Genomic DNA, 114,992 nt, shown 5'->3' with positions numbered 1-114,992 from the left:
GATTCTGTCTGAACAAACGGGCCTCGCTCGAGTTCACTCCCTTCGCCTCGAGGGTGGTCGCCTCGGCCTTGCCCTCCCCGCACCGGTCCTCTCAACTCGGCCTCGGCGCTCTCACCTCGGCCCCCGGTGCCCCTCCGCCTCCTCCCCTCCACTCGGGCCCGCCCCGCCGAGGGAGGGCGCCATTTTCTTTCTCTAATTCGTTGGCCCAGACGGGCGCCTTTTTCTTATTCGCACCTTTTGCTCAGGCCTTCCCCTCAGCCCCCTCCCCAAGATCTTCAGTCGCGACCCCACGCTCTACAGCCGCCACTCTGCCCTTCCGGGGCTGCCAGTCCGGCGGGACCCCGCCTCAGGGGCCGCTGGTCCCTCAGGCCACGCCCGTCAACCCACCTCCCTCAGGCGGTGGACGGAGCTGGAGGCGCCTGCGAAGCGGCCGCGGGGGGAGGGCAGGCTGATGGGCGGGGTCGCGGGGGGCGTGTCCTCCCCGGGACTCGGCGTCGATTGGCCGGGCCGCGGGGAGGGGGCGGGACCGCAGCCTGGGGCTCGGGGCCCCGGTCTGCTCAGGGTTTTCTTGGCAGATCGTGCTCTGGCTCCGGCGACCAGGACGCGAGCGCGGCGACTCCGGCCCGGGCAGCATGTCTGAGAAGCGGCACACGGCAGACGCCCAGGCGCGGCGGCTCCCCGACTCCTTCAAGGGTGAGCCCCACGACCCTAGCGAGGCCCGTGGGGTGGCCCGCCGCCCCCTCCCCTTCCCCTCGCGATCGACCCCCGCCCCAGGTCCCAGGCCCGGCTCGGCTGCTTCTTAGCTGCGCGGCCGCTGCTCACGGCGCGGACTCCCCGCGTGTGTGCCGAGAATGCCGCCCCCTGGCCCCCGGGCCGGGAGTCCGGATGAGGGGTGTTCGGGTGCAGAGTGACGCCCGTGCCCGGCACCCGGTGGCCGCGCGCTCCGCAGGGCGTGTCTCCAGCACCCAAGCCCGGCAGAGACCCGCCTTATCGCCCGGCTGCCAGATGCCAGGCCCCGTGCCGGCGCTGCCCGGTCCTTATCTCGTGTCATGCACGTGGGCGAGGAAATGCAGAAGTGATGGGCGGCCAGCGGCGGCGAGGCCGGGGCTCAAACCTGCGCCCCATGCCCGGGCCTGCGTTTTCACCCGACTCCCCGTTCCTGCCCTCCCCATCCCCGGGGAGGCCACGGCCTCCACCCAGCCTTCTCCCACCCCCGGGGGGAGCCCCCTCCTCCGGAACTGCAGAGAACCCCTGCGTCCCCACCCCAGGCCAATTTCCTGTGTGAGATGCGAGTCCGATCTGCGAGATTTGGCCCCCAGCTCCCGACACACAGTAGGCCGTATTTGCGGAAGAAAAAAGCCTCTTTTTGGCATTCTTCCCCCTCTCTTTCCAGCTTCGATTTCTGCCCCATTCTGCCCCCTCCACTTTATTCCCTTTGTCCTAGGGACCTTGGCTTCGGGGCTTTGGTCCTTCACAAGGAACCCCAAGTTCCCCCACCCTCACTCCCACCCTGCCAGGGCCTCCCCAGTCTTGAAGGCAGAAGCTGTGAGTGGCTGGATCTTGTTCCCCTGTGAAGGAACTGGAACCCTTGAGAGGGCCATCACCTTGAACCTTTATTGGCTAACTCCTCAGGGGGAGGGTGGAGGTTCGTAAAGAGAGGCATAAACCTCTCAGGAGCGCCGATTCCCCTCCCAGGGGCTCTTAGTGATCCAGAGGAATTGTTTCTAAGGGTGGAATTTCAGACAGGATGACATAGTGAAAGAAATTTAGGGGGCTGGGTGGGCTTGTCCAGCAGCCCACCAAGAACACTACACTGGACTCGTCTCTTCTGATTATTTGTAAAGCCAGCCTTGTCCACTCATCCCATGTAAGTCCCATTTCCCCTCCCCAGCGATCCTTGTCTTTAGTTCCTTCCCAGGAGCATCAAAAGAATAATGGAAATCTTCATCCCTCCCTTTTCTCTGCTAAGCACCTTGGAGAGTTATCGTCCCAAATCAGGAGTGTAACAGGGAGGATACGCTTGAAGAAACTGATGCTCCAAGAGGCTCAGTTACTTCCGCGTCACACAGCCTATAAGTAATGGAGCCATATTTTACGTCTGGGTTGGGCTGACTGTAACTTGGCCGTGTAACAGTTGTGCAGGCTGCCTCTTTGTTAGTGAGCTGTCTTTTCCTAGATGGGCAGGAGGGTGGGATCCTTTCCTCCTACCCTGACCTCCTGGTGGGAGACGAAAGCACTCGCAGGACGGTGTTAGAAGTTTGGTGAAAGTGCAGTGGGAAATTTGTTTGTAGACGTTCTCCGGGAATAAATATGATCTTTGTACTTGATGTTCATTTAGTTGTTTTTCGTGGTCACAGACCACTTTGCACTTCTGAGTTCTTTTTCTTGGTTCTACACTTAACTTTTTTTAGACAGAAGTCTTTTAAGAATCTAATGAAAGCTATGCACCTGTCCTCAGATAATTGTACATACAAACAAAATTTTGCTTGGTCTATGTCACCTTTCTTTTAAAAATGTAAATCTTAGAGATCTGGACATTGGTAGGAAAGCCATTACTAGAATTTATCAAATAGAATTTTTCAAGTGCTTGCCATGTGCCAAACACTATCTAAGTGCTTTACAAACAGTATCTACTTGAAATCCCCTAACGGTCCACAACGAGAATGTTGTTATCCACCATTTTACAGCAAGGAAACAGGCTCAGAGTGGGAAAATCAGCACACACCTGTGTGTGATTCAGAGCTGGGCTTCACAACTTGGGCTGTCTCATTTTCCAAACCGTTTTCCCTATCCTTGAGCTAGCTCCAAAATGCACACCCAAACAGGACCTTGTCCAACACCTTCTCTAGAGGTGAGAGAGTAAACAAAGAAGCCTGGGGGAGCCTAGCTTCCATCAAGACCTCTTGGATTAGACCGCTCCAGAGGGCTGCTTCTGAGCAAAGCAGTGGAATGTGAAACCCCAAACTCTGTCCCTGTAGGTTTTTGCTGATGATTAGTCTTAGGAGCATAAATATGACCAAACCTACGGCAAGACCAGCTTTTCTTAAAGCCAGTGCATTTGCTTTGTAATGAAATAATGCAGGTGGATTGCAAAGAGATTTTTTATTATAATTAAGAGCCATGTCAACAGAGCAAATCCCTTTGGGAGAATGCCTGAAAATAAACAGAGCCAAGGGACCGATTTGTTTATTTCAGTTGTTACAGCCGATCAGACTGGAGAGAACTTTGTAACTTCTTCAATAATTAATCTGAGTTAAACCATCAGTGGTCATAAATTAACTCAAAATGACCACCAAATCTAGTTTTTTTAATGATTAAATATGTTCTTGGTCCCACCCAATGGTGTAAATTTTACACTGTAAAAGACAGTCACTGATTGCCTGGTCAGCTTTGAAGAAAAACACTTTTTAAATGTTGCTACAGTGATAGCAATTGGATTCAAAACCTATTTTTCAGGAAGGTGTGGAAAAACATTTTTCTCAAAACTATTGTAACCACAAAAAAGTAAGCACCTCTCATCTGTGGCTGCCTGGCATCCTTTGCATACTTCTCTCATAATGTTTACTACGCAGTATTGTAAATATCAATTAAAATCACGTTTCATAGACCAGGAGCGCTTAGAAAGCAGGGATATGTCCTACCTCACTGTAATAAGCTCAGTATCAAGTACATAGCACATTTGCAAAAATATTTGTTGAAAGAAAAAGGAAGCAGAGGAGGGAGATAAAGATTCCCATGGAGTAAATCAAGTTGTTACATGTTTGGCTTCTGTTGGTAGAGACATTTTTCTATTTACAGTTTATTGTATTAAGTTTGTTATAACCCAAACTGTTGATTTTCAGGTGTAAACATTGTGTTCCTTATTAAATACATGTTCTTACCACACATAGAGTATTTGTCTGGGTTTATATTATCAATAAAGGGATTATAATTGTCAAGATAATATATTGTACCTAATAAGGAATCTCCTTTTATTTGTTAAAGTGTGGAGAGAGAGAGGTCACAATCCGTAGAAAGAAGGAAGTGTGTGTCAGTTTTCTATTGACACACTCTTGTTCCCCCATTCTTTTTGAATCTTTGTCTGTACTCAGGGACTAGTAAAGAAACTTGAACCCCAGGCACTTGGCCTGACGTTTCAGTAGGTTAGCCTTGAAGACACAAGCAGTAAAGTGTCTGTCCTGAAGTGTCAGACCATGAAAATTATACCGACCTTGTCCATTGTGAATGTGCATTTATGATAAGATGGCATAGTGTAGTGACTGAGAGTGGAATTTAGAATTCAAAGTCTGAACTGAGATCTCAGTACCATCACTTACTGCCTGGGTCACCTTGGACAGGTCTCTCAACTTCCAGAATCAATTCCTCATCTTTATGTTGCACGTAATCTTACTGCAGTATCTATGTCCCAAGGTTTTGAGTATCCATTGAGAAAATTTATGTGAATGTACTTTGGAAATTTTAAATTATTAAGATGTTATTTAATGGGGAAAACAAAGAATTAAAAAGTTAACAATGACTCTTCAGAAAGCCTAGTAATTATACCAGAAGTTAAAATTTATGAACAAAAAGTTGTATGAAACAGGGTCCGAGAAAGTTTAGAACTCTGATTTACCTCCCCAGATGTAGTCGTTTCTCCTCCAGAGACAGAGTCCCCAAGCAGATTGTTAGTCTGAATATTTTCTCTGTGGTGTGCAGGTCCCAGGAGGCAATTCACTAATAAAAAGTTTATTCCTATGAAGTATATCAATAATGATCTTAAAGTCATGATGATAATGGCTACGGTTTATTGAACACTTCCTAAGTGTCAAGAATTTTTACGTATTTTCTCATATGGTATAAGTACTGTTCTTTGCCCTCATTTTACTGATGAGAAAATTTAATGGTAGAATTGGAATCTGACACCACAATCCCAAGCTCTTAGCCACCGCTTAGCTATTTGGCTTCAGTTGAAGGATTGGGAACCTTATGATCTAGTTTCCTTCTGCTTCTGTTTCCCATTTCTTTTTTAATTAAAATCATGTTATCCTCCAAAGACTTTGATGAGAAAAACTTAAGTATAAGCACTTTTAAGATGTCCAAGTGAAAGAGCTGGAAAAAAAAAGAAAAAAACCCTGAAGAAGTAGGAGGGTTTTATTCTCTTTTAATATATTTCAGGCCTAGTCTAAATTAAATTAACTTAATACCATTATGAAATTGTTTTTCTCTCCAATTTTTCTGAACATAACTGTTTCTATCTTTCCGGACATGGGGCGTGTTCAGCCCATCCTTCCTCCTTCCTGAATATTCTAACCTCATGGGTGGAAAAGGTCTGATTTTTAAAAGAGAAAAGAAAACATTTGAGGAAAGCAGTGTGGCAACTGCTTTGGGACAGTGGATGATTGTGAACTGTCTTCTTGGATCCTGTCTGCTGACATGTAGTTTCAGTTTGTCTTATGTAATAGGCAGTCTTTTTCTTCCCCCCAAAGAAACGGCAGAATTACTCAACTCGTTCACCAAATATTTAACAAATGTGTTTTGAGTACCTCTTATGTGCTAAGTGTCTTCCATATTAGCTCATCTACTCTTCACACTAACCGTCTGAGGAGGTACTTTTATTAGCCCTATTTTTATTTATTTATTTTTTAATTTTAATTTTTTTTTTTTTTGAGGAAGATTATCCCTGAGCTGACATCTGCCACCAACCCTCCTCTTTTTGCTGAGGAAGAGTGGCCCTGAGCTAACATCCGTGCCCATCTTCCTCTGCTTTATATGTGGGACACCCGCCACAGCATGGCTTAATAAGCGGTGCTAGGTCCATGCCTGGGATCTGAACCAGCGAACCCCAGGCTACAGAAGCAGAGTGTGCAAACTTAAACACCACTGGGCCAGCCCATATTAGCCCTATTTTTAGATAAGGAGACTGAAGCACAGAGATTTAAGGTAATTTCCCCAAATCACACAGCTAATAATTGGCAGAGCCACCCCTGAAGCCATTGTGCTCTACTGCTTTAACAAGACCAAAATCTCATGAAGAAGACAGACATTGAATAAGATCATTATGAGTGTGATAAAGTGTTGTTTAGAGGGGTGAAGTGCTATAGGAGATTAGGAGAGGGGGGCCTATTTAAGACTGAGGGGTTCAAATGTAATATTATTGGTGGTACTCTCACCTGTTTTTTTCTCCCGTTTTATGGCTAGAAACATTTCAATGAAGAAAAGCTTCAGAAAATCCTCAAGATGCTTGGGAAATAAAACATTTATACTTACTTAGTTTTCATATTCTTTTTGAGCTAAGCAAAGGACTTATTGATTGAAAATCTTTCTTAAAAGGATTAGTCCATTTCCCTTCCTTTATATCTTGTGGTAAACACGTAAGTTTTGTGATTCAGGTCACATCATGCTTCATCAGTATCAGTGCTTTGGTCTAGTATTTAGAGCTCTAGATGGTTAATAACAGGGAGGAAAAGTTACAGTCTCCAGTCATGGTTCTTAACTAGATACCATCTGGCCTGTAGCCACTCTGGCCCAGAGAATAATTTCTTTCCTAGAGGTTTAAGAATAAGGGCATTCGAAGAACTATAAACCATGCCTAATTAAAATCATCATTTGAAAGATGGACTATAGGGTGTGCTTGATCACTTTGAAAGCCTCTGCCCAAATGAACTGCAAGTTCTGATCTCCAAGTAAATACTATCATTTTTTCAATGTGTATTTCTTGCGACCCCACTATGTGTTAAACTCTGCCTCTCTCTCACCTCTACCTGTTCGTTAATCTTTCTCTCTGTAGCATGCTGCCTTCATTTTTGTTGTCTCTCTCCTCCTTACTCCTTTTCCCCATTTCTCTTATTTTCCTTTTCTCCTGCCATTTTCTTCCTTTCTTTGTCTCTTTTTCCCTAAAATTCCAGTCATTCGAAAAACTCAGTTATGGTAAAATTTTGATTAATTGAAGATGTATTTATATACACATTTTGTCTGTCCCTTTGCCTGTTTTCACCGTGAATTTAAATTTTTACTTAGCAGGTTTTATAAAGACCTTGTTTCAAAACAAGCAAAGGAAAGAGAAACTGGGAATCTGGGAAATGTACCCTTATTTGAAAAACTTGGAGAAAGAGCAAATCTATTATTTAATTTATAACGTCCTCCTCCTCCAATAGATAGTTGTATGACGTAGAACAGGAATTGGTCGTACAGGCCATGAACCAAATCTGGCTGACTGCCTGTTTTTGTATGGCCCACAAGCTAAGAATAGTTTTCACATTTATAAATGGGTTTTTTAAAAAGAAGAATATTTTGTTACACATGAAAATTACATGAAAATCAGATTTCAGTGTCCATAAATTGTTTTACCGGAACACAGCCATGCTTGCTCGTATATTGTTGTCTGTGGCTGCTTTTGCACTATGGTGGCATAGTAGTCAGTAGTTGCGACAGACTTTCTGGCCTCCAAAGCCTAAAATGTTTGTTCCCTGGCCCTTTACAGGAAAAGTTTGCCAAATCCTGACACAGAATCTCTGATGAGGAATAATAATGGCCAAAAAGAACACATATCTTTAATATAGATGCTTTTAAGAAAAATTCAAAAATTGCCAAGACCTTTCATTTTGACCTATTGTTGCCCCTCAAAAAGTACTGCTAGAACAAAATAACGTGTGTTTTTGAGACTAAATTCCACCTATCCTATCTTTCCACACGCAAATAACGCTGTTCTTGGCAATTTACCACGTAAAGTGTTTCACCTGCATCTGGGAAAGGAGAAGGAAAAGATTGTCCTTTAAATGTTGCTACTTAGGTATTTCAATAATTCTTTGCCTCATCCTCTTCCTTTTGTGTGTAGTAATGCATATGTCTGAGTCAGATTTTTCAATATTGTGTGAGACATGTTTCTGGCCTTTCTCTGAAGAGGAAATCCAGTATCTTTTGAACTTTAGAATGAAGTCTCAATGACAAATGGAATTTATTACTCCACATGATATCTAGTAGTGCCAAGTTCAACAGACTTTAAAGTAAATCAACGGATATGGGATCGTTAACAGCTACAGTGCTCTGAAATTATGCCTGTGTTAAAGAATATTTGACTGCTTTTCTGGAAGCTAACCCAACAAACTACTGTACAACTTGTTTTTTTCATTTGTTTCATGTTTTGTGGTTTTTTTGGTCTCTTCCCAGAAAGTCTTTTGCTTTATTACTTTGGGGCTCCAGGAGAAATGTTTTATACCTACTTTACAGATTTTTGTAAACATTAGAAATAATGTATATAAGGAGCTAGCTTGTGGCTGACATGTAGTAGGCATTAAATAAATGGTTATTATTATTAATAATAAAAGATACCTCCAGAATGAGAGAAATTTAAGAATTGTATAATTTCATCCTTTTCAGCAAAAGTAGTTTCCATAATAAGGATGCATGGAAACTTTGCTAAAAGTATATTCAGTGCAGAAGTTTCTAATTGAGAATATTGGACACAACCTAATGTTCATCATGTGGAACAATGGAATGTTATTCAACCTTTAATAATAAAGAATATGTACTGGCGTGAAAAGATGTTCACAATATAGGAGGGAAAAGCATTTTATACATAAAATCATTATGTATACCATTATTTCATTTTTGAAAAAAAGTAGGTTAGAAAAGGTTTAAAGGACATTTAGCAAGGCAGAAAATAATTACCATCCAGAGATAATCAAAGTATAGATAAATTTTTCTTTTTCTGTTTGTTAAGCTCCAATTTCTAATTTTTATAATGACAATATTTTACTTTCAAAATAAGGGGAGGAAAGGCAATATATTTAAAAATTTACATTAATTTTGGGTTTATTAATTTGGGTTTCCTGGAGGTAAGTCCAATTTGAATGTTCAATTAAAAAATGTTAAAGTATAGGCTTAGATTCACTTTCAAACCCCTTCTTTAGGGGCTGGCCCCGTAGCCCAGTGGTTAAGTTTGCGTGCTCCGCTTCGGTGGCCCAGGGTTTAGCCATTTCGGATCCTGGGTGCGGGCATGGCACTGCTCATCAGGCCATGCTGAGGCGGCATCCCACATGCCATAACTAGAAGGACCCACAACTAGAAAATATACAACTATGTATGGGGGGACTTTGGGGAGAAAAAGAAAAAATTAAAAAATCTTTAAAAAAAAAACCCAAAAAGACCTTTCTTTGGTTAGTTAAAAATTTATTCTAATGCAGCTTTCAGGAAAGAGTTTGGTAGTAAAAGAAAAAAGTACTCTAAACCAAGGGAAAGTGGTATTTACCCCCAAGGACCATGAGATCCCTGATCTTTAGGAGTGTTCTCACCCAGCCAAGTATCAACAAGTATATCAACCAAAGAATCTCAGGAATTCCGATTGATTGCTCGTTATTTGCTTCATGAAGTTGGTAAGGAGGATTTAAAAATAATGAATGGGAAACTTGAGGGAAATGCATTTCATGAAATTGTGGGGAGTGACTGTGAATTTCTTTTTCCATTTGCCCTTAAATGGTAGGTGACTAGGGGTTCATTTATAGCCTGGTGGAGTTTAAGCCTCACCTCCCTGAGAAATGTGATTTGTGCACCTTTTTTCGCTATAACCAGGTGGGGAAGAATTTTGAGGGTTGAAAATGGGATAGTTTCATTTTGAAGGCACTAGAATAATATGAAATGGTGCCATTTCCCCAGTGTATACAATCTGATTATTTCTAGCTGAGCATTTGAAATGGGAAAGACCAAGCCCAGTTTCCAGAACATCCACTTAATTTCTTCATTTGTAATCCTGTATACTCATCTGGAGTTTTCAAAAACGCGTTGTGACAGTGGAAACTGACACAAGAAAACTGGGCTGGGCTTTCTGGCTTTTCCTCATATAGATGATAATTCAGTAATTTAATAACTCAATTCGTAAATGAGCTTTTTGAGAATCTTTGAATATCCAAGCCTAGCCTGGCAGGAAGGAGGCATGAAGTGAGGGAAAAATTAAGTCGTTTAAGAGGCTTTTATCAAAAAGGGTAAATACTGCCTATTTTCTCATTTTTCATTGAGAAAATTTGAACACGAGTAAAATGGGAGGATTACAGAAAACTATCATCTGTATTTATTGAGCTCTACTTCAATCCTTCAAGGGCACTCTTCATTATCTATATTTATTACAGGGGAGGAAACTAAGATTGAAAGAGGTAAAGATCACTAAAACAGAATTAAAACCCAAACTTAGACACTCCCTATTCTCAGGAAATTTATTAGGGATATAAATATGCAAAAAATTTAAGTATTAGGCAAAATATTTAAGTGCCATAAGAGAGGTTATCAAGATTCAGAGAAACGAAAAAACACATCTAGCCAGAAAGCTTGGTAAGAAGTATTTTATACCCACTCTGCAGGATGCTGTGTTAGACATTGAGAATATAAAAATAAGAAATATCCCTGCCCTCAGGGAGTTTATAGTCTAATGTGTTCGGGACACAGAGCTATATACTTTGCCTGGAATATGGGATACTTGGAGCACTATTTTCGAAGCACCAAATGCTGTCGGATAAGTATTTGTGGCCAATCTATTCCTTGTTTGGAATCCATTTCACTTTGAAGATGTAGACCTGAGCCTGGCGGAGAGCCTTGAGACTGCCTTTTGCTATAAATAGCTACAGCTGGAATTAAGAGGGCTTCCTCTGTAGGAACTTCAGATTTCATTCTCAGAACTCCTACCGTGGTTTCCCAGTTTGAAGACTGTCTTGAGAAAGTGCTCTAAACATGAAAACTTCTTTAATGAGAATTTTTTTATTCAGAGGCAAAGGGTCAAAGTGCAAGTTGGTTTAGAACATGGGCTTTGGAGTAAGATGACTTAGATTTGAATCCCAGGTCCTCCATTGTGTGACCTTGAGATAGTTAACGTTTCTTCAGTTACCTCATTGGTGAAATGGAATTAAGAATACTTAAGTCACAGGGCTTTGTAATCGGTAAATGAGATACACGTCTAAAGTAACTTCACATGGTGGCTGGGGTATAAGAAACCGCCTGAAAATGGCTGCTGTGATTATTATCAGTTTTGATAATACCTGATAGAGCCTTCTCTACAAGCAGCACTGTGGCCTTGCTTGAAATACTCTCTCAGTAAATATACGTCTGTACCCCCCAAAATTATAACTTAGAAACCTCCAGGATTAACTTAGGTCCCTTTTATTTGAGTATGCATAAGGACGTTTACTTCACACTATGACGCAGGATCAGAAAACTACAAAGTCATATAAAACCAAAGTACCGTACTTATGTGTATTTCACAGGTTTTTCATCCTGTGTGTTCGAGCACTTGACCTGGATGCCAGCTTGTGTCTCTCTTTCCTCTCATGCTCCCAGCCTTAATTCTCTTCTTGTTTCTTGGCCTCCTGTTTATTCAAAGTCCTGTCTCCCTGCCATCTCTGCCTTTTCTTCTGAGCACTAGCACATACTGTTACCCTCTTCCCCTGTTGCCAGTCTCCTCCCATTATGGAAACAGCTCCTGGAAATACAGCAGAAGCCTGTGGTTGATAAGAAAGTGATAGTATCTCTTGGCCTACGCAGTCTCTCTGTCCTCCACAGAAAGGAAAAACAAACTAAAAATGAGGAACACACTGGATACAGAAAATGGGAAACACAACACAGGAAGTGAAGGGAACTTCCCAGGATGATAGTGAAAGGCAGTCACAGAGTGATGACATGCGCACCAGATGGGAGGACGAGTCCGGACACGGCTCTGAGAGAGACTCTCAGAGGATGAAATTGAAAGAACAGTTGACCCTTCTGAAGGGAGATTTAGACAGTTGACGAAAGGTTTGAGGTTGAATCAAAGAGAAGTACAAAGGGAAGAAATAAGACATGAACTCCAGAAAAAAACAAAAAGTTGTACAGGAAAGGAAAACTAATTATACTTCACTATATGGCTTAGCTTTGGATCGCATTTACATATTCATGATAATGTAAAATTTGATATTGATCTAACCAAGGGTATGACATAATTGGAAGGATGGGTATTTTATGTGGTAGAGGGAGGGAACAGAGAAACCAAAATCCTTTTCCATAGTAAAAAGTGAATAGATAGTGCTCAAAACTGAAAAACCAAGAAGTAACAAAACCAGCATATTATTTAGAAACATGTAGGTGAATATCAAAATAGTCAGCCAAAAGAGCAGTCGCTTTTGAGGAAGGAGAAATTGGAAGAGACGAGAGGGCATTGCTCTCTTTTTGTATAAATCTTGTAGAACTATTTGACTTTTTTAACTTTATGCAACTATAACTGATTAAAAATTAAAACTAAAACAGAAAAAGCACAAATGCATAGCAACAAAGGCTAAAAAAAGAAGCTAGAGGGGAGAGAAATAGGTTACACATTTTATTTATTTATTTATAAAAAATATATGTGACCAGGGAGAAAGTTTGGAAGAATATTTATTTTCACTGGATTGGGTAACTTTTTCCTTTTTTATCTTTTTTGAAGTTTTTTGCAGTGAGATATGAATTACCTTTGTAATCAGACTAAATGCTATTTTGTGATACAGAAAAGGGAAACAGAAATGTGAGAGGAAAACTATGTACAGAGATGTTCATTACAGCATTGTTAATAATCGTAAGAAATCATAAACAACCTATCTAATAATCAAGAAATTGATAGTAAATTATGGTGCATCTACCTAGTGAAATATTTTACAGGTTATTACTTTTAAAAAGATGGTCTAAATGAGTTTATACTCATATTAAACTTTAATTATGCTATACCCTCAGCTTGAAGACCGTGTTCCTTCCTTCCCTTTCCTTTTCATTGGTATTTTCCTTAACCCTCACATCCTGCAAGAAGCCCTGACAACCACCACCATCACCTCCCCACCCCACTCTACTCTCACCTCCATCCCAACTGTGTGAGTTACCCTTGTTCTGTGTTTTCAGAATTTTCTAACAGATACTCTGTATGGCACTTACCACCCAGTGTTATGTTTGTCTGTCTTCCCCGCTAAACTTTAACCATCTCAATAGCTAGGATTGGGTCTTATTCACTTTTACCACTTCAATGCAAAGCCCAGGGCATAATAAATATTAGGTGCTTCATAAATGTTTACTGGATACGGTAAAAAAACGACTGTGGAAAATACTTGTGTTACTGTGTTAAGTACATTAGGGAAAGTAGCACTTAAACTTCAGGGTTGTTATGAGGATTAGATGGGTAAATGCACATAAAACAGCTAGTAGAACGTCAAGCATAGGTGTTCAGTAAATAGGATGAAGATGGCAGGATCGTGTTAGTAATGATAATGAGAGCTGCATATTTTTTGTTTTCACAGATAGCCCCAATACGGGCCTTGGACCTTGTGGATGGATTTTGGTGGCTGTCTCATTCTTGTTCACAGTTATAACTTTCCCATTGTCAATATGGATGTGCATAAAGGTAAAGAACATTTCATTCTCATCTGGAAAGGGGCCACGTCTACCCACATGAACCTACTTTGTGTGAGCGTGTGTGAAAGAGACAGAGAGAGACCATACTGGCCTATAGTTCTTTTTCCTTCATCTTTCTTTTGGAAAATTCACTCTAGTCACCTATTATAATGGAATCTTAAGACTTCTTTTCAGCCATTGTCCAGTCAGTCCTTCCGTAGGGTTAAAGTAAGGATCACCATCTAAAAGTTTCTGGGGTCAGGGACGTGGGATGATCCTGTAAGAACAAGTTCTCCAGAGTCAAGATGCTGAGGTTTGACTGCTGGCTCCATTGTTTAGTGTGTGACCTTTGCCATGTTTCCTCATCTGTAAAATGGGAGGAAATGACAACACCTACTTCAGAGGACCATTGTGAAGATTAAAAGAATTACTGTATTTAAACGTACTTATTGCCATGCCTGGCACATGGTAAGTCCCCCCAAATGCTGGTTATTTTTTCTATGAAGTTATTAATACTTTGATAAAGGACTATCATTTACATATTCCTAAAAAGATAAAATATGCTCCAAGAATTTTCAGTTAAGTTTATTATTATAATTTAAGGAATCAGGAGACAAACTGTGAGGACGTTAGCTTTTATTTTTTCTTTATTTACAGTGCCCGAGAAATTGAATAATAATGTTAACAGCTGAGGAGTGAGGTTATGGATTTGCTTCTGTGTGCTATTCTGTACTTTCCAAATTTTCTACAATGAATATCTATTGCTTTTATAATCAGTAAAAGAAAAAGTAAATAAATATCATATTTGGCAGGGGTAATTAAACAGCGGACATGTTATTTATATATATTATCTGGATTATATGAAAGAAAACAAAATAGAGGCAACTAATGTGTTTAGAGCAGAAAATATATTTAAAGAGGTATGCATGTAAATATTTGTACTACTCATGTTAAATTATTGTTTGTGTTTTTAATATAGATCATAAAAGAATATGAAAGAGCCATCATCTTTAGATTGGGTCGCATTTTACAAGGAGGAGCCAAAGGACCTGGTCAGTACTAGGATTTGGATTGTATGCGTGGAGACTGAAAGCTTTCTTCCTATTGATGTGATTTCCCTTGTGAGGGTCTCTGCTCTGTTGACTTGGAAGAGTGAGTCCATGCAGCAGCAGTTGTATAACTATAGCAGTGGTGCTGGCTGGTCTCGCTGCAGTCACCCTTTCCTTCCTTCCCTGCTCTCCCCTCCCCTTCCCATTGGAGCTGATAAGAGTATCTTAGTCCAGGAATAGCTACAGCTATGGAAGTTTGAGCTTGAGAATTCGTACTAAAACAAAGGCTTTCAGTCATTATTTTTGGCAAACTTGGATTAAGCTTCTACGGTGTTCCAGACTCTGGGACTTCAGTGGAGTCTAAAACACAGTCTGTGCCCTCAAGGATCTTACTTTCTGGTGTTGGGACATCAACAAGGAAAGAGATAGTTACAATCCCTTATGATAAGTGTTATGACCAAGTAATCACAGATAGCTATGGAAACCCAGAGAAGAGTAACTGACCTGAAATACTAGGATGAGGACAAGGCTTTCTGGAGGTGACTGTTGGCTGAGTCTTGAAGCGTGAAAAGGTGTTAGCCAGACGGGAGGTGTTCCTGCAGAAACAGCGGCGTGTATAAAGCAGTGTGGAGGGGAGCATCCCGGGCCGAGGAACGGCAGGGAGCTCAGCCCAGCGAGAGTACAGGGCGAGGAGAGGGCAGCGGATGAAGAGGGAAGCTGGGGCAGGTCGTGCAGGGCCTTGTATGGCTCAGCTTGTTCAGTGGTTGTGTTTCAGGAAAGATGGTTCTACTTGCAGCTTAGAAAATGGATTGTAGGGGAGAAACTAGAAGAAATAGAAAGGTGACTTGGGAAGCAATTGCATAGGTCTCAGTAAAAACAAGAGTGACATTAACAGTGAAGTAAGGAAATGAAATCCACAGGCCTTGGTGGGGACAGTTGGATGTGGGCAAGAGGAGTCAAGGATAACATTCCTGGCTTCTGGCTCATTCACTGAGATGAACTGGTGACTTTCCATTGATCAGGTTGATCTATTAGAATTGAGTGGTGAGGTAAACTGATGAGGTGCTGGTGTCTCTTTGTAATCTTCTACCTGTCTTTGTCACAGGCTTGTTTTTTATCCTGCCATGCACTGACAGCTTCATCAAAGTGGACATGAGAACTATCTCCTTTGATATTCCTCCTCAGGAGGTAAGGTTGTCTTTTGCTGTGAATAACTGAGATATCGGGTGTGAAAGTGCTTGACAAAGCAAGGCTGTTTAGCACAGCGGTTAGAGCACAGGGTTAGAGCCTGTCTGCCTTCACCATCTTCTAGCTCTGTGACCTTGAGCAAGTTCTTTAGTTTCTCTGTGCTTCGGGTTCCTCATCTATAAAATGGAGGTTATAATAGTAGGCCCTACTTTATAAGGTTCTTGTGAGGACTAGAGGAGATACTGTATGTGAAGTGCTTACAATAGTGGCTGATAAGTAGTAAGTGCTATATAAGTGCTTGTTATTATTATTATTACAAAACGTAGTGTAATGTTAATGTAAGTATAATAGCGTTATCGTTGTTGCCATCATTTTTACTCCCAAATGTCTCTTCTATGGGTTTCTGATAGAAAATCCTGTTTAGTACAATATTCTTTCTTCTTAAGGTTCTTGATTTTAGTCTAGATAAATTGGTTAGAAGCCAAAGAATTAGAAGCTGCTCATTTGCCATTTTAGATAAAGCATATGTGTTTTATATTAGTAATTATTTCATGCTTTTTCAAACTACTTCACAAATATTATCACAGTGGAAACTCACAGCAGAATCCCTAGCAGTCTTTGTTACGGTGAGACAAAGGAATTCCTCCAGACTACAGTGACAGAGCCAGGACTAAAATGCAGCTCTTTGGATTCTGTTTCTTCCAGTTTCATGCCAACTGCATTCTGCACTAGCTCCATTGTGGTTCTTGAAATGATGGCCATTCTGGTACTCACGTCTAAGGAGGCAGAATAACCATTGCAGGCAGAAAGCCTAAAAACTTGATGAAGGGAGGGACAGAAGAATACTGTCAGTGTTTCCTGGCCAAAGGCCAGGTACTCAGCAGGGTGGTGGAGCCTGGCCATGTTGCCTTCTCTTGTCACAAAATCCAGAAACCAGCTTAGGAATTCCTTGCTGGTACTGATCCAAGTAGTTGGTGAGATCAGACTTTATAATCCACACATATGTGGTGACACCAGAAGTCATCCTTACCCACAAGAACAAGACTGAGAGCATCGTTGTATTCTCTGCATGTTTTCCCTTCTTTCAAGAAGATTGACTCTCAGAAGGAGCCCCTTTCCGGGTAGCTGGGAATTCTTCTGACATTTTTCTCTATCAACATTGAAGGCATCTGGCAGGGTTGCTGTCAGCTTCTGCCTTCCAGCTGCTCCCTTCTCTCCTACGAGCTGCTGAATGCAGAGCAGTTTGGAACTTGGCAAGCAGCCCTTTTTCTGATCCCCGGTGAAGTTACTGTGAAGGGAGATAAACACTTTGTCTACAATAAACAGTAGGCAGAGAGGCTGCAGCTTGGGAAAGTTCTGGCTGTGCCACAGTCACAGTCACAAGAATTCGTTTAGAAATGATACACATTTTCTCATCACATCATGGGAAACAATTAATTTTCACACAAGATGGTAATATACTTTATTTACAAATCCCCTACTTCTCTTCCAAGTTAGAAGTATCTTTAGATTACTAAAAAAGGATTACTGCGTTGATGCCTGGCAGGACTAAACAGCGGTGTTATATCATTGTTGTTCTTACTTTCTATTTACATAGCTCTTTACCCTTTCAAAAGGGCTTCATTCACAAACCTCTTCTTAATTGATCTTCAAAGAAATTTGCATAGAATTGGGCAGTCTTATTAGCCCCTCTCTCAAATGAGGAATCTCTAAGTCAAACGGTTTGAAAGCCTTGCTAGAGATCACCGAGGGAGGTGCAGGCGGAGCTGGAACTACAGTTCCCGGTCTCCTGACTCACGGGGGCACTCTTCGTCAATCACTGTATTCTAGGACCACCTTTCATTTCAGTTCATCTCTCGTTTATTGACTACCTGCTATGTGTCGTGCGCTCTGCCAGTGCTAGACACACAGAGACAAACTGCCCTCAAGAAATTCCTAGTTAACAGAGAAGTAATGATGTAAATAAATAACGTCACTGCAGTAAGGTACAAAGAGAAGAGTGTTTAACTCTGCCGAGCGAGTCAGGGAAGTTTTACAGAGAAAAAGACACTTAGGTTGTGTCTTGAATGATGAGTGAGAATACGCCAAGGTGATGTTGTAAGGGAGAGAGAGGAGAGGACATCCAAGCAGAGGGGCAGCCTGCATAAAGGCCTGGGGCCATGGAACGTGGTGCATCATCTAGTATAGAGTGTGCGCAGGGAGTGGGGAGGAATGAGGCCAGAGGGCCAGATGTCAAAGGGCTTGTATACCCAACTAATGGTGGGAAGTATTGATTCACTATGTCCTGTTAAGTATTTTTGTGTAGCATGCTGTAAATATATTTTTACCCTGACCTCACCCTATAAAAACATTCTCCATTCACTGTTTCTTCCAGTGATACTGTGCTACTGATAGTTCATCGAACCTAGGGTTTCCCATACCTCTGTGCCTTTGCACGTGTTATTCTCTCTGCCTTAAATACTCTTTCACTCCACCCTCAGAAAATGTTTATTTCTTCCTTCAAAACTTAGTTCAGGTATCATCCCTGCCACGTGCAACTACCCATCCTCTGTCCCTTGAGGCCTCCTTTGATTCCCCAAACTCTTTGAAAGTAGGAACAAGTTTTTTCATAACTTTATCCCTGGTACCTGAGTGGAGTCTCAATATTTGTTGAATAATTGAATGAATTAGTAGAACTAATGAATAAATGAATATGTTTTATTAAAATTTTAAAGACATAATTAACTTTTTGATGCTTTAATGTCTTAGTTTTTTGGGGTTGTTATAACAAGATACCATAGACTGGGTGGCTTACAAACAACAGAAATTTATTTCTCATAGCTCTAGAGAAGTCCAAGATCAAGGCACCAGCAGATTCAGTGTCTGGTGAGGGCCTGCTTCCTTGTTCGTATAGGGCTATCTTTTCACTGTGTCTTCACGTGGCAGAAGGGGCAAGGGAGCTCTCTGGGTTCTTTTTTATAAGGGCACTAGTCCCATTCATGAGGGTTCCACTTTCATGACCTAATCACCTCAGAGGCCCCACCTCCAAATACCAACACGTTGGGGATTAGGTTTCAACGTAGCAAATTTTGGAGGGACACCAGCATTCAGTCGCTAGCACTTACTAAAGAAAATCAGCTAGTGTTTTAAGATGTTCTATAGAATGACATTCCTTGCAGTTATGTTAAAGAAACAGTTGGTTAACAGATGTAAAATTGCTTTCTTTATCCCATAGATCCTGACTAAGGATTCAGTGACAGTTAGTGTGGATGGCGTGGTCTATTACCGTGTTCAGAACGCAACCCTGGCTGTGGCAAATATCACCAACGCTGACTCGGCCACCCGTCTGTTGGCACAAACTACTCTGAGGAATGTCCTGGGCACCAAGAACCTTTCTCAGATCCTCTCTGACAGAGAAGAAATTGCACACAACATGCAGGTGAGGAGTGCACTAATGCTGTCACTCACCAGAAACTGAAACATGAAGCAAAGGCTTAATGGTTGAGAACTTTTTCTTGATTCAAGTTGAGGAATCACTGGCCCTTTTTCTTCCTAGAAAGGTTTTCCCAAACTTGATGGAAGGGGATATTTTTCACACCAATAGCTCATGGGTTAGTAACACTCAGGTGCATGCATTTTTTTTACTCCCTCCAGTGTATATTTTTTTTCCAGAATTAGTAATAACTTTTTTTGTCACCTAATAGTTCAGAGGCCATTCAGCAAGATAGAGCAGGTATTGTTCAAGCTTTATTCTCTCTGTGAGTCCCGTGACTTCTCTTGTAACTCTTAATGCTTTCCAGTCCTGCTTGAGCAATAGATGATGGATTAAACCTGACTTGTTCAAAAAAGGTAAAGGACTGTAAATTGGAAGTCTTATTATTTGTAGAGACTTCATTGTGTGTAAAATCTATGATCTTATTTGATTCCCTCAACAATCATGAAATAGATAATATGATTTTATTCCTACCATTGTTAAAGGGAGGAAGTTGAAGCACAAAGAAGTAATATGGCTCACACAAAGTCACGTTAGCTCAGGAGTCGGCTAGCCGCCTGTTTTTATAAGTAAAGTTTTATTGGAATACAGCCACACCCATCGGTTGATGTATTATGCGTGACTGCTTTTGAACTACAATGGCTGGATTAAATAGTTGCCACAGAGACTGAAACTAAACAGTTACTATCTGGCCCTTTTAGGAAACCCCACCATTAGGAACACAATCAAGATCAGCTCCCCAGTGACCCAGTCTCTGCTTGAGCATTCCTTCCACCGCAGGGTAACTAATCTGGCTAAACTCTGCCCCAGTGCCTTATCTGCTCCAGTCCCAATGAAGACAACTACCTGAGGCCCCAGGGCTGGGCTGAACGTTTTTAGCTTGCCTTCTCTCTTCCTATCAGGCTACCCTGGATGACGCTACTGACGACTGGGGAATAAAAGTGGAGCGTGTGGAAATTAAGGATGTGAAACTCCCTGTGCAGCTCCAGAGAGCTATGGCTGCAGAAGCAGAAGCATCCCGGGAGGCCCGAGCCAAGGTAATCTTTTTGTATCTTCTTTTTTTGTAGTTTATTTTTCTTATTGAGTTTTCTTTTTGATTACAAAAAAATAAAACATGCTTGTTCTTAAAAAATTGAGATAAGCCTGAAGTATTTAGTAAAGATGAAAGCCCACCCCATCACTTCAAATCGTATCCCCCTGGAGGCCACCGCTCTTATTATCATTCAGGGTTTATTTGGGTTTTATTTGACTAGGTTGTTAGATTACTGTCTTGTTTGTTTTACAAAAGTAACTATACACATTATTTTGCACCTTGCTTTTTTCACTTAACATCTTGTGGGCAGGTCCCTATGTATAGAGTTAACTCATTCTTTTGTAACTATATGTCCCATACTTTATTCTCCCAATCCGCTATTAAGGATAGATTAACACTTCTGACTTCAGAGCAAATGGGCAGTTTTATCAGTTTGCTTACCATTCATTCTTTCCTTATTTTTGTCCTCACTTTTATTCTCTCTCTTTTCTCAGGATCTTCGTACTGTTTCCTCTTCCTCTCTCTCCTCTTTCCTTTTTTTCACTTATCTTTCTTTTTTTTCTTCTTCTTCTTTCCCCAAAGCCTCCCAGTACACAGTGGTATACTCTAGTTGTGAGTGCCTCTGGTTGCCCTATGTGGGACGCCGCCTCAGAATGGCCTGATGAGCGGTGCCATGTCCGCGCCCAGGATCCGAACTGGCGAAACCTTGAGCCGCTGAAGCAGAACGCATAACTTAACCACTCGGCCATGGGGCTGGCCCCTCACTTATCTTTCTTTGATGTCTGCTTTTTTTCCCCTTTCTTTTCATCATCCCTGCCTGTGTCTTAAGACTGCGTAGGCACTTGACCTCTATGGGAGATGCTAAGGAAATATTTGTTAACCAAACCTAGAAAAGATCTATTGAGATGATAACACAGAAGGATACAGGCATATCTCACCAAACCCAAGGGTAGGAAATAGAGTCAAGCCTCACCAGAGTTGGAGCCAGGGACCAGAAAACAGTCAAGACTCAAAGGAGCTAGTCATTCCATTTCCTGGGCCACATCTCACTGCAGATACCTTGAGGGGGAGAATGTCTGACTCCAGTTGAACACTAAAGGAGACAGACCAGCCCTGATTCCAAATTCACAGCAGAGAGAGTCTCTTTGGTCCAACTTTGGTCAAAGAGCAAAGTCAGATACTAAAAATGTCCCACAGCCCCTTGCCTGTGAGTGGGTGGAGGAGAGGGATAGTTTTCGTAGGAGGGATTGCTGTGGTCTTGACAGATCTTCCAAGGCACAAGGAGCCTTTTTGTTGTCAGGAAATAGTAGTTAGCTGGTAATAATTGGGTAACCACAGAACCCTGCCCTTCTATTAGGATGCTCTTTAAGCCACAAATTGGTCAGTATATTCTTAGCCAGCACCAAATAGAATAGTAGCTCTTTTGACATGCTGCATCCAGAATTTTCTATTAGTCAGAATTATTCAGTTTTCCTAATGTGATAATTGATGCTTATGATGATAACCTGGTGATACTGCAGAACCCTCAAGTGCTTTCTCTCAAAATCATCACATTTAGAAGGCTAAATTATATTTATGATAATGATATTAAATATGCCCTACTGTACTCTAATTATTTTGCAAATTGAGAATTGCTTTTACCTAGAATATGTCATTAACCAAAAGCCCCATTTCCAAACCACATCGAGTAATAGAATTTATCATACATAGACTATACAGAATATCAGAGCCCAAACGGTCCTTAGAGGTTATCTTCTGAAGGTGACAAATACCTGGCCCAGATGCTGCCACTCCACCCTCCTATTCCCATGCCAGTGATTACCACAGCACTGTTTTCCACTGAGCTTAGATTTGACCTCAGAACCTTCCTAGAGCACTCCAGGTCACCCTCAACTGCTTAGAATTGGCCCTAAAAATGAAACTTATTTGCCGTCCCACTATTCAGGTGAAAAAATTGAAGCCCAGAAAAGTGAAGTAATTGATTCCTCCCTGCTTCCTTGAGGACTTTCCAGAATGGACTGAGCCTGTTCTACAAGTGTTTCCCAAGTTAGGAAAGAGTTCCTATCTTCCCTCAATAACAATAAGGAGAGATAAAGGAAGCTGGTTAGGATTCTGAATTACTGTGCTCCCACATGGACGGGGCTGTAGGCTTTGTCTGGAAGCAGTCTCGGGCAGTGACTGACTGTCTTTAAGATTAGGATTGACACACAGAATCACAAGGAGTCTAGCCCTTACGTAAAATACATGACCCTGACCATAAGGCCGTATGTTCAAATTCTCATGGCAAAAAGGGGTCACAATTTCTTCAACAAATAAACTGCAAAGGGAAAGGGTAGGAGAGTGTGTAGATTAAGAGACTTCAGAGAATAGTTCCTCAAGTTAATTAGCCATCAGGGAAATGCAAATTCAGATCACAAGCAGATGCCACACTAGACATCCACCAAAATGGCTTTGAAAAAAAGAAAAGAAAAGAACCAAGTGTGGGTGAGGGAGGAACTGGAACTCATCTTTTGTTGGTGAGAGTATAAATTGGTACAACCACTATGGAAAACTGTCTGGCTCTGCGTATCTAACAGAAAGGCTCTCATTTATTTACCCAACAGCATGTACTAGAATGTTCACAGCAGCACTTTGTAATTGCCCCCAACTGGAGACTACCCAAATGCCCATCTCTAGTTGAATGGATAAATAAAGTATGGTGTATTCATATGAAGAAACTCTGTACCACAAAGAGAATGAACAAATAATTGCTTGCAAACACGATTTGAAAGAAAGGAGCCAGTCACTAAAGAGGACCGGTTCTCTCACAAGTTCACATTATGTTAGCTGAACCTCTTTTTAAAGTTTTTAGACAAACTCCTAATGACTTGAAATGTAATATGTTTTGCACTTGCATTCTCTCTTATTTCCTTTTACATAACTCTCAGAAAAATGCCCGGCATGTGCTTTCAGGCTCGTGTTTCTGGACCTGGTCATCTATCAATGAGTGCAAAATTGTAGGGTTTTGCATTCATTTCTCTGCCCTTCTCTCAGACCAGCCCACCTGGGCTACAGAAGGAGACAGTAGTACCAATCTCACATACGTGAAAATGCCAGATTTAAAATGATGGTTTGTAAAGATAAAGTGTTGATTGATATGTAATCACTGCACATTTGGCAAAAGCCCCAAACATCCACACATATCTTGCTTTGCTTTCTAAGATCCTATCCACAGTGCGTACTTGGCCTGTATTTAGACAAAGCCAGCGGTATTGCACTTAAGTCTTTGGCAGCTCACTCAGAGTGGCTTTTCTATTAATAAAATGTGTGCCCAGCCCGGTGGGTCTGGCTTCCCAGCCAAGAGATGGTGTATAGATCGGTAGTGGAAGATGAGATATCTTTGCCATTGGTCCATGTCCAGACAAAAACAAAAGTACCTAACTGGACATCTGAGGTGACATGGAGAAAAATCAGAGCCTGCCATTCCCGTGGCAGGAGCTTGTTTATGCATTCTCTACAGTGCTTGCCCTGGAGTACAGTGACATGATTCTCTTTGAGTATATCTGGCACTTGCCCCTTCTCACAGACCTCGGAAGGACATAATGGTTTGCCGTGACAAGTTAAAGTTTTTAGCCTCTAAACTAAGCCCTTCTCTCAGTGAATACCATATCCTATATCCCTTGTTTCACCTAATGACAGTACTCAGGCAACCAAAACTTAGAAAGCTGGGACTCAGCCTCTGTCCCGCTTTCCTCCACATACCCAGTCAGCTTCCAAACTGTGGATTCTCCCTCCTGAAGAGCTCCCCAGTCCATTTCCTCCTCCATCCCCACTACCAATGAATTGCACCGGTCGCTCTTGAAGCTGTCCCACTCATAGCTCTCAGTCTCTTCTCATCCATCCTCAGACATCTGTCAGGGTGTTTTCTTAAACTAGATCTGATGAGGTTATCTGTTTAAAACCATTCAGTGGCTTCCCATCGCATACAGAATGAAGATCAAATACCCTGGCCTTCACCGCCCTTCAGACCCTGGCCCCGTTCAACTCCCACTTTTCCCCTTTCCTCACACGGTATTCAGGCACTTAGAGTTTTCTGGAATACACCAGCTTTTTCATACCTTAGTACCTGTTCATGTGTTCTGCCTGAAGTGTTCTTCCTCATCTTAGTCCAAACGACAGAGGGAGTCCGCTCCATCCCTAGCTCCTACACAGGGCTTGACACCCAGAAGTCCCCTGAAGTTTACTGTATAAGTGAATGAAATTTCACTGATCATAATTGCTTCCAATTCCAATATGCACAGGACTGTTATGAACCATTAATATTTTGAGATCCATGTGAGAACAACCTAGTGAAACTGCACTTTAAATCTTGATGATTATGATATCTTTACACCTCTTCTCCTAGGATTATGAATTAAAAGTAACTGTCTTGATTTGGCTTCTGAATCTTTTATGAATTAAGGCATAGGTGGATCGAGAAATCAGGCCTTGACTTGTCACTTGCCATTCCTATTCAAGAGCCTCCATTTATGCATTTGACAATATACCTTCTCTGCCTTCCTCACAGTGGTCCTGTGAGGTAGGGGCTGTTGCATTTTAACATAAGAAACTGAGGCTCAGAATGTTAAACTACCTTTCTGAGGATATTCAGCTAGTAAGGGTTAGGTTTGGGATTTGAGCTCAAGTCCGTCTAACTCCAAAGCCCCTGCTCTCCCCACCACTCCAATGATCTTCAAAGGTTTTTGCCCATGCAACCCCCAAAAGCATTCAGAAAAACTGTATGTTCCATCACACATTTTATCAGCATGTAAAAATTTTCATTTTGAACTTATATACTTGACAAGCATATAATTCCTGGCACGTTTTAAATGTTCACTTTTTTTTTTTTTTGAAGATTTTATTTTTCCTTTTTCTCCCCAAAGCCCCCCGGTACATAGTTGTGTATTCTTAGTGGTGAGTCCTTCTAGTTGTGGCATGTGGGATGCCACCTCAGCATGGTTTGATAAGTGGTGCCATGTCCACGCCCAGGATTTGAACCGGCGAAACCCTGGGCCGCTGAAGCAGAATGCGCCGACTTAACCACTTGGCCACTGGGCCGGCCCCTAAATGTTGACGTTTTAAAATAAAACTGTTAACATCATTGTTTTAACTGTATCCTGTGAAATTTAAATAACGTAATGATTTCATCATCTCTTTAAAATTATGTGAATAAGCTCTTAACAGTCAGGAATTTTTTATTGTTCCTTTTTGTCTTTGAACTTGTATATCTATTCCACTGCCCCAACAGATCCTTTTCCTAATATATAATGTAATATATTTTGTCATGAATTATTTTATTATTCTACTGCAACACATTTAGTATGTAAGTTAAATTAGATTTTTGAAAATGTCCTGTGACTACAAACACGGCTCTAAATGTTTCAGAATTTCTCCTAAATAAGAAACAAAGTTTTAGTAGAATTGCTTCTCTTAGTGAGCTGAATGAGGAATAAATTCATGTATTTGTAGATGGCTATTACTTATTGCTAGAGTGAGACAAGATTCAGCATTGATTCTATTCTTATTTTTCATTTTTACAGAAATAAGGAGTAAGAAGCCTTATTTACATAAATAAGTTGATGGAAAGGGAAGTTTTGTTTAAAGTAATGTCATACAGTCCTTAGCACTCCCTCTGAATTTATGTGCTAAAAAATCATATGGCAGTCTTTCATCAAAAAATATTTTTAATCATCTATTGGTCTTCAGTTCAATAAGGTCCTCTTTCCTTTCTTTGAAATCAAAGAATTGGAAATCTGTCTGACTTACAAAAGGATTTGTATCCAGTCATTAGAGTCATTCACTTTCTCAACCCGTACACAGTATTTTGAATTGTCCCTTTGTTTGGTACCCTGGAAAATGGGAGGGGGCTATAGTAGAAGTTGTCTTGACCTCAGGAACATACTCAGGCAAATCAGTTATAGGAAAAAGAACATATAGAAACTGAGTGTCTGGAAATTGATTTCCTTCAAACACTTCTGGCGTACTCCCTGGAAAGTTGTGTATACCACCCGAGGTATACATACCCCAGTTTGAAGATTGTTGCTTGGCACCTGCGATTTTCTGCAGTTTGACCTCCTTTCCACTGTTCCGTAGGTCATCGCAGCTGAGGGAGAGATGAATGCATCCAGGGCTCTGAAAGAAGCCTCCATGGTCATCACCGAATCTCCTGCCGCCCTTCAGCTCCGGTACCTTCAGACGCTGACCACCATCGCTGCTGAGAAAAATTCGACGATTGTCTTCCCTCTGCCCATAGATATGTTGCAAGGCATTATAGGGGCAAAACATTGAGCCGCAGAGGCTAATGCAGAGACGAGCTCTTCCCTTCCAAGGGTGAAGTGGGGGACCAAAGCAGCCTTTAACCCGTAAGGAGAGAATAGGGTGGGAACTTGACTATTCTCCCTCCTTTTCCTTTTCCACATGTTGAGAGTGATGTTCTTAGAACGTACAGTGATCACAGCAACAGCTGAAGATTGTTAGCTTGTAAATACTGTGCAAGAGAGATTTGTAATTTATATCAGATAATCTCCTACTCTTTAAAATATTTAAAAGTTCATATTTTGAGATCATTATGTAATAGGTTAAATCCTTCTTCTTTTGACTTTCATTGAGTCGTTCTACACCCTCTATCAGCAGCCAGACTAAAGGCAAGAAAATAGGCTATAACCACCACCTGACACCCTGGCTGGACAAATACTTTGCAGAAAACAGTGACTTAGGCTACAACCAGCTTCTCTGGGCCATATGTGCCTTACTTCTGGGGAATCTTAATTAAGGAAATTTTCCTAACATCCATTTACTTTCTAAACCCAAACCATGTTTCAAAATAATCCTCCCTTGAGGGTCGGCATTTTCTTGCCAGTACCTGTCAGCACTGGAGGAAATGACAAGATCAATGAAAATGATCACCCTAACCCTTGAAAGACTTTTAATTCTACTATTATAGAGGTCCTTTTAAAATAATGTGGGTTTTTTAAACTTATTTGAGCCTCTTTATCAGAAAATGATTCCTCTGTGGTCTTTCAAACCAACTAAATACTTGTCACAAAAGTGCTTTTTTTTTCTCACTTTTACATATTTTCATATATCAAGTTCTAAATAGTTTTGATTTTTTTAAATAAAATTTTCTCTAAGTTCTATAAACAATTGTTTGTACATTCCCATTTGAATAGCATAAGGACTAATACTTTTTTAAAAATTGTCTTCAGAAAACTATAATATTTTACTGTTTGCATGCTTTTAACTATTGTACGCTGTGAAATACCTTGATTACTAATCCCATTCATTAAAGTAGTATAAGGAATTCACAATATATTGGGCACATAATATCCAATGAGCTTGAGAAGATGCTGTCAAACTTAGCATATCTATATAGATATATTTGCCTAGTCTTTCTTTTTCTATCATATACATTAGTGCTGAAAGAGGAAGCAGTCAGCCCTTCTGAACCAGTTGCTTAATGTGTAATATTAGGAAGCATCTTCCGTATTGCAAATGCCTATGAGTCTGGGCCCCCCGGCATTCTCCCTGTTGGTCTGGAAAGCTGCTGGTGACATTTGTACCACTTCCTCTAGAGAAGTCTAAGAATAGTGGCTTCCTTACCTAGAGTCACCCTTCATATCTGTCCTCAGCTGGATCACTGTCATCCCAGCCTAAGTATCCCCACCTTTAAACCCCATTTCCAAGGTTATTTCAGAAAGACTTGACCCACCATGCATCCAGGTTCCTAGCTGAGTTTATTAGATGTGTATGGAGCATTTTGACTTGGAACTCAAGTTGCGTTTATATTTTGAATTTTAAAATAATGATTTTATCTCTTTTGTGAGGTGGCTTACCCTTGACCACTGAGGACTAGGAAACGACCATCTATCCTAACTGAAAATCTCTTCTCAGACTCAGAGTCACAATGCTTTCTCTCCCTTGAGTTTCCCTGTCTCCAGATACCAACCAGTCTTCGCTTTTCTGCCTTGTGGATTCATAGCCCAATAGTTGGAATTAAGTCGCTTGGGAGGGAGGAAGCATCGAAGGAGCTCTAGGATGAGAGTGTTAGTGCAAGAGTTTTTTCCAGGTGGCCTCCCTTTCTGGTGCTGTACATAATAAAGTGTGCCCTTTTACTAATTTTTTTTGTGTGAGAGTCTGTTTCTGCCTGCGTTTGGTATGTGGACTTGGTTTTTCAGAAGTGGTGCATCTGGTCCTCCAGTCCTGGGCTGGCTGCCTTGGCTTCTTGTGTGCTCTTCATGGGCCAGGGGACGGAGAGGCTGCAGTAGCCCGTCTGCCATCTCTCCTGTCTAGGCTACTCTGGTGCCCCTACCCACCCGTCTTCCCTAGGGAGCTTGAGATCCATGTACCGCCTGATCCTTGGCTAGTTTCACTTCCCTTTGCGTCACTCCAAACAGAACAGGAACCCACTTCTTGCTGTCACCCAGCTAATCACACAGGCATACCCCCTACTTAAAAAGAGAAATAAATGAAATAAAACCAATGGTTTTACCTGTAGCATTCAACCTTTGAAGAACCTTCAACCTTCTTGAATCAATAGCTGCAGTTAATTGTGGAGCACCAGGCACCTGGCTCTGTGCTCAAATACTTATAATGCATTCCATCATTTTATCCTCAAACAGCTTGATGAGATGCTTTATTATCCCCCATTTTATAGATGAAGACACTGAGGCTCAACGGTTTAAACTTAGCCAAAGTCACTTGCTTGGTAAGGAGCAGAGTTGGGATTCAAACCCTGATCTAACACCAAGACTCTTAAGGCGTCTAAATATATCTTCATGTGACACTGCCTGCCACCACTGCCGCCATCCACGACCAGCAGTCACGTGTTCATGACAACTTTTCAAGACTGTCAAAGTTCATTTGATGAGTGAAACTCTGCATTCATACCCAAGTAGATCTTAAACTTTAGTTTTGGGTCATCTGATCTAGGCCGAAGTTTTAGATCTGGTATTTGTAACCACAATATGTTATAACACCCTGGCCTGAGTGGGAGGAAACCCGGGTTCCAAGGATCGTTGAGCTTACATGGCTCCTTAAACTACATTCTCTCTGACCCTCGCAACACCGGGGCTTCCCAAGATCACTCGGCTAGTAAATGGTGAACCAGGTGATCTCAAAACTTCTTTTTAGCAGCAAATCCCCTTTTTTTCAAAGAAAACTTTGCACCAGTAAAAGATTTACAGTGTCTTTTAGCAGGATAAATTAAGTTCACATTTATGACAATATCAATCAATGAGCCTGTTTTGAAAAACAAAATATTAATCAGACTTCTAAAAGACAATTACAGTCTTAAATCAGGCTCTACCTTCAATTAATTTCTCCATTTTGTTTGAAGTTGCTGTGATATTTATTACCACTTTAAAAATGGAATTTGAATCAAAGTATTTGTAAAATCACTGAAGACCTTGTAGAGTTGTACAGATCCCAGTTTTAAAATCACTGCTCTTGCGTGCCTTTCCCACTACACCACTGAAGTTGTAACGTGACCTTAGATATGTCATACCCCTCCCTGAGCCTCATTTTCCTCACGTGTAAAATAAGTTGGGGTACACCTGTGTGGGTCTCAGACCTTTTGAAAATGTGTTGGAAGCTATATAGCACATATTTGCATACAACTTTAGGGGATACGCTGACCCCCACTCCGTGCCTGTCCAAAGATTTAAGAATCATTGGACTAGGGTAATCTCTAAGATTTTTTCTAACTTCAGTGGCTCCGGGGCTCAGATCAGGCTGGGATTTGCCTAAAGGAGAAACACTTGCTAATAGGATACAGCACTTTTCAATCCACTCCATAGCCGAGTTTGTTGTGAAAGGAAATTGAAACCACTGACAAAACTGAGTTTTAGAAAGCTCTAGAAACTTAGTAATTGTGATGGAGGCTGAGACTCTTCCCTTGAAGATTCTGAAGAAAATAGGCTGGAAATTAAGCCCTCTGAGAATTTCTAGATGCCACAAGACTGTAAGGAACCATTACTGTTAATTATTGTTTTCAGCACGGACCCTAACAAAGTCTCCAACAAAATGGCTGTCTACCCAGCATCCATTTACCCTCTTCCTCCTTCCTAGGAACCACGACTTTGGGTACCTCTCCCTAGAGCTCTCACCTAGGGAAGAGGAATTCAACCACCGCTCCTGGGATGAACCTAACTGGCCTACAGATAATTCCATCCCCCGAGCCCATGATTCGGTCAGGAATGGTCATGTGACCCCAGATGGGCCCTTGAGACCTGAGGAGAGGTTTCCTGTGGACTGGGGGACAGTTTCCCCCTTCTCCTCCCCTTTCTGGGAAAACTTCTGGAAATAATCCCTTCTCTTTTCCTCTGGGCATTGCCATGCATAGGTGTAAGAGCCAGAACACCTACAGATATTTCACTAGTAGAACAGGAATGCCAGAGCCAAGAGAATTAACAGGAAGCCCAGACAGACTCATTGGGTTTAGTCACCCACAAGGCCCTCTAAAGTCAGCACTATCACTTATGAGAGTGCGTAAGCGTGCTTATGGTTTAATTTGGTTTGAGCTGGTTTTCCATTGCTTACAGCCCACGAACATCTTATCTGATCCACAGGACAGTGGGTCTTCACCTCCATGGATATCTACTAGGTCCTGCTGTGGGCCCTTAGTTTTACAAAAGAAAGGAAAAAAATGATTTTTTTAACCACTTTTGAGCACTTATTATGGGCCAGACGTTGTGCTAAGTATAACCTCCCTTGATCCTGGTTAAAATCTTAGTGGGTAGGTACTGTTCTTACTCTCATTTTGGAGCTAAGGAAGCTACAAAGTTTCAGTAAGATCGACGACACTGTTGATAAGAGCTGGAGCTAGAATTTGAATCCAGGTCTGGATTCAAAGCCCAGATTTTAACCACTATATTGTACCACCTATATTATTACCATTTGGGGGAAATTGAGGCTCCTAGAAAATTGTGTTGTATCTCTAGTGCCTTGCACACCACCTGACACAAAGCACACAATAAATATCTGTTGAACTGAATTGCCCACGATAGGACACAGGATCCAAGCACAGGCCACTCTCTTTCCAAAAGACACCCCTTTGGCACCTGTCATGGCATTGCACAGTGATTTCTCCATCGTAGATGATGAAAGCCAAGGTGTCTCAAAACTTGTTAGGAAGAGAAAATACATGTTTGAAGTGATAGTGTTCCTGATTTGCCATTTTGCCTTTGAGAGAAAAATATGAAGTCTAAGCAACTCAGTTGTCTCAGGCAACTTCTTTTCTCAGAGCATTGCAGACCTCTCTCTGAGGCCACAGCCACCAACAAACCAAGACTGGTCAAGAAACCACCTTGAATGCCAATAAACTGAAACAAAGAAAGCATGGGCAAGTCTACCCATGATTTGGCTCCCACAGGTTTCCAGGATGTGAGCTGGCCTTGTCCAGACAGGCCTCCACCTGCCTTTAACGAAGGGCCTAGGAGCTCCAGGTGGTAGCTGTTCCAGGACTTCGATTTGTCAAGTGGATTGCTTTGGCCATGAAAGCAAGCCTTTCGGGTAGGCAAGGCAGGCTTTACAAGATCAAGTCCAAACTCGAAGGCATGGCATTGGAGGCCCTTTATGAACTGGGGCCCTCCCCACCTCTCAGATTCAAGGCCTAGCACTCCTCACCTTCTGCTCCAGCCACACGGGGCTGTTGTCTGCCCCTGAGCACGACATCCCCCCTCACAGCTCATCTTTTACTCGCTGCACACTCTGCCTGAGATGTCTTGACTCCCCCCCTCCATGTTTTACCTGGAAAATTCCTTCTCCACTCCCCTCATCACTTCTGCGATGAATCAGAACCTCTGGAGGTGGGGCCCCTGGGGAATCTATGCTTTTAAAAAGCTCCCTGGGCAATTGGGGTGATCAGCCAGCTTTGGAAACTACGGTGTAAACACACACACACCCTTTCCGCCACACAAACCCTCACACTGGTTTTTGTTCTACGGTCCTACACACGGGAGTTTTCACTCCATAACTCGGCTGGGGATGGGGTGAAGGGAGATGGCACAGAACAAAAGGGGACAAACATGGTGAGACAAGACCAGGATAGAGGAGGGGGAATGGGGTCTGTCCACCAGCAGCTCCTTAGGCTGGTTTGGGGCCTCCACGGAGAAAAGGTTTAGAGGCGAAGTTCATGGAAATGTCTAAGAGAAACTTTGTGACACCCTGAGCATGTGCAGAGTCAGGGCCCAGGGGACCAAGTAGGGCACAAAGGAAGTCTCTCTCCTACACCTTAAAGACTGCAAACCTTGTGAGTATCCAGGGGCAACTCTTGTGGGGGGAGCTGCAGCAGCAGAGATTTCTCCAAACAGCTTAGGGGCAGCAGAATGAGTCATGGAAACCAGAGGAGGCACGAAAGGTCTAGGTAGATGTTACAGGGTGTGGTGGCTATAGAGAACGCACCTTGTCACCTTTCTACTACAGGGAATGTAAGTGACAAAGGGCCCCGGCTGCTGGTTTTGAACTCCACCCCCACAAGTGCTCCAAGGCCACGTCTCCTGATGACTGAGTATAGTGGGGAGCTAAGACACTGCACCCGCTCCTGGGAGACGGGCAACTCCTTTGTTGGCTGATTTTACTCCGGCTCAAGAACACTTTGAATCGAACAGATATTGGTACCCCAGTGTTCACAGCAGCATTATTCACAATAGCTAAGTGGAAATGACCTGAGCGTCCATCAATGGATGAACGGATAAACAAAAAGTGGTAGATACATACAATGGAATACTATTCAGCCACCAAAAGGAATGAAATTTTTACATATGCCAGAAAATGTGTGAATCTTGAAAACACTATGCTAAGTGAAATAAGCCAGACACAGAGGACAAATACTGTATGACTCCACTTATACGAGGTACCTAGAACAGGCAAATTCATAGAGATAGAAGGCAGAATAAAGATTACCAGGAATAGAGGGGAGGGGGGAATAAGGAGTTATTGTTTAATGGGCATAGAGTTTATGTTGGAGATTATGAAAAAAGTTCGGGTATAGATAGTGGGGATGGCTACACAACACTGCACAGTAAATGCATTTAACGCCGCTGAATTGTATGCTTAGAAATGGTCAAAATGATAACGATTATGTTATGTATAGTTTACCACAACAAAAAATAATAACAAAAATGGGACCATACCATTAATAAAATTTATTTTTTTACTTTGGCTCAGGAACTCCCTCAAAGCTTTGCTGAACCTTCTGGACTGCACGGCTGTCTAAGATGCTTCCACTCAACCTTCTCTCCTTCTCTCCTTCACTTGGGGTAAGACTTACATCTTGGTCTGATGGCTCTCCAGCCTTCCCCGGTTCCCTCCCTATTTCCTTTCACACAGAGAGTTCCCCTAGTACAATCTATGCACATTTCATCTCATCTTGGCATCTGCTTCTTGAAGCACCAGGATGAACCCACAGGGTGAGTGAAGCTCATCCGCCATTCACAGGCGCGTGTGAGGCCCCTCCCTGGCCACTCCCAGAATAATCACCAGGTCACACTGAGCCACTGACACACTTCAAAAAGCTTTTATTGAATTCAATTTCCAAAAGCACAGAGACTTGAGACAATTTTGCAAGGACCCTGAATTTTTGCAGGGTTGTTTTTGGCTACTGTAAAAAAAAAACACACACACAGACCAGAGTGGCCCTGCTCACCGTTAAGGTCTGTTTGAGGGATGGACAGTTCTAGAAGGCACTGACCAGTGACAGGGGTGGGGCCTGCCCTTCCTCAGGCAGCCAGCTCAGCCAAGGCCCTGTCCAAGGGATCCACAGACCAGTAGCTGTCATCCCAGCCGAGGAACCAGCCCACGAAGGACGGAGGCTCAAAGCCTTGCTTCACGACGGTGATGGGGGTACGCCTATCGCGATGAGCTGGGTCTGTGTCGATATACCGCTTAGCTGCAGACACACGTGCAGGAGGAGGAAACCGCATGAATCCTTAGTGCTCCCCTCACCAGGGGGTGGCAGTTCAGGGTAGGAGGTGCCTAAGACGGTTTTTGTCCTACTGCTCCTACTGCCCAATCCCTGCACTGGACACCACTATCCCTTAAGGGCAATGACACCACATGACTCCTCCCCAACCCTGCCCAGGAACCCAGGAAAGGAAGGGGGTTACAGTTTCATATCCTGCTTCACAAAGCTTCTATCATTTTTCTCCTGCTGTCCACTATTGGAAGATATTAAAGAACCAGCTTTTGGGTTCCCAGCTCCCAAATCAGATCTGTTCAGCTACCAGGGATCTGCTCCCCAACATCTAAACCCTGACAAGTTTAGTCCTTGGGCCTTCTGGGGTTTTGATGCAGCTTCCGTCTGTTCCTTCCTTTCCCTGGCATGCCGTGAGGCTTTCTGAAGGAACTGAGCTGTTCTTTTACCACATGAGGCAGGGTTCACGAGGGGCTGACCATGGATGAGGAAGTCCCCACCCCTGTCACGAACTCCCAGACCTGTAGGGGAAGCTGCTCCCATCCCCACATGAAACAGACCCACAGGCAGACTTGGGTTCTCACCAGAGGTCAAGGCTTCCGTCTTTTCCTCGTCTTGAGAATCCTTTCCGACCCAGACAAAGACCTGGAGGTGAGAGGTGACATGAAAAGTCCATGAGGGGTATTGACCAAACTCACTGCTGGTGAGAAGGGGGAGGTTTTGGGTGCTGGACGGGACAAATCTCAGCTGACAGAGGCCACAGAAGACGGCTAGAAGGATTTGGAACAGAGGCTGCAAACTGGTGACCTACAAACATACTTGCTTGCCCACCCACCACCCCACTGGGTCTGCACTATCTTTTTAGATAAACTTAGTCCCCAGCTAACTACATTAAATCTAGACTTCCAACTTCTCTTGAAAACTTGGAGGATCTGGCAACCTTCACGTGGATGAAGCTGAGCAGAGGCTGCCTCCTTTAGATGGGAAGGTCCAGTTTGCCTCAGGCTCCACCACTCCTTCATGTCTCCCCATCCCAGCTTGCTTCACTCGTTAACATTGACAATCAGATGCCATCAGGCACTGAGTTTGAGATCCCTCTCTAAAAGTTCATGAATTATCCCTTTCCAAGCATTTATTTGTTCAACAAATGAGTGGCCAAACATATGCCCACTGGTTTATTCATCAAACAAATATGCTATGAGAGTCTGCTATGTGCCAGACAGTCTCTGTGTGTCTGGGCCAACATGGGTCAAAGGCTTGGAATAAAAACTACTCATCAGCACTACCACCATTTTGAGTCTTATTACAAGTTTTGTTACACCAAAAAATCTATTCAGCTGATTTTTAAATATCATCTATCTTTATGTTTGTCTAAAATATTTTAAAGAGCACCTGTCATTGATAAAATAGTATTAGACAATAAAATCCCAGACTTTCTTGCTCTCACTCATTTACAAATGTGCCCTCTAGTAAATCGGTCCCTCCATAGTGGGTGCTGTTGTCTATTCTGCTCATCATAGGATTTCCAGCATTATGCCTGGGAGACGGTAGCGCTTCATAAATGTTGGCTGAATGAATGAAGAAACAGATAAAGAAACTGATTAAGTAGCCATTGGAGCAACCAATGACAGTAGCTGAATGGCTCAAGCTGCAAACATCTTGGTACCAATGTTCCAACTGAGGATCCGAAGAAACAGTCCTGTGGGTGGAGGGGACTGTTATACCTGCATGGCTGCTACCTATAACCCTGACAACTCTGGGAGAAGCCGACTTGATAGCAAAGGTTAATGACTGCAACCCCCACAAGAATGTAAGTCCTGTCGGGGCAGGTCCCTAGCATCCAGAACAGTGTCTGACTCAAAGCAGTGCTCAGTTAATGTTGGTTGAATGAATGGAGGGCAATTTCCCCTGCCAAGTCCTACATGATCACCTTCCCCAGGAGATGAAGCAGAGAGAGCCCAGAGTCCTCTAAAACAGGAGATGCACTTCCAAACCTCCAGGTGACCCCAGACAATTTGTGCCTGCGTATGGGATGCTACTAAGTCCAACTTTTTTTACCAACAGATTTAGAGTTCACACTCCTCTAAGGTCTGGCAGAGAATGCTGGCCATCTGATTTGCATTAAGATGGTGCTTTGCAGTTTTGCAAGGTGATTTTATCTACAGCTCATCTTGCCGGATTATGCAAGGTAAGGTACCATCACTCCCATTTTGCAGATGAGGAAATGGAGGCTCAGAAAGGAGAGGTGACTTGCAGCTGCTCGTGGACTTTTCTAGCAACGCCTGGCACGGCCTCTTTTAAGTCCTTCCAGCAACTGTCCTAGAGCTGGAAGTCTAGCACCTCCCACTCGCTCGGGCCCAGACAGCCTTCACCTTCTGTCCTTTACCCACCTGGTCCCAGGTGTCCAGGAGCATGACGTCATCAGTGGCCAGGTCTTCCTGCATGAACTCGCCAGGGACCTCTTCGATCTGGGAAGGAACAGAGAGGTTAATGAAAATGCACCAGCAGGCCATCTTCCCTCCCCTGCTGGGCTTCCTCTTGCTTTCCCCATGAGGGAGTCCTGCAGGGTCCTCCTCCCTCTGTGCTGCGCCATCAGAACCTTCTCCCTGCCCCGCCGCTGATGGGCCCCGCTCCTGGGAACATGCCTCCCGAGGGAAAAGCAGAGACGGGGTCTCACCACAAAACGTCCAATCTTGTTGGAGCAGGCAAAGAGGCGAGGAGGGTGGGCGTCCATCTTCTTGTCCTTCAGCCGCGGGGACGTGCGGTAGGTGGCCTTCCCACCCAAGGCCTCCCAGAAGCTGTCTGCGAGGGGAGGCCACACAGTTGCCAATTGACACCGCCGCCTCCCTAGCACGGCTTCCAAGACCCTGGGAAAATCCCTGCCCTAGGGTAACCAACTTCTCTCCATCCCCAGCCTCCATCTTAAAATCCCAGGAGGCCAAAGAGGGAAGGGGCCTGAGGGATTCGAAGGTGATGAAACGGAGGCCCAGAGAGGGCAGAGTTGGCAGTAGACACACAGCCAGGACTACTTCTGGCTGGAGACTGACGACAGCACTGTTAGATGGGGATAATTATCCCCACTCAATAAACGAGGCGACTGGGGCTCAGACAGGTTAAGCAACCCACGCAATATCACACAGCCAGTAAGTGGTAAAGCCAGGATGCAAAACTTGTCGGACTCCAACCCCCATACTTTTTCCACTATCACTGTTCTGTCCCTGTGTGGCTATTTAAATGCACTGAAGTGAAATACAATGAAAATTCAGTTCCTTGTTCTCACTAATTCCCACCAGTCACATCTCACGTGCTCATTAGCCACACGTGACTAGTGGCCATCAAACTGGACCCAGCTGATAGAGAAGAGGTCCATCCTCTTAGAAGGTTCCATTGGGCATTGCTGCTCTAGACTAAACTACTTCTCCCCATTTCTACTAAGCATCTAACAGGAGGGTGTGGGCTCAAAGTAAGAGCAGAAAGACTGAGGGCTGGCATAAGGATGATGCTCCTGACCTATGTTCTTCAAACGGAGCAGGCTTGTGGCATTTCTGTCCATGGAGATTTGAAAGATTAGGCGAGACCACAGCCCTGTGAGGCTGTTACTCCTGCCTACAATCTTTCAAGGCTTCCTGGCGAGTGACACCTCCTCCAGCAGCCTTCCCTGACTGCCCCAGCCCCCACAGAGCTCTCCTTTCTCTAACTCCTGGAGGCCTCCCTCTCACTCACCAGAAGTGGGTTGCATCCAACCCACTTTTACTAACACACATTCAGGACAGGCACTGAGGAGGGGCGAGGATTGAGAGCCCCCACACAGCAGCAAGGGAGGGAACCCAACAGCTGCAGTCCCCAGAGAGCAGCAGGTCCCTCTGCCCCAGCCCCTACCTGGCTCGCTGCCTTCTGCCACCTGCACAGGTTGGGCCCGCAGCACCCTGAGCAGCTCCTGGGCCCCCGTCTTCTCCGCCTCGCTGGCTCCTGCACCCACCCACAGGTAGGCAGCCGAGGGAGTTTTCAGGACAAAGGCATCGTTGGAGTTCAGCGCGCCGGCCTTGGGGATTATCTGGGAGGGCAGTGCTCGATTAATCAGGAAGCAGACCAAAAGCCCTCAGCCCCCTCCCCACAGCCCGGAAGACGCTGCAGCAGGACAAGCTCTGAGGTGGGGACTTGGAGGAGCATACCCTAGCAGAGCTGAGGGCACAGACTTTGGACCTGGGGGGCTTAGTTGACTCCCATGAGTCACTAAGGCACTGTTGTTAGCCAAGACAGTTCCAGAATTCTGGGCCTCATTAAAAGAAGTTGAGTGCCCAGAACAAAGGAGGTGACAGTCCCATTCTCCTCCAAACTGCTCAGACTGTCCTGTACGATTATGTTCAGGTCTGCACTTTCCACCATGAAAGTGAGAGTGGCCATCTGGAACGTAATCAGGAACAGTGTCCAGACTGTGAAGAAGGGACTACCTGTGAGGTAGAGAGCTGCCCATTATGGAAGGTGTGCAAGGGGTACTGGGCATCCACAAAACAAGGGGAAGGCTCATATAATCCTGCTGCAAGAGGAGGAAGGTACAAAAAGCTGGTTTTTAACCCACCCTGTGGTTAACCCCTTAACCCCCAATCCTGTGCCGAGGGATCTGCCCATTGATCTGGGAGCTTTCAGGGAGGCCGATCCCTCCTGGGGTCCAGGGCCTGGGCATTACCTCAACGGCTCGGGTGGCTCCAGAGCTGCTGGCCCGGACCTGGAAGAGGCGAGTACTGGCGGGGGCCGTCTGCCCACCCTCGCGGGAGGTGCCACCCTTGTAGACGATCATGGGCTTCCCGCCAAATAGACTCATGAGATGGGCAGGCTCCTTGCCTTGGACCACACGGCTCTGGCAGGGAGACAGGAGGGCAGGTCAGGAAACGGGGGTGGGAGCATCAGTCTTTCTGTGTGGCACCAGACTCACCCCCCATCCCAGCCAGCATGGCCCAGGCCCCTTCCCGAAACAAGGCCACCGTGCCTGTGTCTGTGTATGGGTGGACCGTGCCCCACAGCTCACAGGGGCTGGGCAGGCAAGCGGGAGTTCCAGGAAAGCTGGAGACAGCACTACTGCCTGAGGTCCCCCGGGCACCGCCTCCAACACTCCCCTCCCATGAGGACCTGCCTTGCTGACCCTGAATCTAGTCCAAGAACCAAGAGAGTCCATATTTGCAAAAATTCCCTTAAATGGAATCACAGGGATTGTTTGCCGACATTCTTCCAGGCTGGTGACGTTAGCCCCGGGCATGAAAGCCCACAGGGTGGTGAGAATAGAGCCTTCCAGATCCAGTGAGACCCCTTCTACACAGCCAGTGCACCCCAGATGCAGGCTGTAGTCAGGGGCTTGGTGGCGGGAGGGAGCAGGGCAGGGAGGTCTCTGCCAAGATGTATCACACCCGCCCCTGCCCGTGTGCCCACCTCATTTCAGATCCCGGCTGTGGCCCTGGCTAGCTAAATCTAGAAGACAATCTCACATGCGTGTTGAGAGTATTGTGGTCCCTTCCAGCGTGACCCACCATTGCTGGGTGACAGCTCAGATCCCAGCTCCGCCCGGCCGGTGAGAATTTGGGCACATGCCTCAACCTCTCAGGTTCTTCCCCAGTAGGATGAGGCCAAGAATGCTACACCCAAGGCTGTTGTCAGGATCAAATGAGCTAAGACAGTAACCATCCCACTCGGCACCCAGAGGACCTCATTGTCACGGTCAAAGTTCAGGACCCCAACCCTGGATCTGAATCTAGAGCCCTGTCCACTCCCAGGGTAGGACAGAGGAAGCAGAATTCAGTCTTCCTCCCCCACCTGGCTCTGCATCCCTCCTTTAAACCCATAAATCCCTTTACATCACATTTACCACTTAGCAGCATCCCCTTGTTCTCAGGATCATGGTCAACATCCTCACTGTGATTTCTGGGTGGTCTGGCCCCTCTGAGCACCACTCCAGACTCCTGTCATGACACTTTCCCCCTCGCTTTAATACCCAATGCTTCCTCCCACCTCAGGGCCTTTGCATATACTCTACCCTCTGCCTGGAATATGCCTGGTCAACTCCTATTCATCCGTTAGGTCTCAGCTGAAAAGTCTCTTCCTCATGGGGAGTGGCCTTGTCTAATCCAATTAGATCTCACCTGGGATCTATATGTTCATATACTTAACACATATGTATAAGGGGCCTATTATGGGCCAAGCATGGCTCTAAATGCTTTACAAATGCTAACTCTTCATCCTCATGGCAATCCTATGAGATAGGTACCGTTGTTATGCCCAGTTTGAGAACATAGAGGCACAGAGAGGCACAGTGACATGGCCTACGTTGCCCAGAGGTGAAGACAGGACTCAAACCCAAGTAGCCTGGCTCCACGTCGATCCTCTGAACCATTCCGCCCTGTGGCTCTCCTGCTACTCTCTCCATGGCCTCTTATCATTTTCATTCACGGCACACGGCAGCGTGTGGCTATACATCCAGTCGCCCGCATGTCTGTTGAACATCTTTCTCCCCGCTAGACTGTAAAGGGCCTAGGCCAGGGGCAGGATCTGTGTGCTCATGGCTGCAGACACAGGGTCAGGCCCAGGGGAGCCCTGCATGAATGTTTGGAGGATGGATGGATGGACAGTCAGATAGATGAGTGAACAGCTCAACAAGGCCCAGGGTGCGGTCCAGAGGGCCAGTGGGCTGGGCTCACCTGGACAGGGGTACCTCCCAGTTCCTCATCTAGCTGGGCGGTCAGGATGGCAGACGCAGCGACCTCATCCTGGGTGGACTGGGCACCCTGCCTGGAAGAGAAAATGATACTCGACACGGAAGTTTGCACAGAGCCCCGAGTCTCTCCTTTGCCCTGGGCCTGACAACCCCTGTAATCTCTCGACTACAGGTAACAAAGCTAAGACACAGAGAAGGAAAAGATTCTCTCAGGAGGAACCAGAGCCAGGAACCAAACCAACACGCCACAGCCCCTGCTCAGCATGTTGCCTTATCATGGAGATCTGAACACAACCACTGGACTTCCCTACCCTAAATGTGCCCCTTGGGGGATGGCTGGCTCATCCCTTGCTGGGCAGCCAAGAGAGAAAGTGCTTTGAGACTCGAATCCGAGGTGCAAAGGTGGCCAGGACATTTTTTCAAGGTAGAAAGGCAGGTCAGGGAAGAACAAGTGCGACGTGAACCCGTTTGTGGGAAAAGCCATCAGTCACTTTAGCCTCACATGGACATGCACAGATAAGTCTGCATGGATGTCCACAAAAACGCCATTGGTGATTGTCCTCATGTGGGAGATTTAGGGGGGCGGTTGGCTTCCTGCTCCACCCCTTCTGATACTGTCTAAATTTCCCTTAACCAACATGTGTTATCCTTATAAGCAAATAATCTGACAAATTGATGTGCCAGTGCAGCTAACTAAAAAAAATAGTCTTCTTGTGAATTTGGTACCACATGTATGTATTGCCTGGTCAAAAAAAACCCTGCTTTTAAAAGTCTGAAGTTGTTGGGGTCGGCCCGGTGGCTCAGGGGTTAATCGCACATTCTGCTTTGGCAGCCGGGGGTTTGCAGGTTCGGATCCCGGGTGCGGACATGGCACCACTTGGCAAGCCATGCTGTGGCAGGCATCCCACATATAAAGTAGAGGAAGATGGACACGGATGTTAGCTCGGGGCCAGTCTTCCTCAGCAAAAAGAGGAGGATTGGCAGCAGTTAGCTCAGGGCTAATCTTCCTTAAAAAAAAAAAAAAAAAGAAAGGAAAAGTCTGAAGTTGTCAGATTGAGAGGCATTCTACAAAACAACTGACCAGTACTCTTGTAAGGTATCAAGGTTGCGAAAGAAAGGTAAAGACTGAGGAACTGTCACAGATCAGAGACACGATGATTAAATGCCATGTGGGATCCTGGATTCGATCCTAGACCAGAAAAAGAATACTAGCGAGGAAAATGGTGAAATTCAAGCAAGGCCTATAGATGAGTAAACAGTATTGTTTCAAGGTTAATTTCTCGGTTCTCAGCATTGCACTGAGGTTAGGTAAGATAGGAACATACAGGAAGCTGTGTAAGGGTTGTATGGGTTACACAGTTACAGATTGTGGGTTAATGGTTATATGTCTGTACTATTTTTGCAACTTCCAACTTTTCAGCAAGGCTAAAGTTATTTCAAAATAAAACGTTTAAGAAAACAAATCCAACAGCCAGTCATCAAAAAGTTTGAGACCGAATAGTAAGAGAAATACAAATTAAAAATATGCTGACACACCACTTTATAAGGTTGACAAACATCCAAAAGTTGGACAATACCATCCACCGGTGAGGCTGTGGGCAAACAGATACTCCCACTCGTTGCTGGTGGGAATGCGAAATGCTGCCAACCCCATCTGGGCAAATTGGGCACTATCTATCAAAATGGCAAGGACATTCACCCCTCGATCCAGCAATCCCACTTCTGGGAACTTACCCTACAGACATTTCTCTACACATTCAAAATGACATTTGTTTAAGGTTACTCATCACAGCAATGCTTGTAATAGCAAAAGACTGGAATCAACCCAAGTATGCATCAGCAGGGAATTTGTTAAATAAACTATGGGAAAGCCACACAGTGGAATATTATGCGGTTGTAAAAAAGAGCAAGGAAGTTCCCTATGTACTGCTGTACCTTGATCTCCAGGAAGTGTTAAGTGAGAAAAACAAAGTGCAGGACAACATACATAGAATGCTATCCTTTGTGTAAGGAAGAGAGAGAACCAGGAATATATAGCCATTTTGCTCATGCAATCATGTACTGCATAACAACGCTTCAGTCAACGACAGACCACATATACAACGGGGGTCCCATAAGGTTAGTACCATACAGCCTAGGTGTGTGGTAGGCTATACCATCTAGGTTTGTGTAAGTACACTCCATGATGTTCGCACAATGACAAAATCACCCAGCGGTGCACATCTCAGAACCGATCAAAGATGTTAAGCAACATATAACTGTATTTGCATAAAGAATTACCGGAAGGATATACAAGAAACTAACGAAAGCGGTTATCCACGGAGGGGTGGCGGTTGGAGAATAGGGTAGAGAAGGATGGATGGGAATAAGATTTCTCAATAGATACCTTTTTATTCTGTTTAGATTTTTGAATTATGTGAATGCATTATCTATTTTTAAAAAAAAGATATTTTTAATATTAGCATAATATATTTAATATTTTATTTTTAATTTAAAACCGTGGGAGGATGAACATCCACACGTACAGCACTTGGCATGGAATTGCGGGAGAGATTTTCTATTTGTTTCTCCCTGTTCACCACATCTCCTACAATGGACAGGTAATGTTTTTAAGTTTAAAAGTCGTTTCGAGAAATAAGACAAGTGGTGTTGCCCTGTGGATAAGACCTTCCCAGCAGAGTGTGGCTGTCCCACCTCAGGCCCACACGCCCTCGGCATCCCTCAGCCGTGTACACCCGCCGCCCTGGCTGCCCTACTCGGGGCCCAGCAGTGCCCCCCACGCTCCACCCCACAGCACAGGGCCCCAGACCCTCACCAGTTGTAGATGATCTGTCCCTGACGGCTGCCGTGGCGGTAGTTGTACAGAATGATGTAGCTGTCCCCACCGTAGAACTGCCCGTAGGTGGCGGGGTCCACGGGCACTTTGTTGGACCCTTCGACTCTCCAGATCTGCCGGAGCAAAGCCGGGCTCAGACACGGTGTGGCACCCCTACTCCCTGAGTCCGGCCAGCTGTGAGACCGCAGCGCGGCGGGTCGAGGCGACACAACAGGACAAGCTTTTGATAGGGGACTCCACTTGGCTCAGACTGAAGTTAAATAATTTGCCCAAATCACAGAGCCACTAGGATATAAACCCAGGTCTCCTGCTGTGGAACCTGCCACCCTGCCCTGCCCCGTACTTCCTCCTTGGAGAGCTCAGAGCTCAGCATGGGGACTGGGAGCTGCATGGGGGCGGTTAGAACGCGCTTTCAGCGAGTGTAACACAGTGACGGCTCGGGGCACAAATCAACATATGACCTGGATTCGAATCAGGCTCCATCTCCTTAGAGGTTGTGCGACCTTGGACAACTTGCTTAACGTCTACGAGCCTCAGTTTCCTCATCTGGAAAATGGGAATAATAAGAAGACCTACCTGGAAGCGTTGTTGTGAGAACCGAATGAGTTTACTCATGAGCATCTTGCCCAGTGCCTGGCACAGGGGACAGCTCTGTAGGAGGCAGCTCCTTTTTCACTAGAATTATTGTTATTCCTAACATTACCATATCTGTATCATTATTGAATTGTCTGCATTTTGTAGATCACGTCCGGAGGCAGGGCCATCACTAGGTGACCTCAAAATGACCCCTGCTGGCAGATCTCTTTGCAGAGCTCCGGCGACTGGCTTTTCCAAATGGACACAAGGCCCTGCAGCGCCACCTGGTGGTGCTGTGGATACACGGAGCCCTCCCAGTGCCGGGAGACGGAAAACCAGAATATCTGGACTTTGAAAATTCTTGAAGGTGATGAGTAAAATGAAACACCATCTTACAAGTGAGGGAAGTGAGGCTCAAAGAGGTTAAGCAACTCAGGCAAGGTCACACAGCTGGGCTGCCAGGGCTCTTTCCACACTGCCCTGCCCTCAACATTTTCATTGCGTCCTCCCCTCCCACTGATGTAATCAATGAATGATTAGTAATAATACCAATGACAAAAACAATTATAAATAGAAATTAACACTTTTGCTATTTCTGTCATGTGGAATGGAATTAATGTTTGCCTAACGCAGACTTCACCTCATAAATATCTCTGGCCCTCTGCCCCACCTCTCCATCTCCACTGTGACCTTCCTGGTCTCAAGGTTGAATTCTCTCCCCTAAGTTATTATAACAACTTCCTCATGGGGACTCTACCTTCATTTTCGTGCTTCTAATCCATTTTCACAGCAAGTTTTGAAAGCACAGAACATCTCTGCTTTTAAGAAAGGAAAAAGGAAAAAGACCTCACTAGCACTCCCTGGTTACAGGATCAAGGCCACACCCTTGGACATGGCATTCAAGGCTCCTCCGTGAGGATGCCGTCAGCACCAGGATCCTGGGACAGCTCCCTGCCTGGAATGCCCTCCGCTCTTCCTCTCTGGCAGCAAACTCATATTCATACTCTGAGGCCTCACTAAGAGTCCCCATCTCTATAAAGACTGCCACAACCACCCTGCCCCAACTGTCCTTCCTGTGTTCCCATAACCCCTGTGCTTGCCTCCCATCTTCCACTGACCACACAGGTCGGAGCAATTGGCTGTGGCTGTGGTCACCTCCCCTCCCAGACTAGGCACTCCTTGCCGGCAGGGTGGGGTCTTAAGATATCTGGCATGAGGTCTGGCACACAGTGGGCACTCAGGGTATGTTGGTTGTCAAAATCAAGTAAGATAAAAGAATCTCATCTCCCCAAACTGCTCCAAACCTCAGAGAGAACCATCCTCAGGGAAGCAGGAGGCAGCGCATGGGTCAGAGGTACCTGGGAGGGAGGCGGGGAGGGTGCTGGACACGCCCACCCCAACCCCCAGGTACCTGTTTCTGGCCTGTGCCGTCGTCATCCATGCCATGCTGGGCGGCCATGGCAGTGGAGGTGTGCAGGGTGGCGGCATCGAAAGGCACGCGCTCCACGTGGGCGATGTGGCTGGAGAGATAGGCCAAGCCCAGGCCTTCCGTCTGGTCCGGGTCCCGCCAGTTCTTGAAGAACTGCCTGAACAGCGGGGTCTCACCGCCCTCGGGAAGGACGGAGACCTGGGAGGGGACGGGGAGGGGAAGCATGGACTTGGGTAACCCTGAGGACAGAGGCTGCCCAGCAGGGGTCCTCAGGTCAGCCTCAGACACCCAGACCACACTAAGCAGGACATCCATCCCACCCAGATTGGACCCATCCTCACTGCCCTACGTGGCTCCAGGCCTCACCTGGGTCTGCTTGGGGTAGTCCATCTTGGAGATGAAGTCGGAGGCCGTTTTGAGGGCAGCCTTCCTCTCCTCCATGTTGGCTTGCTTGCCTGTCAGACGATGGAGGATGAGGGGCCTGGGGTCAGTGCTGCACCCCAAAGCCCAAGGGTCCAGGGAAAGCAGCAGCCGAGCCTCCCTCCCTATTCTTCTTTGACTGTGGACAGCCCAGGCCAGAGACCCCCAGAGCTGACTGCTCCTGGAGCCCCTGAGGGGCCAGCCCGGGGTCCTGGCTGATGACAGGCACCACAGCACCCACTGTGGTCCATTCACTGAGCATGCGTTTTGTGCTCAGAACCATACATAAATTACTTCATTCAATCCACACAACAACCTTATGTGATGAAGAGCATTATCTTGCCCCCACTTACATATAAGGAAACCAGGGTCTTAGAGAGGTCAAGCGACTGGACCGAGACAAGTGGGAAAGCTGGGACTCAGCCTCTGCTCCATCGACTCTGAAGCCTACACCCCAGATGCTCCCCCCTCCCCCAGGCCTTCTGTCCACAGTGGGGGGCTCCTCCCACTCCAGTCTGAAGTTTGCCCCAACCGTGAGAGTCTCCTCACGCCTGGACAGCCCCTGGCTAGTTGCTGCCAGCCCTCAGTGCCCAGCCTTCCTGTCACCAAGGCCGAGGGGCCCAGATAATAATAATAATAATTATTATTACAGCCACACGTGCTCCGTCTCTCACTCCTTCTCTCTCTCTGCCATTCTCTATCCACCACTGCCTCCCTCCCCCTTCTGTGCTCTTCCCGTGCATCACACGTGGAACATCAGAATAGGACGCCGATGAATCCCCTCGGAACATCTCAGGACCTCTCAGAAACATCTGGGCCAACCTTTTTCAAGAGCCTCCCACAATCAGTCCCACAAGACATTCCAGAGAGTTCCACGGACGCCTAGCACAGCGTCTACAAACAGAAACCAGATCACCTTCATGAAAAGCCCCAACACACATTAGCAAGGTACAGGCTCTTAAAAGTCCTGCAATAAACAAACTTGTGAAAATTATTTAACCCATAAACTTATTTGACCACAGAACTGTATGTTTTTTACATATTTTTTACAAGATGCCAATTAACCTCTCTGAGAACTGGTCTTATAACACAATTGGGAAACACCAGTTTTAGCCCAAATGGGAAATCTGAGGCCCAGAGAGGTAACTAAAGTGCCTAACATCACACAGCAAGTCAACTGCTTTAGCCCAGGACTCCTGATTTCCATTTAGGAGGCTGCGACTGCCCCAGGGAACCTGGAACACACACTCCAGTCTCCCTCGAGAGCTGAGTTCCTGAAAGGCCACCTGGAGCTGGTTAGAACGCCTCCCCTGTCCCCAGTACCTTTCCAGACAAAGATTTTCCCATCTTTGCCGTGGTCCAGGATGAAGCAGTCCTCTGACCTCAAGGCCCCCTGGGCGAAGGGATTCTCATCAGCCACAAGGGAGACCACCATGGGGCCCGCGCCATTGGAGACCTGAGGGGACGAGAGAGAGGGAGCCCAGCACGTGAGCGACTTCCACCACCTCCGCCTGCCCAGAGAGCATCCCCAAGCAACACATGGGGTGGTCCACGTCCCGACCCCGACCCCAAACGTCACTGCAGAGTAACACCTGGACTTGTGCCTTCAAGCTCTGAGGCACATTCAGATTTTCTTTCTCCCTCTCTACTTTGTTACGACCACGTCTGTGACCCACATACAGGAGTAACATGGAAACTGCACACGGAAAGGGAGGGAGGATAAAATGCAGGAACGTGGGTGGCATAGGCATCCAACTGTACGGTTGGATGAGGCGATAACCAACCTCCTCAGTTAAAATAAGGAAAAAAAGGAAATAAAAATAAAAGTAAAAAGATCTAAATGCAAGGCCAGCCTCGTGGCATAGCAGTTAAGTTCATATGCTCTGCTGTGGCAGCCCGGGGTTGGCAGGTTCAGATCCTGGGCACAGACCTACACTCATCAAACCACGCTGTGGCAGCATCCCAAATATGAAAAAATAGAGGAAAATTGGCATAGATGTTAGTTTAGTGACAATCTTCCTCAAGCAAAAAGAGGAAGATTGGCAACAAAAGTTAGCTCAGGGCCAATCTTCCTCACCAAAAAATAAATAAATAAATAAATAAATCTAAATGCAATGTGATATCCTGGATCGGAATTTGGAATGAAAAACTGGGGATATTTGAATAAAATCTGTGGTTTAGTTCACAGTATTGAACCAATATTAATTTCTTAGTGTTGACAGATGTGCCTGGTTACATTAACATGTTGAGGAGAAGCTGGATGAGGGGGTGTATGGGAACCCTCTGTACTATCTTTGCAATTTTCCTGTAAACCTAAAAATCACTCCAAAATAAAGAGTTCATTGAATTAAAAAAAAAGTGTGCCATACTAGTGAAAATTCAGATTGACACTACCTAGTGTTGACAAACTAGGTACTTTCAAAACCCTGGGGACAGTAATTTGGGAGTCCTTCCAGACTGCAGTTTAGTAATATATATCAGAACTTTAAATAATAAGTGTTCTACACTTATGGAATACTTACTATGTGCCAGGCACTGTTCTAAGCAATTTATATAATTTAGTAACATATAATTATACAACTCCTTTAGTCCTTGCAACAACACCATGATAGTTCTAGAATTATCCCCATTTTATTCACAAGGAAACCAAGGCACAGAGGGGTTAAGTAACCCGCACAGATAGAAAGTACCAGACCTGGGATTTGAACCCAGGCCGTCTGCCTCCAGAACCAGTATTTTCAATCACAGACTCATTATTCAGCCTTTGACCCAGCAATTTATGTCTGGGGACTTGCCTTGATGCCATACTTAGCACAAGAGCACAAAGAGAGACTGTTTGCAATCAGAAAAGGTGGAAACATCCTAATGTCCATCACGAGGGGTCTGCTGACATTCTTACATTCATAGAATAGAATAGTATACAGCTGTTAAAAAGGGTCCTGTGGCTGTTTATTATACAAGGATATTCCTGACCATATTGAGCGGAAAAAAAGAAGGCCACAGAAAGGCATGAAGAGTTTGGATCCCTTTATATCAAACAGAGATGGAAAAGTATATAGTTAGACACAGAAAGATATAATCTAGAACATTCCTTCACCAAAATGGTAACCATGTAACCATGGTAACCCCCAGAAAGGGGTGAGGTATTTTTAATAGAGCATTGCTACTTTTGTAATGAAAACTCATTTTAAAAATAGTACTTAATAGTATCTTAAACTAATGAAATTGCATTGACTTTTATTTTCCTTTTAAACTCTTGAGTATTGCTCACTATTTTTTTTTTACAATGAACATGTACTCCTTTCACATCAGAATAAAAATCAATCATGTGGTTTTTCTTTGGACGTGCTGGGAAGCTGCACCCTCCCCTATTTTGTTGTTATTTTACCGCAAATAAGCCGAGGGCACAACATGAGCAGCGGGGGCGAGGCCGGGCTCTCCCAGAGCTCAGCACAGACCCTCAAGATAAGCTTCAACTCAGTTTTAAAAATCCCAAGGAAGAAATTATAAATAAAGTCATTGACCATAACCCGCCTCCCCCCTACTCCCATCTCTGCAGTAGCTCCCCAAGTATTTTCCTAGGACACTTTTCCATCAGTTTTCTCCGAGGACTCTCAGAAATCCTCCAAAATTGATCCTACTGCCCTTCTCCCCACCTTACAGACTGGCAAACTGAGACCCAGAGTGAGGGCCTGTGCTGCCCAAGACCCACGGACGAACATGACGCAGCTGTGCCTGCAGCTGATCACATTCTCTTACTCTGGGTGCAAGAAGGTAAAGGAAGGAGATGGGTGTCCGATGGAGATGTAAGGAAGCCGAGCCCCGCCCCTCCTCCCGGCCCCCTAAACCCGCGGTCAAGGTCCCAGGGCAGTAGCTCGGGAGGACCAGGTCTCCTGCCTCGCTGTCCTGACCCCACACCCAGGGGACAGAGCAGCTGGGGCTCACCTTGTAGAGCTTGGCCAGCTTGCGGTTGGCCGCATCCTCCTTGACTGTGTCCTCAGTCGCTTCGGGCAGAGTTGGCTTGGGGCCCAGCACCTGCAGCAGATGCAGAGATGGAAGTAAGGGTGGCCGTGAGCTCCGCGCAGCCTCCTCCCTCAGGGACGCGCCTGGGCTCCTGAGAGAGCTCCCTCCCCAGGCAAACAAGGACCACATGGGCACCCATGGCAACCCTCCACTGGGGGGAGGAGCCCCTCCAGAGACGTCCTGCATCTCTTCACATGCCTCCTGGGTGCAGAGCTCAACCAGATCTGCCTGTCGAGTGCCTCCCTCCCTGTGTTCCTGTCTCCAGCTCCACGACAACACCCTGCTCCTCTGCCTGCAGGACAGTCCTTCAGATACTTACCCTACCACCTCCTCCTAGGCCTTCTGAGAACATTAAACACAGCTACTGAACGCTTCTACCACATGCATTTAAAAGATCTCATTTAATCCTCACACCCATGATGAGAGGTGAAGATCAACACTCTCATTTTACAGAAGAGGAAACTGAAGTCCAGAGATGAAGTAACTTGTCCGCACAGTTATGAAGTGGCTAAGTCAGAATTTGAACCCACATCCCTGTGACTTCAGAGCCTATTTTCTCTCCTCCATTCTGGACTACCTCCAGCCTCAACAGCCCCAACTCCTGCTCCTCCCAAGCCACAGCTGGTGTCTAGGTTTCTGCCAATAATAATCACCTTCTGTTCTTTCTAAAAACCAGGACTCAATGCCCCCAGGCAAGCCGGAGCCAAGTGGCATGGAGCAGAGCTCATGGTCTCCTCCTTTTCCTGGTGAACTATGCCTCTATTGATATGTCCTCAATGCACAATGGCTGGCAGTCACATCATGCAGTTGACTAAATGCACCATAAACTACCAGGAATGGTCAGAAGAGGAAAGAGGGGATTGGGTCTTGGTTGTCTCTTTCTGACCTGGCTCCAGCACCAGGCTTGCCCTCAGGAGATGCCGAGACCCTCCGCCTCAGCTCCTTTGGAGGACCTGGCCCTCCCAGTTTGAGGGTGTGCCTCACAACCCCAGCATGCACCACGTCCTGAGATTCCAGCCCCACCTTTCAGGGGAGTCTGGGAGTTGTCGGGGAATCTGCTCTTCCCCACTTTCTAAAGATCTCCAGGTGCGGAAAAAAAGCTTACCTCAAAATTGTCTACTGAACGGAAGAAAGAAATGAGCATCCTGCCCCATGCTGGGCCCCACCCTGTACCTCTGGGACATGGCTGCGGGTACCTGGAGCATCGCCTCGGGCTCAGCGCCTTCCTCAAACACGGACACTTGGGCCCGGCCGCTCCGCTCGTTGTCCCGGATGCCCTTGGACACCTGTGTGGCCTTCAGCCTCTCAAATCGGTTGCTTTTGGAGCCGCACCACTGATAGATGTTCTGTAAGACAGGGATCCCACGTAAGGCAGTGCCCCACCTTCACAGAAGCCCCGCCCAGTGACAGGGCAAGGAGGAGACTGGGGTGCATGTAAGCTTACCTGTTCTCTGCTTGCCCAGGTGAGGGCCAGTGGAGCGTGCACATGTGCACACCCAAGAACCATGGGTGTGATCTGCGTGCACCAGGGTAGGTGAGGGCATGGCTTGGGATATGTGGTTTTTCACAGATACAACTACACATAGAATGTGCATAAAAAGGTTTGCCTGCTGGTGGGAGCAGAAATTGGGACAGCCCCTTTGCTGTAACTGCTAAAAGCTCAGCACGGTCATGCACCACATAACAATGCTTTGGTCAACAACAACCGCGTATGTGACGGTGGTCCCATAAGATTAGTACCATGTAGCCTAGATGTGTCATAGGCTGTACCATCCAGGTTTGTGTATTTACGCTCTACGATGTTTGCACAAGCACGAAATCGCCTAATGATGCCCTTCTCAAAACGTATCCCCGTCATTACGCAACACATGACTGTATGTCGATGTCCTATGACGCGGCAATCCCTTTCCTAGGAATATTCTCAACAGAGGTGCGCTCGTGTGTCCCCCAAAAGATGTGTGCAGGGACGTTCAGAGTAGCACCACTGTAACAGCCCCAAACCAGAAACCACCCCAAGCGTCCGTCTACACCAGAAAGGATAAATGAATTGCGGCAGAGCTAGCCGATGGAATCTTACCCAGCAAGGAGAATGAGGAATCTACAACTAAATGAGACAGTACAGATGGAGCTCAGAAACAGAATGTTGAGCAAAAGAAGTCAGACACAAAAAAGAATGATTCCACGTGCACAAGGTTCAGAAACAGGCAGAACTACACGATGCCGTTGAGAGCTCAGGATGCTGGCTGCCCTTGGGGGTGAGGGGACTGGAAGAGGACAGGAGGGGCTGGTGATGGTCTGTCTACTGATCTGGGTGTTGGTGACACGCCTGCGTTCACTTTGTGAAATCCATACAGCTGTGCACTCAGGATTCACAAGCTCCTCTATGTACCTATCATACTTTAATGAAAAGCTTACACTAAATAACTGTGAGCCTGTGTTTGCATGGACGTTATGCCACGTGTGTATGGGCATATGAGCTTGGGGTGGGATGTGTGGCCATGTGGTAGGAATGCACATGGATTTGTGAGGAATGTGTACAAGGCATCACACATCTGTAAGGTGGGCCCAGGAAACCATCCCACACGCCTTGCTATATACAAGTGTGCATGTGCACTAACACGTATGACACACACACGTGGCTCCTTGAACAACACACTCAAGTCTACGCATGTAGGTATTCATCATGGCGCCAGGTCCATGCCTGGTAGGCAGGAGCCTATAGTTCCTGCACATGCCTGCCATGTATTTGTAAGTGAGTGACTATATGTAAAAAGGTACACAAGGTGTGCATATGAACACAAGAGGTCAGGGAGTCTGTACGTCAATCAAAGTCTGAGTACGCTGTGCATGAGGTCTGTGTGCACGCGTTTGATGGGTTTGAGTCTACAGCGAGTTTGACTCTGTGGGAGTCCGAGTGCTGGGCACGTCTGGATCTAAGTCTTTGCAGGTGTGTCTGACTCATGCATAGAGCACATGTGCGCCTGGAGGCTGCTGTCCCTGTGGCTTGCCCTGCCTGTGTCTTTGCACATATGTGTTCACATGGGTGTGTCCACCTCCCCAGAGTCAGGCCTGGCCAGGCCAGAAGCATCGCAGTGGTCCCTGGGAAAGGGCAGGGCAGGACTCACGTTGCCCAGGTCCAGGATGAAGCAGTCGCCATTGTTGAAGCTCTCCCAGGATACGGGCACCTCGGTAGCACGGACCACACGCCGCCCTTTGACCTGGAGGAGCCTCTGCACCACCACCTCATTGGGCACCACATGCTTGAATCCTGATGCCACACCTCCTTTCTGTTGGGTCAAGGAGACAGCGTCAGTCCAGGGAGAGGGTCCAGAGAAGCAGATGTGGGAGAAACGGACGGGGTTGAGTTGAAGAAAATTCCGGCCTGTGGACGAGTGAGCTTCCAGAAGATTCCCCACCCACTGCACCTGGCTGCCACCCTGTGAATCTCATACTCCACTAACAAAGTGCCCTGGGGTTACTTTCCTGGATCAAAGAGCTGCAAATTTCCTTTCTTAAAACCAGCATTTCCCAAAGGATGTTCTAAAGAAGCCCAGTCCCCTGAGATATTCTGCAAGGATAGGGTTCCACGATCAGGTAAGCACAGGGAATGCTCCTCACCTGCCCCCCGACTGTTACACGACGCTCACCAGCATGATAAAGGCTCCGGGAAGTCCTCTGGGAAATGAACCTGCTGGCCTTTGTTTTACACAGCATTTCTCTACCATTTTCCCTACTTTATTGAATCGAGAAGTGCTTTTCTCCACCACATCCTGCCTGCAGCTCCAGTGTGCTGCAAAACCCACTTTGAGAACTGACAATCCAAAGCTTTCTCACCCTTCAGGGCTCTCTAGGAGACTGCTCCAGCCCCCACCCTCCCTCTCTCTCCTCCTACGGTACAGCAGCAAGTCCCACCCAGCGGTGCCTTCAGAGGCAGCTGTGGGTAAGGGACAGAGCACCCACCTCAGGTTCAAGTCCCTGCCCTGCCACTACAGTGCTGGGTGATGTTGGGTAAGTGTCTTCCCCTCTCTGAGCCTCAGGCCTCTCCTTTCTGAAATAGAGCTATAACCCTCTGCTCTGCCACCCACTGCAATCGTCCCCCAGTCCCAGGGAAGGGGTCTCAGGAGGGCTTCCCTGCTGCTGTCCAACTGCCCTCAGCTCCAAACAAAGCCAAGGAAAGGCAGTCGGGCTTTCTCGTGAGCAGTCCCCAGTCCCAGGTGCTCACCAGCCCCGGGATGTCAAATCAGAGCTGAGAAAGAAGGTCCTAGGAGCTTCCTATTTTACCCATGGGTAAATGAAGCCCAGAGAAGTGCGGTGACTTACTCAAGGGCACTCAGCAAGTGGGTGGCAAAGCCAGGGCTTGAAATCTTGCCCCCTGCTCCCAATCTGGCACTCGTCTCCCTGCTCCACGCATCACAGGGGTGGAGGCAGAAGGGCTTCCACCCAGGCCTGAAATGTGGCCTCCCCATCCAGGCCCGTCTCTGCGGTCTCACTTGCGGTCTCCTAGTCTGACTCTCACAGCACACACTCCACGAGGGTAAGGAGACGAAGTTTAAATCGGGATTCTGTTACGTCTACAAACAGTAAGCAACACAGAAGTGTTTGTAAAATGGAAACTGCCCCCTGTGCTGGGCATTTTGTATGATATGTGTCATCTGTGTTATCCCCATCTTCCAGGTCTTACAGCTGAGGAAAGTCGAGCCCAGAAGTGAAGCGATTTCCCCAAGATCTCACACCTAGTAAATGGTGTGACTGATTCCATAAGGCCCACATTCTTCAGGTTTTCTTAGAGCAAAAGTGACTAGGGCCACCCAGCGTGGAAGGCAGGAACAAGCCACACGGTTCAGAGCAAAGTCGTTCACGTAGAAATGCTTTTTTTCTGCTGTGAGTGGAGCGCCCCCTGGTGTCCCTTCTTGGTACCAGCATGAGGCCTTTCAAGAGCATCCCCAAGGGCTCAGCAGGGCTGCCCAGGCTTTCACAGAGCCTTTCCTCCAGCCCTGCTTCCAGAGCCCTCCTGCTGGGGAGGAGGGGAGGAAGGGCATCTGGAAGAAGATGCAACGTCCTGCACTCACGTGGTACTGACCCCAGAGGCTGCACTCGCTGAGCCTGTGCCAGGAGCTGGGGTCCCTGCTTTATGGACGTGGTCCTCACAACAAACCCCAAGGTAGGGACTCATTATCCCACTTGACAGGTGGAAACTGAGGCGCAAAGAGGTTAAGCCTCGTGTGCAGGGTCCCAGCTGGTTGGTGGCAGTGCTGGGTGTCACCCTTCCAGGGACCCAGCCTTGCCTAAGTCTGTGGGCAGCCCTGACCCGGGACTTCATTCTGCTGGAGGAAAAGAGACAGTGGATCTGAAAAGCTTTTCCGAAAGGTGGATTCCTCAGAGACGAGGAAATGGGGAGGGGGGGAAGAGAAAGACCCTTTGCATTTTTTTATATGTCTCTAAACTATTTTACTTGTTCAAGCATGCCTTTTATTTGTTACTAAAGAGTAGAAACATTTTTTTAAATGCGGAAAAGGGTTGTTTTATGTCACAAACCTTGGTTCCAATAAATTCTCTGCATATAAACTTAGAAAATACTTGATTTCTAATAATCGTGGTCATGCATTTCCTGATTAATTAACTCCTCTAATCTTATCGATCTAGGAGGTTAGACTTGGGAAGATAAGTTAACAAAAAAAGAAAAGCAAGCCTGTGGAAGACATTAGTGGATCGATAAGCACAGGGGGCAGGAATGTTTTGAAATTTTTATTACTTTACTATAATCTTTAGGATTGAGTGTTGCTTTCTAGGGTCTAATCATTAGGTGGGCAGAGATTGGCATCAAATTATTTGAACAAAATTCCATAGGATAAATTATTTTAAAAGCCAGTTTCCAAATCAAAGTGATGAGATCTATATATATTTCATATATAGAGATGGTTCTATATATGAGTATACATCTCTATATGTTCATATCTAGAGAGAGGAAAATTATCCACCATTTGATATATATCTCCAAGGGGAGAATCATGGGGGACTTTCACTGTCTAAAACCTGTATTTCTATAATGTTTGACCTTACAATAAGCTTCTATTACTCTTGTAGTCAGAAGATGGGAAAAAAGCTACAAAGATTTACATTTTAAAAAATGTTAAAACTGTTTATAAAACAAAGAAAATGCATTGATTGGGGCTGGTCCCCTCCACGCTCTAAATTCAGGGTTCCTTATCTAAGAAATGGGAGTGATTCTGTAGGATCCCCCATTGTATTCCTCGGGGCCAGGGGCTTCTAGGACTCAGCGCAGCCCAGATTCTGTTTGAAGAAAGAGTTTCAAATTACCAGGCCCCAGGGGGTTTCTAGGGTTCTGTCTGAGAGTGGAGGAGGAGGAGGAGGGGAGGTGGGGGGCGTGGAGGGCAGGGAGGGGAGGAGGAGGAGTAAAGGGGAGGAGATGGAGGAAGGATCAATGGATTCTGAAAAGTGCAGTGACTTTTAAGGATTTAGGGGTGACAGAACAAGAAGGGCCAGGCCCTGTGACACCCCTTTCTAGGGGCTCCGGTCCCCTCCCTGCCCCTTCTCACACCCCGAGGACAGAATTGGCCCCGAGGAGCAGGCTTTCACAGAAACAAGTCTTGCGTAACAAGCTCTGCTCCTTGGGGATCTATAATTGATGAGGGCGCCAGGCCAGGAACCCAGGGCCGGGCCTGCCAAGTGCGGGGGCAGCCGGAGGACTTGCAGAAGGTAGAAAACAGGACCAGCCTTGGACCTCACATTGCCACCAGGATCCAGGGCCTGCCAGGACTCAAGTCCCAGATCTGGGTCCGGGTTGGGAACCCACCCCCCCGGAGCATTCCTCAGAGTGTGGTCCAAGAGCATCCAGGAAAAATCATCATAGGGTAGGGGATGCTTGCTCAACATGCAGATTCCTAGGCTCCATCTGAACAAAGATCAGAGATCAGGGAGTCTTGAAGTGTCCACTCTGAACCTGCTGTGTCAGGCCCTTCACACCTGGGTTTGAATCCCAGCCCCGTCATCTACCCGCCATGTAATTGCTTAATTTGTCCACAAGTTAAGTTGGTGCTGTCCACACAGCAGCGACACTAAGCAGGCCCTGTTGTTCCAGAGGCTGGATGAATGTCTGCTGAATGAATGATGAATGGGGAATGCATGAGAGCCCACACCAAGAGCACACGACTGGCCCAGAGCCTCACAGCTGTTGGGGGGTGGGGGGGACCTTGGGATCTGAACCTCAATCTCTGACTCGTGGTCAAGTGCTCTTTCCATTTCCCGCTCCAGGAGCTGCAACAAGGCCTGGGCCTTCTCCAGGTGAGTGGCTTGGGTCCCAACCTTCTCACTTCTCCTTCTTCAAGGTACCAAGGCCCCTGAAGGGGCTGTAGGAAGGTGGAGCTGGGCAGCTCAGCAGGAGGAGCTGCGGACCCGGCTGGACTGGCAGACAGGGGGTGCTGTGTAGGCTCCAAGGAATCCTGCCCAGCTCCACCCAGCCCACGGCTGAGGCCCTGTTCCCAGGACACACCCTGCTCTTTGCTATCTCAGGCTCACTAGTGCTTTCCCATTATCTAATCCCGTGCCTCACCTGGCCAAACAGGGTCACTATCCTGTTGACACAGAGGATCCTGAGGCCCAGAGAGGGACAATGACTTATCTAAGGTCAAACAGCACATCGTTGGCACAGACAGATTCAACCCCTTTCATAGAACCCTGCTCCTGAGAGGCACTTTGGTGTAGTGGAAAGAATGCTGAGAGTGGGGAGATCTGGGCTCTGGTCCCGACTCTGGGACTGACTTGCTGCATGACACTGGGCCAGTTGCTTAACCTCTCTGTGCCTCAGCTTCCCTTCCTTCCCTTAAAAGAAGAGATCTGGACTCTGACATGAAGGCCCACCTGGCCATCAAAGCTTGTGGTCTCCTCCCTATCCTGACCAAAGAGAACCTCTGCTTTGCAAAACGACAGCTTTCCCCGAGCCCTTTTGAGATGCCAAGGCCGGTGCAAGGCAGCTCCCAGCTACCCCTTCACCAAATCCTCTCCCCAGACCTGAAGGGCAGGTGCAACTGGCTCTCGGGTAACCAGAGAGGAAAGGGAGGCTCAGGGAGACCAAGTGGCCTGCCAGAAGTCACAGAGGATATCAGGGCACAGCCTCCCCGGGCTCCGAGCTTGGCTTTGCACAGCCCCACCTGGCTGGCGGCTGTCGGGAGAGCTCTGTGTTGGCTCAGACTCTTCTGAGTTCAAGTTCAAGGGCGATTCTAACGAACAGAAAGAGGAACGTGACCAAAGGTACCCCTTCAAATACCTACAATGGGGCCGTCTGTTGGCAGGGACTAAAAAACAAGGGGTGCAGGAAGAGGACTAGGCTCTGGCTCAGGTGAGGGGCTGGGTTTCCACCCATGGCCCACTCCTTGCTGCTGAGGCTAGGAAGACAACTCAGTGAAGTGATGGAGAATTTTCTTCTCTCTATTTTAAGACAAGCAACCAGAGGCTCAGAGAGGGAATGTGATTTATCCAAGGTCACACAGCTAGGAAGGGTCTGGGAATCAAAGGCTGAGCTCTGACCTGTCTGCCTACATTACCCCACAAGGCTGAAAGACGGGTGGACCTGAGTGAGCCCTGCCATTGGTGCGTTTGTCCCGACCACCTGGGACCCACCTTGTACTTGAGGCCAGACTTGAAGTAGCCAAGGAAGGTGGCCGACTCAAAGCCCTGGACCTCGCGGTGCTGCACAGCCCGACCGTTCAGGTAGTCATCCAGCTGCACGGTGAAGATGGCGGCGGCTCCGCTCTCATCCTGGCTGCACTCATTGCCTAGGGGACGTCAGAGCAGCATGAGCCTGGCTTCCCGAAGGGGGTCCCAGCCTCCCGTGGAGGAGGAGTCCGGGGTCCCCAGCACTGCCCTGGCCTGGCTGTAGAAGCTGGGCAAGCCCCTGCCTCTGTGAGCCTCAGAGAATCCATCTGTACCACGGGGGAGCTGGGGGACCCGATTCCACGGTCTCTACGAGCCCTCCCAGCTCTGACACATTCCCCTACACTCACCTCCCTGACTCATCGCCTGAACTCACTCTCCAGCCTCCCCAGTATGAAGGCAGGCCTAGGGGCACAGGCTCAATTCACAGATTAGGAAACTCAGGCACAGTGAGGGGGCAGGACGTACAGAGTCACACAGCAGAGCCAGAGCAGGGACTCCAGGCTCCAGACTCTGAAGGGCCAACTGGGGTGTGGCTGGAGCTGGGCCAGGGAAGCTGTGGAGGGGTCCAGGGTCCCCAAGTCGCCCTCAGCTCTGAGGGCCATAGTAACTTGCTTAGCCTTCACAACACTCCTTGAGGGAGGTGGTGCTATCATCATGTCCCCGTCACAGAGGCACAGAGTGACTTGCCAAAGAGCAGAAGTGGGGTCTGAACTCAGGCAGGCTGGCTCTAAAGTCTGGGGACACGTAACCACTAGCCAAGGGCCTGGCACGTACTTGATGCTCAACAGTCACTTAGCGCCCATGGGTGCTTCCTGGGGACCACACCTCAGAGGTCTGTGCTTTCTGGGGAGGGGGCTGGGCAGGGCCGGCTCACCTAGCCAGTAGTGGAGGTCGTACTGCAGGTTCCCGTTCCTCAGCTGCACCGTCTTCAGGATGACATAGGCGTCACCTGTGAAGAAGTCTCCGTAAAGGTTGGGGGGCACGGGCACCAGGTCGAACTTCTCCACGCGCCAGATCTGCAGGCCAGGCTCCTTCCCCGCCTTGAGGAACTCGGGGTGCTCTACCACCATGCTGCTGGGCTGGAAGAGACGGGGCGGAGGCTGAGCAGGGCAGGAGCCTTGGCGGAGAGACCCAAGGGCACGAGGGAGGGGGGTTTCCAGCACCAAGAGCATCTCACTTGAGCCTCTGACTCTCTCCATCTCCTGAGGCAAGTCTACCCTCTTCTACCACCCTGTCTGGAGGAGAGAGCAAGCAGGGCAGAGTTTAGGCTAATACCCTGTCCTCGGCCAGCGTCTGCCTCGCCTACTCGGCTCCCGGTGATGGGGCACAGAGTTCTACCCCTTCTCCCTTCCCTTCTTAGTGCCAATCAGATAGGACAGCTATGGCACAGAGAGTTGAAGGGACTCTGCCAAGGACCCCAGCTAGGAAATGGCATAGGAGGAATTGCCCCAGGCTCCAACAGCCTGAGGTCTGGGACCATGGGGAGACCCCTTCAGATGGCAATGGTAAATCAGGGTCCCCAGGGGTTCATCATGTTCCCTTCCAGCATCCTCACTGGCTGTTAGAACTAGAAGGGTCCTCAGAAAGCTCGTTATCCAAACCCATCCTGCAGATAGGGAAAATGATGCCCAGAGAGGGGAGGGGCCTGGCCCAAGTTCACACAGCTTATTTGTGTTTGTTCTTGGAAGCGGGAAGATATCCCATGCCCCATCCATGTCTCCATCACACCCCCAAGAAGGGCCTAGATGACTGAGCCCAAGTGGCCTCCTGCGCTGTCTGCCTCCTCCCTCCTGCCCCCCAACACCCACCCCCCCCCAATTCCACTTCTTGGAAAAGGCGGAGAGGACGCAGCCAGGGTCTGCAGGAGCCTGTTGGAGACGAGGTGGTCAAGGATGGGGAAAGGCCTTTAGACATGCACTGGGGCTAGAGATGGAGCAGAGCGGGATGGTTAGCCCGGAGCTGGAAGGCAGAAATCAGCAGGCGCAGGTCACCTCGGGCCGGAGGATAAATCTGGCGGGAGAAGTCAGACGGGAAGAACTCAGGCAGAGGGGTGGAGAAACACAAAAGGGAAATAGGAGAGCGGAGGAGAAACCAGCCAGGCAGAGGAGATATTGTTACCACACAAAATTGGGTGCAATTCTTTTGCGCACAAAACCTTCTGCGCAAAGTGCATTCAAAAACCCAATTAATTACAGCATCAGCTTTTGGGGGAGAAATCAGCTTTATTCTTTGAGACTGATCTGCAAGGAGATGGTGGGGAGAGGTGCCCTCAGAGGTGCCATTCAGGATCTGGGGCAACATTTAAGAGGTTATGGAGAACCAGCTGGCAGATGGAAACGAAGGTGGGAGAGGTCTTGATTGGTGGGGTTCAAGCATTTATGACAGGCTTCTAAACTTTTATGACAGGGTTCTAAACATTGATGACGAGGTGGGGAAGGAAGTTTAACACCAGATCTTCGTGAATGTTGGGCCCCTGGCTTCTGCTAAGAGTTCCACTTGTAAGTTCCAGTCATGTCCCTGTCCTTTGGGTCTGGAGGAGAATCTTTGGTTCTGTGGTCATTTCAGGTCAAGATTTCCTCTTCTGCACATGCTCTGGCTAGGAGACTTTGCAAATTTTGTGAAAGGCAATTCTTAAGCACTCTGTCGATGAGAGATGGGGTCAGTTGAACTGGTCCTGGAGAACCCGCGGGTACAACATGGAGGGGTGGGGGGATAAATAAGTCCTGAGGCTAAGCAGGCAGAGGTGAGATCATACCAAAAAAAGAGGGAGGAAATATCGGAGAGCAAGAGAGAAATCAGATGAGAAAGGAATCTGAAATGGAAGAACTCAGAAGAGGGAAGGAGAGGAATCAGGCAGAGGGAAGGAGAAATTAGACAAGGGAAAGGAGAAATCAGGCAGCAGAGATGGGTAAGAATCCGGCCAAAAGGTGAGGTTAGCCTCCAGGGAGGGAAACAGCCAGGGCCCCGAGGATCCCACCTCCCTCCACGGGGGCCCCCGGAAGCAGCAAGACATACTTACAAAGCAACAAAACAGTTTTTCCATTCTAGACCTGAATTACTCCCCTTTTCCTAGCGCTGTATCTGCAAGAACTTACAATAGAGAGTTACTCCGGGAGCCCCCGGGCCCCCCGGGCACTCACCCGCGTCGGGGACGCCCGCCCCTGGGGCGCCCGTGCCTGGGCCGCCCCCCGCGACGCGGTGGCCGCGCGGGCCGGCGGCGACAGCGCGCACAGCGCCAGGACCAGCGCGCCGAGCAGCGCGGGCGCGGAGCGGTGCGGAGCCATAGCGGCGACGGCGGCAGGAGACCCCGGCGGCACCCCCGGCCTCCGGGTCGCCGGCCTTAAGTAGCCGCCCGCCCATCCCGCCCATCCCGCCCAAGCTGGGGACCGCCCCGCAGGGAGGGCGTGGGACAGGGCTGTGCGAGCCCCGGAGGGGCGGGGATCTGGCTTGGATTTTGGAGACATCGGGGTTCCCACCGGGATCGACCCGACTGGGCGCGGCCGCCCCTTCACTCCAGCTCCGGGGTGGAGACCAAGCACAGGGCCTGGCATACAGCAGGCGCTAACTCAGTGCACACTAAATGGGCGCACGCACGAAAGGCAGGGAGGCCAGCTCAGCCTCCTGCGTGACCCACGCAAGCCCCCTCTTCTCTCTGCACCTAACATCTCCAGCAAAAAATAACAGGAATTAACAATTATCAAAGGCTTTCCACACATCTTATGAAGGCTGACACATCATAACATTTAGAGAGTACATACTCTTAAGAACCCCATTTTACAGAGGGGAAAACGGTGCAGAATGATGGAGCAACATGCACACAACTAGGAAATGGTACAGCCAGGATCTGAACCCAGACAGTCTGGGTGGAACCCCCAGCTAGGGGGCACGCGGCTGTCACCAGCTAGGACAGCAGCGCAGGAGGCTTCCCTTCATGGGGCCCAGAGCAAGCAAGACTCCAAGAGGGGCTGGTTAACCTCTCACTCCCACCACTGCCCTCAAGACTGCCTTTCTTTCCTTGTTTTCGAAAAGTTTTTATTTTTAAAAAGTTTATTTTTATCAAAATGAAGTCACAGATTTGGACAAAGTTGTTCCTTCTCAACCCCACTTGCTTCTCCCTGGGGCCACTGCTTCTCTCTCCCTCCTTAGCTGATGATTTCAGGGTTTTCCTTCACGTCTTAAATAACAAGCCCTCGTTGCTTCTTGTAGTCGTTGTTTTTTATTTTTTGAGGGTTTTTGGTTCGTTTTCTTCTTTCCTGTTTTAGGTCTTATCTACGACAAGGATTTAAGCCTCTTCCCCGACTCCCAGGCTCCCTTCCCATCACGAGGTAGGAGAAACGCTATTCAGGCTCACCTAGGTCAGCTTCCCAGCTCTGCCAACCCCTCTCTCCCGCCTCCCACCACTCTGCAGGACCCAGCTTCTCTGTTTCCAAGTTCTCTTTGCATCCCAGATCTCCCCGTCCCCAACAACCGGGTGCAATGACAGGAAAGAGAATTGGGGAGTTAGAGACCTGGGTTTGAGTCCCGCCTCCACTGTGTGTAAGTTTCTCTTTGTCTATGCCTGTCTCCTCGTCTACTAGATGGGTATATAGTTGCTAAGGATTAAATCAGTCTGTGCGTGTGCAAATGGCCTGGCCTGCAACTAGGCAAATGGGAGATCCTGTCCCCCTTCCCCACAAGCTGTAGCGCCCCAGCCTCGCTCCTCCTGGAGCCCAGCTTCTATCTAATCAGGCTGGAGTTTGCCCTCCACCACACACAACTTCCTCCCACTTAAGGGGGATTGTGGGTCAGATAAAGGGCTAAGGGAACACACAGAGAGAAGAGACCCTGTGCCTTGAAGGACAAGGAGGAGGGAGATTGAGAAGAAAAGGCATTCCGTGGGGGGAATAGCATGGGCAAAGGGCAAGTGAATGCTGTGAATAATGAGGGGTCCGGTCTGAAACACAGGGAGCAAGAGAAGATGAAGCTGGGGAGGGTGGCAGGAGTCACAGGGGACCGTGTGTCACACTAAGGGTCTGAATATCCCGGTGTCTGGGGGGCCACCGAGAGATGCACAAGTTCTCAGGGCTCTATGTCTAAGCCTGGGCCTGCAGAGCCTGCAGTGGGCCAGCGCTGGCCTCAGTTCACAGAGCTCTTCCCTCTCCGGAGGCATTTGGAGGATTATAAAAACCCCACAGTTCTCACCTGCTCTCGATGGAAGCATAAACCGGTTTCACCTCTCTGGATGGCAATTTGACTACCCAAATTCAAAACGCACAATGCAACCACAGTTCCACGTCCTTCATCATTACTTACAGAGGAACACAAAAATATACGTGCAAGGATGTTCACTGAAGCATTGTTTGAAGAAAACTGGAAAGGACCCAGTTGTCCTGGTTAAATTAATTACGGAGCTGCCATACAATGGACAACTCTGTAGCTGTGAAAAAACAATGGGCTAGATTTATTGTGCCTGGCACATAGTAGGCACTCTGGAAGCTCAGAGAGATCTCCAAGCGCAAAAAGCAAATTCTACAACAACTATAGTGTCGGTCCTCTCCTCTTTTTTATAAAAGTGTGTTTTTGCATACATCCTTAAAGAGTTCAGGAGGATGAACGCCCAACTGTCAAGGCAGTTTGCTTGAAAGGGACAAAGGGGGAGAAATTCACTCTCAAACACTGAGGATGGAGGAAGTGCCCAGATTACTGAAGTCAACACAAAGGACTGTTCTAGAGGGATGAAAACATTCTAACACCGGATTATGGTGATGGTTGCACAACAGAAAAATCTACAGAAAAGCATAGCACTATACGTTTACAGTGGGTGAACTGTTCTGGGATGTAAATTATACCTCAGTATACTCGTGTCAAAATTTTAAAAACTTGCTGTAGGGCTTGAAACTATTTACAAGTATGTATCCGATGTAGTTTTTTGGGTTTTTTTAATTAAACACTGACCTAGAAATAATACCTTTAATTATATATAAAATTAAAAATATAATAAAAAATAAAATAAAATAAAAAAATAATAATATTTAATGTGATGCCTGCTCCTTAGTAACTGGAAAATCTAAACAAATCGGAAGAAATTTCCTTGTCTCCCCAGCCCCCAGAGTGATCCTAAGCCGGCAGCCGGCCCAGCTGAGCAGCCCCTTCTGGAGCAATGTGGCCCCGACCTGCAGAGTTGGTGATTAACAAACAGTTGCGTGGTTTGGCCTCGGCCCCAGGGTCAGTGACCACCAGCGCAGGGTCAGCGGCCCCCAGCTTAATGGTCACAAAGGCCCTACAGCTTTGTCTGCCATTAGCTCTGGAGCCTGGTCCTCGGCACTGGAGATCTGGTGCCCAGGCCCTGGCCCCTGCCCTCGGGGAGCCCACAGCCCAGAAACTCTCGCTACAGGGCAGTGACGTTTGCAGACCACAAGGGACAACACGGTCTTAGCTTTTCCCTGTCTGGAAGAGGATGTATGAGCTCAGCAGAGCAGGGGAACTTGGATGCAAAAGAAAACCCCTAGGTAGAAAGCAAGAGGCCCCAGTGCTAGGCCTGCCCGGCCACTGACTTCCTGGGTGACTTCGGGCAAGTCACTGTCCCTGTCTGGGCCTCAGAGTCTCCATATGTGAAAGACGGGTTAGGCCCCAGTGCTCTGCCTCTAAGCCTCATTCCCAGCCCCATCATTCCCACATACTGGCTGTGCAACCATATCCAGAACCTACATGTCTCTGAGCCTCAGGGTTCCCATCTGTAAAACAGGGGCACTGGAGCAGGTCACCTCTACAGGTCCTTCTGAATCAGACAGCCCAGAGCCCCTGACCTGCAGAAGGAGGCACCCCCATCACCAGTGGTAGCATGCCACCCTGCTTCTGAGTCCACACATCTCTGGGAGAAGAGGGGGAGGGGAGAAAAGGGGGGTCCAATACTGAGACTCCCTCCAGCAAGCAGGGGAAATAAGCATTAAAATTCCCATTTTACAGATGGGGAAACCGAGGCTCAGGGAGTTTCAGTCACTTGCTGAGGCTGGAACGAGGCATTGCTGAGATTCGAACACAAGTCTGGCTGGCTCCAGGCCTCAAGCTCTCTCTAGGGAGATCAAGCAGGACCTCCTGGCACCAGCCGGCCTGGGCAGGAAGCAACAGTGCCCTTTCCAGGTAAAGGGTTGCAGATGCTAAACCAGTCAAGCCCAAGCCAAGCCTGGCAGCCAGGAGTCTCTGGGGCAGCCCCATCCCCACCACACCTCACATACCTGATGTGAGCGCCCAGGACAAAAACTTGTTCTAGGAAGACCCCCAGCCTGCGGCCACTGAGTGGAGGCTGGATGGTGGCAGCTGCATTCTGTGCCACTCATGGGCACCCAGGTCTGACATGGTTTTTTTGACTTGGGAGGCAGCCTGGCTCTGCCACCACTCACTTCTCTGGACCTCAGAGATCCCCTTGACCTCTGACCCTAGGTATTCCTTGGTCCTGCCCATTGCCATGCACACAGTAGGCAGCTTTGCAGTGTCTGCCACAGGACGGAGCCGTACAGCCCACATCCCTCCCCTGTAGTTGGACCCAGGAGTCCCATAACAGCTCCAGCCCCGCTCCCTCATGATCTAAGGCTAGTCTCCATGTCTCTCTGGGCCTCCCAGGGCAGGGCGGCTACCAGAGACCAGAAAAGAAGGCCTCACCCTCCACCCCCGGCCACAGTGTACAAAAGGCCTTGGCCAGCCTGCAAGACCCCACCCTGTTCTTTTCTCTTCACCCGAACACTGTTGTTCTTGATCTCCCAGGCAGCCAGCCACTCATGGGGAGCCCTCGGTCAGAGCTCTTTTGCTTTCTGGCTCACTGCTGTTCTCTGGGTCCTCCTGGGAACACCCACTCCTCTGGTGGGATTTTGTTAATTGGGACAATGGTCAGTAAACAGAGAAGCCGGTTACGAAACCCAGTGAAACTGGACAGGGCCTCGGTGAGGTCCAGGGAGCTCTGCGGGCCTGAAAGAGCATGTCTTTTAGAATCTGGGAGACTCAGCTCCTGTGATCAGGGCCTCCGTTTCCTTAGCTATAAAATGGGGAGAATGATACCTAGCTTACAGGGCAGTGAGGAGGCCCAAGGCCTGACAGACAGTAGGAGCTCCCAAAAGTTAGCACTTTTCTTCCTGAGCTATCTGGTTTCTTTGCACAGAGGCTTTTGCTCAGCATGTACAGACCACGTGAGAGCAGTGTTGTGGTGCAGGAGGTTACAGACCCCACAGGGAGATTCTTGAGTTCAGGTCTGGGCTGTGTGACCTAGAGCAAGTTACTTTCCCTCTCTGAGCCTGAGGTCATCTGTAAATAGGGATAGTGATGCCCAGTTGCAGGACGGTTGGGAGCTCTGGAGCAAGACTCCTGGACTACATGGCACAGAGTAGGACTTAGTAGCAGCAATGTTCATTAGGCCATCCTTTTTGGAGATGATGATACCAAGAACAAGAGTGTGACTTCTCAGAATCACCTAGTGCTTCACATAGCAGAGCAGACCTAGAACCCAGGTCTTGGCTCCCAGGCTAGAGCTGAGGCCTGAGCCCATGACATAACAGGGCTCCCTTAAGGGCCAGCTGGACCTCTGCCTTGGCCCAGTCCATCCTGGGTGTGGACAGCTGTCGGGGAGATGGCCAGTGGGGCTTGGCTGAAGCCACCTCCAAGAGGCCAACTATCCCAGGGACCAAAGCCACTGGCTCTTTCCCAGCTTCCAGAGGCAACCCCACCTAGCGCTGAGAGCCAGGACAGGACATTCAGAGGGGGCCCGGTCCCGCCACTTCCTGAGCCCGTGCCCTGGAAGCAGCCACATTTGGCTACGGGGGTGAGCCCAGTGCCCTTCCTGCCAGGGTCCACTTCGCTGTCTGTCTCCCCTTCCTTGGGGGAGGAGCTGGCCCTGGCAGGCTTGGCAGGCCAGCAGCTGGGACGGCAAACACTTGCAAACAACTGCATCCTAGGCCCAGAGCCCACCCACAGGGGAGCCCAGCGGCAAACACAAATCAGCCACAGGACAAAGAGGCGTGGACTATAGGTGCTGTGGCTGTGGGACCAGTAGGAGATGGGGACACGGTCTCTGTCTGCAAACCTCCCAGGGAAGCAGGGCCTGGGATGCCCCAACCAGAGCCAGAACGAGCAGAAGCCACGGGAGGCAGCTCCCCACCTCACAGAGGAAGGGCTTTCCAAGAAAGCAGTGTGCACGACTGTGGAAAGAGCCGCGCCAGGAAAAGCTGGGTTTACATCCCTGACCTACCACTTCCCAGCTGTGCGGCTCTGAGCAAGTCACTTCTGCTCTCTGAGCCTCAATTTCCTCATCTGTAAAATGGGGATTATAATACCTTCTTCCTGGCGTTGCTGTGAGAATTTAATCAGGCAAGATACGTTTGGGGCTTAGCAGAGTGCATGGCACAGAGTATGAGCGCATACACGAAGCTGCGATTGCTGTTCAGTGGGGGCTTGGGTACGTTTCTATCTCTCTGAGACTCAAGTGCCTTATGTATAAAATCAGGATAAAAATGCCTTTCTCGAAGGCGAGTGGAGAGGACTGAATGAGACCCTAAATGTGAACGATCCCAGGACCACGCCTGACATAAAATGGATGTTCGAAAACTCCGGTTTCCTTCCCCCCACTTCCCGAGAGGGAATGAGCTGCCCAGCTGTGACCCAGCCAAGAGGATTCAGGTGACAAGTGAACCAGCCCATCTGTGAGGACCCTTCAGGGCCCTGGGACTCTAGGGTTCTGAAAGAAACAGCAAAAGGCAAATAATGGTTGTGCATCTAGCCAAGGTCGCTTCCTGCCTGTCTGAGGATCAAGTTCATCCTTCACCAGGATCCACCAGGGATGGTGGAAGCCCCCTAGGCCAATAATCATCACGATGGGAACAATGACGACAGGCCATCAGAAGATGGTAACATGTCCCTCCTGCTGCGGGCTCCAATTAAAGCCCTTCTCTGCCAGCTACAGCCGTGACTGCCCCGGTACTAGGCTCCGGCAAGAAGCTTGAGACCATCCATGTGGGTGTTAGTTTGCATCCTGCAAGCAGAACTCCCGGGAAACACAAAGGGGGCAGGGACAGGGCACAGGAGAGACGAGGGAACCCAGGAGCAGGGGCAGAGCCTCCATGAGCTCAGGTTGCCAAGAATGACCAACAGGGTGAAGAGTGCATGACCTTCCACCCAAGAGAATACATGGCAATATCTGGAGTGAGTTTGGACAGAGCCCAAATCCCCACCATGTCAAGGCAGAGGGGGGAGCGTGTGGGAACTGGGCAAGTGGCCCTTCTGCAGGGCTTCCATTTCCTCCTCTGTAAAATGGGATGATCATTCCTACCCTGTGGGGTATCTGGGAGGAGTGAAGGAGCCCCTGGCCCCGTGCTTGGCACACAGCAGGTGCTCAATACCCATAACATCCAAAGACGAACCCCCCAGCATATGTCCAGGCCCTTCACACATCGAGATCACTGGCCCCCAAAAGCACCCTTGCACTCTACCTCTGTGTCCTTGCATCCAAAGCAGGGGAGGGCTGGAGGGTCCCAGCCAAGACCCAGAGACCCGGGGTGGTGCCTGGTGCCAGGGATGGGGAGGCATCTCAGGAGAGGGCCTCAAGCCAGCACCTAAACAGCCCACCTTGCCTCCCACCCCCTCCACGAGTCTCTCCTTGTGACGACCCTCCCCTCTCCTCTGAACCTGGCCTGGTCCGCCCCTACCCAAAAGAACAAGGGCTCTGGAGGCACCATCCAATCCCAGCCCTGCCACCTACGACGGGGGTGACCCTGGGCAAGTGACGCAACCTCTGAGCCTCAGTGTCCTCAGCTACAGAAGGGCCGGACTATCTCACAGGCTAACTAGAACCTGATGCTGGTAAAAATCAGTCACGGAAAAACACCAATTGCTACCGAATCATTAAAGATTCTTTGCAATTTATCTCAAAGTTTGAACTATAATAAAGCAAGCAGAGCTTCAAAAATATTTTTATGGTTACTAATCCTTTTAATTTTAATAGCCTTTTTTTTAAGTTCTTTCCCCGCTTTAGTACTGTGAGCGGAGGTATGGTACTGGAATGCTTTTGTTCTTCTCCCAGCTCAGAATAATCATAACCAGCTGGAAGGATGAAACAAGATCCGATGCCCGAAACACAACGCCCGGCACGCAGACGGCTCTGGGACGGACGCTATCGTCCCTACCCCGGCGTCTCCCGGTCTCGCCTCCATCCACGTAGCTGGCCAGTCACCAGCAGCATCTTCCAGGTGCCTGTCCCTCTGGGGGCTTCTGAGACACTCTTAGGGGCAGGGCCTAACGAGTCACCCCTCCAGGACAGTACATAAGGGCTGAGGCCAGAGGTGAGATGCCCAACCCCACACTCCCTCCTTTACACTCCTTCCCGCCCCCACGTTCCAGCCCTGATCCTGCTTCAGGCTCCCCATCTTTTCTCTGGAACCAATGCATGCTTCCTCCCTGCCTTTGACTCTCCCATTATCCAGAGAGACTGATCATTTCCTCCTCAAGACCCTTCCACGGCCCCCGGTGCAGACTGAAAGAAGTCAGGACTCGTAGGCTTGGCACTGAAGGCCCTCTGTGATCTGGTGCCACATGCTCTTTCAGCATCATCACCACTGACCCCCCAACAACACCCTCTGTGCCACCTAGCCTGACCTCTGTATGTCCTCACCTTCTCGCCTCCAGGAGAGCTGGGGTCTAGCCTCAGCTCTGCCTCTGACTGTGTGACCTTGGGCAAACTCTTTGCCTCTCTGAGCCTCAGTCTCCTCATCAAGCTAATGGGGTTCTCGTACAGAGGACACCAGATGAGGGAGTGAGTGCCAGGTGCCGGGAGGGCTCAGGAAATGCTAGCGTGCGAGCTGCTGCCTCCTCCCTGCCCTCTCCCCCCACCTCCACTCAGACACAGCTGGTAGCCATCGGCTCCTCAGCCCTAAGCCGCGGAACGCAGACACGCCCACAGGCAGCAGTGGCAGCCAGGGAGGAGGGCCCTGAGAGGAAAATTACCCGGCTCGTGCCCAGCCAACATCGGCTCGGGCCCAGCCAACATCGACGCTCAGATGCTCACAGCTGCGTCTGAGAGAGGGGAACTGGGGGCCTGGCAGGCTCGTCCTGAGCCATGGACTTGGCCCCAAGTCTTGACCCCTGTCTGAGCTGGTGGGATGGTGGGGGGTGCTCTGGGCCCTACTCCTCTGGGACACTCCCACTCTTTGGCATCTAAAGAGACAGGGAGGAAGAAGAACAAAAACGGACAGGCCTTTGTGAGAGGAGAAAATTGGCTCCTGCCACTGCCTGCTGGGGCCCCAGGCACTGACTTGAAAAAGGGGCCCTCTGTGCCCCGCTGCCATATCTCAAGCTCTACATCCTGGGTACCACGTCCTTGCGCTGCATCATATACTTTGAACCATGCCCAGCATCACATACACCATGCTCTCCATGCCACATACTGGAACACCCTGTGGTCCTCATGCCTCATCCCGTGTGTGCACCCATGTTCCATGCACTGCATCCAGTGTCACTTACACCTTAGATCATGCTCCATGTATCACATCACATCTGTTGTATGACGTACTCTGTACTATGTACCATCTTTCAAATCCCATGTCCACCGTACAAGGTCCTGTCCCTTGAAAGTGTGTGCCATAAACCTTGCCCTGGGTCCACCAGCTGTGCCCCTCGCTCCATGATTCCCATCTGTAGTGTAATGGTTAAGGAGGGAAGCTCCAGGACAGACTCCCAGCCCTACCAAAGGTCACCTAGGCGACCTGGCAAAAGTTTCTTCCCTTCTCAGTGCCTCAGTTTCTTGGGCTATCAAATGGAATGATATTAGCACTCACGTAATAGGGCTGTCGTAGGGATTAAAAGAGATCATGCGTTTAAGGTGCTTAGCCCAGTGCCTGACACAGACTGAGTGCTATAAAATGTCTGCTAGTACTGTTATAATTGTGCCTCGGGATCTCTACTATGTTCTGTGTACTGCATGCCAGGCTCCCAAGTCCCCAGGTCCTACTATGCATCAGATTCTCTATCACATTAGTGAAATTCAAACAATGAGCTACAAGGGGGATATAAATCCCCCCTCCTACAGAGGAGAAATCCAGGGCTCAGAGAGGGCAGTAATCTGCATGAGGTCACACAGCCAGAAAGGGTGAACCTGGGAGGTGCACACAGGTCTGGGCACTCAGAGAGACAGAAAGTAGACCAGTGGTGGGCTGGGGGGTGGGTACAGAGATTGCCGGCAAGCAGGCACAGGCATCTCTTAGGGGTGATCAAGGGTGATAAAAATGTTCTCAAACTAGATTGTGGTGATAGTGGCATAACTGTGAATTTACTAAAAGTTAGCAAATTAATTAAAACAGGTGAATTATATGTATGTAAATTGCATGTTAATTTACTTTGACAACTTTCATAAACTGTGCTTCAATAAAGCTGTTTAAAAAAAAAAAACAGCCTCTGCACTTCCCCTGCACCATTCTGCAAAAGCATTCAGCGAGAGAAGTGACTCTCCGTGAGGCAGCTGAGATGGTCAGGCAGAGGCTGAGCCGGGGCGGGGGGGCTTCAGCCTGTGGGTCCCAAACTCCTCTGCAGCCCAGGTGTGCAGCAAATCACCTGGGAGCTCCAGAAACATAGATGCCTCTGGGTCTATAATCAGGGTGGGGCCCAGGAACCCGGGATCCCGAGGCTCAGCCTGGCCTGGGAACCACTCGTCAAAGCCCCACATCTCCTCTCACACTTGGGGAAACTGGGGCCAGGCGAGAGAGAGGACCTGTCAGGCCTGGTTGATCAAGCAGTGGGAGGCAGAACTGGAATTGGGGTTCCTTCCTTGTCCCTTCTCTCCTTTCCCTCCTCCTCACTCCCCTCCTTCGCTCTGCACCCCCCCCCCCCCACCTCAGCCCGCCTCCGGCTTCCCCCAGTGACTCAGGGCTCTGAGTCATCCAATGACACCACAGAGGAAACTTCTTAGGAAAAACAATCCCCAAACAAAGCTTCCCCTGATCTGGGGAACAGAAGAGGCCCAGGGGGCTAAGAGGGAGGGAAGGAGAACACAGGGTGGAGCTGGAGGCCAGGACCCCAAGAACAGGGCTCTCCTCTTGGCCACTGACTTGCATGAGGCCCTAGAGGAGACACTTCTCTGCTAAGAGCCTCAGTTTCTCCACCTGTAAATAACACCTACTACTGCACATTGAAGCTGCTTATGGATCAGGCAACACAAGAAGTACCTACAATCTTTGTCTTGTTGACAATGCTTCCCCCAAACCCAAAGTTAGCATCACCCCCATTTTGCAGATGAGAAAACTGAGGCTCAGAGAGATTCAGCCCAAGGTTACACAGTTAGCAAGTGCAGAGCGGAGTCTGAATCCAGGGCTCTCTGACTCTGAAGTCTTACTCTCACCCCACACACCTTTTAAAGATAGCTCCTGCAGAGAGTGGCACGCAGATGATATGGCATCAAACATGGAAGGTGAATGCCACAGTTAAGTGCACATCCACAAATGCCTTTCTCCTTTCTTTCTTTCTCTGTATCAGGACTTTGCAGCCCAGTGGGGAGCACACATGAATCACTCAAGTGGCTCTGGGAAGCGGGAGCACCAAGTAGGGAGCACAGAGCCTGACGAGCCACAGAGGAGAAGCATTTAGGTTTGTCTTTGGGGACCTGGGAACAGGCAAGTCAGGTGGAGGGAACAGCGAAAGCAAAGGCTCAGAGGTGTGGCTGGCACAGGGAAATGCAAACACTAGAGGCATGCCTGGGGCTGAGACCTCGACGTGGGGGTGGGGAAGGAGGAGCCCGCAGAGTCCTGGCCTGATCTGAGCCAGTGGAGGATTTCCAAGCAGGGGGAGAACAGGATCGGGGCTGGTTTCATCTCTACAGAGGGCCTGGCTGCGGCTGAACTGGGAGTCAGGAGTGGGACTTCCTGGGAGGCCTCCCTGGAGCCCCTCCTCTGAGCAGGCCTCAGGGACTACTCCAGATCCCTCACTACTCACCCACGGGTCAGAATCGCCCCCGAGGGGCTCTTCCTCGGCCATAGCTAGGCTGGGCAGAAGGCAGGCGGGCCTGTCCTGACCACATCAACATAATCACATCAGCCTATAAATAGGACCCTGTGGCTTAGTCTGAAATAGCTGCGCCAGGCCCAGCTCCACAGGCATCACATGGGCACGCATGGCTCCGGAAATGGTCCTTCTCCTTGACACCATTAACAGCCCAAACTTCCCCAGGAAACCACTGTTCACGCTCTAATTCCCTTTCTTAAACATGAGGCCCTGAGCTAGGGGGAAGAGCCTGCCCACCGCCTGCAGATTACTGGAAGTGGGCCCGTGACGACTTTTCTGCTTCCCGCGCTCTGGGGACCCTGAGAGAGCCACTACCTCTCTTTGGGCCTCAGTTTCCCCAAATGTAAACGAGGGAGGTTGGCATGATCCCCTCGGGGCCCCTCTAGCCAGGACACTTCCCAGAATCGTCTACGGGGAGCCTCTACTCCAAATGCCCATTCCATTGTTACCCTCTCCCAGTCGACTTGTGAATTTTTAAATTATCAACACTTAAGAAATTAGAATTGCAATAAATATTTGAGCCAGGTCCAGGCCCTGCCACCGAAGGGTTGGGGGACCTTGGATGAGTCACTGTCCCTCTCTGGGCCCCAGATTCTTCAGCCATAAGATGAATGTGCTGGGGGGATGATACCCAAGGTCGACGACTTTATTTAAATTTTTTTTGTGTAGTATTTATGAGAACCAAGATAGGCCAGCCTTGTGCTGAGTGCCGGGGCTAAAAGACAATTAAGGCCTGGTCCAGCGCTCTGAGCCCAGCCCTGTGCCAGACCCCAGTGGGGGAAATATAAAGGCATTTCCAACCCTCTCGGCATCCCAGTAGAGGCCTCCCCCCAGGGCTGCTGGGGACACCTTGTTTCCAGTCCAGATTACAGATTTATGGCTATAAGAAGCCCTCCCCAAGGGGCAGATGACAACATGGCCTGGGCCATCACCAACCAAAGGGAAATAAAGACAAGCAGCCATCCCTATGCACCAGGCATATGTCAGGACTTTATTTCCCCATCAGTTAATCCTCAACAACCCTATTACCACCCCCATTTCACAGATGAGGAAACTGAGGCTGAGAGGGGTTAAGGAATGTGTTGAGGGACACATAGCAAGACAGGGCCAGAGCGATGCTTTAGGCTCAGACCTGTTTGTCTCTGGGGCCCAGGATGTAACCAAACCCCAGGGCGGCAGTGAAACAGTGCTGGGCGGCTCATGCAGACCAGCCGATGGGGGAATAACCCAATAAGGGCAGAGGACGGAAAGGGGCTCAGAGTATTTTACTGTGTGTGTAGGCAGGAGGGAGTGACAAGGCTTCACTCAGTGTTACTCACTCTCTCCAACCAGTTTACAGTGCTGCCCCTCCGATCTGCCCTCCCCTCAGCCTCCCACCGACTGATTGTTCTGAAATCCCTTTGCTCAAGCCACCCCTCGGCTCAAGAACTGTCCATGGCTCCCGGCACCCAGAGGATGGAGACCCACCCGGCATTCCAGGCCTCTCCCAACCCCACTCTCCCCAGCATCTCCTGGCATTCTCCACCTCAGTCCCACGCTCCTGCTTTAGCTACGCAGCTCACTGGTCCCCAAGTGCAGCGGCTACACCAGGTGGCCCAGCCTTTGCACACATGACTCCCTTGCCTGGAATGCCCAATGCCCCTCTCAGTCCAGTGCTTGACTCAAAGGAGGAAAAGCGCTCCCTCGCCCCTGGAGCCCCTGCACTTATCGAAACACACTCCAGGCATCAGTCATCACAAATCTGGATCTCTGAGGGTGGAGCGAGGTCTGGTTCACCTCCCCTCTCCAGTGCAGAAGCTCGATAAGGGTTGACCAGGTAAATGAAAAAATGCAAAGAGCCCAGAGAATGCTGCTAAGTGCACTTTCCCAGGACTGCCCAACCCGAAGCCTTGTACTGAGCACAGCGTCAGGACGCCGCTGTGTGGAAGAACCAAAAATTACACCCTCGGGGCTTATCAGGACAGAACTGGCGGTTCTTTCTTCCAAAGGTTCTAATAATTAAATGTGGCCAAGTCTCTCCCATCCTCTAAAACTTCCACTGGTCCCCCAGTGATCTAGAATGAAATCCAAACTCTAACCAAGGCCCCCAAAGGTCCACATGACGGAGGTGCTGCCTGTCTCCAGGCCCTTCTCCCCACCACGTTCCCTTCTTTCAGTTCCTCAAAGATTCCACAAGCAACATCCTGCCTCAGAGCCTCATGCTGTTCCCCCTGCCTGGGGGCTCCCTTCCCAGCTCACCCGGCCACTTTCCACTCACTCTTCCATCTGCACTTTTTCAGGAAGGCCTTGCTCATCTGTCCAGACAAGATCCCATCACAGCCACCCAATCCCATATGCTCTCATGTTCTTGGTCGTTTCCGTCACAGCTGAAGGAAGAACGAATCCGGTATGCGCATAATGGCCGCCTGTAAGATCCAAGACTATAAGACCCACGAGGGATGGAAAAATGCTGTTTGTTGATTCTCCAACACCCAGTTGAGGGCCTAAATATCTGCCAAGTGAATGCATGCATGCATGAATGAGTGAGTGAATGAACCTATATATGTAAGTCAAGACAAGAAGAGGTCAAAATCCTGGTGAAGAATGTCTGAGGCGGGAAAACAGGGCCCAGACTGGGCAGGTCAGAGAAGCAGGAGATGAGCTGGACGGGGCAGCCTCCCGGAAGAAAAAGGAGAGAGAGCTCCTGGAAGGAGAAGGTATCGGATGCTCCAGAGGGGGTACACAGAGATCTGAGGAAATGCCACTGGATTTTGACAAGTAGGAGGTCCCTGGGGCCCCCGTGCTGGAACCCAAGTTCAGCAGAGGCGGGGCTGAGGCGGGCACAGTCCAGGGAGAGGAGGGAAGGGAGCAAACAGGCAGAGCTCTCAGCTTGCAGGTACTCAGCTGGGTCCTCACTTCTGCAGAAGCAGGGAAAGCAGAAGATGGGACCCTGGGTGACCGGTAGCAGAAGCATTAGGGAGTATAACACTCTATTTGGTGACAGATCACTTTGAGACAGACGGGCTTTGGGAGTTTCCAGGGCTTAGTCTCAAAAGCAGGAGCACCAGAGCCAGAGGCCCCCATCCCTCCTGTCTGAGCAGATTGGGGCTGCCCCTTTGTCAGCAGAACCCTCGGGCTGCAGCCAAAGTGGGACAAGTTGCCTCTCTGGACCCCGCCGGCCTTCTGGGAATGCCCAGCTTTGATGACAAAGCATTCTGGGGACCATTGGGTGGCCCTTTCACCTAAGCTTTGAGAAAGAGGAACAGCTCTGACTGTGGTTGGCTGCCGTGTCACCACCTGGCAGCCAACTGGGCCGCAGAGGATGAGTAAGCCCTGCCGGCATTCAGCCCCTTCGCCTTTTGGCAACCACGGGTGAGGTCATGAGCCCGAGGGGTGTTTTCCAGGCTCTCCGCACAAGCACTATTAGAAATTCACTTCTGTTCCCGAGTTGGAAGCTGGGTTATTCCCCAGTGACCCTACCTGTTTCAGAGCCCATGCGGTCTTCACGACAACGCGTTAGGTGGGTGGGGGAGACCGATGCACCCATTTTACAGACAGAGAAACCGAGGCCTGAGCTGGCGGCTGAACTGGGTCTCCTGCCTCCAGCCCAGGACTCTGCGCTCCACCCTGCACCTCCTGGCCTACTTCAGCAGCGGGTCACCTGTGAATCTGATAGTCAGGTGGGCCCCACCCTGCCAGCCATCCCCAGGTGGGTATGACTCATCCACCTGCCCCAGGACTCACACTGCTCAGATACTCCTCCTATGGTCAACAAGCCTGGAGACTTGGCAGCCCCACCCCAGTTTTTCTCACCTCCCCAAAGCCTCCGGGGAGAATTCCTGCACCTCCTCCTCAAGAGGATCCACCTTCTACAGAAGAGCTAAGAGAGGTCTTGAGAGGGAAAGCAACTTTCCCACAGTCACACAGCGAGCAAGCAGCACAGCCAGGGTGGGGCCCAGGCGTTGGCACGCAGCCCAGATCTGCCTCTTCCCCACAGGATCACCCCTGCCTCGCCTCCCTCTCAAGAGAGGGCAAGGTGCAAAGGAGGCACTGGGCACACACGTACTCCGAGCCTTACAAGAAAAACCTCGGGGACTCCCTTTGAATCCACTGTGGCGACCAGCAGCTGCGTCCACAGTCCCCTCCAGACTCCCCTGGGCAGTCAGGGCTGGGTTCAGGAGGATGCTGAGCTGTCTGCACTGCTCTACCTACCTCGCAGGGCTGTGAGGGTGAAGACGGCTGCTCCGCGGGGAGGTGCTGGGACCAAGTCGGAAGCACTGCCCAAGGGGGGCGTCAGCACCACCTGGAAATAAAGGACCAAGACTCTCAGCGTCAGGGGCTCCAGGTCGTCTGGTCAAAGCCCCAGTTGATGCTTCCACTCCTCCCGACCAGGGTCACACAGCCCCTACTTGCACACCTCCAGCAACGGGGCGCTCCCTTCCCACCAAGGCTGCAAGACGTTCTGTTGGAGAGCTTGGCTGGTTAAAAGAATTGTCAGTAGGATGTGCTAAAATCTCTCTCCCTATGCCTTATTCCTGTTGGTCCAAGGTCTACCCTCTGGGGTCACCCAGAACCGATCTGCTACCCTATTTTCCAATGGCTCCTTGGAGACTTGAAGACTGTGATCCTGGGCCCCTCAAGTCTTCCACAAGTTGTACAACCCCTTTCCTCCAGCTCTTCCTGAGACCAAGGAGTCTGGTTCCCTCACTCCCTTCTCTGATCTACTCCAGATGAACCCTGTCCCTACTGACAGCGCAAAACCTAGAATCAGGCATTCAGACGAGCTCTATTCAGGGTGGGGCAAACGGAACTCGCACCTCCATCATTCTAGATATCATGCCTCTATTAATCCAACCTAAAATCCCATTTGCATTTCAGACAACCCCATTGCATGACTGAATTCAGCTTACAGTCAACTTCAGAGCTGTGATTCAGGATTCTGGAGTTAGACAAAACGGCCCCGCATTTAAATAACTGTGTTCCTTAACCACATTACTTCACCTCTCTGAGTCTCAGTTTCCTTCTCTGTAAAAGAGGGATTATGCTAGAACCTACCCCATAGGGTCATTCTGAGGATGAAATGAGATAAAATATGTTAAGGGTTTTGAACAGTGCAGAAACTGTTTACTCTCCAGCGGTATCTGGTTTTCTCTGGTTATTAATTAAATCTCTAAGTCTTTTCCTGGAAATTATCTTTCTCATCCTGTATTTGTGCAGTTTGGGGACACAAGCTGTTTACCTGCCATATTCCCATCTCTATGCCTAAGCATCGCTCTATTATGGGATGACCATATTCTTATTATCTGGTGACGGGCCTTTCTCGCCCATCAGACTATGAGCTCCACTAGGCTACTCTGCCGCTGAAGCTTTGGCTTTGGCATACGACCTGGCAAACAGCGGGACCAGTGGGTGTGTGCTAGATGAGCGAAGGAAGGGCCGGCCCATGCCTGGCCCACAGTGGACTGTGCAGCCCAGCCTTCCAGCCCCTGCCCCCTCTGCCTTTCAGGTACAAGCTGGATTGCCCCCTTCCTCACGCCCCAGAGTCAGTCATCCACGTTCAGGGGGCCGCTGAGCAAGCTGGCTCCTGCCTCCACTGGAAAATTTCTCTGCCCAAACCAGCTCCTCTAAGCCAAGGGGAGAGGCCAAGATCCCAAACGCAGTGGGGCCCTGCAGGCTCCTGGGATTAAGACACAGATGAGCACTGTTCTCCGCTGACAGTAAGCGGCCCAGACGTTCCTGCTGGATTTCTGCATTGTGAGTGGCACGCGTGGCTAGAAGGGGATGTGGAAGGAGGTCGGGCGCTTATCTGGACCCTAGGATCTCTTGTTAAATGCCACCTCTGTGGGCCTTCCTCAGAAAGTTCCACGGAACTTCCTGGTTCCTCGGGCTAGATCAAAGCAGAGTTGGGTTTTATTGTTCCTGTTAACTCTGTGTGAGGAGGAGCCTTTCAAATCCAGGCCCCTTCTCTTCTGCAAACCTTCAGATCACACCCTCGTCCTCACTGGTGATGCATTTGTTCCCAAGTGTAACCTGCTCCTCCCCCAGTGCTCGCCATCTCAGCAAGAGCACCACCATCCCCCATCCACTGGCCAGAGCCCAGGGTACCACCCACCTCCGTATCCCCTCCTCTGCTACTCTCGCCCCCAACACCATTACATCTTGCCCATTCCACCGGAATGCATAACTTCTCCCCACCCCCTCTGCCAACATCTTGGTCCAGGCACCATCACCTCTCACCCGGGGGGCTGTTTGCTTCCTAACTGGTCCTCCCACTTCCTCTCTGCTGCTCCCCTGCAGGGCAGCCTCCTCAGAGCAAGCCCAGACCATGTCACTCCTCTGCTCAGCCTCCACCTCGGCTCTCCTACGGCCCCCAGATCACGTCCAGGATGCTCAACAAACTCTTCAAGTCCTTCAGGATCTGCCCCCACCGGCGCCTTGGGCCTCAGCTCTCATCCATTCCCATCTTCCACCCACACCCCGCCAAGCTCAGCCAGACACAGCTGCACTCTGTTCCTTGACTCCTCGTGCAAATCCTGTACCACGTTTCCACTGTTCTGGGACTCTTTTCCTCCCTGTTCTTCTTTTCTCCTCCCACTCGCGATCAAGTCCCAGCTTTCCTCCAGGAAGTCTCCTCTGAGATCCCAGAGGCCTCTAGTCTTCCTTGTCACACTGTCTTGTAACGGTCTGTTTCCAGTCAGCCCCCTCCTCATTAGACTAAGTTCTGCTTCCGTGTACCCCACAGCCCAGCCGAGCCTGGGGCTGGGGCCACCACAGCTCAAGAATCAGCAAAGGAAGAAACTAGCTAATCACATGTGTGCACACGTGCATGTACACGTGTGTGCACAGATGTGTAAACACGTAATGCACAGGCGTGCACATGTCCACACAGAGACGCTAAGAGTACAGGTGCTGCCATCTATGGGCAAAATGAGCATTACACGCTTTCCCAGGATTTGGACGCTGGGAGCCTCAGAGTTGCAGACTCGGTTGGGTTTAGAATTAAACCGAGCTAACTCCAAGTTGGTCTGTTTTTCATTTTGGACCTTAAGGCTGCAGTGGCTTAAAAACAAGGTCCACAAACCACTGACTAGTCTATCACCCACATGCTCCAGATGGAGCCGTAAAGAGAGGCGGTTCCTTCCAGTGCTCAGATCCCAGCCCAGGGCTCGCTAGGTGCTAAATTACATCTCAGAGCACAGGGAGAGGAGGCACTTTCTAATAGTCAGGGCTGCCCATTGGTGGAAAGGCCGGCCTTCGGGTAGAGAGCTCACCGTCAGTGAAAGTGTGCAAGCCACCAGGAACCCCATCTGTCTAGGCGGCTGAAGAAGACCTTTCTGCCCTGGGGGCGGGGTTGGGGGAGGTTGGAGCAGAGGTGTTTTTCTCCTAAAAGACTGCTCCCAGCTCACAGGGAGGCCCTTCCGATTTGGTGGGAGAAACATGATATCCATTCGGTAATGCCAGAAGGGTTCAAATGGCCACCTCAATGACAACAGTCATCATTTTCTGAGTATCTATCAAGTGTTAAACTCTTTACACACCTACATACTCTCATCCTCACAATACATCTGCCAGGCAGGTATCATTGTCCCCATTTTGTGAAGGAAGGACACAAGCTCAGAGAGGTGAAGTAATGTGCTCTGGGTCACACAGCTAAGACGTCTAGGCAGTTCCTGCCAAGTCAGGCTGCCTTCCCTGCATCTTGGTCTCAGTAAATTTCAAGCTATAAGGCCAGGCCTCTTGCTCACTAGAGAAAAATATAAAATTTTGGTTCTTCCAGATCAGGGGTTAGCAAACCTTCAGTGTAAAGAACCAGACAGTAAAGATTTTAGGCTTTGTAGGCCACATATCCTCTCTGTTGCATATTCTTTCCTGTTTGGTTTTGGGGTTTTTTCTTTCTTTTCTGGTGAGGAAGACTGGCCCTGAGCTAACATCTGTCGCCAATCTTCCTCTTTCTGCTTGAGGAAGATTGCTGCTGAGCTAACATGTGTGCCAATCTTCCTTTACTTTGTATATGGGACGCTGCTACAGCATAGCTTGTTGAGCAGTGTGTAGGTCCACTACCCGGATCCAAATCCCTAAACCTCGGGCCTCCAAAGCACAGCATGCAAACTTAACCACTATGCCATGGGATGGCTCCTGGGTTTGGGTTTTTTTAAACAACCTTTTAAAATGTAAAAACCATTCGTAGCTCAGAGGCATACAAAAACAGGCTGGGGCCTCCCCAGGGGTTTTGGTTTGCTGTCTATAGAGAGAATTAACTAGAAAAACTGCTGGTGGAAATGTTAGGTCCTTCAGCTGTATTTCTGCCCCTTCAGATGGCTTCCTTCTGAGTCACTCCCATAAACAGGGGCCCTACCTCACTCCTCAAAAAGGCAGCAAAATATTTCCAGGGCTGTTGAGATTCTAGAAACCCATAGCTGGGGATCAAATAGTTCGACTCTGCCTCGGTTAGAGAAGAGGGAGGCAAATGCAATAGGTAGAAAGAACCTCAAAGATAAGACCTTCAGATTAAGAGATCCGGGCTCTAGTCTGGGCCCTTAGCAAAGGATTTAAAATCTTACTACCCAGAGTGTGGTCCCTGGACCAGCAACATCTGCACGACCTGGGAGCTCCTTAGAAATGCAGAGTCCCAGGCTCCACCCCAGACCGACTGCACCGGAACCTGCAGTTTAACAAAATCTCCAGCTCATCCGTGTGCAGGATAAGTTTGAGACGCTCTGGAACACCCTTTATGTCCAACTGCAACATTGCGAACACAGCCTTTACCCTGAGGAAGGAAAGGGTCTAACCTCTTGAGGATGCACAATGGACAGACCAAGATCTGCCACTGGATGTGGAAATCAAACCATCGAGTGGCAGAGAAGTAGATAAGAGAGGCTCAGAGAAGGCGCCATTCCCCATCTCACAGTGGGAGGAATGGGTTTTGAAAGGGCAATGACTTTCCCAAGACCCCACTGCCGGGACAAACTGGGGATCTGACCACAGCCAGGTTCCTTCATCTTCCCAGGCCTTGGGTTTCATAATAACTGAAATCACTTTGGTTTAGATAAGCACTTTTGAAATCTCACAAGCAGTGGAGTAGCAATCGGAGGCCTTGCTGTGTGCTTTAGGAAATTCACTTGCTCTCTCTGGGCAGACTATCCCCAGCCAAGAAGGCAATTCCCGAGGTCCAGCTGCAAAACTCAGAGTCTGGAAACTGTTTTGAGGTGAGGAGGCAGTCAGGAGAGGGGCCTTCCGCTGAGGGTCACCACATTCACACCCAAGTCTCTGGGCGGGGAACATAAAGTCAAGACTTCTGGCCCTAAGCGTGGAGGCAGAGCAGGGACCTGGCATAAGCCCAGAGCTTTACGGCAAATGCAAAGCAGAAACGGGAACGAGAACCGGCTTCTCTCTGCCTCTTCAGCCTGGGATGCTAACTGTTAGCCTTTCCTGATGCTGAACTGTGCAAATGTACTTGCTGAATGAATGAATGAAGCACGATGTTTCAGGAAAATGGTCCCTGAGCCTTCTCGTAGGACAGCTAGACTTTTGATAACCAGCTTCCCAGGCTCCCTTAAGAATCCGCCCCCGGAGCCAGCCCAGTAGCACAGCAGTTAAGTGCACGTTCCACTTCAGTGGCCCAGGGTTTGCCGGTTCGGATCCCAGGTGCAGACATGGCACTGCTTGGCATGCCATGCTGTAGCAGGTGTCCTGCATATAACCTAGAGGAAGATGGGCACGGATGTTAGCTCAGGGCCAGTCTTCCTCAGCAAAAAGAGCAGGATTGGCAGCAGTTACCTCAGGGCTAATCTTCCTCAAAAAAAAAAAAAAAAAAGAATGCCACCCCCTCAAGTATGGCTGGTGGGAATAAGAACTGATCCAACCTTTCTGGGCAGCAATTTGGCAAAATGGAGCAAAAGCTGTCAAATGTGTCATTGTGACCCAGCAACTCCATTTCTTGGGCTCTCATTCTAGGAAATAATGAAAGAAGAATAATTTATGCCCCAGATGTTCATTGCAGCATTATTTATAAATGGCCTAAATGCCTAATAACAGAGGAAAGTGAACCACAGTACATTCACACTTAGATACAACAACAGAGAGCGATGAAAAATCAGGTTGGCCTATATCGTCTTCATAATAAAAAAAGTAAAACTTGTTTTTTATGAATAAAATGCACTATTTCACTTCCTTAATCCCCCAGACTACTGGAAAGAAAGATTTTAAATAGAAATAAATGTTCATAAAATAAACTTAGGCAGAGTACACTTTTAAAACTCTTTTAAAAACTAAATTTAGAGTCCTTAATAACATGAGAAAATATTCAGGTTTATAATGTTGAAAAAAACAGAAAGTCGGAATAGAAAATTAGAAACATGGTACGACCACAATTATGTGGGGGTAAAAAAATGTGCTGAAAATATCAGGAAGGAAATGCACCCAAATGTTCGCAGTGATTATCTTGCATTGGCAGAGTTGAGGACAGTTCATATTTTTTTAGACTTTTTTTATTTTCTAAATTTCCTATTATGAGCATTTATTATAATTTAAAAAAGAAGAAAAGGTCCTTGGATGAGGGGAGAAAAAGTCCCTCATATTCCATGGGCATCCCACCCACAGCACTTTGCCACACCCCCAAAATTATCTAGTATTTACTGAGTACCCACCAAGGGCCCAGCCCAGCCACAACCATGAAAGGGAAATTAAAGGCCCTGCCCCACCCTGAAAGCTCACAGACACCGTTTGTATACTCTTTGTTTGGCAAATAAGCCAGACCCAGGTGATACCCCTGTTGAAGCTGGAAAGCACTAAGACTGTTTGCTCAACCAGCTCAGAATGAATGAATCCGCTCCCACTGGCGCCTTCACTGGAGTTCCCTGAAGGGCTCCACGGCTCAAAGCGTTTCTGGAGCCCCCTTGGCAAGAGCAGACTTCAGGGATGGGTTACAGCCCGGGAAGAAAACTGTTATCCCTTAGTCCAAGCGCTGAGTGCAAGAGGCGCAGAAGCTCCCTTGGAGGCAGAAGCGAGGCACCGGGAAGGAGTTGGATGGGGGGCCTGGGAAGGAACCTACCAGCCATGTGGCCCTTGGGGACCCCTGGCCAGGAGAGCTCACATTTCGTGGCCTCAGTTTCCTCATCTCTAAACGGGGCCCATAATGACAACCTCAGGGCTACTGTGAGGCTCAAAGAGAAAGTACATCATTTCATCTCTCTAGGCCTGCCTCAGTCCCTTCACCTATCAAACTGAGTCCACATGTCCTCCCCCACAGGGCTGTGAAGAGATTAAACGAGACAGTGAAGACAAAAGGTGAACACACACAGTAAGCAGGCTACATACGGTGGCCATGATTGTTAGCGCCTGTAGCACAGGGAAGAGGATACATAACTGAATCCTAGGCCTTAACTTCCTTATCTGCAAAATGGGACAACCAATCCAGTCGGCCAAGACCAAACTCGTGAACAGTAGCTGAATCTCTGGCTGGCACTGGCGCAAGTAATTTGTACACGGATCACGGCTGTGGGCTCACTCTGTGCTCACAGATGCGCAGGTCCCACGTCCATGGGCTCACTTTGTGCTCACAGATGCGCAGGTCCCACGTCCGTGAGCTGAGCACAAGCCCTCTGACTCAGAGGCCATCAGGCCATTATCTTGTCCACCCCTTAGCGCAGGGTAGAATCTGAGGTCCAGAGAAAGGCATGCATTAGGCAAGTCACCCAATACTTTGTCAGTGGCAAAACCAAGACCCGAGCCCAGGTCTTCTGCTGCCCACTGTGCCCACCACGCCCACCGCTTTTCTCTGCTTGCCCTTAAATTGCTGATGTGGTCCCAGGCTGGGCAGGGAGAGCAGGCATATGGCAGGGTGGGGAGGGGAGGCGGGGGCGGAGCCGGAGAGCAGCCGGGCTGAGCCTGCCTGTGGTCTCCAAACTCACAAACCACATCAGGCTGAAATACGACACACGCTCACTCAGTTGAAAGGGAGGAGATATTTTTACTTAGCATCCCCCTGCTGCCTAAACACTGGTCTCTTTCTTTCTCTCCCCACAAAAATGCATAACTCCTGGGACCTGCTTTTCCCTGCTTCTGCAGGCATTTTCTAGGGGAATGATGGCGGGGTAGTGGTGGCGGGGGAGGGGGGGGAGGTGGGCGGTCACTTTTTCTGGCCTCCCCAGAAAGGTTTCCAGAACACGAGTTCAAATGGTGGAAGGCAGAGACTGCTCCTGGCTGGGCCCCCAACCCATCAAGTGACCTCGGGCCAGTCTTGTGTCTTCTCAGAGCCTTGACTCCCTGAAACAGAGGGGAGACTGACCCACTCTCTGGAGTCCTGTTGATAGCATAGAAAAGTATGAGTTTACAAACGGCCCTGGGAGGGCCCTCCCGGTCTCTCTGCTGCAGGGCTGAGCTCCCCAAGCTGTGCACACTGACTCACATCCCTCATCACAGCCACAGCAAAACTCCCCCACCACTTCTCATGTCAGGGCTAGACGGAACCTTCCGGAGAATGTCTAGGGGGCGATTAAGAGCTACTGCTCTATAGTCACACATCCAGAATCCTGGCACCATCACCTAATAGCCCCACAACTCGAGGCACATTATTTAGCCTCTTTCAGCCTCATGGACAAAAACAGATAATAGCACCTCAGAGGAACGGCTGTGAGGAATCAACGAAGTACCTAATATTCCCACGCTTGGTATACGAAAAGGTGGCTTTTATTATTATCATACAGACCAACATCCTCCCATTCTACAGATGAGGAAACTGAGACCCAGAGAGCCAGGGCTTGCCCACAGTCACTCCAAAGAGCAAAGACTGCAGTTCCACTCGCAAGTCAGTGCTTCTAACCTCTCTCAGTCCTGTGGTCTCTAACTCGCAAACAGACACACTCAGAGACTGTAGACATAGGCTGTGAAGTTTTCTTGAAGAAAATCAGAGACCAGTGCTTCAGCAGAGGACTACAGACCATTGACCTGGTCTCTCGGACCCGGCAACTTCTCATGAAAGACCCAAACTACCCACACAGAGTAGGAGTGACCTGTCGGCCCTGGATGGCTGAGAAGTGAGAAGGCATCCATCCAATCTACAGCTCTGGCTTGTAAGAGCTTGGCGGAACAGAACGCACAGGGCTATTCACAGGTTAAAGAGGGTTTGGGGACGTGAAGGTTACTCTATACTCTTCTCTGTGTTTGAATCTTTAACAATATATTTTTTTTTGCTATAAGCCTATTGTCTGCTTTTACATGAAATTTATAGCAGGTTGTCAGGTCCCTGAGCTGGGCTTCCAGAATCTGCCACTCTGATCCATCCCTTGGCCACTGCCCTGGTTCAGATCTGCACTCTCTTTCACTTGACCATATAACAGCCTCCTCGAGGTCCCTCGCCTCCAGTTTAGCCCCCTCTAACGCATCTCCTACATGAGCCACCAGATTGATGAGAGTTTTTATCATTGTTCTGGCAAAAAGCTTTCTCAGCTCCTCATTGCCTTCAGGATAAAGTCTAAACTTTTAGTTTATAATCTAGTTCCATCTTTATTGACAGTCTCAACCCCCACCACTCTACCCTTGATCTCCTTCAATCTCTATTCTAGCCATGTGGATTGCTCAGAAAACCTCAGTGCCTTTGCACAAGCTATTTCTGCTTCTTAGAATGTTTCTTCTCCAATCACTTTATCTCCTGGGAAACTATTACTCATTTCTGAGGCCTGGGTTGCCCAGACACACCTAGTCATCCCTTCACAGGCTGAAGTAACTCTCCATATCGCATCATTCTGTCAACCACTACAGATGGGAAGCATCTTGAGGACAAAGAGCTTTGTCCTCCTCGGGGCTCTTGGGCCCTCACAAGGCAAGACACAGAACACAGGCCCAGAAGAGCTCTGCATCAAGGAAGGAGGGAAGCAAGGAAATGTCATGGAAGGCAAACCCTGCAGCCCTCCCTCCCGGACCTGCCTGCTTTCTCAGGTCCATGTTAGTCCATAATAAAAAAGACTATGGAGGGGCTGGCGCCGTGGTGGAGTGGTTAAGTTCGCACGCTCTGCTGCAGGCGGCCCAGTGTTTTGTTGGTTCGAATCCTGGGCGTGGACATGGCACTGCTCATCAAACCACGCTGAGGCAGCATCCCACATGCCACAACTAGAAGGACCCACAACGAAGAATATACAACTATGTACTGGGGGGCTTTGGGGATGAAAAAAAAAGGAAAAAAAAATTTTAAATCTTTAAAAAAATAAATAAATAAAAAATAGAAATAAAATTAAAAAGACTATGTAAAATTCTGGAGTAAGTTTCCCTTCCCTGATTCATACGGAAACCCTCTTTGCTGCTGTGTAACTTACCCGGGTGCCAACTCCAGCTCCCCCATCTGTTTACAATTTTCCTGCATTTATAAATAGCAAGGCCCCAGAAAGGAAAATGGAGTTTCAAGGGAGCTGGATGCTGTCTCTCCATTCCCATCCTTACTCCTCCATTCCAAGCCTCCTCCCCTTAACATCCCCAAGAAACACCAACCAGCCCAAGAGCACGCGCGTGTGCGGTGTGTGTGTGTGTGTGTGTGTGTGTGTGTGTTGGGGGGGAGGAGGGGAGTCTGTTTCTTAGTGAAAGGAACACTCAAAAAAAAAGAGTCTAAGGTCCCACCAGCTACAAGGAGTCAGCTAACAGCCGACTGGAACTGGGTCCCAGTCTGGAGCCTTCCTCACTATGTGACTGTGAGCCAGTCATGAACTCTCGGGGCCCTTCAGTTCTCTCATCCGTGGAATGGGGCTGGGGCGAGACCCCAGCAAGCGATGGTCACTGTCCAGTTAAGCGCAGAAAGAGGTTCTGGCACCCTGGTCAGAAATGTGGTCCTGGGAGAACAGGACGTGCAGGACTAAGTCTTTGAAAAGTCCCCAGAGGCCAAACAAAAGCAGGAGGCCCCTCCCCAAAGGGCTCACCTTCCACCAGGCCCGCATCACCCCCAGACCAGCCCTGTGTCACCCCCAGACCAGCCCTGGATGCCTTTGGCTTTTTAGAGTTCTGGGTGTTTTAAAGATCCCCTCTCTGCTCTGAGGAAGGTAGGGGGGGCGGGATAAAGGGTGGATGTCTGGGCCGATGAAGGGCTGGCTACAAAAGATGTCTCCTGCCCACCCAACAGCTCCTTCAGAATTCCAAGGACTGCGGCCTGCCCTTGGCCTCTGCACAGAGCGGCCAGCCTGCACTGGACCAGGGGGACATCGTTGTAATCAGCTTGGGGGGAGGGTAGACGGAGAAGAGTTGGGGGCCCAGGGAGAAAGGGAAGTTCCAATCACTGTCTTCAACTCCGGAGAAGCTTCCCCGTGAGTCGTGGAAGGGAGCACACACTGCGGGCCAGGAGGAGACAGCACCTGCAGGTAGCCAATGCAAGCAGATTCCAGGGCAGAACAAGGAGGAACTTTCTAACAGTCCTGGGCCCAGAAAGAGGAAGGAGGTGGGCGGCTCCTCATCGCCTGGGGAGAGCAGGCAAAGTAATTACTACCTGGAGTCAAGGATCCCTTGAGCAGAGTCCCGAGCCGAGCCGAGCCACGGCCCAGACCACGGGCGGGAGGCCACCTGCAAGCCTGGGTCAGACACACCGGTGCCTGACGCCTCCCAGGTGACCCCGGGCCCAGTGCCTCGGGTCGAGGGGCGGGGGCGGGGTTAGCTCAGGTGCTTGCAGCACCGTGGGGCCTGTGGGTGGAGGCCCAGCCCCCTTCCTCTCCTGTCCTAGCCCCCCCAGTCCAACCCTCCTTGGTCCCCTGGAAGACGAGCAAGATGAGGGAGGAAGCCCTTCTCCAGCGATGCCCCCGCTGCCGGGACGAGCTCCAGGCGCGGGCGAGCTCGGACCAGGAGGGGAGGGAGAAGAAAGACCCAGACGCCCGGGATCCCCAGAGGTCCGAGGCGGCGGCCGCCCCCCTGCCCTACCTGCTGCAGAGGCGCTGGCGACGGCGGCTGCTGGGTCCAGCTGTGCTCAGCTGGTTCCGGGCGGCGGGGCCGGGGCGCTGCGGTCGCTCGGCCGGGGTGGGCAGGGCGCGGGCGGGAGCCGCCCTCGGGGCGGGGCGGCCGGGCCGGGGGTGGGTGGGGAGGAGCGCCGGCCCCTGCCGGGGACCGCAGGGAGGATGGCGCCTCCGGCTCCAGGCTCGCGTTCCGCGAGCGCACGGTGTGTCACTTTACCAAACCCCTCACTGCTTGCCCAAGGAAGGCATCAAGCTCCTTGCTTTACAGGGGAGGAAACTGAGGCCCGGAGCACGAAGGGGAGATCTGCAGGAGCCTGGGGGGTCGGGGGGAGGCGGGGAGCGGAGGACACCCAGGAGATCGCCTGGGCTGGGCTGGGGCCACGGAGCTCCGTGGGGCGGGCAGCGTGCTGTGCACAACTAGAATCAGCGGGAGCAGATTTCAGCCCCGGCGAGGTCCGACTTCAAAAGGCAAAGCCCTCGGAGGGTGAAATGGGCTCCGGCAAAAGCAGGGGAGGCGTGCGAGCAGCAGCTAGACCCTCCAAGGGAGTGAAGGAGGAGGAATCCCAGCTTCATTCAGAATGGAAAAACAAGAAACACTAAAGCGCATCCCTGTCCTTAAATTAGAACATTAAGCTGGGATTTTGGAGTGCGACGGCCTCTGTTGGAACTCCTGACACTTTCTATTCCTATCACTTTGGGCAAGTGACTTAACGTAACAAAGTCTCAGTTTCCTCCTCTGTAAAATGGGCACAATAATTGCCTCTTCCAGGAGCTGTTGGGAAGACTCAGTGAGAGAAAGACTCAGGACAATGGCAGGTACTGTGGGTTCTCCACGAGTGGAAGTTCTTGTCCATGTGATGGCAGATAGCATTTTAGGCGATTGAGAAAATCTACATTGTCAAAAAGAGGAGTGCAAAGTCACTCTTTAACAAATATAATATTTTATATATCTCAACAGCATTTCACATGCATTTGAGAAATATCCATTTATGATGGCGCAGAGGATAAGGCAGCCCCCCAACTGTCTGGGTGCAAAGATGGGATCTCAGGCCTCTTGCAGTTGCGCTGGCTCCAAGTTGGGAGGACTCACGCAACAGGAGACTGGACCACGTGATGGAGAACTCCATTCCCAGCCTAGGTGCTGGCAGGAGCCCCGTGTTCAGCTGGATGAATCTCCCTCCAGCACCAGGTAAAATGTAGCAAGTCACTAATTCCCGGTGCTGGGCCTCAGAGCAGGAAACGCTGGTGTTGTTTAAGTAGCAGAGAAGCAAGAGCACAGCACTCACTTCCTGGTTTTTCCTGTTTTTTCCACTGAGTAGCAGCCAGAGAAGCCGCGGGGCCCGGGAATCCCAGCTTCCTGCCCTCCTCGCTTTGTACAACACTTGTAATTACAGGAAGCGATTCTTGAACACCCTGTGCTGTGCTCTGGGTTTCCCTTGTGCCACCGACTTCGTCCTCACCCCCGGACCCGAATCCCCCCAGGTAGCCATTACCATATGCAGTTGTTGTATGAGGAGGCCAAGGCGTGCAGAGAGTTAAGCGGCTCTTTGCAGTTCTCACCAGTGACACCATACATGCCTGAGTCCCTGGCCCTGTCCCCTTTGCTCAATGTCCTACATCATACACTGTCTCCCTTCCTGGCTTGGGAAACTGCCCAGTTCCACTTTCTCCGAGAACTGAAGCAAGCTGCCCCCACCCCCACCCCTGGAAGGCTCACACCCTCTCTCTCCACTCCCTGCTTTTCCCAGAGGCCGCCTGTGGCCCATTGTGGGGCACGTGGGGAGAAAAGCAGAAACACAGACGATTTGGCTCTGAGCTCTTTGATTATAATCTCCAGCATACACTTGCCCTGGAATTATCTAACATATCATTTCCAACCCTAGCAACTTCTCCCAGCAAACAGAAGTAAACCTCTGAATCTGTGTCTCCAAAGAACTGGAGACTATCATATTGGAATGAAAGAAACGTTGGAGACTATCTGGTCCAACCATTCTTTTTAGAAATGGGGAAACTGAGGCCAAGAGAGAGCAGAGGCTTGCACACATAACCCTGTGATTGCTCCAGTTGGTACTGGAGAAGCACATAAGCCTAGGCTGTCACCAGAAATAATTTAAAATAATGATGATGATGACAAAGATGATAACCAGTACTCATATCGGAGGGCCAAGCAAATTCCTAGTGCTTTGCTTTGCATGCATCAATACATGTGTTTCACAGCTGGTCAGGATATATCTTGGCCTGACCTTTCAATCAGGGTCATCTGCCTTGCATGGATACTTAGAAAGCCCCTCTGCCGTGGTGTCTTATTCTTATTTCTTTCTAGACTCCTTTTTGTACTCTTCTCCCCATGGCGTCTAGGCATCAGTAAGGCCTCTATGCCCTGGATCCTTACCTTCACAGTGACTGTCTTCTTGTTCTTGCTGATATGGATCTCCTCTCATGGAAGAACTTTGGGTATCCTTTAGCCAGAAGACCACCTCCTCCCCAGGAGTGGTGATAGGGAAATGAAGGCCACATCTGGGCCATGCAGTAGATAATTTGGAGATGCTTGCTCCCTCTTGTGAGAATGCCTCTCCCCACCCTCAGAGGGGGCCCTTGCTTGGTACCCATGTTAGTACTATCACCCACACCTGACCCCAAACACAGTTGACAACATTCGGAGTGAACGCCAGAACCAAGCTGGACTTCCAGAATTTGGAACTGGAGTTTGCGATATGACAATTGTGGTTAATCAACTTGACCTACGAAGACTAGTCATCTCTAAAGGCCAAGGCTGCCATTTTGAGGTGGCCATCTTCCACAAAGATAGCCAGGGAGAGCTTCCTTAAATGACTAGACAGGTGTGAATCAATGAGTGTGGAGAAACTCAGAGAGGTGAAGACTGGGCTGGCCAGGGCAGGCGTCTGGACGCGTGGGACTCATTTGGATGCAGACCTCTCCTGGAGCTAGCTGCAGAAGTTATTAGGACAAGTATTTATTGAGCATTGAATGTCCTATAGAAGGTTTATGGAAGCAGAGCCCAAGATCAGGATTTTGTGCAAGAGATTAATTGAGGGAGTGCTCTCAGGAGATCTTGGAATATCCCAAGGAACCCTAGGGCAGGGATGCAGCTGGGCATCAAGGTCAGACCAGAAGCAAGGCCTGAATACTACAGGGCACCTGGAAAGTCCTGTCACCTCATCTTTCATCTCTGCCCATCTGCTTCATTGTCCTGCCTCACATCGGACAAACATCTCTGCTTTTCACAAAATGGCTTTTACCAGCAGTGAGCAGGAATCTTCGCCTGTGGCCCATATGCTAACTTGGGTCAGATGCCCATCAGGTTGACTCTAGCCGGAGGGTCGGGGTGATACGGCGCAAACCTGGCTGCTCCCACTGTAACCTGTGGATGGCGAGAAATGGGGAGGGAGAGCCAGGCAGAGAAGACAGCTTCACTAGGCGAAAGGGGACGCAGTTGGCCTTGAAAGGTTGGAAATAATAAGAATGGTAGCGAGGAATGGGACACATCTGCTGCTAAGGGCACATGGAGATTGGAGGAAGACAAGCCTGGAAGAAGAGAAGGAGTCTGTTATTCGCTCAGCCTGGGTCCCTTCAGTGGTGTGCTACAGGCAGCCTGAACCAGCTCACAGGAGCTGCTTGGTAAATCTCCAGGAATTTTGACAGCCAGTTGTTAAACATAGCCTTCAATAAAAGTCAATTTATAGAAACTTATAATTAAATAAATTATAGATAAAGGTAATAACTTCTCAAAACTTGCTTCCGCGTTATTCTACTATACTATTTATGTTCTTAAGGTTATTTTAGCTATTTATCTATATGGTGGAAATGCTACATGACTGTGTGTTATTGCACGTCCCTTCCCAGTTCCTCATTCAGCGACATCATATGGTAATCTGAAATCAGCCATGCTGGGAGGATGTACACCATGGAAATCAGCAAGGGCTATAAATCAGGGTTTCTGTTCTCCCTGAACGTGCCACCCCGCCAGCACCCCCCACCTCCCCCCCAACCCCCCACCCCAACCCCTTCCCCAGTGCCTGTTGCTTAACATTTACAACACATCACTGCCCAATACCCTGGGTTTCTCCAGTCAACTCTCTGCAATGAGAGTGCCTGTTTATGTGTATATCTCCCTCGTTGCCTGGGAGCTCAGTAGAAGGAGAAAGTGTGTTTGCTTGGTTTTCCAGAATACCCCCAGTGTCAAATAGTGCCTGGCACAGAGCAGATGCTTAGCAAATTTTTATTGGATTAACTAATCAGTAAATGAGAGAAACAAGAGATGAGTTTGGTCAGATAGACTGAGTTGGGACCCATCCGAAGGACTCAGGAGGGGCTGGCCTGGTGGCACAGCGGTTAAGTGCGCACGTTCTGCTTCAGCGGCCTGGGGTTCACCGGTTTGGATCCCGGGTGTGGACATGGCACCGCTTGGAACACCATGCTGTGGTAGGCGTCCCACATATAAAGTAGAGGAAGATGGGCACAGATGTTAGCTCGGGGCCAGGCTTCCTCAGCAAAAAGAGGCAGATTGGCAGCAGTTAGCTCAGGGCTAATCTTCCTCCAAAAAAAAAAAAAAAAACAAGAAGGACTCAGGAGAGGTTTGCACTTTGAATTCCGAGTGCTGCCAATCCTAATGTCTTTGGAACGCCTTAGGCAGGAAAGTGTTTGCCCCATTATTTTAATGAGAACTTAGGAGTGTGGGGTCCATACAATCACTGTCAGCTCAGTCATAAAACCCACAGTTTATGTATTTCCACATCACTGGATCCCTAGCAGGCACGATTTGACAATTGTGCCCCGTATACGCCAGTAAGATGCTGAACAGCATGAAGTTCAGCGAGGGTCACTGATTCTGATCTCCCCTCCATTCAGCCCTCCAGGTTAAGTTTTCCAAGAAAATGGCAACAGCACCCAGAAGCCCTTCCTCCTTCTGCCAGGCCTGTCACTGCTGTCCACAGGGACACAACTGAGCCTATGACAGTGGCACTTAAAGTAACAAAAATTAAAATAGTAATTATAACTACCACTTTCTGGGTACTTACTGGCCACTTTAGTTTTTCAATTTATTATTTCCATTAAGCCTTACAAATACCTCCAAGTTAGGTATACTCTTCAATTTTTCAATTACATAAACAGGCTCAGAAAACATGAGTAACCTGCTTAAGCTTCCGCAGCTGGGTGAGAGGTAGAACCAGGCTTTGAGTCCAGGTCTGTGTGCGAGGCCTGGGTTCCTTCTACAGCCGAGGTGAAAGACGGGCAACAGGCAGGTCGGGGGCAGGATCCTATTCAGGATCAGGAATTATTTAATTTCATCTTGACGATGTTAAGGCCTGATGTTATGCCCTTCCCTGGACACTTCATATAATGATTTTTGACAACTCACTGTTTCTTTATATGGAAGGTAGTTGGAGTTGTTGAAGAAATGTAGACCTAATTTAAGAAAGCTTGTAAACGGCTGTGCTTTAGAAATGCAAAGTAATTCATAAAACCCCTTAAATACACACACACCAAAAAGATCTTTGAGGCAATGCTATTTTTGTAGTCTTTTATTCTGTTCCCACATAAGAAGTTCATGTTTTCTGTCTTTTCCTCACTTGTTATTTACTTACTGCTTTTCTTGCTCTTTTTTTTTTGAGGAAGATTAGCCCTGAGCTAATTACTGCCAGTCTTCCTCTTTTTGCTGAGGAAGACTGGCCCTGAGCTAACATCCGTGCCCATCTTCCTCTACTTTATATGTGGGACGCCTACCTCAGCATGGCGTGACAAGCAGTGCCATGTCCGCACCCGGGATCCGAACCCGAGAACCCCAGGCCGCTGAGAAGCGGAATGTGTGAACTTAACCTTTGCGCCACCGGGCCGGCCCCTACTTACTGCTTTTCTGAGCACCAGCTGTGTGCCAAGCCCTGTGCTGGGGGCTAAGGGCATGGAGATGAATCAGACAGAGACTCAATCTTTGCAGGGCCTGTGGCTGAGGAAATAGACAATTACAGTAGTGGGTTATGGGAACTAAGAGGAAGCTAGGGGTGGAGACGGGATGAGAGGCTTGGGACACAGACAGGGTCCAAGAAGACCAAAGAAGGAGATGAGCCAGGCCTTGGAGGAGACCTGTCTGTGCCTCAGTTGGTTCATCCGATAACTGTGTCCACCTCAAAGAGTTGTGGGAAAATGAAATGAAATTATCCGTGTCAACTGCTTGCTATAAGTCCTGGAACATAGAAAGGGCTCTGTAAACAGTAGCTGCTGTCATTATGGGAACCCTACAGGTAAAGGCATGGAGGTGTTTAAGATGAGCGAGCGTGTGCCAGCATGTCTGGAATGCAGGTTCTATGGACTGAGTTACGGAAGATGGAGCCAGACAGCAAGAGGACAACAAGACAGTCACAGGACAACAATATGCATAGGTGCCTGCTCAGGGCATCATCTCCTTCAAATCAGACAACAAATATCTCAGATTGGAACAACCCTCACACCCAGTTCACAGATGGAGAAACTGAGGCTTAGGGAGATGAAGGCACTTGTTTACGTTGCACAGCTGGGAAATGGCAAGACTGGGACAAGAACCCAGATTTCCCTCCAAAGCCACAGTCTCTGGATGGAGCTGAGAGCATGCCAGGCTGAAGGGATGGGGCAGTGGGAAGCTGTCAAGGCTCTCATGCAGGAGACTGACACTGTTGGAGCAGGGTCAAGAAGAAGTTTCCGCGAAGGGGCACAGGGGCCGGCTGGCCTCACACCCCGTGTCTGACGGGGATTTAGCAGGAAGAGCTGGCTTTTGTTCTAGATGAATCAGCCCAGCTGTCTCTGAAAGCCCGGCCCCACTCTTCTGGGCTCAGCGGAGCAGAAGGCATTCAGCTGTCCCCTCGGGTCACCAGTGGGGTGGGAGGGGGGCAGTACTCCGTACACTGGACTGCACCATTTTACAGAGACTTACATTATCACAACACGGAACAATGGGCTTTTCAACTGCTATGCTGCATCTTGGGCTGCAAGTTGTAGTGGAAACACGATCAGGCTAGCAAAGCATTACCTTTTTTGGAATTTGAAGAGACCAAAAAAAAACCACTCATAACAGCTGATTGGATTAAGGTTCTAGCCAAATGCGCATCTCCCTCCTCCGCTTTCCTTCTCCTTTCCCTTCTCCCTATTCTCTGTGCTTCTCTTTTTCTTTTTTTCCCCCTCTTCCTCCTTCTCCTGTTTCTCCTTTCCCACCACTGTTCCAGCAGCAGCAGCACTTTGTGGAGTCCAAACAGCCTTGCCTGGGAAATCAGGACGCTTGATTCTACTCCCTGTCCTGCCTCTTTCCTGCTGAGTGATCTGGGCAAGTCACTCCTCTCAGCCTCCGTTGTCTCACCTGCAAACTGGGACAATCGAAGTAACTACCTCCACGAGAGGTTATACCTGGCTCATCAAGCCAGGAGTCTTTCCAGCTTCCGTTTCTGCTGCGCTGTCCCAAGGAGAGCAGAGGGCGCCTGTCTCATAAGATCTAGTAAACTGTCCTTCAGAACGTTCGGCTGTAGGTCGAGTCACTCCAGCTTGTCTTATTTTACGTCTGCAATTTGTAAGAACGTCTTCAAAAACTCACGGCGCAAAGGCAATCACTTCAGTTCTTTTTTTTTTTTTTTTAGGTCAAAACCTACCATCTTGAGAAACCCAGTCCCTGATTAACAAGAAGCACCGTGTTTCCCTTATGGATCTTCCTTCTCCTCCTGAATGTTGCCCAAACTCCAAGGCTGAAGCAGCCCCCGCAGGGAGGGGATCAGCCCACCAGTGTTGCCAAGCAGACAGTCTGGAGTTTCGCTTTCTCCCTAGTGCACAGTCTTGCTTTTGACCTTGACTTTAGATCTGGGTGATGACAACCCTATAGATCCAGGTCCCTGGGCAGGCTCCAGGGGTCTCCAGGGGTCCGGCTCCCTCCCTGCTTAGCCCAGACCCCATGCTAGCTCACACAGCTATTCTCCAAGGTCCCAGCCTGCCAGGAGCTTCATACCAAAATTTGTCTGCATATCTGCCCTTGGGAACTCCAAACCTCCCTCTCTTTTGTCTCCAGGTGCCCTACATGTCCCCCTCCAGGGATGAGGGAGCAACCTTTAGGCAGTTAAAGATGAATTACCTCAAGAGGACTTTTAAGTTCACCTTTCCATAGAGCTGAAAAAGAAAAACAGTTACATCTTCAGCAGGCAACCTGTGACAGCTCTGTTAAAGAATACAACTGAGTCATGACATAAAATACAATCGATACAGTCTGGTTTTATGGGACCCGTGAAAAACTATGGGGACCTTATGTGCTGAAGGCCATGGGTTGGTAAGCTCTCCATTTTGTCACCATTCAGACAAATTCCAAGTTTCTTTAGCCGCGCATTGGTGACCACACATGATCTGGCCTTGCTTGATCTCCCCAGCTGCATCTCATCGGCTCCTTCCTTCATCCCGTACCCCTCTGCCACTGAATCACCTGCTGACTTCCCAGCAGACCCTGCTTTCTGTCATCTTGACACCTCCATGCCCTTGTACCCCAGTTCTCTCTCTTGGGTTTGCCCATCTTGACATTTGCCCCCTGTTTAACTCTCCCCTATCTTTTTGGACTCAGTCGGGAGGGACCCTCCTTGGCAAAGCCTTCCCTGACTCCTCCAGGGCATATTTTATTAGCTGCCCCTCGATATTCCCACAATCCCCTGCAATGCCTCCATCATAGCACTTCTTGGACCATTCTGCTGAAACAGGTTCCCCCATCTGGTGATTCTTCATCCCAGAACCCTGCTTAATTCCCTCATCAACGATGGTTATTTGTGATGATTCAGTTACTAGTTCGTTTACTGGCTCCCCCACTAGACTGTCAGGTCCCCAAGGGCAGAGCCAGATATCTCATTCTCTGCTGCCCCTGAAAGTACCCAGCACAGCACCCTGGACAGGGCAGACCCTCGATACGCACTAACCAAATTGAATTGAAAAGGCACTTATCACACCATGTTATGATCATCTGTTTCTGTTTCTAGCTCTATCAGTGAACCCCTTGCGGGCAGGAACCAAGTCTTGTTCACTATTATGCTTGCAGAACCCAGTATAGAACTTGGCATACAATAGGAGACTAGTAAACGTGGAATGAATGAATGAACAAATGCAATGAAATGAAATGAACAAGGAGAAGGACTAACATGAAGGCAGGATGAACAAGTGATCAAATAAAGGAATTACAAATAACTTTTCTGAAACAACCAATTGATAGCTGCTCCTTTCTCTGTTTGAAATAAATATAACCCTGCTATGCTGATTCGGTTCATTTGTACTGCTGGAAAAAAAATTATGATGGAGTTGGTCAAGGCTAACCTTTAAAAAACAATCCCCACAGAAATCCAATGACTGGAGGAGCCTTTTAATGAATAGGCGAGACATTGATATCAATTTACATTAATTAGTAAGACTAAGATATCCTCTGAAAATGTCTGCCTCCTTAGCCTTCTGGATTTGTATCAAATGTCACCCCTTAGTTTTTCCAAATTTTATATTTTAAAAAAGTTTGAGTCACTGTAACAACACTGGCTGTGTGTGTGTGTGTGTGTATAAAGGGGAAACTACTGTTTCTTCTCTACTATTTACACAGAACTTCACTTCTGACACCAAATGTGTGGAGTTTTTCCCACACCAACCAATTCTGTGACATCAGCTGGGTGTCCTACAATTCCATTCAATTCTGACATCATCTACCTGGAGTTGGCATCAGATCTCACAGGTTAAGGACTCAGTCCCACAAGACTGTCCCTACCCCCCTTCAGATACCAGCTCTAAATCAAGGTTCCCATGATCCTCTCCTGGGACCTAATAATTTGTTAGAATGGCTCACAAAACTCAGGGAAACAATTTACTTACTAGGTTACCAGTTTATTGTAAAAGATACAACTCAGGAACAACCAGAGGGAAGAGATGCCTAGGGCAAGGGGTGGAGGAAGGGACGCAGAGCATCCACGCCCTCTCCAGGTGCACCACCCTCCCAGCACCTCCATGTGTTCAGCAAACCGTAGCTCTCTGAGCCCCACAGATCAGAGATTTCTATGGCAGTTCATGATGTAGGCATGATCAATTATTAACTCCGACTCCAGCCCTTCTCCCCTTCCCGGAGGACGGGGGAGTGGGGCTGAGAGTAGTGTCAAGCTTCTGATCCAGGGTTGGTCTTTCAGGGGGCCAGCCCCCATCCAGAAGCCCACCAAGAGTCTCCTCATTAGAGCAAATGACACACCTATCACCCAGGCAATTCCAAGGGATTTAGGAGCTCTGGGTCAGGAATTGGGGTCAAAGACCAAATAGGAGAACAAAAGATGCTCCTAGCAGGTTTATCACTTAGGAAATTACAGAAGTTTTAGGAGCTCTGGCCAGGAGCTGGGCATGAAGACCAAAATATATATTTCTTATTATATCACAATATCACAGTGTTTGTTCCAAAATATATATGCATATTTAAAGGCTCATGGTGTTAAAAATACAGTAACTACTTAAAAGTCTTCAACATAGTCTTTAGCTTTAAGTAAAGTAGGCATATTTCCCCAACTTTCCTAAAGATAGAGCATAGCACCTGATAGAGGATTGGTGACAATCAGAAACTTTAAACCCAGGACTGCCTAGAATATTCTGGATGAGTAGTCAGCACAGAAATACCACAGTATTTCTATTTTTACATCGTTGTGATCATCACATTTAAAATCATACACAGGGGCTGGCCCCGTGGCCGAGTGGTTAAGTTCCCGTGCTCTGCTTCGGCTGTCCAGGGTTTCACTGGTTCGAATCCTGGGCAGGGACATGACACCACTCGTCAGGCCATGCTGGGGCGGCATCCTGCATGCCACAACCAGAAGGACCCACAACTAAAAATATACACAACTATTTACCGGAGGGCTTTGGGAGAAAAAAGGAAAAATAAAATCTTTAAAAAAAAAAATCATACACACAACTTTTCTTACCTCACTATATTGTTTAGCAAACATTTTTCCATGTTGCAGTATATTATTTGTATTTCCTCTGAAAAAGTCATACAGTCTCCTGAGCTTTCGTTTTTTTCTCCTGTAATCACTTCATCTCTGACGATCCCTCACCTAGAGCTCTGGAGAGTTCGGCGAGCTAATGGAAGGAGGCTGTTCTAGTGGGTGAGAGAGCAGGCTGTGGGGTCACACACACCTTTCGGAATGCTGGCTCTGCCACTTCCTTGTTATGTTGCCTTTGGCAAGTTACTTGTCAGCTTTCACCTCAGTTTTCTCATCTGTAAATTGGAAATAATGGTGCCTCGTGCAGAGAGTTGGTATAAGGATTAAATGGGTTTAAAAAATGCATATGTAGGGGCCGGCCCAGTGGCACAGCAGTTAAGTTTGCACATCCCGCTTTGGTCGCCCAGGGTTCACCAGTTCGGATCCCAGGTGCGGACATGGCACCGCTTGTCAAGCCATGTTGTGGCAGGTGTCCCACATATAAAGTAGAGGAAGATGGGCACAGATGTTTGCTCAGGGCCAGTCTTCCTCAGCAAAAAAGAGGAGGATTGGCAGCAGATGTTAGCTCAGGACTAATCTTCCCCAAAAATAAAAAAAAAAAGATTTTTAAATGCACGTGTAATATTGAATCCAGTGCCTGACACATAGTAGCTCTTAAGAAACAGGCGCTGATATTATTATTGTTAGTATTGCTGTTGTTGTTGGCATACTTTGCTTTTTCACAGAGTCCATGTATCATCATTACTTAACTCTTACCAAATGACTGCCCATTCCTTACTCTTATAGGTCATTCTGCAAGGTACATCCTCAGGCATACAACTTTTTCTTCCCCTGAAAGTTATCTCTCCAGATTAAACTCCCAGGAAGAGCCAGCACAGCCACACAGCCTTTTCCACTCTCTGCCTGGTGAGCTGATTCTTCAAGACCCAGTTCAAGAGCCTCATCTTCAGAAAGCCTTCTCTGACTGCCAAAGAGAGTGAATCTCCTCCACCCTACTTTACCTAGAACATACCATCTCCCTCACAGGTACTTTTGGGTCCTCTCTCTCCAATCCAATTTCCACATGGCCCCAGAAGGATTTTCCTAAAAATGCATGTAGAGCACTCTGTGGGAAAATAGAGTCTCTCTCTCTCTCTCTCTTTTTTTTTTTTTTTTGAAGAAGATTAGCCCTGAACTAACATCTGCTGCCAATCTTCCTCTTTTTTTTTGCTGAGGAAGACTGGCCCTGAGCTAACATCCAATGGATAGAATCTCTTAATGGATAGCGAGAGTGTAACTTGGTACAAGCTCAAAGAAGGGCAATTTAGAATTGATCCAGCAATTCCACCTCCAGGAATATTTTTCTGCAAAAGTACTCAAAAATGGGCAAAACGGCACATCTACAAAGTTATCAGGGTAGCAATGCTTGTAGTAGCAAAAAATTAGAAATCATCTCAATGTCCATCAATAGGGGATTATTGAAATAAACTATGTAATGTACATACACTGGAATACTATACATTGGTGATACTCTATGTAGTAAAATGGGGGCATTTCCAAACTATAGCTATATGTTTAGTGAAAAAAGCAAGATGCAAATCAATGCATGCAGAATCCTAGCATGTGTGTGAAGACTAAAAAAGAGGGGAAACAATAGATCCATGTGTGTGCTTGCAGTTGTGTAAAATACTTTGGAAGGATACCTCAGAAACTGGTAACATTGGTCCCCTCTGAGGAGGGTGTGGTAGCTGGTGGACAGAGCAGAAAGGAGATTTTTCTGTGTATACCCTTTGCTGCCTTTGAATTTTCAGCCATGCAAATATATCATCTATTCAAAATAATAGCAATAGTAGAAAGAAAATACGTGTTGTGGAGACACAAAAATATTGCTATATGTGCTTGTTGCTAAAAGGAGGGCAGAGGAATTCATCTTATGGAGAAAATTGCTCTCATCTTGTGGAAAAAACCTCCTAAGGGCCTGTTGGTTGTGCAAAGCCAAAGCCCAGGGCCTGGTCTGGAGGAGAAAGGCTAAAACTATTGGAAAGTAAAAGATGACCTCTTCGGGTGAAGAGGTAGTTCTGATTTTAAGTGATTTTTTACCCTCTGGAGTGGACCCAAGAGACACAAGTTTGGGGCAGTGGGAACTGGAGGGAGAGAAAAGGAAAGAGAAAGGACTAAATAAGAATAAGAAATAAGAATGGACCTCCAGGGCTGAGACGGCCCCCATCAATGGTATGAAGTTGGAGACCTCTAGACCAAGTGACTCTTACTTTGGAGCCAAATCTTGTGTGGCAGGATGTGAAGGCGCAAACTGTTTTAATACCAAACATTTTGTAGTTGCCTCCCTTTCTTTGTCTACTTACCGCAATTATTTTCCCTCAATTACCATGCAGTCTGGATGTTGAGCCCTCCCTACCCTTCAGAGAAGGGAAATCTTTTCTTTTTCTTTTTTGGTTCGTTTGTGTCAATGGCTGATCATCCAGACTCTAGATTGAGTAGATGACCAAGTCTTCTGTTGAGGAACTAGAGAAGACCAGAGGTACTAGAACAGAGAAAGGAGGAAGTACTATTGAGGAGGCCAGAAAAGGAGAAGGAAAGAATTTCCCCAAACTTGAGGATATCAGAGGACAGGAGGAGGAGAAAGTGACAGGGAGGGTCACCACGAGGACCCCACTGGCCTGGGAGCTGATCTGGGGCAGTTTACAGAAAAGGAGGAGGACTTGAAGCTTAAGTGAGCTGGGTAAATGGAGCTAGAAAAGAAGGCTTCAAGAACACTGAGCAAGGAGCAGGGCGAAGGCTGAGTCACTGTCACAAATTGCTCAGCTGTGACCAGAGAGAACCTCCTGTTGCCTGCACCAAACTGGTCCATGCACATTGTTCCTCTGTGGGCAGCTAGTGAATAGGTCACTCCATCAGCATCCATAACTCACTGGATGCCTGCCCAGCTGGAGAGATGCCCAACCATCCCACACAAGCTCAACAGGAACCTGCCCTTTTACTCCAGGTGACAGATACCTACAGAATGCCCCAGAACAAAACCTATAAGCCCAAAGCAAGGGAATGGAGCCCTGGACTCAGCAGAGTGGTGACAGGAAAGCTCTGGTCATCTGTACTTGATGGGGGAAGGGAAAGGAGAAAAGTGGGAACTCAAGTGACAAGTTCAAACCCTCCTGAGATAGGACAGTGGTTAAAAAGACTGCTGTTTCGCATGGATAGAGACAACCTAGATGGCAGTGTCTGGCAAATCTGAAAATGTTACTCACTTACTTAAAAACTTTCAAGGGCTACTCTCCACCTCTAGGGTAAATTCCAAATTTCTCAGTCTAGTGTATCAGTCAGGATAGGCTAAGTCATGCTGCAGTAACAAATTAACCCCCAAATCCTAATGGCTTAACACAACTAAAGTTTGTTTCTTGCTCATGGTACATAACCCATGCATGTGCTCCACATAATCACTCATGGGCCCAGACTGACGGAGGGGCCACGACTGTGGAGCTGCACCACTTGGAACACATGACCTTCTTGGTCACTGTGGCAAAGCAGGCAAACTGGGGGAGGACTTGCTTTTTTATACTTTAGCCCAGAACTGACATGTGTGACTTCTGTTTACAGTCCATTGGTGAAACTGGTCACGTGGTTCCCTCCAAGTGCAAGAAGACTAGGAAATGCGAGGAGTAGATGGATATTTGGTGAGCAGTAAACATCTCTACCATACACAGCATTCAAGACCCTTTGTGATCTGTTCCCAGGATCCCCTCCAGCTTCATCTCCTGCCACTCCCCTCTTCCCAACTCAAAATCCACCTCTGGTCACAGGGTCTTCTCCCAGCTCCCCAAGCACTTCCTTGAACCTTCACAACCTTGTATTTTTGCTCATGCTGTTTCCTGAACATAAAATGTCCTTTTTCTATCTTCCTCATCTGCCAAAATTCTACTTCTCCTTTTAAGTCCAGCTCAAATGTCACCTTCTCCATTCTTGGTCCCTTGAGGTGAACTTGATTGACCCTTTTCAGTTCTGCCATGTTTCTTTTTCTTTATCTCCATTAGCACTTAGGGTCTGTGGGACTGACTTCCTGGCATCTTTCACAGTGCCTGGCACAAAGTGGGCACTAAATAAATATTTGTTGAATAAATGCTTTGACTTTAGAATTTTTCAGATAATAATTTAATTGTATGTCTTTCTCTACATCCATCCACCCACTCCCAATAGGTTGTGAACTCTGGCTGATACAGACTACATCTTATTCATCTCCTCATTTTCTACCAACATGGGCATATATTTCAGTAAACATTTGGGGGAGAACCAATCAGTTCGTCTGATATTTAATTTTAGATAATGAATTAAAAAATAATTGTGGGGTTGGCCCAGTGGCGCAGTGGTTGGCTTCACATGCTCCTCTTCAGCAGCCCGGGGTTTGCCGGTTTGGATCCTGGTCACGGACCTATGCACCACTTACCAAGCCACGCTGTGGTGGCCTCCCACATGTAAAGTGGAGGAAGGTGGGCACAGATGTTGGCTCAGGGCTAATATTGCTCAAAAAAAAATTGTGAATGGGTCTTTTAAAAATGAACATCAGCTATGTGTATGTTATACTTCAATTAAAAAGTTTACTCTGAAAAACAAACAGAGTGAAGAACAAAAAGAGGAAGTATTTAGAGAGTAAATTGCACAAACACAAAGGCACTTTTAGAAGATGCAATCATTGCTGTGCGAGTTTTGCAATGGCGTCTGTAGACAAAAGTATTAAAGTTCTCTTGGGTGCAAACAACATCAGCTGGAGCTCACTAAAGCTAAAGAGAACCCACAGGTGGAAACGTCCTGGCCTCAGGATGAGGGGCAATCAGGCCCCCAAGTGCTGTGGGGACCACACACAGCCCTCTTTACTTCTTTCATCTCTGTTTCCCTCTGAGCACATGCTTCATTATTCTCACTCACTAAAAACAAGATTTTTCTATTTCTTGGAAAACAGCCCCTTGACCCATCAGCCAACAGTTACCTAATTTCCAACTCTTTTCCAAAGAGAAACAGTCATATTCTTTGACCCGATTTCAAGACCTGGAGAAGGACTGATCGGCCCAGCTCCTTCATGCGCCCACTTGGCTGAATCACAGGGGACCAGGGTGGAAAGTCCCCAGGCGCATGCATGGCTATTTCTCACCATGACCTTCTTTACAGAGGAGCCAGGCGCCACAAAACAGGGGCTGAGAAGAAAAAGTAATTGCTACCCACTAAAATCAGGAAGAGGGAGAACTCTTCTTGAGAAAGTAGCTTCAGAGAGAGATAATATAAAACATAAATATACATCCTCTGAAAAGAACAGAGGACAAGGACACATTATTTGGGGAGGAATTAAAATAGGAGCCACGTCATGGTTGTCCTCTCCCGTCTCCCTGTATATCACCCCGCATGTACCTCCATTGTCAGTTTTAGCTCCTAAATGTCTTGTGAAATAGCTCCTCCCCCCTCACCATCTCATTGCCCCAGATCTTACCTTGTCATCTTTGGTCTGGACTGTTGCAATAGCCTCTTAACTGGTCTCAGCGCTTCCAGCGAGTCAGTCTAATCATTCACAAGATGCCCTCCAAATGATCTTTCTTACAAACATATGATGCTACCATTTCCCTGCTTAAAACTCTTCTATGGCCCCCATCACCTTCCAAGCTTCTTAGCATGGCCTTCAAGGCCTTCTTTGATCTAGGACCAGCTTCATCTGCTCTCGTTCTTTCCTAGACACCAGGACTTCTCCCCACACCCTCCCTACCAGCAATTTATGCTTTCATATCTTTTCAAGCATTTGCTCACTCTGTTCGCTCTGCCCAGGATGCCCTTCCCATCTCCATTATCTCTGCTTGGTGATGCTACTCACCCTTCAAGGTCCTCCCTCCCTCTGTGATGCCTCCACATTGTGTCCATGTTTAGCTCTGGATACATCTGTCTCCCCTGCTGTATTTCTTCAAGGTGGTAACCATGTCTTAGTTATCTTTGAATCCCCAGTTCCAAGCCTGGGGACGGACCCCCAGTAGGAATCAACAAATGCTTAGGGAAGGATGTAAGGAGGGAGGGTGGGAAAGAGGGAGGGAGAGAAAAAGAAAGGAGAGAGAAGGAAGGAAGGAAGAAAGGAAGGAAGAAAGGAAGGAAGCTTGGTTTAAGGAAAGAACCAATGGCTTGAAGTCATAATGCTTGTTTTCTCCTCTATTTATCACTGACTAACTCAGACAGGCTACGGCATTACTCCGAGACTCAGTCTCCTCCTTTACAAAATAACATCTGTCCTACTTAACTCACAGACCTATTAGGGGTCAAATAAAGAAAAGAATGTGGAAGCACTTTATTCATTTCTATCCAAAATTAGTTATTATTAATTGACCACTGTGTACTATTTATTCTCCTAACTAACTGAAGACTGCGGTCTTAGTCGACCACCTTCACTGGTCAGGACTCATTTGCAGGGCTTTGGAGTGGGGGGTGGTGAGGTAGCTTTAGTTATATATATATATATATATATATATATATATATATATTTTGATGAAGATTATCCCTGAGCTAACACTGCCGCCAATCCTCCTCTCTTTGCAGAGGAAGACTGGCCCTGAGCTAACATCCATGCCCATCCTCTTCCACCCTACATGTGGGACGCCTACCACAGCACGGCTTTGCCAAGCAGTGCCATGTCCACACCCGGGATCCTAACCGGCAAACCCCAGGCTGCCAAAGCGGAATGTGTGAACTTAAGTGCTGCACCACCGGGCCGGCCCTTTAGTTATATTTTATCAGTAACTCATCGCCAGAATCTTATGAGTCAAGGGGGGCTGACATTGGGGTTCATTAGAATCACAGTGTAACAAGTGAGTAAATTTAATAACCTCATTCTATTTGAGACACTTTTTGTACTTCTTTTAAATCTTGGGTGCTCTTTCCTCCTGATTTTAATGAAAAATAAGGAATATCCACAACCACTGGCTATTATTAATGATTTGAACTCGAATTAGAATTTTTTTACTCACTTGCTTCTCAAGCTTCTGGATCAGTTTAATTGGAAAGCAGCTTGAGCCTGACGTTACAACGGGAGATGATGAAAAGCTGCTTCAGCTCGCCACTACTTATCTGTGTGAATCAGGATTTTCTTACTACTATGTGACCAAAATAGGAGGCAGAAGGAATTTAGAAGCTACACAGATGGAAGGCTACAGTTGCCACATTGCACGTGTCTGGTTGACCAGGTGGGGCCCGTTTAGGCCTGATGGCATGGTAAGAAATAGAACAATGTGGGACAAATGTGGGTCAACAATGTGGCAGGGGTTCCTTTATGTGAGTGTAAATGGAGCCTTGAGCACAGCCTCTCCCCCAGTGCCATGGCCTGAGCACCGCTGGCCTGCTGGTTCCTGACTCCTTGGGGACTGCGCTGACCACTGGACTCGAGCTTGGCTCTGTGAGGACCCAGTAGCAGCAGGGAGCCGAGTCTCCTCACTTGTGTCCTTTTCCCATGTGTGTCTTCTGCACTGCTCCTTTGCCATCCCTAGTAGACCAAAGCAAAACCCGTCCACGTCACCATTCTCACCAGTCTCTGTACCCGTTCTAAACTTCATGATCTGGCCTGACTCTGCTGGATATCTATTGCCTGTCTGCCCAGTTGCTTCCCACCCTCACATCTCGGGCAATTGTTCTTCCCATCCCTCCGTTCACAGGAACACCACAGGAACCACAGGAGCAGCCATTTTGCACATGTCTTGAACCCTGGCCATGACTGACCTAGACACAGGCTCTTCCCTTTGGATAGGACAATCCCACCTCCTGGACCAATCAATCCTTGCTTCCAGAATTTTTGGAACCAGGTCCAGGGGAAAAAAAATTGGTCTCTATCTGGATGGCTGAATTTGGGCATGTAAAACCAGAAACTGAGAATGCGCATGTTTGCTATGATGTGGACTGGAAAATGAAGGAAGCTGGTGATGGATGGGAATAATTATGCTGAGCCATGGAAAGGAAAGATGGAGAAAGAATGTTGACAGAATTTACATTTTGAACTATGTTCCTCACAGGTCTCAGTGCCATTTCCTAGAACTCCATGAGATTGCCCTGAATGTCTGCAATAAATCTCAAATTTTACTGGAGCTAAGCTAAGGCTTCTATTAGTTGCAACGAAAGAACTCTCATGAATGCACATCGAGAAACCCCAATTTCAATATTTATTGATCAAAAACTGCCTTATGTTCTTATTAACTAGCTGTCTAATTAGTCAGTTGAACAAATTTGAATTCATACAAATGAAATATGTATCAATTTGAATGCTTCTGACCTCAGTCTTGAACTCTCATGGTTACAAGGTGGCTGCAGCAGCTCCAAGCATCACATCCTCACATAATATCGAAATCTTTTTCACACACTTTTTTAAAAAAACACCCTTTTTTATTATGAAAAAAAATTAATCATTTAATCATAGAAAGAATAGCATAATGGCCAGTGATTGAAAGTTTATTCCAGCTATAATGCAGGTTATTCTGACTTTAAGGTAGTATCACATGGCATCCTTCCAAGTCCATTCCCGAGATAGCCTGTTGTACATATCTCTGTTTTATAGATCCATGCAACCTCTGGCCCCAGGGGCTCATCTGGGTCTGGATCACATAGCAGTGAATGAATGGATAAAAGAACTTTAGATACACTTAAAGCAGGAGACCACTGTGATCTTAGAATATCAAGACAAATGCCGCATTACTGTTAATATTCGGATGACAGATTCTTGTTGTAACTGCAACCTTAGGTGGTTTGAATGGGTAGTCTGGGGCTGGCCCGGTGGCATAGTGGTTTAGTACGCATGCCCAGCATCGGCCACCCAGTGTTCACCAGTTCTGATCCTGGGCGCGGACCTACACACTGCTCATCGAGCCATGTTGTGGTGGTGTCCCATCCACAAAATAGAAGAAGATTGGCACAGAGGTTTGCTCAGGGCCAAATCTTCCTCACTAAAAAAAAAAAAATCTGTTAAAAAAAAGGGGTGGTAGTCTGTAAGAACATGAATTGTCAAGAAGCATATACCACCTTGATATGGGCTGCCATTAGGTCCCATAATTGTGGCTTTCCCCGTCACCAGCTTTCACAGCTATCACTATACAGTCACCCTGTATCACATATACTTTCACAAACCTTTCTCCTCCCCTCAGATTATTGGAAGCAAACCCTAGACATTGCATTATTTCTTCTGTAAATATTTCAAAATCTATCTCTAAAAAATATGTTCTTTTTTAAAAAGACAAAATCTCCACCATATCATGATCACAGCTAAAAATATTGACAGTCGTTTTCTAGTGTCATCGAATCTGTAATAAGGGCTCACTTTTCCCTGATTGTCTTAAAAATGTGTTTTTCTTTTTACAGTTTCCTTGATTTTGAATTCTTTTTAGTGGGCATCTCTAGGAAATACATATTTTATAAAGAGGAAGGGTAGAATGCATTCATACTGATAATTCCAATTGAAATGGAGAACTATATTTTTCATTCAAGCTCATCAATTCTACATCTGTATCTCTTTGCCTAATATCTCAATTCTCTAGGAACCAACACAATTACTTGTTTTTATCCCACAATACACAGCTCTTCTTGTCTTTGGCTGTATCTCTCTGAGGCTGTAGAGTCGAATGATGGTGATTAAAAGTCACTCCAAGTCTTCTCTGTGTGGCTGTGTCATCCACTGAATGCACAGTTATGGTCATTTTTACTTCATTTTACTTTCAATTTCTAGGATTGCTTTTTTATTTAATTTTGTTTGTAATTATATAAAATACACAGTTCCAAAGTTAAATATACAAAACAAGGTGGTTTTTTTTAAGATTTTTATTTTTCCTTTTTCTCCCAAAGCCCCCCAGTATATAGCTGTGTATTTTTAGTCATGGGTCCTTCTAGTTGTGGCATATGAGATGCCACCTCAGCATGGCCTGATGAGTGGTGGCATGTCCATGCCCAGGATTCGAACTGGCGAAACCCTGGGCCGCCGAAGCGGAGCGCGTGAACTTAACCACTCAGCCATGGGGCCAGCCCCAGGTATATTTTTTAAAGTCTAGATTCTATCCAGATCCTTTCCCTTTTTTTTTTTTTTTTTGAGGAAGATTAGCCCTGAGCTAACCACTGCCAATCCTCCTCTTTTTGCTGAGGAATGCTGGCCCTGAGCTAACATCCATGCCCATCTTCCTCCACTTTGTATGTGGGATGCCTACCAGAGCATGGCTTGCCAAGCAGTGCCACGTCCACACCCGGGATCTGAACCGGTGAACCCCGGGCTGCAGAGAAGCAGAACGTGCACATTTAACCACTGCACCACCAGGCCTGCCCTTATCCATATCCTTTCTTCTCTGTTCCCTCCCTTTGGCTATAGTAATATTTTACTAAATTTTTATAGCTTCTTCTTTTATTTGTATATAAACGATTACATACGTTACACATTTTTCCCTTGTATTTCTCTTTTTACTTAAAAATATATCCTGGAGAGCACACCATAGACGTAAAGATATTTCTTATTCCTTGCTACAGCTGCATAATACTCCATTTGGGGGATGTACCATCGTTTATTCAATTACTCTTCTGTTGATGGACATTGGGCTGTTTCCAGTCTCATGTGATTACAGAGCTCCCCTGAATAGCCCTGTACGTACGTATTTCACGTTTTTACCACTCTATCCCTGTGATAGATTTCTAGAAGTGGAATTGCTGCATCACTGCACACCTATCAGAAAGGCTAAAATTAAGAGAGAAAAAATGACAATACCAGATACAGACGAGAATGTGAAGCAACCGGAACTCATACACTATTAGTGGGAATACAAAATGGTACAGCCACTTCGGAAACAGTTTGGCCGTCCCTTATAAAGTCTAGTATACATTTACAATTCACAATACAACCCGGCAATCCCCTTCCTGAATATTTACTTAAGAGAAATGAAAATGTATGTTCACGCAAAACTTGCCTGTACCTCAACATTTATAGAGGTTTTATTCATAATTGCCAAAAATTAGAAGCAACTCAAGCGTCCATCAACTGATAGGTAAACTGTGATACGTTTCTGCAGTCAAATGCTACCCAGTAGCAATAAAAAGGAATAAGCCACTGATACACTGCAACATGGGTGAATTTCAAACGCATTATTTTAAGAGAAAGAAGCCACATTTTAAAAGCTAGATACTCCATGATTCTGTTTATATGACATTCTCTAAAAGGCAATACTGTAGCGACAGTGACTAGATCAGCGGTTGCTAGGGGCTGAGGCAAGGGGATGGCTTGACCATGGCGGCAGCATGAAGGAATTTCTTGGAGGGGAGGGAACTGTTGTACATCTTGACTGGGGGTAATTACACCACTATATGTGTTTGTCAAAACTCACAGAATGGTACACTTAAAAAAAACAATGAATTTTACTATACATAAATTATATCTCAATAAGCCTGACTTTAAATAAATAAATAAATAAATGCATGGGTAATTTTGCTAGTTAGTGCCAAAATCCTCTGTGGTAGAATGATTAATGGTCCTCACAGATGTCCAGGTCCTACTTTCTGGAACCTGTGGAAGCTACCTTATACCACAAAAGGGATTCTTCAAACGTGATTGAGCAAGACTCTCGAGGTAGGGAGAGTCTCCTGGATTAGTCAGGTAAACCTTAAACACAGTCATAAGTGTCCTTATAAAAGGGAGGCAGAGGGAGATTTTACTGTGGAGACGCCAACGTGAAGACAGAGCGGAGAGAGATTTGAAGATGCTGCATTACTGACCTTAAGATGGAGGAAGGAGCCCTGTGCCAAGGAACACAAGAAAGGAAGCTTTAGAAGGTGGAAAAAACAAGGATACAGATTCTCCCCTGGAGCCTCCAGAAGGAGCACAGCCCTGCCAACACCTTGGTTTCAGCCCAGGGAGATTCCTGACCTCCAGAACTTTTAGAGAATAATTTGTATTGCTTTGTCATTAAGTTTGTGGTAATTTGCTACAGTAGCCACAGGAAACTAATATGTCCTCCATAGGGGTTGCACCGTACCTTGCACTCCCTCCAAAAGTGTAAGACGTCCTTTTTTTTAAGAATGATGAAAATTTTCCGGGAAGTCCCTGAGTAGGCATCCCCTGAGATCTCATTGGCCAGAATTGTGTCACATGACCATTCCTAAACCAATCACTGTCAAGAGTGATCAGCCTTCCTCCTACTCCTCACGCTGAGGCTGCATCATTCTCTCCTGGAGCTCACAGCTCCCTGGTCCTGAACCGTATCAGGGTTCTGCCCTCAAGGAAGGAGAGAGGCATAGCTTTGGATTGATCACTAGTGGTGCCTACCTCGAAAATTATTTGCAGAAAAAGAAAACCCCTCAGTTCGATATATATTTTATAAGAGTTAAAAACCCTTGGACTAGACTCTGTGAGGCCGTCAGCGGCAGCCTCCCAGGCCAGGGCTTTCCCCCGCCCAGCACCATCCAGCTCTGCCCTCCTCTCTCCCCCATTTTCCAGAAGAGGCAGGGCCCAGCTGAGCTACGGTTGTGAGTCACCAAGGTTAAATAACGCCCTGTGAACACACGGGCCGTCTCCAGAAAAATGTCCCACTTGCAATACTGACTCAAGTCCTATTAAGGGAATCTTTTCTGTTTTCTCCCTGGTTTAGCTTTTCTCTGACATGTTATCTTAGAATTGCAGAGCTACAAAGGCCCTTGGAAGTAATAATAATAACATTAACGATAGTAATATATTAATTCGTATATTAATAATTATTAGTCATAACAATTATTATTATGGTAAATATAACAGCTATCATTTACTGAGTGTTTACTATGCTACAGGCACTTTGTATTTATTACCACATTTAATCCTTGAGTCTTCTTGATGAGGTAGATACTATCATCCTCATCAGATTTTGAAGCCCAGGAAAAGCAAGGATGAGTGATCCAAGGTAAATGCTGGCAACAGGGTTCAAACTGAGATCTGTGAAGGCTCCAAAGCTTTTGCTCTCAAACTCCGTGAAGACCAAAACCTCTCATTCTATCCATGGGCAATGAGAACTCAGGGTGGCAATGAGAACTCGGAGTGGAGAGGTGGAGTAGAGGGGGGCTTGGGAGGCATAGGCATCTTGCTGGGACACATGACAGGTGAGTGGCCCAGTGAACGACTGCCCCCGCGAGTGCAGCAAGCAGTTCACGTTAGCTTTTCTCTCTCCTCCACCCGAATCAAGTATTTACGAATCATCATATAACTGAGCTTAATAAGAGAAAAGATATTTGCCTTTTTGCAAAATAAGAGCAGCGAGCCTTTCTCATTGTGATTGTCGCAATTACCTGGCAACACTGGGGGATTAAAAAAAATCTTAGCTATAACATGAAGAGTGCCATACAGTTTATAAAACACTTTCAAATGCTTTCTTTCACGTGATCCTTACTACAGCTCTTGAAGCAGGAAGGTATCATGATCCCACTTCATAGATGAGGAAACTAAGGCCCAAAAGGTTACATTATGTGCCCAAGGTCCCACTGATGATTAAGTGGCAGAGCCAGAATCAAAACCTGGGCCCTGTCCCCTTGGGAGGATGTTTGTTGGCTGTGAAGTCCTGACATCCAAGGACAGGACAGTCTTTATTTTATTTTTTATTGAGGTCATAAGAGTTCATAACATTGTGAAATTTCAGTTGTACATTATTATTTGTCAGTCACCATTTTTATGTTCCTCTTTACCCCTTATACTCACCCCCAAACCCCCTTCCCCTCTGGTAACCACTAATCTGTTCTCTTTGTCCATGTGTTTGTCTATCTTCCACATATGAGTGAAATCATACAGTGTTTATCTTTCTCTGTCTGGCTTATTTTGCTTAACATAGTATCTTCAAGGTCCATCCATGTTGTTGCAAATGGGACAATTTTGTCTTTTTTCTGGCTGAGTAGTATTCCATCGTATATGTAAACACCACATCTTCTTTATGCATTCATCAGTAGGTGGGTGCTTGGGTTGCTTCCACATCTTGGCTATTGTGAATAACGCTGCAATGAACGTAGGGGTGCAAAAGTCCCTTTGAATTGTTGATTTCAAGTTCTTTGGATAAATACCCATTAGGGGGATAGCTGGGTTGAATGTATTTCTATTTTTAATTTTTTGACAAATCTCCATACTGTTTTCCACGGTGGCTGTACCAGTTTGCATTCCCACCAGCAGTGAATGAACGTTTCCTTTTCTCCACATCCTCTCTGACATTTGTTGTTTTTTTATCTTGATAATTATAGCCATTCCAACAGGTATAAGGTGATATCTCATTGTAGTTTTGGCTTGCATTTCCCTAATGACTAATGATGTTGGACATCTTTTCATGTGCTTATTGGCCATCTGTATATTTTCTTTGGAAAAATGTCTGTTCATATCCTCTGCCCATTTTTTGATTGGGTTGTTTGGTTTTTCGTTGTTGAGTTGTATGAGTTCTTCATACATTATGGAGATTAACCCCTTGTCAGATATGAAG

At 47.7% G+C, this 114,992-nt stretch overlaps 2 protein-coding genes, 2 long non-coding RNA genes and 1 pseudogene across 9 annotated transcripts; 2 read left to right on the top strand and 3 right to left on the bottom strand.

Annotated features, from left to right (window-relative positions):
- The first annotated feature begins 561 nt into the window (after window positions 1-561).
- On the top strand, window positions 562-28,222 carry STOM (stomatin). The gene is made up of 7 exons (XM_008527149.2): window positions 562-693; window positions 13,254-13,357; window positions 14,327-14,399; window positions 15,502-15,584; window positions 18,799-19,002; window positions 19,959-20,093; window positions 26,201-28,222. The coding sequence occupies exons 1-7, from the start codon at window positions 633-635 to the stop codon at window positions 26,393-26,395; spliced, it is 855 nt and encodes a 284-aa protein (XP_008525371.1). The 5' UTR covers window positions 562-632; the 3' UTR covers window positions 26,396-28,222.
- Window positions 24,848-26,321, bottom strand: LOC139079767 (uncharacterized). The gene is made up of 2 exons (XR_011533703.1): window positions 26,131-26,321; window positions 24,848-25,170 (listed from the first exon to the last, which is right to left on the bottom strand). It is a non-coding gene; the product is annotated as an uncharacterized lncRNA (long non-coding RNA).
- Window positions 28,223-33,604: 5,382 nt separating the features above from the next.
- Window positions 33,605-89,686, bottom strand: GSN (gelsolin). Of its 6 annotated transcripts, none has more exons than XM_070597029.1 (19): window positions 89,550-89,678; window positions 77,874-77,964; window positions 61,696-61,766; window positions 59,551-59,755; window positions 58,641-58,795; window positions 53,129-53,290; window positions 51,200-51,349; window positions 49,926-50,015; window positions 47,304-47,436; window positions 45,927-46,015; window positions 45,543-45,758; window positions 43,535-43,668; window positions 40,703-40,793; window positions 38,704-38,874; window positions 37,896-38,070; window positions 36,694-36,818; window positions 36,407-36,484; window positions 34,601-34,661; window positions 33,605-33,992 (listed from the first exon to the last, which is right to left on the bottom strand). In XM_070597029.1, exons 3-19 carry the CDS (start codon window positions 61,717-61,719, stop codon window positions 33,823-33,825), a joined length of 2,229 nt encoding a protein of 742 aa, XP_070453130.1. In that variant the 5' UTR covers window positions 61,720-61,766; window positions 77,874-77,964; window positions 89,550-89,678; the 3' UTR covers window positions 33,605-33,822. The 6 variants fall into 6 exon arrangements, with proteins under 6 accessions (XP_070453130.1, XP_070453131.1, XP_070453134.1 ...); XM_070597030.1 differs by having other exon boundaries at window positions 61,696-61,757; window positions 89,550-89,667; XM_070597033.1 differs by lacking the exon at window positions 61,696-61,766 and having other exon boundaries at window positions 89,550-89,686.
- A 26-nt stretch (window positions 89,687-89,712) lies between these two features.
- On the top strand, window positions 89,713-98,842 carry LOC103556093 (uncharacterized). Its single transcript, XR_011533701.1, has 3 exons — window positions 89,713-89,784; window positions 90,540-90,770; window positions 97,201-98,842. It is a non-coding gene; the product is annotated as an uncharacterized lncRNA (long non-coding RNA).
- A 10,197-nt stretch (window positions 98,843-109,039) lies between these two features.
- Window positions 109,040-109,609, bottom strand: LOC139079621 (ubiquitin-conjugating enzyme E2 D3-like; annotated as a pseudogene).
- Between the last annotated feature and the right edge of the window lie 5,383 nt (window positions 109,610-114,992).

Source organism: Equus przewalskii, chromosome 26 (genome assembly GCF_037783145.1).
Source record: "Equus przewalskii isolate Varuska chromosome 26, EquPr2, whole genome shotgun sequence".
NCBI lineage: Eukaryota > Metazoa > Chordata > Mammalia > Perissodactyla > Equidae > Equus > Equus przewalskii.
The sequence above is the reverse complement of the archived record's forward strand: the minus strand, read 5'-3'. Positions and strand labels throughout refer to the sequence as shown.

What these genes read in the sequence shown, in the direction of transcription:
- STOM (XM_008527149.2), top strand. Translation starts at nt 633, where the DNA reads ATGTCTGAGAAGCGGCACACGGCAGACGCCCAGGCGCGGCGGCTCCCC. An exon ending in AAATTGCACACAACATGCAG is followed by an intron (nt 19,003 to 19,958) that starts GTGAGGAGTGCA and finishes TCTTCCTATCAG; the next exon opens with GCTACCCTGGATGACGCTAC. An exon ending in CCCGGGAGGCCCGAGCCAAG is followed by an intron (nt 20,094 to 26,200) that starts GTAATCTTTTTG and finishes ACTGTTCCGTAG; the next exon opens with GTCATCGCAGCTGAGGGAGA.
- GSN (XM_070597027.1), bottom strand. Translation starts at nt 62,227, where the DNA reads ATGCCAGGCCCTGTGCTTGGTCTCCACCCCGGAGCTGGAGTGAAGGGG. An exon ending in TGGGAGGTACCCCTGTCCAG is followed by an intron (nt 38,875 to 40,702) that starts GTGAGCCCAGCC and finishes TCTCCCTGCCAG; the next exon opens with AGCCGTGTGGTCCAAGGCAA. An exon ending in ACAAGATTGGACGTTTTGTG is followed by an intron (nt 36,485 to 36,693) that starts GTGAGACCCCGT and finishes GTTCCTTCCCAG; the next exon opens with ATCGAAGAGGTCCCTGGCGA.